At 45.8% G+C, this 142,010-nt stretch overlaps 4 protein-coding genes and 1 pseudogene across 13 annotated transcripts; 4 read left to right on the top strand and 1 right to left on the bottom strand.

Annotated features, from left to right (window-relative positions):
- Window positions 1–2,383: 2,383 nt before the first annotated feature.
- Window positions 2,384–17,383, bottom strand: LOC128347520 (zinc finger protein 501-like). 5 transcript variants are annotated; one of them, XM_053302423.1, is made up of 7 exons: window positions 16,821–17,178; window positions 14,735–15,063; window positions 13,930–14,041; window positions 13,563–13,645; window positions 13,188–13,314; window positions 7,752–8,885; window positions 2,384–7,689 (listed from the first exon to the last, which is right to left on the bottom strand). In XM_053302423.1, exons 4-7 carry the CDS (start codon window positions 13,575–13,577, stop codon window positions 7,358–7,360), a joined length of 1,608 nt encoding a protein of 535 aa, XP_053158398.1. In that variant the 5' UTR covers window positions 13,578–13,645; window positions 13,930–14,041; window positions 14,735–15,063; window positions 16,821–17,178; the 3' UTR covers window positions 2,384–7,357. The 5 variants fall into 5 exon arrangements, with proteins under 5 accessions (XP_053158398.1, XP_053158396.1, XP_053158394.1 ...); XM_053302421.1 differs by lacking the exon at window positions 16,821–17,178 and adding an exon at window positions 17,284–17,383 and having other exon boundaries at window positions 2,384–8,885; XM_053302419.1 differs by having other exon boundaries at window positions 2,384–8,885; window positions 17,090–17,188.
- Window positions 17,384–22,234: 4,851 nt separating this feature from the next.
- Window positions 22,235–54,963, top strand: LOC128347535 (major histocompatibility complex class I-related gene protein-like). Of its 2 annotated transcripts, XR_008317586.1 has the most exons (8): window positions 22,235–22,364; window positions 30,409–30,468; window positions 37,083–37,358; window positions 43,822–44,100; window positions 46,597–46,917; window positions 49,223–49,299; window positions 51,604–52,278; window positions 54,895–54,963. XR_008317586.1 is itself a non-coding variant. In XM_053302454.1 (7 exons), exons 1-7 carry the CDS (start codon window positions 22,295–22,297, stop codon window positions 51,616–51,618), a joined length of 1,098 nt encoding a protein of 365 aa, XP_053158429.1. In that variant the 5' UTR covers window positions 22,235–22,294; the 3' UTR covers window positions 51,619–53,894. The 2 variants fall into 2 exon arrangements, 1 of the variants encoding a protein (XP_053158429.1); XM_053302454.1 differs by lacking the exon at window positions 54,895–54,963 and having other exon boundaries at window positions 51,604–53,894.
- LOC128347529 (patr class I histocompatibility antigen, B-2 alpha chain-like) lies at window positions 54,960–73,015 on the top strand. Of its 3 annotated transcripts, XM_053302442.1 has the most exons (6): window positions 54,960–55,239; window positions 57,450–57,725; window positions 60,228–60,503; window positions 62,733–63,017; window positions 68,492–68,524; window positions 70,205–73,015. In XM_053302442.1, the coding sequence occupies exons 1-6, from the start codon at window positions 55,170–55,172 to the stop codon at window positions 70,225–70,227; spliced, it is 963 nt and encodes a 320-aa protein (XP_053158417.1). In that variant the 5' UTR covers window positions 54,960–55,169; the 3' UTR covers window positions 70,228–73,015. The 3 variants fall into 3 exon arrangements, 2 of the variants coding, with proteins under 2 accessions (XP_053158417.1, XP_053158416.1); XM_053302441.1 differs by lacking the exon at window positions 54,960–55,239 and having other exon boundaries at window positions 56,417–57,725; XR_008317585.1 differs by lacking the exons at window positions 54,960–55,239; window positions 68,492–68,524; window positions 70,205–73,015 and adding an exon at window positions 60,840–60,952 and having other exon boundaries at window positions 56,417–57,725; window positions 62,733–62,751.
- Window positions 73,016–78,800: 5,785 nt separating this feature from the next.
- LOC128347569 (zinc finger protein 208-like) lies at window positions 78,801–121,674 on the top strand (annotated as a pseudogene).
- LOC128347498 (zinc finger protein 420-like) lies at window positions 110,030–141,805 on the top strand. 3 transcript variants are annotated; one of them, XM_053302344.1, is made up of 3 exons: window positions 110,030–110,096; window positions 131,069–131,184; window positions 136,673–141,805. In XM_053302344.1, exons 2-3 carry the CDS (start codon window positions 131,151–131,153, stop codon window positions 138,421–138,423), a joined length of 1,785 nt encoding a protein of 594 aa, XP_053158319.1. In that variant the 5' UTR covers window positions 110,030–110,096; window positions 131,069–131,150; the 3' UTR covers window positions 138,424–141,805. The 3 variants fall into 3 exon arrangements, with proteins under 3 accessions (XP_053158319.1, XP_053158320.1, XP_053158318.1); XM_053302345.1 differs by lacking the exon at window positions 110,030–110,096 and adding an exon at window positions 128,636–128,681 and having other exon boundaries at window positions 136,676–141,805; XM_053302343.1 differs by lacking the exon at window positions 110,030–110,096 and adding an exon at window positions 128,636–128,681.
- The last annotated feature ends 205 nt before the right edge of the window (window positions 141,806–142,010 follow it).

The following is a 142,010-nucleotide window of genomic DNA, read 5'->3' as shown; positions in this document are numbered from 1 at the left end:
TATCTCTTCCTCCCTCCCTCCCTCTCTTTCTGCCCCCTCTTTTTTCTTGTCTGACTTCCTTCCTTTCTTTCTCTTCCTTCCTCTCTCAATTTCTTTCTCTCTCTCTCTCTATTCCTTCCTTCCTCTCTCTTTTTTTCCTGTTTTTCTTTCTCTATCTCTCCCTCCCTCCCTCTCTCTTTTCTTGTCTGACTTGCTTTCTTTCTCTCTTCCTTCCTCTCTCAATTTCTCTCTCTCTCTCTCTCTCTCTCTCTCTCTCTCACTATTTTATGCTTTTATGGTTCTGCTGTTCTACTTGGTTGTGGGTTTTTTTCATTGGTTTTCCATGATTTGTCAGTCACCCTGAGAATAGCTATTCTGAAGGTCAGGGCATACATTTTTTAAATACCAGTAAATAAATGACAAATATGTCAATGCTCACTAGGACATTTCAAAGCAGTGTTTTATGTGTTCCGTTTCCTTGTGAGAAAAGTATACTGGAGATGTATTGTGTAGGGCTGCCAAGTGGGGAAAGGACAGCTTTTTCTTTCCCTTGCATGACAAGCTGCAGCTGCTGAAATTCCCTCTTCTCTGCATCTCTACAGGAGACCTGTTCTCTTTTCCATTTGGCAGCCCTAGTATTGTGTGTCTGAAATGTCAAAGGAGGGAAAAGACAACTACTACTTTTATCACAACATTGATTCCCCCAAAGCAACAGCACACCCTTGTTGCTTCTTGCAGGCAGCTTCAAAGGCTCAGTCTCCATTTGTCCTTCTTGTCCTCCTTGTCCTCCTCTGCCCAACTCATTCCTGTAACTGGCACAGACAGATTTTCTCTTGCACCGGGTTAGTCGGGAAAGGGAATGGGGGGGGGGGGAGGGACGGGCTGTTCTCCTCAGCCACAGTTTGCCTGATGCTGCCCGGCACCTAAACCTCCACCAATTTAATTAACCAAGTCTAAACCTTCACCAAGTCTAAACCTTCACCAATTTAATTAACTAGACTGAAAATCAGATGAACAGTGAATAAAACTTTTATGGTTCAATTTTATGGAGCAATTAGTGATTATTTAAGCATGGTGCTGCCAAACAGTTTGTAAATAAAACTAGTAGCCCTTGAAAAAAATAGCTGGAATTAATTGTAGGTTGGGGCAGGGGGAGAAAGTATATACTTCAACATTTAGAAGATCAAGTGAGTCTTTTTTTATGTTCACTAAAAAAAATATTGCAAGTGCAAAAAGGGAAATTTGCTTACAATTATGACTTATGATTCCATGTGGTTTCTTCCATGTCACATGGAAGAAACCACATGGAATCATAATTCATAATTGTGAGCAAATTTACTTTTGAGTTGCTTGCACAGAAATAGGAACAGCTTAGTAAAAGCTAATCATTCTGGACGAGAAAGCTGAGTTACATACTTGGATGGAGAGAGTGCGTGTCAGATGTTGGGGGGGGGGAGCGCAATTTCAGTGTTTGCCCCAGGCGCCATTTTCCCTAGTTACGCCTCTGAACCCGTGTCTTCTGCATCTGCAGGGTTGATCCACCAGATCTGAACTAGCTATTCTGCTCTGTCAGGCACTTGCAGCTTCCAGTAAGATCTAGAATAGAAGCTACAATTTATCAATGCCCTGTTATTAAATACACATACATACATTTGGACCATCCCAATGAATTCAAATACAACATGGCTGGAATCTAACAGCAGCTAGATAACTGATAACTTTGAGAGCCAGCGTGATGTAGTGGTTAGAGTGCTGGACTAGGAGCGAGGAGACCAAAGTTCAAATCCCCATTCAGCCATGAAACTAGCTGGGTGACTCTGGGCCAGTCACTTCTCTCTCAGCCTAACCTACTTCACAGGGTTGTTGTGAAAGAGAAACTCAAGTATGTAGTACACCGCTCTGGGCTCCTTGGAGGAAGAGCGGGATATGAATGTAATAATAACTACTATCAGTTGAAACAGATTGCCACAAGCCCGTGATCTGAATGGATAGAAAATGAGCTACTGGGGGTGATGAAGGAGCTGGAGAGAGTGGTGCCCCCGCTGTACAATGTAAGCAGCAACCTTATTTCTGTGCTTCTCTTTGCAGCAAGCGACCAGAGGTAAGTGGGCTGGGGGCTGAGAGAGGGTGGACATTCATCTCAGAGATGGTGGACCCTTGCCATGGATTCTGTGGGGAGCACACCCACATTTTTAAAGGCTTCGGCTTTCCTGTGGGCCAGATCTCAATGCTGTCCTGTGGGTCGTACAAATTGGGACACAGATTGGATGAGGACTCATTTGCATTATCTTCACAAATTAAAAAACCATATCAACCCCCACTCTAATGATAACTTTTCACCACACTGGATACCTGCCTTGAACTATATCGACCAGTCTAAAATAACACACACTCAACCAGAACATTTGAAATCCATCCTCATTTATTAAAAAGCCAAATAAAAAGACTCATTGATATACAAAGATGGCATACATCATTAGACATAATTGAGGAAAAGTTATTGGACACCATAGAATCTAAACATTTCAATATTCCTAAAAATTAAAATGAGTACCCCACTGCCTTGCAGGTGTGTGTGTGTGGGGTGTACAGGCGCGTAACAATGATAGGGCAAGGGGAGACAGTTGTCTGGGGGCCCCACTGCCTGGAGGAGCACCCCAGAGGCACCTCATGTGACTCCCCATTGCCCCCTGCCCAGCCCCATAGCCTCTCAGCCACTTGCCCTCTTCGCCGTCTCTCCTGCTTGTTCTGCTGGCCCGAAGCCGCAGGCAAGCTGCCAAGAGCTCCTTTTCTCCCGCCTCTCAGCTGATTGGCGGGTGGGCGGGGCTTCCACGGAGGCCTCCGTGTAGGCCGCAGTGAAGCCTGAACTCGAGTAGGGCCCAAGCCAGCCAGGAAGGAGGAGGCAGCCAGAGTGTTCTCTGCAGCAGAAGACCCCTTGCTGCCCTGCTTAACCCAGACCAGCATTTGCCAGGTAGAGTGTGAACTCCTTTTTGTGGTTACCTTTCCCGCCCCCCGCCCCCTATATAGGGATCTGCTTGCCATAGGGCTTGGATATGGGGGGGTGGGGAGGGACCGAGAAGTCTCTGAATATTTATTTTGAAACAGCTTGGAAAATTTGCTGACTTAAAAAAAACTATCTAAAAAGTCCTATAAGTGGCTTGTTTTATGGCAGAAAATTGCAAAAACTTCTGGAACAGTATTTTATTAATTTTATTTATTCATTCATTCATTTATAAATGCACTTATGTTCAAGTTGTTTTGCAACCCAGAAGGTCTGAGTGAGAACTGTGAAGCATGTGTGGTGCTTTTATTTTATTTTTCTTGTGTGTGAACTGCTCCCCAATAACTTGCAGGGACTTCAGGGTAAATCTGGCCAACATGTGAATGCAGCACCTCCATTCCAGAGGAGATGTGTCTTAAAGGGCTTTAAAAGCCTCCTGTGAAAAACCTCCTGCAATCAATCTTGACTGAATTTGTTCAGAATTCTGAGAAAACAAACATAGGCTCACCCTGCATGGTTGAAAGTCTCCTTTGCTAATCTGCAGCGAGGGGCCCATTTTAATAATTCATCTTTCTAGTGTGTTCTAGGCATTAAAAGTAATACAAATGTATAGTACTCAATGTATATCACTATATATTGTGACGTGTGTGTGTGTGTATTCAGTGAAATGTATTTGCAGGCAGCATACTTATTTTGGAATATCAGACTTAAATCCTTGGGGGCCTGGGGTGTGCGGAGGCCCTGGACTTTGGGGGGGGGGCCCATTTTAAAATCTTGTCTCTGGGCCCACTCCAACCTTGCTACGCCCCTGGGGGTGTAGTTGGCACATGACGGTTGGCACTGTCCAGTGACAGTCAAAATGAACAGAAGAAATGAAGGTGTGCAATGAATCCTCATAGGGATTCATTATGAGGAAAAGTTATTATACACCAAAGAATCCAAACACTTGAAAAATAATGGCTGTCTAAGAATTTAACAGATGCAAAGGAAAGGGGTGGTCTTACCTTGCCAGACTTAAGGTTGTATTTTGATGCTGTTTGTTTGACATGGTTAAAAGAATGGATAACGCTAAGAAATCCTAGAATTCTTGATTTGGAAGGATTTGACAGAAGGTTTGGATGGCATGCATATTTGTGGTATGAAAAAAGTAAAATACATAAAGACTTTTTGAACCATTATGTGAGAAGGAGTTTAATGAGGGTGTGGTTAAAATATAAAAATTGGTTTGAACCTAAAACTCCGTTATGGGTATCTCCGATTGAAGCCTTATCACGTAAAGAAGTAAATATGCAAACGGGTTGGGGTACCTATAGGGATTTGGTACATTTTCACCAAAAGGATTGTAAGTTAAAAAGTTTAACTGAAATACAAGATAAAGTCAGAGATTGGTTTCAGTATCATCAGTTAAATGAGATGTATAAGAAGGATCTCAAAGTTGGATTTGAGGAGCAGATCTCAAATTTTGAGAAGGAATTATGCCAAAATGATGAAAAATTAGTTTCTAAAATGTATAAACTGTTGCTTTTGGAGGAGACAAGAGAGGAAGTGGTTAAAACGACTATGATAAAATGGGCTCAAGATGCGGGGCGTAACAGAAATGGCAGCCTGGGAAAAGTTATGGAAAAAGGATTTAAAATTTACTGCATGTTATGCTATCAAAGAAAACTATTATAAAATGATGTATAGATGGTATCTGACACCAAAAAAATTGGCATTAATGTATAAAAATGTTTCCAACAAATGTTGGAAGTGTGGACATTTTGAAGACACATTTTTTCACATGTGGTGGATCTGTGGGAAGGCTAAAGCCTATTGGGATATGATATACAATGAATTAAAGAAAATATTTAAAATGACTTTTCCTAAGAAGCCAGAAGCCTTCCTGCTGGGGATAACACAAGGAGCTATTTCTACAACCAATTTAACATTTTTTATGTATGCCTCTACGGCAGCTAGAATTACATATGCACAGAAATGGAAGTCTAGTGAACTGCCCTCAAAAGGAGACTGGCTGATAAAAATTTTGGAATATGCGGAGATTGCAAAACTTACAGCACTATTAAGAGATCAAAATCTGGAATGTTTTAAAGAAGATTGGAAACCATTCTTGTTGTATCTAAAAAATTACTTCCCTACTATGGACTTGACAGCAGGGTTTGATATCTAGTAGAAACCGCAGGTTGGTCAGATTAATTATGTTTGTAAGGGTTTGAACTTACATTTTGAATTATTATTATAGCAAGGGTAAACTTTATAGTTGATAAATCACGAAGAAATGTGAGCGGGAAGTCCACTTTTTATGTGTGTATTTGTAATGAATGATAATATTGTTATTGTTAAAATTAATAAAAAATGAATTGAAAAAAAGAAAAAGAAAAATAATGGCTGCACATCTTGCTCCATAACTCCACTTCTACAAGGGCTAGAGCTTAACCTTTTTTTTTTTTTTAATGAAAGCTTGGGATCCATTTTAGGTTTAGGAGATGGCAACTTTGAATCCCCATTGTTCCTATGGCAAAAATGTTCAAAATCAGTAAAAACTTTTTTAAAAAAAATCATTAAAAATCAACCAAGTGTCCCACTGCCTTGAATTTTGGTTGGTAGGTGACCCATGGGGACCTACCCACCACCCAGATATGGTGCCCCTAGGACCTTGTTAAATAGTCCGAATTGGTCCAAGTCTGAATCGAATCAAAGCAAATACAACTCGAATCTGGGGTGATTTGGAGGTGGTAGATTTGGATACAAAACAAATCAGGGGTGATTTGTTTGGGGCACAAATCGAATCAAAAAACTGATTTGTGCACATCCCTATCTTTTATGGGCATCTGTCTTCTCTCCTAAACTGAGGTGGTGAGGGAGCCATACAAGGGCAGACGAGGTGCCTCAGCTCTTTATGAGGGACTTTATCAGGGAACTCGATGCAGCAGCAAGGTGGCAAATAGGTTTGTGAAGGTAGGTGAGATGCCAGGGGGCCTTACAAAGACACAAAAGGCAGTGGAAGGCTGTTTGGGGAAAAGGAGACTCTATATCAGAAATATAGTGCCAATGAACAGGAAGGCTTCACATAGCCAGCATGGGTCAGAAACACCACTACACTTCTCCTTCCCACAACACCTAATCCATTTTTCCTTTTTAAAAAGCATGGACATTTACTAATGCAAAAACCTTCAGTTTAAGATGAGAGTAAAGTAGCTTTAAATTTGTGCACCAAAAAGTGTGGAAATTACAAAGCTACTCCATCTTTACACCTCATATCGTGTGGAAATTAAGACTTTGTAATCTTGTATATTAGGTGGACCTTACAAATGAGGCTCCATGCATCCACATTTTGCCCTGGCCTTTCAGCTGGACATTGTGCTGGAAAGCAATTCACTCAGTCGGAAATTTAAAAGTTGCAACTTCCCCAAGCAGTTGCTAGAGAAGCCCCTGATGAATTTCTGCCTGATGCATCTCTGTAAGGCACAGCTTCCCCCAAATGCCTCCTGTTTACTTCATCTGAAATATACACAAGACTGTACCAAGTATGTATAACTTATATAGCATACAAGTTAATACTAGTGGTGTGCACGGAACTGGAGCCTGCCGGTTTGAAGGTGGGGAGGGATATATTTAAGGACGGGGGAGGGTGTTCTTACCCCTCCTGCCACATTTCCCCTGCCAGAGCAACCTTTTCAAACGGTCTGGCAGGATGGCAGCATACCTCCTTGCTGCCCTCCTCTGACTGGAAGTGGCCAGAAGTGCCTGGTGCGCATGTCACACACGCACACACAATGTGCACATGTGCAACGGGCACTTCCGGTCTGAGGAGGCACTGGGGAAGCAAGGAGCTGGCCTGGTGGACCATTTTAAAAGGTAGTGCTGGCGGGGGAAATGCAGCAGAAGAGAGAAGAGCACTCTCCCCCTTCCTTAAAGATATCCCGCCCCACTTTTAAACCGGCCAGACCACCGGACGTTTGGACTTGTTCGGAGGCTCATAAAAGGGCCTCCAAACTGGTTCGTGAACATCTCTAGTTAATACTGGCATCTTAATCAGCAAATTCTACGCATCTTAAAGTATGAGTAAAAATTTCAAGCATTTTAACTCCGGTCTTAAAACAAAAGTCTTTTGGAATACTGAACTGAAGCTAGAGCATTTGCATTGATTTTTTTGCCCTGCATGACTTGTGTTTTGTGAAGGCAAGTAAATGCTTTGTGATGCTCTTTCTAGACTCCAAACATGCATATTTATTTGTTATATTTGTATAGCATCACTCAGTGAATGTTGGGGCAGTTTACAACAAATATCCTGTCTCACTTGTCTGAATTCTTTCATGCTGTATAAGATTTGAGCTCTGAAAGAAACCCTTTCCACACTCAACACATATATACAATCTCTTACCTGTGTAAAATTTCATGTTTTGTAAGGTTTGATCTCTGACAAAAGCTCTTTCCACACTCCAAGCACTTATATGGTTTGTCTCCTATGTGAATTCTCTGATGTTGTGTAAAGTTTGAGCTCCGGCAAAAGCTCTTTTCACACTCCAAACATTTATATGCTTTCTGTCCTGTGTGCATTATTTGATGTTCCCTAAGATGTGAGCTCTGACGAAAGCTCTTTCTACACTCCAAGCATTTAAACGGTTTCTCTCCTGTATGAATTCTTTGATGCCGTGTAAGATTTGAGCACTGATTAAAGCTCTTTCCACACTCCAAGCATTTAAATCCATCTCCTGTGTGAATTCTTCGATGTTGTGTAAAGTTTGAGCTCCGACAAAAGCTCTTTCCACACTCCATTTATATGCTTTCTGTCCTGTGTGCATTATTTGATGTTCCCTAAGATGTGAGCTCTGACGAAAGCTCTTTCTACACTCCAAGCATTTAAACGGTTTCTCTCCTGTATGAATTCTTTGATGCCGTGTAAGATTTGAGCACTGATTAAAGCTCTTTCCACACTCCAAGCATTTAAATCCATCTCCTGTGTGAATTCTTCGATGTTGTGTAAAGTTTGAGCTCCAACAAAAGCTCTTTCCACACTCCAAACATTTATATGGCTTATGTCCCGTATGCATTATTTGATGTTGCGTAAGATTTGAGCTCTGATGAAAGCTCTGTCCACACTCCACGCATTTAAATGGTTTCTCTCCTGTATGAATTCTTTTATGTCGTGTAAGAGTTGAGCACTGACGAAAGTTCTTGCCACACTCTAAGCATTTAAATGGTTTCTCTTCGATATGAATTTTTTGATGCTGTGTTAGATTTGAGCTCTGACGAAAGCTTTTTCCACACTCCAAGCATTTAAATGGTTTCTCTCCTGTGTGAATTCTTCGATGTTGTGTAAAGTTTGAGCACTGATTAAAGCTCTTTCCACACTCCAAACATCTATATGGTTTCTGTCCTGTATGGATTCTTTGATGTTGTATAAGATTTGAGCTCTGACAAAAGCTCTTTCCACACTCTAAACATTTATATAGCTTCTGTCCTGTGTGCATTATTTGATGTTCTGTAAGAGATGAACTCCTCCTGAAGCTCTTTCCACATACCAAACATTTAAATGGCCTCTCTTCTGTGTGAATTCGTTGATGTACCATAAGAGCTGACCTGCGACTAAAGCTTTTCCCACAGACCAAACATCTGAATGGCTTCTCACCTGTGTGAATTCTTTCATGTACCATAAGAGCTGACCTGCGGCTAAAGTTCTTTCCACAGACCAAACATATGAATGGCTTCTCGCCTGTGTGAATTCTTTGATGGGTAATAAAGTCGGAGTTCCATCTGAAGCTCTTTCCACATTCCATGCATTTAAATGGATTTTCTCCAGTGCAAATTTGTTGGTGCTCTGTAAGAGCTGTGCTCTCACTGAAGCTCTTTCCACACTCCAAGCACTCAAATAGCTTCTTCCCATACTTATTTTTCCATCCACCACCTGTTGGAATAAAGGAAGAGAAAAGAATCTCATTTGGATTGCAGGGAGAAACGGAGCTTGAAATCAGGCAATAAGCCCAATGAACTGCTATTGCAAATGATAAAATGGACTTCAGAAGAAAAGGTAGAACTTGAAGTGTTTCAAATAATGATTGGCATTAAATGAAGGCTGGTATATGACGCGGAGTGGTGAACTATGGAAGCCTAGGTTTAGCTTTCCACCCAGCCAAGAAGTTGAGCAGGTGGCCTTATCTATCAGACAAACCTACCACTCAGGGCTCGTCCCAAAATAAATGGAATAATTGCTGCTCAGAACCCTTTGGAGGAGGATTGGCAGGATATGAGAGAGATGAATCAACAAAACAGATGAAGTGCAGAAGAGGAGCATGTGTTTGCATGCAGATATTTGGTCTTGTAGTAGCAAGCATGAATTGTCCCCTTTGCTAAGCAGGGTCTACCCTGCATATGCATATGAATGGGAGAATACATGTGTGAGCACTGTAAGATATTCCCCTCAGGGGATGGAGCCGCTCTGGGAAGAGCAGAAGGTTCCAAGTTCCCTCCCTGGCATCTCCAAGATAGGGCTGAGAGAGACTCATAGGCAGTGCCTATGATTGCTTCTCCTCTCCCCATGCCCTGCCAATGTTGGAAGACCCCCTCTCCATGCTGCTTTTCTTACGGTTAAGGAAATGCTTTATTATTATCTATAATAATTGAATACACCACATTTCAATTTTCAAAAAAAGTTTCCAGAGCAGTTTACATAGCAAAGGAATCCTATATAATAAAAGCCTTGAGTGTGATCCCGTGCGCCCGTGTCTTTTTCGGCAGTTCTGAGCATGCGCGGAGTGCACTTTCAGAACTGCCGAAAAAGATACGGCCGCCCAGAGGCAGGCAGCCATGTTGGGGCCAAGCCAAACGGAGGAGTAGCAGGAGGGAAGAGGCGGCAGCGGCGGAAGGTGCCCTGCCGTTGCCACACACATCGGGACCGGGAGGAGAAGAGGGGAATGGGGAGGGAAGAGACAGGAGCTGCGGAAGAAGCCGTGGCGCTGAGGAGCCGTTGGCAACCCTGAGTGGGGGGGGGGAGCAAAACGGAGCGCCTGGACTGGGGGGCGGGCGGGCGGACGTGTGTGAGAAAACCAGCCTCACGGACATTAGGACTAGCGCCTTGGTCGCCCAACTGAGGGAACTCGAGGAGGGGCCACTCACGCGCTGTGGTCCAATGCGGCGGGCGTTGCTGCTGCTGCTGGCCCTCTTGCAGCTGTTGCTCGCCCCGGCGCCGCCCCCGGGTGTGTCCTGCCCGGCGCAGCCCCGCCACCCGCTGCTGCTTCCCCACCTGCCACCCAATCTTCGGAAGAAGCTGGCTGGCCCGCACGAAACCCCTTTTGCGCCTGTCCTTTTGGCCTGGAGGTGGCCGCGGGAGGGAGGAGACGTGCCCCGTGGTGGCAGGCCCGAGGGGGCCATGCGGCCAAGGCTTTGCGGGCAGGTGGAGGGAAGAGGGGAGAAAGCCCAAGGGTTATGCCACCAGGAGGACAAATGCGCTGCCGTTTCCCTGCCAGAGGAACTGGCCTGGCTGGACGCTGGCTTGGTCCGGGTGGAGAGGGGAGCAAAACGGATGGCGACGGGCCCGTCGTGGTCGGACCCAGGGAAGGAAAGGCAGAAAAGCCACATGGGGTGAGGGGTGTGTGTGCGGCAGAAGCAATGCTGTGTGTGCCCCTTAGCCAGCCAGGAGACTCCAGGAGGGTGAGCTACGGGCTTGCGCTCTGGGGAGGAGGGAGGGAGACCAAGCGACCTCTCTTCCTCCTCCTCCTCTTCCACTTCTGCTGCGCTATGGGGATCCTAACAGCCCGAGAGTCAAGCACAAAAAAGTATAAAACAACACTAAAAACTAAAACAAAAGTATACACTAAGCACAATACCCCCCGCCCGCCCAAATACCTGATAGCCAACACACATAATAATAAAAGCAAGTGCAAATTCCAGAAACAGAGCCGAAAAAAGCCCCTCCCCCTCCACCAGCCAAGGGCGGGGGGGGGGAGAGCCAAGGAGGGCAAGAGAAAGGGAGAAGGAATAAAGGACCAAAAAAAAAACACAAAAGGAAACTAGCGCCCGTTATTTTAACGGGCTTAAAAATACTAGTAAGAAAATGGTTGACTGTCCCAGAAGGGCTCAATCTAAGAAAAAACACAAGGGAAATACCAGCAAGAAAGTGGCTTTAAGAACATAAGAACAGCCCTGCTGGATCAGGCCCAAGGCCCATCTAGTCCAGCATCCAGTTTCACACAGTGGCCCACCAGATGCCGCTGGAAGCCTACAGGCAGGAGTTGAGGGCATGACCTCTCTCCTGCTGTTACTCCCCTGCAACTGGTACTCAGAGGCATCCTGCCTTTGAGGCTGGAGGTGGCCTATAGCCCTCTGACTAGTAGCCGATGACAGACCTCTCCTCCATGAAGTTATCCAAACCCCTCTTAAAGCCATCCAGCTTGTTTGCTATCACCACATCTTGTGGCAGAGAATTCCACAAGTGGATTATGCCTTGTGTGAAAAAGTACTTCCGTTTGCTGGTCCTAGATTTCCTGGCAATCAATTTCATGGGATGACCCCTGGTTCTAGTGTTATGGGAAAGGGAGAAGAATTTCTATCCACTTTCTCCACACCATGCATGATTTTATAGACATCCATCATGTCTCCCCGCAGTCATCTTTTTTCTAAACTAAATAGCCCCAGATGTTGTAGCCTTGCCTCCTAACTAAGAAAGGTGCTCTAGACCCCTGATCATCTTGGTTGCCCTCTTCTGCTTTGCTTACTTACATGAGCCATCTGGAACTTTTAGTTCTGCACATGTATTCCTTGCTGCCTCCTGGAGCAAGAGGGGGTTGCAGAAAAAATCCCCTCAAAGAAATTCAGCAGTGCCAGCAAAGAAACACCCCCACCCCGAGCTCCTTATGCAACTGACTAAGCATCTGTCAGTGCTGCTGCTTGGATATCCCAGGCAGCAGCATTGACAGATACTTGTTGCATGTTGCCTCTCTAACCAGAAGGGATTAGAGGAAAAAGTCCCTGCCGCAAAAAAGTGGAAGGGGCCAGGACCTTGAATCCTTGAACATGGGCCCCTTCAAAGCTTGTTACACTCCTGCCCAAAGGACCTTGTAACAGCCACAAACCATTTCAGCCCATTTTCAATAACAAGGGTCTCTTTGTAGGGTACCTTTCTGTTTTAGCCCTTCCCTCCTGCTCACCTTCATCCAATCTGCTCCAAAGTACTGTTCTCAAACATAGGGGACACTCTGGCAGTTTCCAACAAGTGATTCCAAAACAGGGAGGAGAGCTGGTCTTGTGGTAGGAAGCATGCATTGTCCCTTCTGCTAAGCAGGGTCCACCTTGGTTTGCCTTTGAATGGGAGACTATATGTAGCACTGTAAGATAGTCCCTTTAGGGGAGGGGGCTGCTCTGTGAAGAGCACCTGCTGGCTTCCATGCAGAAGGTTCCAAGTTCCCTCCCTGGCTTCTCCAAGATAGGGCTGAGAGAGACTCCTGCCTGCAAATCTGGGGAAGCTGCTGCCAGTCTGTGTAGACAATACTGAGCTCGATGGACCAATGGTCTGACTTGGTAGAAGGCAACTTCCTCTGTTCCTAGTCGGTGGGTAATGGCGCAGCATCAGTTGGAAGCATCACCCGGAGGCATCGGTCTGGTGCCAAAAGCAGCTGCTGCTCCCCCAGCTTGACTTTGGGTGCCCTTGGGAGAGCCAATCTTTCCCAGAGAGGAATCTAGCAGGGATGCAGGAAGGGAAACACTTTCCTAGGACATGCCACATGCTCCAAAGACAAACCAGGAAGCCCCAGGAGAGCTGCTCTTGTGGTCGTGAGCATGAATTGTCCCCTCTGTTAAGGAGGGTCAGCCCTGGATTGCATTTGGAAGGGTGACTATAAGTGAACCCTGTCTGTTCATAATAAGCTATTCCCCTTAGGAGATGGGCCTGTAGCTCAGTGAGAGAGCACCTGCTTGCATGCAGGGCATCCTAGGTTCACACCTTGTCATCTCTAGGTAGGGCAGGGAGAGACTCCTGCCTGAAACCTTGGAGAGCCGCTGCCAGTGAGTGCAGACAATCCTAAGCCAGATGGACCAATGGTCTGACTCAGTAGAAGGCAGCTTCCCATGTTCTACATCCAAGTCTAAGACCATTTAGGGTTGCTGTGTAAGTGTTCCCCAACCCAGTCGAGAGACCCCCACAATCCCCCAGAAGAATGGACTAAAAGGGTATTCATAAAGCAGCAGCAATTTCTGGAGAAAGAGGGAGCCTTACCCAGAGAGGCCACATTCCGACAAGTCTCCTCCATGACTTCTCTGTGCAGCGCTCTTTGGTCTGCATCCAGCAGAGCCCACTCCTCCTCCGTGAAATGCACAGTCACCTCCTCAAAGGACACAGGGCCCTGAAAGAAGGACATGTTTTCAACACACAGATAACAAAGCAGTTCTTTCACTTGCAAGTAAATCTCTGGCGGTAATTGAGGGGAAGCTACTGTGGCTTCTCTGAGTGAATTCATGACTTCACTGCCTTCTTAGTGGGCAGCTTTGAGGGAAGCAAAAGGGAAGAGATCAGATCCTTTCAGACTCAGAAAAAGGCACCAGGCTCCTTCCTCCCTGCCCATATCCCCTGTGGACCCCGCCCCCCCACTACCTGATCTGGTTGCATCACAGCTGTTTTTCCAGCACCACGCAGGGTAGACAGCCTTGGAAAGAGCACCTGTATTATTCCACAGCCTATAGGAGAGACAAAGGTGGTCAGAGGAGGATTGACCCTTAATACGTATTTTCTGTCTCAGTTCTTTCTGGGGGAAGAAAAAGTTCACTCCCCTCCCACTGACTCCTGGGCAGAACTCAAGGTGCTGATTTGGACATATGAATGCATTAACTTGTTCACTCTAAACAGTTCTCCAGGTTCATGTGGGATATACTGAAGACAAGAGTCTCCCACAAACAGACTTGTGGGAACACAAAAACAGCCCAGTGGAGCCCCAACAGAAGTGTGATCCATTAATCCTTACCCAATGAGGTGGCATCTCTGTCTGCATTTTGAGAAATCCTCCGACTGGCATCCAAAAGAGGCTTCTCCACGTCAGAAAAATCAGCGGTCGCTTCTGCTAACTGCCCCTGCACCTAAAATGCCAAAAAACATTCCAGGCAGAGAATGGAAAGAATGATTATTTTATTTATTTATTTATCTATCAAATTTGTATACCACCCCAAACTTTCATCTCTGGGTGGTTAACAATAGCATAAAACAAGTTTAAAACATATACCAAAACTTAAAACAATGTAAAAATTTAAAAATAAACCAGAGATTAAAACCTAAAAATTTAAAAAGCTGAGAAAGCTTGGGCGAAAAGATGGGTTTTCAGGTGTTTTTTAAAAACTGCCAGAGATGGAGAGGATCGTATCTCAACAGGGAGCACATTCCACAATCTTGGGGCAGCGACTGAGAAGGCCCATCTCTGTGTAGCCACCAACTGGAGACGGACCTCCTCAGATGACCTCAATGGTCGATGGGGCTCATAATGAAGAAAACGCCTTCTCTCATTAGAAAAGGAATGGAAGAGCTAAAGGCGAAGGAAGGAGGGCTAGGAAATATCCATCTACAAGGGTTTGGAGAGGAAGCTGGGCAAATTTAGGGAATTCATCATTGCACACAATCTTTTCATTTCATTAATTAGCCTTAACTATTAATTGTACTTCTTTGTTCACTTGTTCTTAAATGTTATGTGATGCCTTGAGCATTTACAGAAAGTGTTCATGTCAATGCATAACTAAATAGAACGCATTTTAGCTTCTCCCAGGAGGAAATGCTCTCACCTGCTGCTCTTCTTGCTTCCTGTCTTCTGCCTGGCTCAAGAAGACGAATCCTTCTGCCAGAGTCACTGCCTGGGAACTGGTTTCCGCTCCGCATTCTCTGACCTAGCTCTCCATCTCTGAGGGCAGGATAGTTAGAAACTGCTCCAGGATCACCAAGTCCAGGATCTGTGTTGCCGTGTGCTTTTCTGGCTTCAGACACCGATGGCAAAGGTTGTGCAGCAGCTGGCTGGAGACTTCCTGGGGCCACTTGGCCTCCTGGTAGCAGAACTGCCTGAAGTGCTGATGCTGTACATGGAAATCAGCTGAGACTTTTGCTAATGCCTCTGCACCTGAAACACAAACAAGCATCCCAGAGAATGAAGAGAGGGGATTAGAAGAAGTAAGGAACAGAAGATGAGGAGTGGGAATTAGGGACATATGCACCCACAAGGACCCAGATATGAATCTGGGAAACCATGGTGGTGGGCACTTCTGTGATTGTGAGGCTAAATCGATCCAGCCTTGCAATCATGGAAGCACCACCATTACTGTTAGGGTGCTTCCCTATTCAGACAAACATTGCTCTAAACATGAGCAGCAGGGAGCACCCCCAAGTTCTTTGATGTTAGAAATTGGTGGGTCATCTTAAATTCAAAGGAATCTTCCTTAACTAATCTGTATTTAGCCTGCATTGCTTAAGTGGGGATCGTTTTACATTCAGAATCTACTTCTATTCAGGTAAATATGGTAAACCCTGCTCCCCACCCTTGTAACAAATGAATGCAATAGGGAGGGAAATTTGTACATGAACTTCCAGAGGCTGAATCCTAAAAGGACCCTGGCAATGCTCCTGGCCAAAACACACCAGATATAACAAAGATGCACTAGTGATTGAGTGCTTTAAAAACAGGAAGAGAGGACTAGATTGCTTTGGAAGGCACGAAGAGGTTTGATTATAAAAGGGGGAGCAGGCTGTGGGACTATGCCAGGCCCCATGAGCATAGGTCCAGAAGTTTTTACATATCTAGGAATCACCCTGCCCCACCACAACAGCTGCCTGCCCCCCCATCTTTCCTCACACTAAGCTCTTAGCCAAATATGCTCCCCTCCCTTTGCCTTCCTTCAGGGACCACTGCCTCTTTCTTTAGGATACCCCAAAGCTATGCATGAAAACAGCTTGAAACTGGCTTCAATCTCTCCAAATTCAATGGACTTCCACATCTTGCAGAGAGGAGGAAAGACACTTGTGCTAGCTTTGAAGGTGCCCTGCATGGATCAGCTGCCAAGGCTGCCTTGAAATGTCATGTGTCAGCTCATGGGAAGGAGGTGGGTAACTCCCCCCCAACCCCCCCTCACTTCATTTAAACAAAACTCTGTAGCAAAAGGTTGCCAAAAACAAAAAAAAAACCCAAACCCCCAAACAAACCAGATGGAAAGATTGAGGGATGACATATTCACAATAAAAACCACTCCCCAACCCACATTTCATATAGGGGAAATGCAGAGAGTGTAGCTATAATTGAGCGGATGGGTTCAAAGAATGCAGGACCTTCAGCTCCTGAGGGGCCACCCAGTTCCACCACCTCCCTATTTTCTTCATTCTCTCCCTCAGTCCAAGGGGCCACCAGGGAGAGGGGCAAACACACAACCCCCTCTCCCCTAGCGACACCCCTGGGCAAGGCCACTGCAAGTAGGGATTGCAAAAGGGAGGGCCATTTGAAAATCATGCCAGTCCTGTGGGCAAGGGACCCAGTCCTAATCAGGACCCCGGCAGTGCTCCCAAAAGGAGAGCCAGAGACAACGGGATGAATGGCTGCAAGTAGTGAAACAGAGTGCGGGATTCCTTGAGAGAGCACGAAATGGTTTAGGTCTCAAGAAGCGGGAGGCTGAGGGCTAGAGCCAGACCCTGTATCTTTCTCAAGTACCTGGCAAGGCCCCTGCGCCTCCCTCCTCAGCTGCCTCTGCCCTCCTGCAGCTTCCTCCAGGCAAAGCCACGAGGCAGCTCTGCTGCTCCCCCCTCTCTCTTGGCCCTTCCCTTAGGGACCCCTTTCTCCCTCCATAAGGCACAGCAGCGACGGGCCATACAGTAACTGAAAACTGGCTTCACCCTCGTCCTCCTCTCCAAGCTCAAGAGGCCTCCACGGTATGCAGCAGAGAGGAAGGAAGAAGGAGCTTGTGATGGCTTTGGAGGAATGCCGGGTGGATCAGCAGCTGCACAGGCCGCTTCGCCAGGGGCTGAAATGCCCGGGGAGTGGAGAGGGGGCTGCTCTCTTTGCTCCTCTTCCCCCCTTCAATTCCTGGGCTTTATTCTTCCTGAGGTCTTCAAACTATTCGCTGCTCACTTGACCCCCCCCCCCACCGCACACACACACACACCCGCAAATGCAGGTCAGACTCGCCACCAGATCCCAGCGGCCACTTTCCAATCCCAGGTGGGGGGGGGAGGAAAGGGCTCCCACCACCAGTCACAGTCCCTATTTCCTACATTTGCCTCTCTAGGATTCGTGCCTCTCTCGCTTTAACCCCGAGATGCCATCTCAGAAGCATGCTGAAGGGAGGGAGGCACATACTTTTTCTTCTTTTCTTGTTTCCCGATTTCTCTACAGAAAAGAAAAGCAGCGCAGCAGGTAAATCGACATCAGCAGAAGGGAGGACAGGACCTGGATGCACAACACACTTCAGCGGGATCCTTCTCTGCCGCCACTTGCATGGAAGTTGCTACAAGGACGCGGAGCCTCACCAGTGCCCCTTGGGACATGATGCCACGCAGGAGCCCCTCCTCTGCCTGCATATGGACTGGGAGGGACCTGGGGGAAGACAGCAGAGGGAGGGAGGGCTGACCCCTTCGCCGGGAGATGCCTGTGATGATTGGCAGGTTCTGGGAGGTGGATTCCCCACGTGGGAGGAGTTTATTTCAAGGCAGATGGAGCACTGTGCAGTATGTCAGCCACTGTCATAATGAGGAAGTTCCCTAAAATGACCGTGGCTGACATACTGCTCAGTGCTCCATTTGCCACGGCCTTAAAACAAACTCCTCCAGTGTGGGAAAGTCCTGAGCCTCGAGAAGACGTAATCAGAGGCCCCGCACTGTCCATCGTGATGGAGAAAGTCCTCCTCCCACTTTTGCACATTAAAACAAAAACAAAAACCAGCGCTGTGCACGCGGCACTGGCTGGGGGCGGGATGAGGAGCGGAGAGTTCCCCTTTAAGGAGGAGCTCTTTACCCCGGGGGGAGGGTGGGATGGGACGACCCGGCCGCGGTTCCAATGCCTTGTTTCTTTCTTGCCCCTATTACCAAAATACATTTTTTAAAAAATTAGAAGTGCAAGGGATGGAGGCATGGCAGTGGCACTTTCTGCATATACAGGTGAAACTCGGAAAATTAGAATATTGTGCAAAAGTCCATTAATTTCAGTAATGCGAATCAAAAGGTGAAACTGATATATGAGACAGATGCATTACATGCAAAGCGAGATAAGTCAAGCCTTAATTTGTTATAATTGTGATGATCATGGCGTACAGCTCATGAAAACCCCAAATCCACATTCTCAGAAAATTAGAATATTACATGGAACCAAGAAGACAAGGACTGTAGAACAGAACAATATCGGACCTCTGACAAGTATACAGTGTACTGTGCTTGATTGGCCAGCAAACTCGCCTGACCTGACCCCATAGAGAATCTATGGGGCATTGCCAAGAGAAGGATGAGAGACATGAGACCAAACAATGCAGAATTGCTGAAGGCCGCTAATGAAGCATCCTGGTCTTCCATAATACCTCATCAGTGCCACAGGCTGATAGCATCCATGCCACGCCTCATTGAGGCAGTAATTGCTGCAAAAGGGGCCCAAACCAAGTACTGAATACATATGCATGCTTATACTTTTCAGAGGTCCGATATTGTTCTATTCTTCAATCCTTGTCTTGGTTCCATGTAATATTCTAATTTTCTGAGATTGTGGATTTGGGGTTTTCATGAGCTGTACGCCATGATCATCACAATTATAACAAATTAAGGCTTGACTTATCTCGCTTTGCATGTAATGCGTCTGTCTCATATATCAGTTTCACCTTTTAATTTGCATTACTGAAATTAAAGGACTTTTGCACGATATTCTAATTTTCCGAGTTTCACCTGTAAATCAGGGGCTCTGTCATTCAACTTTGGATCTATCTTTCCCACCTTCCTGGACAGTTTCACATTCTTCTGTGTGCCTGGGAGTTCCTTTATCCATCTGCTCTTTCTTAGAACCAGGCTCACACAAAACTGCTCTAGGCCCACCACAGATTCACCTATTTGCTTCTTCTTTTCTGCCTTTAGTAAACAAGAAGGTTGCAAGTCTTTTCTGCAGCTGTGGGACTTTCTTTCATCCTGAACCACCAACCGCCTCCCTCAGCCAACTGCCAGCAGACTGCTGGTTCTCTCGGGTGGAGTCTCAGTATTTAAATCAGTCAATCCGACACAGCTGCCACCTTGGAAGCCAGGGCAGATTCTTGGCTGCTCACAGATCCCTCTTCTTACCTCATCCTGACAGATGCAGACATGAATTATTTGGTAAATGAAAAACAAAAACAAAAAAACCTTTTGTTCTTTACCCTGAGGCAGGACTGGTTGACATTCAGATGATGAGCCCCTTTGGGACAGGGAATCATGTTCAGTCCCCTCTTGTGACACACCATTTGGGACCCTGCAAACCAGGCAAAGAGATACATTTTAAAGGGGGAATCTTTTATATTTAGTAAGGGGGGAGCGGCAGTCCCTATTCAGCCCTGTATAGCATCCCTCCCAGCAACTATTGACGGTCTCTGCCTTCCATTTCTTTTTAGACTGAGCCATTTCCAGACAGGCTATTCTTGCATACCTTTTGCTTTGTAAACCACTCTGACAACTTTGTCTGTTGAAAAGGGATATGTAAATACTCATAATAATAATATTGCAGATAGAGGCACTGAGGCTAAAAGAGAGTGGCTTTGCTAAGGCGGGGCAAGGGCATCCTCACGGCTTTTTCCAGGGGTGGTGGTGGTTTAAAGCCAGCAAGCCTATTGCCCCCTTCCTGGGAGCATACCCCATTGAATTCAATGGGAACTGGCTCAATCCAGGGAGGGACAACTGCCCACACAACCCAGTGGGAAGTTCTCTACTCAAGCCCCACTGCAATGAAGCGGAGCTGCACAACTGTCCAGGAGTGCCTGAAGAAAAAGCCCAAATGGAGCTTTTGACCCAATACTTTTGTTTCGTTATTTTCTGGTGCCTCAAGTGCTCAAACTTGGTCTCCCCTTTGAAAACAATTATGAGCCCAGCCAGGCCCATAGCCATTCTAAAACTCCGATGGACACTAAAAAAGGTAGGGGAGGGGGAAGACAGCTTACAGCCTGGAGCACTGATTGGTTGGTTGGTTGGTTGATTGATTGATTGATTAAGTGCCGTCAAGTCGGTGTTGACTCTTAGTGACCACCTAGATAGATTCTCTCCAGGATGGTCTGTCTTCAAATAAGTGTTTAAGGTCTCTCAGTGGTGCATTCACTGCTGTTGTAATCAAGTCCATCTACCTTGCTGCTGGTCATCCTCTTCTCTTTCCTTCAACTTCTCCTCGCATTATGGACTTCTCAAGGGAGGCACGAGTGAAAATTCTGGATTGAATTGTACTATGATCCATTTGTTTGTTTCCCTGGCTGTCCATGATATCCTCAAAAGTCTTCTCCAGCACCAAATTTAAAAAGCATCAAAACCTTTTCTGTCTTGGTATCTTGAATGTTGACGTCCCTGCTGTACAGATTTTGAGCATACTCCTTCCATTTCTGTTTGATCTTCTCTGAATCAGTTACTATCTGTCCTCTGGCATCTCTTAACATACCAATTTGAGGTTGGAACCTCCTTCTGAGTTCAGAGATCTTTTGGAAAACATTTCTTGATATTCCGTGCCTATTTCCATCTTCAGGGTCTTTACAGATGTCAATGTAGTACTGTTCCTTATCTGTTCTAATAGCTTTCTGAAATTCCCTATTAAGTTCCTTCCTGAGGTCTTTATCTTTCTTGAGTTTGGCGTCTCCACAGGAATCTGTTCCACAATCAGTCTCCAGCCACATCTTTGTTGTTATAACTGAGCTCTTCTACCTCCTTGCACCAATAATGTAATCAATCTGATTTCTGTGTACTCCATCTGGTGATGGCCATGTGTATAGGTGCCACTTTGGTTGTTTGAAGAATGTAAGAACATAAGAACAGCCCTGCTGGATCCAGGCCCAAGGACCATCTAGTCCAGCATCCTGTTTCGCACAGTGGTCCACCAGATGCTGCTGGAAGGCTACAGGGAGGAGCGGAGGGCATGCCCTTTCTCCTGTTGTTACTCCCCTGCAACTGGTACTCAGAGGCATCCTGCCTTTGAGGCTGGAGGTGGCCCACAGCCCTCCGACTAGTAGTCATTGATAGACCTCTCCTCCATGAAGTTATCCAAAGCCCTCTTAAAGCCATCCAGGTTGTTGGCTGTCATCACATCTTGTGGCCGAGAATTCCACAAGTGGATTATGCATTGTGTGAAAAAGTACTTCTGTTTGTTGGCCCTAGATTTCCCGGCAATCAATTTCATGGGATGACCCCTGGTTCTAGTGTTATGGGTGAGGGAAAAGAATCTCTCTCTCTCCACTTTCTCCACACCATGCATGATTTTATAGACCTCTATCATGTCTCCCCGCAGTCGTCTTTTTTTCTAAGCTAAAAAGCCCCAGGTGTTGTAGTCTTGCCTCATAAGAAAGGTGCTCTTGGCCCCTGATCATCTTGATTGCCCTCTTCTGCACCTTTTCCAGTTCTACAATGACCTTTTTAAGATTTGGTGACTAGAATTGTACGCAGTAATCCAAGTGTGGTCGCACCATAGTTTTTGTATAAGGGCATTATAATATTAGCCATTAACACATTATTAGAATGTGTTAGCAATGAAGAGATCATTGGCTTGGCAGAAACTAAGAAGTCATTCTCCTGCTTCGTTTCTGTTTCCTAGGCCATATAGGCCAACTGTATGTTCCTCTTTACCATTTCCAACTTTTGCATTCCAGTCTCCAACCACCAGCAGCACATCTTGCTTGCATTTTCTATCAATTTCAAGCTGAACTTGAGCATAAAACTCATCAATCACCTCTTCTTCTGCATAAGTCATTGGGACATGGACTTGAAGAACTGTCATGTTAAAGGGTTGACCATGAAATCTAATTGATATTAGTCAGTCACTTTTGCCTGCAGGGCTGATAACACCTCCAAGAAGTCTTTTATCTGCCTCGTGATGAACACGGCCACCCCCTCCAAGCTCCACTCCAGGCTCGCCACCCGAAGGGGGATTATCTCTGAGCGAGCAAGAGCAACGTGAGGCCCCGCACTTTCATTCCATCGCTCACAGGAGAAAATCTGCCAAGCAACCAGGGCCGGAACTGGGCTGCGTTTTTCCTATTGGTCAAATATTACCCACTCGGCCAATCGTAGCTCTTGCTACGGATCGCTCTAGTCTGGATGCGTTTTCCCAGCACTACGCTTTGGTGAGCTGCTCGGGTTCCAGAACAGAGAAGAAAACTCAGACTGAGAATGAGATGGGTTTGCTTCGGAACATTTTACTCTTGGGGGCAGCTGCCCTTCTGTTGGAAGTGGGACGCTGCCTTGGTGAGTGAGTCCCTTCGGGGCTAAACGTCCCCCTCTCGGGAAGGAAGAGAAGAATCTGAACCCTGCTGAATGCCTGAGCAGGGCAGGGGGCTACAGCCGGGTCCTTTTGTCGTGTATTTCATTGGGCTGCAAAATAAGGAGAGGCAGATTTAGGGGTGCTTGATCCAAAATGGGTGGCCACTTAATGGCACAGCGGGGAAATAACTTGCCTAGCCAGCAAGAGGCTGCTGGTTCGAATCCCAGCTGGTATTCCCAAACTATGGGAAACACCTATATCGGGCAGCAGCTATACAGGAAGATGCTGAAAGGCATCATCTCACACTGCGTGGGAGATGGCAATGGTAAACCCCTCCTGTATTCTACCAAAGACAACCACAGGGCTCTGTGGTCGCCAGGAGTCAACACTGACTCGACAGCACAACTTTACTTTAATCCAAAATTGAACTTGAATTCTTTGCAAATCCCTGCTTCCTAACTTGTCTGTTTTGTAAGTACTCTGGGGCAGAGTCTACTTTGGTTTTTGTGTGTGTGGGCCAAGATAGAACAAAACACGTGCACGCACGCACACCCCTCTCCTTGAATTTGACTGTCTCACCAGTATTAACAATGTCAATAAAAGTAGATTGCAGGGCTCTCCATTGTTATGTTGGTTTTCTGAACGGCATGTTAAAGCTGGTTGGAATTTATTTTGACCATTTCTCACAGTTTTCCTATTGATCTGATTCTGAAGCCTGGTGGTGTTGCTGTCTGCTTTCCCAACTAACTTGCAACAACTGCTGTTCTTATCAGCCCAAAATATGGTGGAGGACCCTCACGCACACATAAAAGTCAGTCAGGAATGGAAGTGCCAGATGCTGCCGATGCAATTCTTCTTCCACCACGACTTCTGTGTTGCCTTTCTAATGTAGAGTTTGTGAGTAGCTATAGGGCCAGTTCTGAGTTCTCCTTGTACAGGTGCAGCACCTGGGACATCATTACAGACATGGCAAACTGTGTGGGGAAGAAGAAGCTTTACTTAAAACGTAGACAAGCTAACACTGCTGTTGGTTGGGAGTTTAGCCAATCTTGAAATAGTCTGTAGCTGGTCCTGGATGGGTTGACTCCCCCTGTATTCACAGAAAGGGGTACTCCTTGATCCTGGGCTTATCTTAGAGGAAATATAGTGAGGAGAAACAGCTCATATCAGCTTTGCTTCAGTGCACCAGCTAAGGCTATTTCTAGAAAAGGCAGATCTGGCCACTCATGTGCTGGATGCCTCCTCCAGATTAGATTGCTGCAATATGCTTTATGCCAGGCTGCCCTTGGAAAATGTGCTAACTTCAGGTGGTGTCAACTGATTGTCTGCTAACTGAGACAACCTGTTGGAAGCAGATTATACCAGTCTTATATCTTATTTATATATTATTTCTCTGTGTAAACCGCCCAGAACCAGTTTTAGAAGGGCGGTATAGAGATAGAATTTTATTTATTTATTTATTTATTTGCACTGACTGCTTCTGAGCCCAATTAAATGTGCCAATGTTCTAAAGCCCTTAATGGTTTGGGACCTGGGTATCACACACACCAATACACCACAATCATCATCGAAGGCCCTGCTCCAAGTGCCTGTCCAGTTTATCAGATGTACGACCTGGTGGTGAGCTAGTTCTTTCGGCTGCTCTCTCCACTGAGGCCAGGCAAACCCCTGTCATGAGTGCATTTTGGTGGTGGGCTCAGAGGTGCACCTAGGTAATTTTGGAGCCTGGGCCTGAAGGCTTTTGGAGGCCCTCACCCACCCACCCAAACAGTATTTTAAACACATCTTTAATGTGACCACACCATCTGGGACAGACTTAAAAGGATTTGGGGGGCCCCAGGGGGTGTAGACGCCCTGGACTTTGGCCCCGAAGTCCACGGGTAAGAGCGCCTCTGGGTAGGCTAAATGATGTCTTTTTAAAGAGTTTTTAATATCTGCTGCTTTGTTGCTGCTGTTTTAACATTCAGGTTGTACAGATGGGGAGGTTTATTGCAGGAGGAAGCCTGATGAACAATAACAGGAGTCACCACCTTCACCTGCAGCTTCTCTTACCTCATTTCTTCCCCTTTGTTCCACACAGGAGTCTTTTGGGGAAGAAACGCTGTTGGTTTCACCCCATCCTGCCTTTCTTTTTTCCTGCCTATCGCTGCCTACCCTCTTCCAGATTTCCTGCCCATTACTCTGCCTGGCTCGGGATGTCAGCTCTGCCAGGGCATGCCCCTCACTTTTGCACCTAGGCACACCTCTGCAGTCCTCTCTTTCCTCATGTGATCCATTTTCGGTCTCCCAGTTAGCTTGCTGATGTTTTCTTTCATGATAACATCTCCCCACTTATTTGTGTTTGCACAAGCCCGGAGACCCAACAGCTGCAACATCTGTGGTGGTGGTTGTTTTGCGGGGTGGGCTGGGGGTTGCTTTAGCTCTGGGTTTTTCCACGTCCCTCCCCCCCCCCTTTCTTTTAGGGTTAGATTAGTTATAACAAGATGGGCTATAACAAAACTGGAAGGGAGTATTAGATTCCTTTAGAGAGAATGAAAAGGTTGATTATCAGAATGGAAACAGCTGTGGATCTGAGCCAGGTTCTGTAGGCCTAGGTCCTTTCTGAGAAGGGAGACCCTTATCTGATGATCCATCCATGAAGCAAGATGAGAGGATGTCAGACATTGCTTCCTGCCATGCCTGATCAAAACAAGCCAGATATACAAGGATGTGCTGGTTATCAATGGCTTTAAAAACAGGAAGAGAGTGTTGGATTCCTTTACAGAGCATGAAAAGGAATCTGGGTGAGACAATATTATTACTGTGTGGAAGGAATTGCATTGGTTGCCAATACATTTCCGGGCAAAATACAAGGTGCTTGTTATTACCTATAAAGCCCTAAACAGCTTAGGCCCTGGGTATTTAAGAGAAATCTTTCTTCGCCATGAGCCCTACCGCCTGTTAAGATCATCTGGAGAGGCTCCTCTGCAGTTGCCGCCAACTCATGTGGCGGCTACTCGGGAATCGTCCTTCTCCGTTGTATCCCCTGTACTTTGGAATATGCTCCCTGTCGAAATAAGAGCCTCCCCATCTCTGGCAACTTCTTAAAAGACACTGAAGACATATTTATTCACCCAGGTTTTTAATTAGATGCATAGTTTTAAATGTTAATATTGAGTTTTTAATGTTTTTAATCTTTTAAATTGATTAATTGATTTAATGTTCTAAATTATTTTAATTGTAAACCACCCAGAGACACAAGTTTTGGGCAATATAAAAATACTTTAAATGAATGAATGAATGAATGATAAAAAGGGTTAACTGTCCAACTGTGGGGCGGCTGTGGGCCTGGGCCACATTCTGTGAGCCTAGCTCCTGAATCTTTTATATCCGTGTTTCTCTACCTTTTAAGCAAAAAATACAGGCTAATGTTTGAAACCCCCCCCCCAAGTCCTGCTATGTTGCCTCTTCGTGGCAGTGGGGGGTATTCCTGGGGGTATTCCTGGGAGGGATGAGCAAAGTACGCCAGGAGGTATACTCCCAGTAGGGTCACCAAAAGTGCGAAGGTCATCCCAGCTGCCCAGCTAAAGCAAACAGGCACCTACATTGGGCAGCAGCGATATAGGAAGGTGCTGGAGGCAGACGATCACTTCAGGGACAGTGAAAAATCCCTCATTTCATACTGTGCGGGAGAAGGCAATGGTCAACCACTCCTGTATTTTACCAAGAAAACCACATGGATAGACAAAATGGAATGATTGTCGATGTAGTGCTGGATGATGGGCCCCTCAGGTCAGATGGTACTCAACATGCTACTGAGGAAGAGCTGAGGATCTCTCAGAGTACCAATGGTGCTTATGATGCGGTTACACTAAAGCCTTTTGGACGTCTAGCAGCTGATGTTGCTGTGCAGAGTAAGAAAATCTGAAGCTGCAAAGACAGAATTACAATGGGAACGTGGAACATAAGAAGCATGAATATGGGAAAGCTCAACACACTGAAAGATGAAATGAATCAACTACAGATTGACATCTTGGGCATCAGTGAATTAAAAAAGACTGGAATGGGACACTTTCAGTCAGAAAATCATACTGTTTACTGCTCATGACATGAAAAACAAAAACAAAGAAGGAACAGTGTTGCTTTCATAGTCAGGAAGGATATAGTAACATTGTACTTGGGTACTGTTTGGTCAGTGACTGACTAATATCAATTAGATTTCGTGGACAGCCCTTTAACATGACAGTTCTTCAAGTCTATGCCCCAACAACTGATGCAGAAGCAGAAGTTGATGTTCAAGTTCCGTCTGAAATTGACAGAACATGCAAGCAAGATGTGATGCTAGTGGTTGGAGACTCGAATACCAAAGTTGGAAAAGGTAAGGAAGAAAACACATTCGGCCTATATGGCCTAGGAAACAGAAAAGAAGCAGGAGAATGACTTATTAGTTTCTGCCAAGGCAATGATCTCTTCATTGCCAACACATTCTTCAAAGCAGCGCCTATACACATGGACATCAGCAGATGGAGTACACAGAAATCAAATTGATTACATTATTGGTGCAAGGAGGTAGAAGATTCCAGTTATAACAGGAAAAACATGGCCAGCTTCTGATTGTGGAACAGATCACAAACTGCTCATGTGCAATTCCAAGTCAAGGAAAATGGAAACGCAAAGCTATATAGCTCCCAGAAGAATTGTGGAATGAAATCAAAGAAGTTGTTAAGGACGAATGTGAAAAGAGACTGCCAAGAAACAGAAGAAAGCAAAATGGATGTCAGAACAGATGGTGGAAATTGCCAAGAAGAGGAGAGAAGCCAAAGTCAAGAAAGATAAAGACCTCACAAAGGAACTTAATAGAGAATTTCAGAAAGCTGTTAGAAAAGACAAGGAGCAGTACTACAGTTATTATTAATTTGATTTCTATACCGTCCTTTATAGAAAGAAATAATAAATAAATAAGATGGAGCCCTGTCCCCAAAGAGCTCACAATCTAAAAAGAAACAGAAGACAGACACCAGCAACAGTCACTGGAGATACTGTGCTGGGGGTGGATAAGGCCAGTTACTCTCCCCCTGCTAAATAAAGATAATCACTACGTTAAAAGGTGCCTCTTTGCCAAGTTAGCAGGGGTTTGACATCTGTAAAGACCTTGAGAATAGAAATAGACATGGAAAAACAAGGCAAGTTTTCCAAAAGATCTCTGAACTCAGAGGGAGGTTCCAACGTCAAATTGATATGTTAAGGGATGCCATAGGACAGATAGTAACTGATTCAGAGAACATCAAACAGAGATGGAAGGAGTATACTGAAAATCTATACAGCAGGGACGTCAGCATCCAAGATACTCTTGAAGATATTCCCTACTTGCAAGACCCTCTAGTATGGGAAGATGAAGTTAGATCAGCACTCTGGTCATTACCAAGTCGGAAGGCTACAGGAGTTGATAGAATAGCTACAGAAAGATGGCAGGCAACAGAAGAAAAATCAATCAAGGCTCTAACCAAACAAAGAAAAGAGACAACAGATTGCCCAAACCATCACACAATATCCTTAATTTCACATGCTAGCAAAATAATGCTCATGATCATCCAATGCAGATTGGAGCCCTATGTGGAAAGGGAAATGCCGGATGTTCAGGTTATTTTCAGAAAAGGCAGAGGAACAAGAGACATCATTGCTGATGCACTCTGGATAATTGAGAAAGCCAAAGAATATCGGAAAGAAGTCAATATGTGCTTTATTGACTACAGAAAAGCCTTCTATTGCATCAACCATGTCAAGTGGAATATCCTTAGGAAAATGGGCTTCCCAGAACACCTCACTGTTCTCATGAAAAACCTATACACAGGAAAAGGAAGCCACAGTCCAGACGGAACATGGTGAAACAGACTGGTTCCAGATTGGCAAAGGAGTAAGACAAGGCTTTATACTTTCTCCTTCTTTATTAAATGCATATGCTGAAAATATACTGAGAGAAGCTGGATTGGAAGAAGATGAGCGTGGATTTAAAGTTGGAGGAAGAAACATCAATAACCTGCGCTACGCTGATGACACCACTCTGATAGCTGAGAATGTGGATGATTTGCAAGCTCTAGTAATGAAAGTCAGGGAGCACAATGAAAAAATGGGACTACAACTAAATGTCAAGAAGACTAAATTAATGACAATGGTTACAGCAACCAGCCTCAGAATTGACAAGGAAGACACTGAAGTGGTGGATAGCTTCTGCCTTTTAGGATTGACTGTCAACAGTAAAGGATCCAGCAGTCAAGAAATATGCCTCAGACTAGCACTTGGTAGGGTACCAAAGAAGGCCTTGGAAAGGATATTTAGATGTCATGATGTGTCTACACCTACAAAGATTAGAATTGTTCAGACAGTTGTTTTTCCCATGACACTCTATGGCAGGGGTGGGGAACCTTGGCACTCCAGCTGTTTTTGAACTACAACTCCCACCATCCCCAGCCACAGCTGGGGATGATGGGAGTTGTAGTTCAAAAACATCTGGAGTGCCAAGTTTCCCCACCCCTGCTCTATGGATTCGAAAGCTGGACTCTGAAGAATCAAGATAGAAAAAGTATTGACGCTTTTGAACTTTGGTGCAGGAGAAGACTTTTGAGGATACCATAGACAGCCAGGAAAACAAACAAATGGATCACAGAACAAATCGATCCAGAATTTTCACTTGAGGCACAAATGACCAGGCTCAAACTATCATACTTCGGACACATTATGCGAAGATCCAGCTCCCTTGAGAAGTCCATAATGCTGGGGAAAGTCGAAGGAAAGAGAAGAATTGGACGACCAGCAGCAAAGTGGATGAACTCGATTACGACAGCAATGAATGCACCACTGAGAGACCTTAAAGGCCAAGCTGAAGACAGATCATCCTGGAGAGAATCTATCTATGTGGTTGCTAAGAGTTGACACTGATTTGACAGTTCTTAATCAATCAATCAATCAATCAATGCTTGAAAAAAATTAGTAATATCTTAATTTTCCAGTGGGTTTTATATTTATAGTAATATGTTGGAGGAAGGATTGTGCATATAGGGCTGTGACGTGACAGATTTTCGATCTAGTGTGGGTAGGGTGGCCATATTTCACATCAGGGGGGCACAGCTCAAGTAGGTACCTGAGCTAGAGGTGACATTGACCAAAGGCAGGAAGGCTGAACCCATTGCTGTGCAAAGTGAGGCACACCAAAATTATTGCGTGGAAATGTAAAGCACCACACACATTGCGTAGTGCTCATCATTTTGAGAGGAGGAAGGGACAAGATAGAGAGATAGGGAAAGAGGGGAAGGGAGGGAAAGAGAGAGAGAGAGAGAGAGAGAGAGAGAGAGAGATAGTAAGAGAGAGAAAGGAGGAGGATGCAGAAAGGGAGGAGGAGGGGCAGAGAAGGGACAGGTGGCAACCCTAAATATATCACCAGCATTGCAGGCAAGGAAAGATAGCAGGATGCTGGCTTGAAGCAAAGTTCCAAGGGCAAAAAGAAGGGCTGCTGGAATGCCAGTCCTGGCATGCATTCCAACAGCCAGTCAGGAAGAGTGCTGGGGTGTCCAAGGTACAGGGGCAAGCACATAGCAAGCCCTCACAGGAATAACCAAGGACAGAGATTTCTACTCTAAGTTCAGGATGACCAGGGCCATCTTATGCAGGACTCTCTGTAAAGTGCCTGCATAATAAGGAATTGCCCAAGAACAGTGACTTCAGCCATGATGTTTGCAGGACTTTTTCTAGGGGAGGGCAAAGACTATACCCTCCTCCCTGAGAGTATGCCCCATTGTATTAAATGGGAATTGGCTCAATCTCGGGGGCGGGGGGGGAGGTAATTGCCCCCTCTTGCCCCCACCCCATGACCATGACTTCAGCTCAGGTTTGGGACTCGGGTAGCAGTCCAGTGATTCAGCTCAAGGGGGTCTGAATGCATGAACGAGCACTCAGCCAGGTGAGGCTTCAAAGCAGTACAGGGCAGATGCACACACACCACGCGCTAAAGGTAAAGAGTATTTATAACTTTTCCCTTCCTGGATCTCCCTGCAGGAGCCACCAAGATGAGAAGTTTCAAGGGGCAGAAGTGGGACATCTTACGAATGTTTAAAGGTATGATTTGCTTCCTGGCCCCCACTCCCCTTCCCAGCCAGCACCAGCTGCCAAGTATGACTTTGGCACACACACACACCCTTCATTTAAACTTATATTCTATACGGTACAGAAGGACAACATGACATCCTCCCCACCACCACCACCCCATACTCAGGCCATGATGCTGGGGCTGCAGCACCTGAGCACTCTCGGTCTATGCCACCAAGCCAGACAATGGTGGCAGGGGCATTTTTAGCTTCCGTAGGGGTCAGTGGAGGGGAGAAAGAAGAGGTATGCAAGGAGAGTGTGATGAAATCAAGTTGGAGAACCTACTGTGAAAGGCTAACTGGTCATGAAAGGGTTCAAACTCTTTCTAAGTGCAGCCAGCAGAGTCCAGCCCTACAGCTGTGACTGGGAGACCCTTTGCTGGGAGGAATGACCGTTAAAACCCTTGTGAGAGTTCAGTTAGAACTTAAGAGACCCAGAGTGAGGTTGTCTGTTATACAGCCTGGGCGAAGGCTGGGTTTAGGAAGAACCAGGAGAGGTTCTGCAAAGAAAGTAAAAAGTGAATTTGACATATAAGCTCTGGAAGGAAAATGTGTCGAAAAGAACAGACTCATAAAAGTGTGTACAAACCAGAAATGAATGGAAGTGTACTGTTCTGTAAAAGAAAGCTTTCGGTAACCAAGCAAGTGAGCCACCCGACTTATTATCTATATATACAATTCGCTTATGGACAACCGAGTTGAGGACTACATCCGGAGGCATCTGGAGCCCTGCGGATGCCTGAAGCCATTGCCTTGGGAAGGGAGTGGCAGCGAGGGAGGCAGGCAGAGGGGAAAGGAGGAACCATTACCTGGGGAGGGAGTGGCAGTGAGGGAGGTGGGAATCGGCAGACTCGGGGGAACCGAAAAGGAAAGGAACAAAAGGAAAGGCAGAGGAAACCGACAACAGAGAGGGGGCGGCTAGCGGGTAAATGACTGAACGGAGAACCAAATGAAGCCCAAAATTGCTGGGAGGTAAGGGGCCATTAAAAACCGTTGGGACTGTGAGGATGCGCTGCTGACCTTCCTGCCCCAAAAAGAAAAAACCCAGTGCCATTGTTCTGCCTCCCCCGCAAAAAACACCAGTCAGTCTTCCACACCACCAAAAATACCCACAAAACCCTCAGCTCCCAGTCACCCCTTCAAAAACAAACCAATAAACAAACCACAAAGGGACAGCGTGGGCCAGCCGCTGGCAGTCCCCCCGCAAAAAAACCTAGACAGACCCCCCATGCCCCCGCCAAAGGGAACCAAAGCTCCCAGTCATCCCACCAAAAAAAGGGACTCTGTGGGCCAGCATTGCTGGGAACTGTGAGCACAAACTACACCTTGGGACTAAACTAAACAGAGAGCGAGAGAGGGGGGAGGCGGAGCGAGCGAGCGAGTGGTGGTGGGAGGGGGAGCGAGCGAGAGAGTGGGGGGAGGCGGAGCGAGCGAGAGAGACAGTTGTGGGGGGTAAGGGGAACACGGTGCAATGCATGGCTACAAAGGGAGGACCAGCCAAACAAATTCTCCCAACTAAACCCCAAAAGGAAGTAAACTAGCGCACAGATGCTCTGTGCAGGTTCAGCTAATTTTTATTTATTTATTATTTATTTGTTCGATTTCTAGACTGCCCTTACAGAATAGCTCAGGGCAGTTCACAGATATCACAAAACAGTTAAAATCAATCAATGATCTGGAACAAAGATTTTAAAATACAATAAAGCAGCTAAAAAATAAAACAATTCAAAACCTTATAAAAACCGGATACATCAAGAACATTTAACACAATTTAAAAACCCTGGAAGGCCAGGCCAAACAGGTAAGTCTTTAGGGCTCTTCGAAATGCCAATAAAGAATTCAAATTATGGAGATCTGCAGGGAGTCCATTCCACAGTCTAGGAGCGGCTATGGAGAAGGCCCACCTCTGGGTCGCCACCAGATGAGCCGGTGGCAACTGGAGCTGGACCTCTTCAGATGATCTTAGTGTGCGGTGGGGATCAGACAGAAGGCGCTCTCTAAGGTAACCTGGACCTGAGCCATTCAAGGCTTTAAAAGTAATAACCAGCACTTTGTATTTTCCTGGAAACATATCAGCAGCCAGTGCAGCTGTTTCAAAACAGGCATAATATGGTCTCTCCGAGTTGTCTTGGAGACCAGCCTGGCTGCCTCATTTTAAACTAACTGAAGTTTCCAAACTATGTACAAAGGCAGCCCCACGTAGAGCGCATTACAGTAGTCAAGCTTGGAGGTTACCAGCTGATGCACCACTGTTCTGAGGTCATTCTCTTCAAGGAATGGACACAGCTGTCGAATCAGCCTAAGCTGATAAAAAGCACTCTTGGCCACAGCGTCCACCTGAGATACCAGGGTGAAGTCTGGATCCAGGAGTACCCCCAAGCTGCGTACCTTCTCCTTCTGGGGGAGTGTGACCCCATACAGCACAGGGAGATCTAACTCATCCCTCAGATTCTGAGCCCCTACAATGAGCACCTCCATCTTGCTTGGATTCAGCTTCAATTGTTCTCCCTCATCCAGCCCATTACTGCCTGTAGGCAGGCATTTAGGGAATGAACACCATTTCCTGATGAAGCAGATGAAAGAGAGAAGTAGATTTGGGTGTCATCAGCATACTGATAACACCCAGCACCAAATCTCCTGATGACCTCACCCAGCGGTTTCATGTAGATATTAAACAGCATTGGTGACAGAATGGAGCCCTGAGGGACTCTATATAACAAAGATAAAGAACAGGGGATCATGGATAACAAGTCAAGTAAATGCAAAGTGAAACCCGCGAATAACCTAGAACATGTGGCAATGCGAAAAATGCAGAACAACACTAGTAAAGGGTACAAAAATACTCCAAATATAATCTAATCCTCAAACTGCAAAAGGCATCAACAATACAGAAACAAGTAAATGCAAACAATGTGGGCTGGTGAAAACTCCACAGAATCAAAGGTATTGTTCTTGACAGAAGTTGATGGAAGAGGGGTATTTAACTCCAAGGCTGAGTGTAGTTTATTAAGGAGATTAGCATGTTCTAGCAGGCAATTGATGGTGCTGCTCCAAGAGACAAAGGCTATTCCAGATATAAGATTTTGTTTTGTTGAATTTTTACACATTTTCATTACTTACTTTGCACTGTCGGCACTTTATCATTTTGTTTGATTGATGTGCAGATTATTGGTACTTCTGATGAAGACTATTTCAAAACGGACTATTACCTAGGAAGTTCCCCGTTCAGGACGATTACCTCTCACCTATGAGGATTTACTTCAAGCAAACTGGCACTACTAGCATTACATCAGCTATTTGGCACCACAAGCATTACATCAGCTTCTGTCAAGAACGATGCTTTTTGCAGTTTGTGGATTAGATTATATTTGGAGTATTTTTGTACCCTTTACTAGTGTTATTCTGCATTTTTCGCATTACCACCTGTTCTAGGTTGTTCATGGGTTTCGCTTTGCATTTCCTGGACTCCATATAACAGCTCTTGTTTAGAAGAGCAACTGTCACCAAGCTCCACCATCTGGGATCTGCCCAAGAGATAGGAGCAGAACCACTGCAAAGCAGTGCCCCCTATTCCCAACTCTCCCAGGTGACCCAGAAAGATACCATGGTCGATGGTATCAAACGCCACTGAGAGATCCAAGAGAACCAACAGAGTCACACTCCCTCTGTCGATTTCCCGGTATAGGTCATCTATCAGGCCAACCAAGGCTGACAACCCCATAGCCCGCTCTAAAGCCAGTTTGAAATGGGTCTAGATAATCAGTTTCCTCCAAAACTGCCTGGAGCTGGTTGGCCACCACCCAAGGGAGATTAGAGATTAGCCTATAATTATCCATCACCGAGGGATCCAGGGAAGGCTTCTTGAGAAAAGGTCTAATTATTGCCTCCTTCAAGTATGGAGGCACCTTACCCTCCCTCAGCGATGCATTTATGATATTCACCAGGCCTCCTCAAATAATCTCCCTGCTAGATCGAAGCAGCCAAGTTAGGCAAGGGTTCAGAGAACACCACTCCAAGCAGCTTGTCCACATCCTCAGGAATCACAGATTGAAAGTAAGCCAACCTAACACTGCAAGAAGGATTGCTGGACACCTCCTCCATAGACCCTGCAGAAAAAATGGAATCCTAGTCGGCCTGAATACAGGAGATTTTATCCGCAAAGAACCCACTGAGGGCATCACAGCTGAACACCTCCAGGATCTGATTAGAAACAGAACGGGTAAAAATTAGACTCCTCACTACTCGGGATAACTCCGCCAAACATGAACCCGCAGAAGCAATGCGAGCCGACCAGAACTTCTTTTTTGCTGTACGCACTGCCTCCGCGTAAGCCCTCAAGTGGGTCATATGCTGCATCCTGTCAAATTTGAGCCGAGTTCTCCTCCACCTGCGCTCCAGTCGCCTACCCAGCCACTTCAACTCTTGCAACTCCTTGGTATACCAGAGAGCCAATTTTGAAGCAGGTCTGGAGGGACACTTAGGAGCAATCATGTCTACTACTCTGGCAAGTTCCTTATTCCAGGTTCCTACCAGGGCATCGACAAAATAACTGGCAGCACCAACTTTGAAACCCTCCAAGGCCTTTTGGAACCCTACTGGGTCCAGCAGCATTTTTGGGCAGACCATCCTAATTGGTCCATCACCCCTGCAGGAGTGGATTGTGGCCGTGATACCAACCTTAACCAGGTAGTGGTCCGTCCATGACAATGGAGAAACCACCGGATCCCCCGCCCATGGAACAGCCCCCTGATCCTAACAGAAGACCAAATCAAGCGCGTGGCCGGCAACATGAGTTGGTTCAGAAACTAGTTGGGATAGGCCCATAGTTGTCATGGCCGCTATGAAACCGCACCAGACAAGCCAGCCCCAAGGTGGATATTGAAGTCCCCCAGGACCAAAAGCCTGGGACACTCCAACACCAACTCCACAACCAGATCGGACAGCTCAGTTAGGAAGTCAGTTGGGCAGCGGGGTGATCAGTACACCAACAGAATCCCCATCCCTAGTTCCCAGCTTCATAAATACACACTCGATATAAGTCAGCTGCCTCACAGGAGCCCTGGTAAGGGAAATGGTATTCTTTTGGACCACAGCCACTCCACCCCCACCCCACTTCCCCATACCTGCTCCACAACAGAATAACCTGGAGAGAGAAGCTGAGCCCACACTGGACCACTCGCCTCCCCCAACCAGGTCTCGGCTATACATGCCAGGTCAGCTCCCTCGTCCATGATCAAGTCATGGACAATCTCGATCTTATTCTGAATTGACCTGGCATTACAGAGGAGCAAGGCCAGGCTCTGTGGGAAACTGGAGCTGCTCCCCAAGGCCTGAGAGTTGACAGAGCAGCTGGAAGTGGAAACAGTTACTGAATTACTAGTTTCCCTTCCCCTGTAATGGCCAGCTGCTCTGCCTACGCCAATTCTTCTATTCCCCACCACTACAGCAATAGCCACCCCAGAACTACCGGACACCCCCTCCTGCAGTATCCCACTCAGGAGAGCCCATATCTGCAAACGGGCCTGGCTCAACTCAGTACAATAAAAGCAACCCTCTAACCCAGTGGTTCTCAACGTGTGGGTCCCCAGATGTTGCTGAACTACAACTCCCATAATCCCCAGCCCCATTGGCCTTTGGTTGGGAATTATGGGAGTTGTAGTTCAGCAACATCTGGGGACCCACACATTGAGAACCACTGCATCTAATTCAAGACCTCCACCCGCAACAGAACCTCCCCTCAACACCCACCCTGAAGATCCAGCTCCAAAGGCGAGCCCCTTATATAAAAAGCAGGCTAAAAATTCTGACCCTCGTCCTCATTACTCCTCCAAGGTGGCGACCCCCTTTGGTGTCGCCCCTTTGGCGGCGGCCCCACCGATGGTGGCCCCACTGCCACTGGCAGCTTCCTTCCTTATAAGTCCTGGTTAGAAAGCCCGGCTGTTGGAACCAGGGGAAAAAACTACCCAGTCGCCCTGGGCTTGGCCTCGGTCCTGCAAAGCACCACAACACCTCAACCAGTCCAGGGGTGAGGGAGGCAGATGGAATCAGGAGGGGGCAAAAGGAGGAGGGGCAGCCAGGCAAGAACCCCAGACTCTCACCCTATGATTAACTAGGGAAGCAAGCAAACACCTGTAAAGGTAACTGATACACCTTTATTCCATGTTCAATTAACAACGGAGTCTCCCAGAGTGCCTGTTTGTACCCCCACCCCCACAACCCTATGTTATCACACCTGAAGACCCATATGAAGTGAGTTCCTGTGTTACTGGATATTTCAGAGGACATAACTGGTGGCAGTTATCAAGTTATCATTGGTAAGACTGGAAGTAAAATACACAAAGAAATAGCAACAAGAACACATAAATCTCCCCTCCTCTCGTCACAGAAGGAAAAATAGACAGTGTGCCCGAGTGGGGTGAGGAAGGCCAGTGGCTGTGGGTGGCAGGGAGGCCTATGCGATGGTAGCACACATCGCACCTGCCCACACCTGAGGTGACCACCTCATCCTGTCTCTTAGAAGGACCACCCTGGTTGCAGTCCCCCAGCTGCAAATACCCCCTAACTCTCGCCTCATGTCCTTTGCAGGCTCCTCTACCCACTCCATGATGTATTTCTACACTGGGGTGTCGGAGCCCATCCAGGGCATATCCTGGTTTGCTGGTGCAGGCTACATAGATGACCAGCTCATTGTTTCCTATGGAAACACCACCAGAAGTGTTGTACCCCGAGTCCCCTGGATGGAGAAAGTGATTGAAGAAGATCCTCAGTACTGGGACGGCATTACCTTCAAGTTGCAGGATGATGAAGCCTTCTTCAGCGATTACCTGCAGAGACTGCAGAATCTCTACCACCAGAGCACAGGTGAGTGAAAGATGAGCCACTTACGCTTACTGCAGGTACTTCAGTTGTGGAGGAGGGGGACCCCGCAGCAAAGTTTTTATCCATTACAGTGTATATAATTAGTGTGCTGTGTTGGATATTTTAATAATTTTTAGGGTTCTTTGGTCTGATTGTCCTTGTTCCTATAGTACCTGGAGCTCATATAGTACCTGGAGCTTTTCCATACAGCAGGCTTTTTTTACTGCAAGGCTTTACTGCGTTCAAAGCTTTTTTACTGTGAGGCTTTACTGCGAATTTGAAGTGGCCCCCCCAAACCCATGCAAAATGTGGATTTTTTTTTTAAAAAAAACCTCCGGATATAAATTGGGCTACACTCTAATGCTCAATGAAAAACCTGAATCATGTATGAAGTGCTTCCTGATAGCTCTCAGAGACTTCTGGGTAAATTTGGCTGATATATGAACACACATCACCATTTTGGAGGAGATGCCAACTAAAACCGGGTGTGAAAAACTTCCTGGTGTTGTGTTGTTTATGTTGAACATAAAATGTGAGTAGGACTTGTATTGTGAGAGAGGTGTATTTGTCCTGTTGTCTGAAGACAGATTTGAATAGTTGCTTTTTTCTAATTTCTATCTTGTGTGTGTGATGTTTTGTTATAATGTTGTAACTTATTATAATGCTAAAGTGCATGTTAAGATGCCACACAATGTAGTTGTTTTTGCATTATGATAATAAGCAAGTATGTCCCTATTTTTCAGCAATGCAGTGCTGGAGGGTATTGAACACAGGAAGCTGTTTTCCTAGGTAGTGGCAAGTCTGTATTGGCGATTTCCATCTACTAACAATAACAAAGGCTATTGAAGTAGGAGCATATTGCCAGCAGCCCAGCACTGTTAAGAGTAATAACAATTTTCCTGGATTGCACCATTACAAGCTAGGGTAAAGGTAAAGTGTGCCGCCGGGTCGGTGTCGACTCCTGGTGACCGCAGAGCCCTGTGGTTTTCTTTTGGTAGAATACAGGAGGGGTTTACCATTGCCTCTTGCTCCCTAGGCAAGTTGCTTCCCCGCTGCACCATTAAGTGATTGAATGAAAGTCTAAGGGTGTGCCGTCTAGTCGGTGTCAACTCCTGGTGACCACAGAGTCATGTGGTTTTCTTTGGTAGGATACAGGAGGGGTTTACCATCGCCGCCTCCTGTGAAGTATGAGATGATGTTTTTTTCAGCATCTGTGATGACCGCCATGGGGGTCGTGGAGGAGGGTTCCTCAGATGAAGACTCAGAGCAGGGAGAGCAGGTTGAGATTTCAATTGACTTAGCAGAGCCAGAGCTGACAGGCTTGCGGGCCCCTCTGCCTCTTTCCCTTTCTCCTCCTGATGAAGCCTCCGAGGCTGTCCACAAAGGTTCCCTCTCCCCCTGCCAGCCTCTGAAATTACCGCTGTGGCCGGGTAAAGGGACTATTTTTGGCCCGTCGGGGCCTTCGTAACTGCGCGTGGCAGCCATTTTGGCCGCCGCACATGCATAAATAGCCTCTGAGAAGCCTGGCACAGCCCACAGCCTTGAGGAGGCCATTTGCGCATGCGCACTGGCCATTTTGTTTTTTCCAAAATGGCCACCATGCATGCACAAATGGCCTCTGTGAGGCCGTGGGTTATGCCAGGCCTCGCAGGGGCCATTTATGCATGCACAGCGGCAGCCAAAATGGCCGTCGCGTGCAGTTACGGAGGTCCAAACAGGCTGAAAATAGTCCCTTTACCCAGCCGTAGTGGTGATTTCAGAGGCCGGCAGGGGGAGGGGCAACCTTCGTGGACACACACACCCCCCACGGCCTACAGAAAGCCCCCCAAAGGGGCTACAGATATTTTTTCTTTATTTTAAAAATAAATAAATAAATTTCATGAACGCCCCCCGGACTGAACCAGACCGGGGCGGGGGGTCGATGGAGTCAGACCGAACTTGGCTGGTCTGCTTCAAGTCTAGTCCGGACTCGAACCGGGCCAGCCGGTTCCATGCACACCCCTACTGGACACTGTGCTTCTGTTAATGCAGCCTAAGACTGCCTCACATTGCTGGCTCATATTCAGTTTGTCCAACAAGACACCTGGGTGTGGCTGTTGGGGTGGGCATGGCTAGGGTGAGTGTGTCTGTGGGGGCTGCTTGCTGTCCCTGGGGCGGGAAGAGTTGTAGAAAAAGTCATCCCCCCAAATTTTGGGGGTGCCTGTAGCAGTGTTCCCTCTAACAGGGATTCTCAAATGTTGTGGACTATAACTCCCATAACCCCCAAGCAAAAGCCATTGCAGCTGGGGATTTTGGGAGTTGTAGTCAACGTTTCGGAATCCCTGTTAGAGGGAACATTGGCCTGTAGTGCTACCAAAAAAGAGGGGCCCCCACAAACCTCATTTTGCAGTAGGCCCCAAAATCCCTTTATCCAGCCCTGAGTGGCAGGGGGCCAAGGAAGACCTCCCCACAATCGCCATAGTCCTTGGGGAGTGAGCTGGTGGACTTCCTGTTCTTCAGGGCTATCCCACCTATGGTGGGCTCTGTAAAGCTGCCTGTGGTTGAAGTTCATGCTAAATAGGTTTGTTTCTGGGCTCAGTGGAGGAGTCAGCCAGAAGCCCTCATGCCCAGCAACAAGACAACTTCCAGGTACAGTGGAGGCAGCAGCAGCAGTCCAGGAGTAACCGCCCTCTAACTGTACTCGTAACTCCTGCACACTCTGTTTTAAAAAGTGATGGGTGAGCTACTGGTGGAAAGATCTTCTAGAGTAGTGACCTTGCAGCTGATGCCTCCGGATCCCCACAACAACAGCAGGCCTTATTGCCTCCCCATGTGACTGATCAAGGACCGTGCTCTGAGAGCGATCATGCTAACAGCAGAGAGATGAGACAATCAACTGGGCCAGGATAACACCTTTTATAGGGTCTGTCCAGATTCAGATGTCTAGAGACATCAGGTAGAGTCAATCTTTCAACAGTGGGGAAATGGAGTTGTAACCTCCTGTTCAGGATAGGTGGCAGGAGTTTGGAAAGCATGTGGGCAAGGTGTCCTATTCAGCTCATGACCAGGACAAGAGGGCTCTGTTGTTCCCAATCTGCATACTCAGCCATTCCTGGGAATGATATTCCCTTTGTCCATGCTGAATAGATGGTGGCCTGACATGGTCCCTAGTTCCTTTGTCCATGATAATTTGTACAATGGGGGCAGCAGGGGAGCCTTCTCCTCCAAGGTGGACCTTCCAGTGGTAGAGCTCCTACCAGTCAAGGTTGCTTGGTCCATTCAAGACTGAGTCTCTGTCTCTGGGGCACCAAACCCTAAGCTGGCTGCTGGCCATGCTCCCATGTCAAGCCTTTCATTTCCCTTGTGAACAGAAAGAGTGCTAGTCAGCAGCGTATTTCTTGACTGCTGGCTCCTTTACTGTTGACGATCAATCCTAAAAGGCAGAAGCTATCCACCACTTCAATGTCTTCATTGTCAATTCTGAGGCTGGTTGCTGTACCCATTGTCATTAGTTTAGTCTTCTTTACATTTAGTTGTAGTCCCATTTTTTCACTGTGCTCCTTGACTTTCATTACTAGAGCTTGCAGATCATCCACATTCTCAGCTATCAGAGTGGTGTCGTCAGCGTAGTGCAGGTTATTGATGTTCCTTCCTTCAACTTAAAAACCACACTCATCTTCTTTCTATCCAGCTTCTTTCAATATATGTTCAGCATATAAATTGAATAAAGAAGAAGAAAGTATACAGCCTTTTCTTACTCCTTTGCTGATCTGGAACCAGTCTGTTTCATCATGTTCTGTCTGGACTACGGCTTCCTGTCCTGTGTATAGGTTTCTCATGAGAACAATGAGATGTTGTTGGATGCCCATTTTCCTAAGGATATTCCACAACTTGACATGGTCAACGCAATCAAAGGCTTTTCTATAGTCAATAAAGCACATATTGACTTCTTTCTGGTATTGTTTGGCTTTCTCAATTATCCAGTGTACATCAGCAATGATGTCTCTTGTTCCTCAGCCTTTTCTGAAACCAGCCTGAACATCCGGCATTTCCCTTTCAACGTAGGGCTCTAATTTGCATTGGATGAGTGTGAGCATTATTTTGCTAGCATATGAAATTAAGCATATTGTGTGATGGTTTGCACAATCTGTTAAGTCTCCTTTCATTGTTTGGGTATGTAGACTGACTTCTTCCAATCTGTTGGCCACTGTGCCATTCTCCAAATTTGCTGCCATAGTTTGCTTAGAGCCTTGACGTATTCTTCTGCTGTTGCCTGCCATATGTCTGTAGCTATTTCATAAATTCCGGTAGCCTTCTGACTTGGTGATGACTGGAGTGCTGATCTAACTTCATCTTCCCGTACTAGAGGTTCTTGCAAGTACAGTGGTCCCTCGACTTACGAACTACTCGACATCCAAATTTTTCGACTTACGAACGAAAAAAGTGGCCGCACGCTTACGAATTTTTTGACATCTGAACGGAAAACCGTTGGCAGTTTTAGATGCGGTTTCCTCGACTTACGAATTTTTCCGAATATTTTTTGGAGCACTTTGATAATGTGGTCGTTGCTGAGGTGTGTACCGTAATGCTTTAAAATGTTGGCTGAGGCATGTTGAGTGTGCCTGCCAGCCTTTAAAGTGCCCTGAAGTGACCTGCATCAGGTCCCAAAAAATGATAAAGTGCTGTTGTAAATGTTTATTGTTGAAAAGTAATGTTGCTGTGCAGTTTGCATGCCTTTAAAGTGCACTTGATAAAGAGTTTTGCACAAAAAACTGGGTGTCTGGGTCTTTTTCCTAGGCTCCGGAACGAATTAATCCGTTTCCAATGCATTCCTATGGGAAACCGCTTTTCGACTTACGAACTTTTCGACCTACGAATGTGTATTCGGAATGGATTAATTTCGTAAGTCGAGGGTCCACTGTATAGGGAATATCTTCTAGGGTATCCTGGATGTTCTCCTTGAAAATGGTGGGTACATTCTCAAGATCATATCGTGGAAGCTGGATAGCTTTGTTTTTCCACTTTAGCTTGACTTGGAACCTGCACATGAGCAGTTCGTGATCTGTTCCAGTATCGGCCCCTGGGCAAGTCTTTGCTGTTATCACAGCTCTTCCATCTCCTTGCACCAGTAATGTAATCAATTTGATTTCTATGTACTCCATCTGGTGATGTCTATGTGTATAGGCACCACTTTGAAGAATGTGTTGGCAATGAAGAAATCATTGGCTTGGCAGAAACTAATAAGTCGTTCTCCTGCTTCTTTTCTGTTTCCTAGGCCATATAGGCCGACTGTGTTTTCTTCCTTACCTTTTCCAGCTTTGGCATTCCAGTCTCCAACCACCAGCATCACATGTTGCTTGCATGTTCTGTCAATTTCAGACTGAACTTGAGCATAAAACTCATCAACTTCCTCTTCTTCTGCATCAGTCGTTGGGGCATAGACCTGATGAACCGTCGTGTTAAAGGGTTGTCCACGAAATCTAATTGATATTAGTTGGTCACTGTCTGCATTGTACCCAAGTACTGTCATTGCTTCATCCTTCCTATGAAAGCAACACCTTCCTTCTTTGTTTCTAGCCTCCTGAGTAGTAAACGGTATGATTTCCTGACTGAAAGTGTCCAGTTCCAGTCCATTTTAATTCACTGATGCCCAAGATGTCAATCTGTGGTCGATTCATTTCATCTTTCACTCTGTTGAGCTTTCCCAAATTCATGCTTCTTATGTTCCACGTTCCCATTGTAATTCTGTCTTTGCAGCTTTGGAATCTTTTTCCCCATGTGGCAACATCAGCTGCTAGACGTCCAAAAGGCTGTAGTCTAATCACATCATAAACACCATCGGTACTCTGAGAGATCCTCAGCAGCATGTTGAGTACCATCCGACCTGAGGGGCCCATCATCTGGCACTACATCAACAATCATTCCATTTTGTCTAACCATGTGGTTTTCTTGGTAAAATACAGGAGTGGTTTACCACAGCCTTCTCCCATGCAGTATGAAATGATGCCTTTGTCATTGTCACTGGAGTGATTGTCCACCTCCATTAGATTCCTATATCGCTGCTGCCCAATATAGGTGCCTGCTTGCTTTAGCTGGGCAGCTGGGATGACCTTCACGCTTTGGGTAACCTACTGGGAGTATACCTCTCGGCATATTTCGCTCATCCCTCCCAAGAATATCCTCCATCATGATGAGGCAGCATAGCAGGACTTGGGGGAAACTGCTAAAATATTAAATATTAAAATATTTAATATTATTGTTTTATAACTTCAATATGGTTAATAAACATACTTTTTAGAACAGTAATTGTTCTTGGGGTGTATGTGTCAAGATTGAGTTTCATTGTTAAAAGAGAGGCGAGGGAACTGTCCATCTGATCCCTGTGGACCTGGGAACTACCTAGCAATTCCCCTGGCTATTACATCTGAGTCAAGCACGCTGATTGATCTACCCTTCTTCTGACACTACTTTCATGTGTCTCTCTCAGGGTTTCACACGGTGCAGAAAATGTATGGCTGTGAGCTGAGCAAAGATGGGCACACCAGAGGATTTCGGGAATACAGCTACGATGGAAAGGACTTCATCACCTTTGACAAGGAGGCCAGCATCTGGAGAGCAGAGTGTGATGAAGCAAACGTCATCAAAAGAGAGTGGGATACTAACAGGGCCGATATCCAGCAGGGGACGTTTTATTTAGAGAATGAATGCATTGAGGTGCTGCTGAAACTCCTGGACCATGGGAAGGAGGAGCTGCTGCAGAGGAGAGGTAAGAGCAACCCCAACCCAACATCCTTCCAGTGGCTGTTGCTGGTGTCTACTTAGGATTCCCTTTTGGATTTGGATTCTCTTTCCCTTTGCGGACGAAGAACCATCTTTCTTTCTTATTTATTTATTCATTCATTCATTCATTCATTCATTCATTCATTCATTCTATGTAAATCACCTTCAAAACTTCTCTTGAAAAGTGGTATATAAGTATTAGTAGTAGGGGTGAAAACAGAGGCGAGTGGGGGGATGTGGGACAATCTCCTCCATTTCCTTCCCGGACTGAAGAGCCAAACCACCCTTGATGCAGGTGGGGAAAGTCTGAGGCTGTAACACTTCAGAATGCAATTGAGGGAGGAAATATTCAAACTTGGAGATTACTCTAAAAAAAACAACTTTCTACGAACAGAAAACTAGCACAGGAAACTCAGAACTGGGCTAGCACTTTCCTCCCTTATCTTCTCATTTCCTCCTTAGGAACATAGGAAGCTGCCATATACTGAGTCAGACCATTGGTCTATCTAGCTCAGGATTGTCTTCACAGACTGGCAGCAGTTTCTCCAAGGTTGCAGGCAGGAATCTCTCTCAGCCCTATCTTGGGAGAAGCCAGGGAGGGAACTTGGAACTTTCTGCTCTTCCCAGAGCGGCTTCATCCCCATAAGGGGAATATCTTCCAGTGCTCACGTGGTCTCCCATTCAAATGCAACCAGAGTGTACCCTGCTTAGCTAGGGGGACAAGTCATGCTTGCAACCACAAGACCAGCTCTCCTTAATTTGGATTTAAATGGGGGGAGCATTCAAAAATGTCATGCTTCCCCCATTTAGCATAAAGTGAAGGAGACCCTTCCTCCGATTAGACTGCAGCATCCCCCTGCCAGCCAGTTGGGAGCTGCTGCATGAAAACAGCTCAGTTATTAGGGATGTGCAAATTGATTCGGGTACAAATCAGTTTTGTGCAAATGTGCAAATCTGATTTGGGTGATTTGGAGACAAATCATCCCTGTGGTCCATTGGCTGGATTCCGGTACAAATCGAATCGTGCCTGATTGGATTCAAATTGATTTGAGATTCAGATCCCTCCTATTAATTCCACCAGATTCCCACTTTTCATTTTTTTAAAAAAAGCTAAGTTCTAGCCCTTGTAGAAGTGGAGTTATGGAGAAAAATGCATGGTCACTATTTTTCAAGGGTTTGGATTCTTTGGTGTATAATAATAACTTCCCCCCAATGAATCCGTATGAGGATTCATTACACACCTTCATTTCTTCTATTCATTTTAACTGTCTTTTCGACAGTGCCAACTGTCAACTACCATGTATCAACTACACTACACTCCCACCCGCAAGGCTGTAGGGTACTACTCAGTTTATATTCTAGGATTTTTTTTCAAGTGTTTAGGCTCTTTGGTGGCTAATAACCTTTCATCATAATGAATCCCTATGAGGATTCATTACACACTAAAGAGTCTAAACACCTCAAAAATTCCTAAAAAATAAACTGAGTACCCAGTGGCTTGCGGGTTACAGGGTAGTTGGCACAAGGGATGCAACTAATTCCCCACTCCCACCTGCAAAGCAGTAGGGTCAAAATGAACAGAAGAAATGAAGGTGTGTAATGAAGACATCAAAGAATCTAAACACTTCAAAAATTCCTAAAAAAATAAACCTGTGTGTGTGTGTGTGTGTGTGTGTGTGGCGAGTATAGTTGACACATAGCAGTTGACAGTTGGCACTGTCCAATGGTAGTCAAAATGAACAGAAGAAACAAGTATAATGAATCCTCATAGGGATTCATTATGAGGAAAAGTTATTAGACTCCAAAGAATCTAAACATTTCAATATTCCTAAAAATTAAAATGAGTACCCCACTGCCTTGCAGGTGTGGGAGGTGTGTAGTTGGCACATGGCAGTTGACAGTTGGCACTGTCCAGTGACAGTCAAAATGAACAGAAGAAATGAACGTGTGCAATGAATCCTCATAGGGATTCATTATGAGGAAAAGTTATTATACACCAAAGAATCCAAACACTTGAAAAATAATGACTGTACATTTTGCTCCATAACTCCACTTCTACAAGGGCTAGAGCTTAGGGGTTTGTTTGTTTTTTAATGAAAGCTGGGGATCCATGTTAGGGTTGGGATATGGCAACTTTGAACCCCCATTGTTTCCTATGGTGGAAATGTTCAAAATCAGTAAAAACTTTTTTAAAAAAATCATTAAAAATCAACCAAGTGTCCCACTGCCTTGGAATATGGACTGTAGGTAGCACCCATGGGGACCTACCCACCACCCAGATGTGGTGCCCCTAGGACTTTGTTAAGTGGTCAGAGTCAGTCCATATCTGAATCAAATCAAAGCAAATACAAATCAAATCTGGGGTGATTTGGAGGGGGTAGATTTGCGTACAAAACAAATCAGAGGTGATTTTTTTAGGGCACAAATCAATTTTTAAAAAACTGATTTGTGCACATCCCGATCAATTATGTCATTTTTGCAGAGGGTCCAACAGTGAAGGTGACACGCAAAGCAAGCTCTGACAACATGGAAACTCTTGTCTGCTGGGTCCATGGCTTCTACCCCAAGGAGATCGACATCAACTGGAAGAAGGATGGGGAAGTCTGGACGCAGGACACCTTCCGTGAAATTACCAGCCCCAACTCGGATGGAACTTACTACACCCGGATCAGTCTTAAGGTTGACCCCAAGGACAGGGATTGCTACCGGTGCCATGTGGAACATGATGGCCTGCAGGAGCCTCTGGACCAGGCCTGGGAGGGAGAGACTGCTGGGCCTGCAGGAGTGGACGGTCCTTTGCAAGGTAGAACGTGTAGTCCTTGGCAGGGTCTGGATGGTGAATTTTCACCCATGGATATAGCCACCATGAATGGGGAGGGACGGGGCGGATCCAGCAGGAAATTACAGGGGGTGCCACAGGAAATGCTTTTATCATAAAAGAGATAATTTTTCATATAGAATATATAATTAAAAGACATACGTTCACAAGACTTTATGCAACACAGTACCTCATCCTCATCACTTCATGGAGGACATGACGATGGTCACAGCTTAGGTGACTTTTAAATGGCGATAAACCAAATTCACAGAGAGTAGGCCTATCAATGGCTATTCATCACAACAGCTAAATGGAAACGAGCATCTGAGGAGAGCAGTTGACTTTGTGCCCTGCTACAGGTTTCCCAGAACCGTTTTGCTAGCCAGTGTTAGAAACAGGATGCTGACTCTTTGCTCTGACCCACTTTGCCTCTTCCCTTCCTCTTTTCTTCTGTTTTCTTTCTTCCTCTTCCCCTGTTCTTCCCCAGTCTCTCTATCTTCCTTCTATGTTGCTGCAAACTGTGGCAGCTCAGTCAGTGAAAAGGAAACCAGGGTGGGGGGAGTATTACTGGAGATTTTCTAGTACCCGTGAACTCCTTTGAAAGGTTTATAAAAAGTAGCAGACTTGGAAGGGGGGAGGAAAGGAATTGTAATGGATGATCGTCAGAATATAGCCTGAAGGGCAACTTACACTAAAATCCACAAGTGAGGAGCAACTCCCTCCAGCAGTTATTGTGTGTGTGTGTGTCCTCCCACTTTGTTGCCGTTTGCATGCTGCTCCTGCTGTGTCACTCCTAAGCATGCATGGGGACTGGAAGGAAAAGTGAAAATCTCTCTCTCTTTCTCCCTCCAGCCAACATACCTCTGTGCCGAGGTGAGTCATGTGTGCATGGCCACCTTGGCACTAGGATCTGGCTCAGCCGGGAGGGAGGGAGAGCTGTCCTCCTGCCCTTCCAAGTCCACTCCAGCTAGGGGTGTGCTAACTAGCCTGGTTCAAACGGTCTGAGTTCGGACTGTTCAAACTGGACCAGCCCCAGTTTGAACAGAATTGGTCTGAACTGGTTCTGGGTAATGCTTATAATGGGGAATCCACTGAGGTGGCAGTGGCGGGGTTCCTCTAACTCCCTTGCCAGCCTCCCCAATAGCAGCCCAGGGCATCTGCAGCCTGGGCCATTTTCATGACCTCTGCACATGTGCAGCGGTGATGAGCGTGGCCATGCAATTTGCCTCCACATGTGCAGAGGTCACAAAAAAGATCACAAACTGGCCCAGGCTGCTATTGAGGAGGCCAGCGGGGTGTGTGTGTGAAAGGAACCCCCCTGCCACCGTCCCCACCAGGGGCAGAAAGGTGAATTCCCCTCTTGCCGCTCCCCCCCTTAGGGAATCCTCCTTTGTTTGTAAAGGGAAATCCTCAGCGGATTCCCCTTTAGAAACATTGCCCCAAACTGGTTCGATCTGGTTCGGTGGTTAAACCAGACCAGGACTGGTATGGCTGGAACTGGAACTGAACTTGCCAAACAAGTTCCATGCATATCCCTAGTTCAGGCACCTCCAGTCAGCAGAGATTGTGGCACCAGGTACTCTCTCCCCCCCCCCATCTCCCCAAGACTCGGAGTCACTCCAGCAGAGCAAGAATGTTCAAAGGGGATGCTCTGGCACCCTCTGCTGGATCCACCCTGCTTTATGTTGAGAGAAAGTATAGAAAATATCTCAAAACAGGAACATTGCATGGTCCACAGATACATTTTATTGTGGTCATAAAAACAATTGTGGAAAGTCCCCAAGATCTTTTAAAGGACAGAGGCATCACCAGGTTCTCTGAACTCTAATAGACTTTCCTGAAGAGAAGATTCCCTAATATCAAGGCCACAGCAGAGGAGGCCCTGCTTTGTTCCCCAAATGAGATCACAGGGGGAGGCCATTCTCATGATGGCCCACAGTGGGAAGAGGCTCCTCCTCCAACTTCTGCTCTGCAAGATTCTTGTAATGCTTTCTGCTGAGCTATGGGCTTTAAGGACAGGGAAGAGAACGGGGATGGGTGGGTGGCTCTTCTTGCTTCTCCTGCTAACTCTGTAGGTGACTCTGGGAAGGGCAGCTTATTTCCCATTGGAGTCTCAGTTTATTGTTTTAGCTTAAGTGTGAGGGCAGAGGCAACATCTCACAAATATTCAGTGGCTTGCATATCTGAAGTCCTAGGTTCAGTGTCCAGCACCTCCAGATAAAGATCTCCACCTGAGGCCTTAGAGAGTCACTGCCTGTCGGAGTTAATGTTTGTCCCATTTCATTCTCAGGGCCCGTCGGACTCATTATAGGAGTAATCCTAGGCGTAGTTCTGTTGGGTGGTGGCTGGCTGGGACAATCTTATACAGTAAGTAAACTGTGAATGCATTTGCTGGGTCGTATGAGTGCATAGATTTTGGATTGTGAAGGCCCTGGGGCAGGGAACAATCTTATCCTTCTGTGTAAAGCACCAGACATGGAGGTGACCCTTGTAAATAAATGATGTGCTGATGGGACAGGTTTTTGGGGAGGGAAAGGTGGTACCCACAACCCCCCTCAATAAATGGCTTTTTGAACACAGTCTGGAAAGTACCCAAAAGCTTTTGAAGCAGTGTTCTCACTTGGTACTTAACTCCTAATGCTTAGGAGTCTACAAAATCCAGACATCATAATCCAGATTTCAGAGATGCTGGAAAACGCTTTGTCCTCTCACCAAATTTTCATCTGGATCCTTAAGTGCCAGTAGCTTTTATGAAATGTAGTTCTTACATGTAAGAAACTCTTCTCCATGAGCCTTCTTTCAGAGACTATGGATGACTCCCTGACCTTCGGCATAGTCTGGGGTTTCTCCTTCCCTTCCCTCTTGGCAGTTCTCACCATGAGCCTTCAAGGTCCTCAATATGCTTAGTTTCTTGCCTGCAGAACTACCTGTGACATATTAAACTGCTACTTGTTTTGAGAAGCTCTTTTCTCCAGTGCTTTCCATAAGTGGGCAAGGGCTAGGGGCACTTCCATTCTGTGCTCAAAAAGCTGACTCCACCCACCCAAGTTCGCCTACTGTTGACTTAGGTAGGTTATCCGCCAATGTTGAATGTCGGGCACCATTTAGGTGGAGCATATGACTCCTTTTTTGTTCTATCTCCTTTGGCTTCTCACTTTGTTTCTGGGTCCAGTTCAAGATACTCCTCATCTTTAAAGTCCCGAATGGTTACGCCTGGGCATTTTCTGGACTATGAGATTTGTGCTGGTTAAAGTGTTGCAAAGTACAGTGGTATGAGGCAGCGGATTGAAATCGCAAGTACAGCGTTTATCAATCAGTTCCTCTGTGCATTATGCCCATTTTGCCCATCCATATCCAAATGCTGTGTTGGGTTTTCCAAACTGGGGTGTGTGTGTGTGTGTCCATACTCCACTAGAATTGCATTTTATGCCTCCCCCTCCTCCTCCAGTTCAGGCCAATAGGGTTGCGGAGGGGTGGGGTGGACCCACTGACTCGGCAACGATTTTTTTAAAAAAATCGGTGCTCTTGTGCAAATCTGCCAGCAGTGGGGAATGCAGTTCAATCTTTTCTTCTTTGTGCAATCCGGAGCAACGGGGATACATTGGGTGTGATGACGGTGCCAGGTAGACCAATGGTCTGCCTCCGTAGTGCCGCTTCCCTTCCCCCTAACCACGTCTCCCTGTTCCTGTGCAATCAGCGGGCTGGAGTTAAGTAAATTCATCACAGATGTCACTGCATACATTGCCTGCCACAATATTATGGTGGCTTATCCCATCTTCTACCAGCCTGGTTTTACAGAACAACTTTAATTTGTTATAACAGCACAGAGGGATTTCAGAGGCCAATTAAAATCAATCAAAACCCGGCTGGCAGGAGAACATGAACCCGAGAGCTCCCACAGCACGCAATATGAGCCTCTGCATTCATGTGAGCGGGGTATAGTTCCGGCTGTAGTCTGCTTTGCGCAGGGAGTTTCTCCTTGCACTAGGCTGTCTAGAAGGGAGGTCATCTTAGTGCAACTGCACCATTCCTTGAAAAAATGGCGGCCAGAAACAGGCAATACTGGCTCATCAAGGAAGTCAGGAAGTTGAGAATATGCTCGGTTTCCTGCTGTGGCAAAAACAAAATGCCCCTCAATTCATGGGCAGCTCATGCCTCCCCTCGGAGGCCATCTCTATGAAGGTGCTTCGCGGCCTTGAGCAACAAGGATTCCACCAGACCTTGTCGCAGATCCGGTCAAAATTCAAAAGGCTAAAAGCCTCTTGCTACAACGCCATGCAGGGCTTCCGAGGCAAACCGCCAGCAGCCTGTTGTCCCCGCCACTCAATGAGTCAGTTGTGGGTGCCGGCCGGGAAGCCCAGCTGGGATTCTAGGAGTCCTGAAAGTAAGTTGAAAGTACATTAAGAGTTTGAAGTAGCATTAAGGTGATTTGGAAGTAAGTTGAGTGTCATCACACGTGTGCCCTCCCCCTCTCTCAGCCCTGACCCACTCTATCTCTTCCACCCCCCCAAACCTTCCCCCACAGCAAGACCCCAGAGCTCCAGTATGACAGAAAAACGCAGCATAAAAGACCAAAAAACCCCAAAATCTAAGGTCTAGCATTGAAAATAAGAGTTGAATCTTTTTTACTGGATTTCATACACTTCCATTTCTGTGTTTTCTATGTATCAGGTATATCTCCACTGAAGTCTTCCTGTGAATTACATCTTCCAAGAGCTCCAGCCACTCCCAGACACCGGGCCTCATTCTGCATCTGCCCCAACTCCAGTGTCCCTTCTCCAGTCAGCAGAGTGATTTGGACCTCAGGGAAATGTATTCCTGAAGGGGCTGGGCCAATCTTTAAGTTAATTCGTATATTATTTGTGTTCATTTGAGTGTGCCATTTACAATGATTTGAACGTTGTTACCAATGGACTAGATCCGTGTTTCTCAACATTTTTGGAGTCATGGACCGGTATATCCTTAGTGCGCAGCTTCCAGGACCAGCAGTTACTAAAGGGATTGCCCCCCTCGCCTCCCCCCAGGCACACCCCCCCAAAAAAAATTTTGGGCCGGCAGGAGCTCTCTGGAGCCCTCACTGCTGGATAACGTTCATTTCAAGGAAGCGAAATGAACATTATCCAGACGCAAGGGCGGGCTGCCTAGAAATGAGCGCTGAAGAGCTCCCAGCGGCAACAGTTCCCGCTGGCCCGATTCTGAAATTGGGGGTTTTTTTGTGTGGTGTGTGTGTGTGATTTTTATTAGTGATGCCTCACGGGCCAGTACCCAACACCTTGCGGACTGGCATTGGTCCACGGACCGGCAGTTGAGAAACACTGGACTAGATTGAAGTGGAGAAGTGCCCAGGTGGGTGTGGGGGGCAGGTGGGTGTGATTTTCAATACAAACCATGAATCCACTCTCATTTGCTACCAGAGAATCTACACTCAGAACACCTCAGAAACAACAGAACCCTGTACCCCATGGGTTAGCAACCCCATGGGAGTGGCTGGCCCCCTCTGTTCACTACACCGCCACTTGCTCTGGGCCACCCTAGTGCCCCGCAAATGCAGTTATGGGGCTGCTGAAACCTCCATTACACCTTATGGGGAAAAAACCTTAGATCCATCAACAAATCACCAAAAATCAGCCTTCTGCCCAAATCCTTTGAAAAAATTCTGGTAGCTTCCTTGCCCCACTTGGGAACTACCACCAACCCCACACCGCACTAGGCCACCCCTTTCCCCCCAACGTGAAGCGATACTTGTCTCATGGTAGCAAGCATGACTTGTCCCCTTAGCTAAGCAGGGTCAGCCCTGGTTGCATTTGCAAACGGAGACTAGAAGTGTGAGCACTGTAAGGTATTCCGCTCTGGGAAGAGCAGGTTTCAAGTCCCCCCCACCCCCGGCTTCTCCAAGATAGGGCTGAGAGAGATTCCTGCCTGCAACCTTGGAGAAGCCGCTGCCAGTCTGTGAAGACAATACTGAGCTAGATAGACTAATGGTCTGACTTAGTATATGGCAGCTTCCTATGTTCCTATATTCCATTATACCCCAAATGGAAATTTTCCATTTTCCATTTCGGGACCCAAAATTTTGACCCCACTGCTTTGCAAGTGGGGGTGGGGAATTAGTGGCATCCCATGTTCCAACTACCCCCCAACCCACAAGCAACTGGGTACTCAGTTTATATTTTAGGAATTTTTAGATTCTTCATTATGAGGAAAGGTTATTAGACACCAAAGAGCCTAAACACTTGAAAACAATCCTAGAACATAAACGGAGTAGTACCCCACTGCCGTGTGTGTGGGAGTGGGGTGTAGTTGGCACATGGCAGTTGACAGTTGGCACTGTCAAAAAGACAGTCAAAATGAATAGAAGAAATGAAAGTGTGTAATGAATCCTCATAGCGATTCATTGAGGGAAAGTTATTATACACCAAAGAATCCAAACACTTGAAAAATAGTGACCACACATTTTGCTCCATAACTTCACTTCTACAAGGGCTAGAGCTTAGCTTTTTTTTTAAATTGAAAGCTGGGAATCTTGGGGAATTATTAGGAGGGATCCGTATCTCAAGTCAATTTGAATTGAATCAGGCACGTATCGATTTGTACTTGAATCTAGCCAATGGACCACAGGGGTGATTTGTTTTGTCTCCGAATCACCCAAATCAGCTAGATTCGGGTACAAATCAATTTGTACCCAAATCAATTTGCACATTCCCTAGTATTTTCCTCCAACGTCTTCTCTGTCCATTTAATGAATTTGATGAAGTAGGCTCTTGCCTAGGAATGATAATCCTGAAATACACTTGAATCTTCCAGGTGCCACAAGACGGGATTTTTCATCATGTGTGATAAGATGTTTGATCTTTCAGTCTTGTAAGCTGGAGTTGTAAAAAAATAAATAAATAAAAATCCCCTTCTGGAACATCTATTTCACTTCAATAAATGAATGGCAGACATGCCTCATGCCCATGGTCTTTGGTGTTTCTTTCTGTCTTTACACAGGAGTTCCTGATGCTATTATGTTCGGAAGATTATTTAGGATTTCCAGATTCAACACCCAGAATTCACCTTGGTTCAGTTTTCTAAACCAAGTGTCATGTCAAGTCTTAACAAGTATTAAAAACAATCTTAGGTTTAAAATGCGAATTCAGGTGGTTACAATTTTCAGAGTGTAGAAATGGCAAGTTAAGGGGGTCACCTTAATTTCTGCACTGTGTGAGCAGCAGTGGTGTTGTGGAGGGGGGCAGGAGCATGGGCTCTCAATGTTTTAGGGGTGCCCCAGATCTTCCCCACCTTGCCTCTCTTGCCTTGCCACTGCTTGCCACCACTACTGCTTGCTGGGAAGTGGTGGTGGTTGTGCTCATGCCCCTTCCCAGCTGGCTTTCTCAGGGATCTTTGGACTCCTCCAGAACAACTTGCAGACCTCGGCTCTATGCCTTTTTCCTACAAGCCCAGTGCTTGGGCCATGATGACATGGAGTGGGAGGTGCAGAGAAACTTGAAGGAAGGAAGAAGAGGCTGGAGTCCAAGCAGGATGGAAGCAGGAGGCTGAGAGGAGAAAAGGACAGAGGCTGTGGCCAGAGGAGGGATAGGTGGGGATCTCATGCAGGGACCTGCAGTTGGCAAGAAAGGAGAGAACTTTGCCTTGGCCCTTTGGGCTCAACATTGGGATAGGGTAAGAGGAATGCATCCAGCCAGAAATTCAGCAGGTACAGCTTCCACAATCACTCTAGAGGCACCTGATGCATTAGATGCACGTGCAACACGCAATGCTTTTCCAAAATACCACTTACTGTAGTAGATCTCCAGGCAGAAATTCAACAGGTCCACACTAATCTACAATCGAAAGTAGTTAATCATGGATTTCTGCCTAATTCTTAACCAAAGGGTCTTCTTGCCCATGATGAACATTACTACCCTCCACGCTCTTGCTCACCCCGTCGCCTCCTTTCATTTATGTCTCCCCCTTTTCAAGAGAAGGGAAACTAAGAAGGCAATTTCCGAAAGGACTTTAGCCGCGGAGCGCAGTTTCTCTTTCTCTTTCTCTTTCCAAATAATACGCGCTGAAAGGAAGGTTTGCCTAGCAACCAGCGCCGGAATCGGAGCTTATTTTTCCCCATTGGTCGCATATTTCCCCCTCGGCCAATTGTTGCTCCGACTCCAGACTGCGTGGGCGTTCCCACCACTCCCGATGTGTGCGTTGCTGCAAGGCTCCAAGAGGGCCGCGAGGAACGGAGACTTCAGTTTGAGATGGCGCTGTACCCCCAGTGGCTCTTCTTGGGCCTGGGGGCAATTGCTTTTCTCCCGCAGCCCTGCTTAGGTGGGTGAGGTGACCTACGGGGCTAAACTTCCCTCTCTGAATGCCTGGGTGTGGGTGGGTGGGTGAGGGAACGGGGACTTCGTGGGATGCATTTCCTTGACCTGCAGTAAGGGGAGCCAGATTTTGGGTGCCTCATCCAAAACGGAGCAGAAGTCCTTTGCCAGTCCGATTTGTATGTTCTGTAAGCGCCTAGGGGCAGAGACTTCTTTGTTCCGCCCTGCTCTGTGTAACGCTTGGCTCAGAGTTCTAGTAAGGCTCGTGGTCAGCCTTAAAGTTGGGTGGGTTGCGGGGCGGGGTGCAAAAAAAAAAAAAAAAAAAAGGCAGGAAGGCAGCTTTCTGGCCCTCATCTGTCCTAAATGCAAGCATCATCACCCCTTCTAACTTGGCATACCCCTGCTAACTTGGCAAAGAGGCACCTTTTAACATGGTGGTTTTCTTTATTTAGCAGGAGGAGAGTAACGGCCCCTATCCACCCCCAGCACAGTACCTCCAGTGACTGTTGCTGGTGTCTATCTTATGTTTCTTTTTAGATTGTGAGCCCTTTGGGGACAGGGATCCATCTTATTTATTTATTATTTTTCTGTGTAAACCGCCCTGAGCCATTTTTGGAAGGGCGGTATAGAAATCGAATAAATTATAATCATCATCATTCAGTTATTTAAACATTAGTTGTTTGCAAAGAGAAAAATTAGGGGGGACTGGGAAAAATCAGGGGAGGGCCTGCCCTAGATCACCCCCCACCTATGGGCCTGGTTCTCCCGGAAAAAAGAGCAGAAACCCCTGTGATAGCCCCCAGTATTAACAGTGACAACAAAAGTGGATGAGAGAGTTCCCCATAATGAAAGGTTGATTCTCTGAGCTTGATATTCAATCCTGACATGTTCTGACAGAGAGGTGCATACCATTTCCCCTTCTTTCTGAATCCAGTTACTTTGTCAGTTAAAAGCTGACAGTTAAAAACAGAGATTGTTTTTAATGAAAGGCGGTATATAAATCCAACAATAATAATAGTTACTACTTCTGCCTGCTTTCACAGCTGCCTGCCAAGTCCTAATCTCTCCGGCTCTATTTTGTTGTCAAAATGCTGCAATATTCTGGGGGACCCACACAAAAGCCAGCCCAGAACTGGGGTGCCAGTGCAGCAGGGGGGTGCCAGTGCAGCAAAAGCCAGCCCATCAAATGCGGAGTCAGTCAAACACACCTTTGCACTGGGCTCTTTGGCAAAAGATCATTGCAGCTAGGGATGCTGGGAATTGTAGTAAACAACAGCTGGGAATCCCTGTTAGAGGGAACACTGGAATTCCTCTTCTCAGCTGGTGCACCTACTGTGGCTGTTCTTGGAAAAGGCCGACTTGGTTTGTGCTTCAGCATATACCTGAATGTTTACAATATATAAAGTGACAGAAATAAAATATAAGATATGCTATCAGATGGCAAAAACGCAGTTTAGATTGTATGACCAATGTTCAGGGCTCATAATGGTAAAATGTTGAAACAACTCCTCATCTTAACAGTACTGGCACAACCGTGTCAGTATAATATAAGATTGCTAACTTAGCAAAGATGCACCTTTTAAAAGTCGTGATTCTCTTATATTTAGCATGGGGAGAGCAACTGCCCCTATCCAACCCCAGCACAGCATCCCTTCAATAGTGGTCGCTGGTGCTTACCTTGAATTTCTCTTGGGACTAGAGTCTATTTTAATTTAATTTAATTTAAATTTTGTATGTAAACACATTGAGAACTTCTTTGAAAAGATTTACATAAATATCTGTATTAATAAAATTATCTGTTTCTTTGGAAATATTTCTCTTTACATCATCCCTCCCTTTCCTTGGGGTGGGTTGCAGATATTCATTTTCCAGTATTGTTTATCCTACACATGCTGCCCCCTCTTCCGTTCTCCATTGTTGCCCCCCAAAGGCTCCTTCCCTCCTCCAGTTATGCTTCCCCTCCCACCCCACATACCAGTTTGCCCTCCCCACTTTCTTCCTGCTCTTATGCCCGTCCCTCCTTTTTGGTCTCCGGAAGAGCCGCTTTCCTGCCTGGGGCATCCTCGGTGTTTATGCAGTCCACCATTTACTCCCCACAAACAGGCTCTCCTCATTGGGAGCTTGTCTCAGTCTCCAATGGCCGGAGCTTTGGAGAACTGGAAGCCCTCGGCTACAGCTGCCCCCTGACTCTGTTCCTCTTCTCTGTCCCCTTCCCAGGCTCCTCTTCCCACTCTCTGAAGTATTTCTACACGGCGGTGTCCCAGCCTGGCCAGGGGCTGCCCCAGTTCATCACGGTGGGCTATTTGGATGACCAGCTCTTCATTCACTATGACAGCGACACCAGGCAGAAACTGCCTCGAGCTCCCTGGATGAAGGCGTTGCTGGAGGAGGATCCCCGGTACTTGGTCCGCAACACGGCGATTGCTCAGAGCAATGAGCTGGTGTTCAGAGATGCCCTGGCTAAACTGCGGGGTCGCTACAACCAGAGTGGAGGTGAGTGGAGTGGGGAAGGGCCAAGGAATTCCTCCTCAACTGGGCGCCATATTCCTGGTGACGTATTCCTGTCCCCTGGGGCCGAGAGACGGTACTGCCCCGCCTGCAATGAGTTCCCTAAAGTGACCTCTTCCTCCCCCGAATGTTGGCAGCCCCCCTGGCCCTTTCCATCCATTCCTTCCGTGGAACTCTGCACCAGGCCAGCTGTCAGCCTCTGGCCTAGATTTGGGAGGAGAGCCTCACAGTCACCTGGGAGCTGCCACTCCTCTCTCAGGGGATCCTGGTGGTCTCCTCAAACCTTCCACTCCTTCCACACTTCCTCCCCCACCCCATGCCAGCTGCAGCATCCCCATACCCCAGCATTCTTCCTTGTAAGGCCTGGGGGCCATGATGCCCCCCATCAACCCTACGTATGGCCCTCTTGACTAACTGTTAGTTGGGCCTGTGTGAAGCTTTGGCCTACTGGATCAGGCCCAAGGCCCATCTAGTCCAGCATCCTGTTTCACACAGTGGCAGCCTTTCTTGAAGTCGCCAGATCCTTAGATCTGAACATAAAAGTTCTGAGATGCCAGCAATATCTGTCATGAATCTTCATACATGTCAGTCGATGTACCATAAACCATTCTCATGTGAAACAAACACTCCTTTTCTCAAGGAGGGAACCCAGATTGCCCAGGGTGCTAACTCACACACACACACACACGCCCATCTCTTAACAGGAAGGAACTGTCTTGGGGAAACTTGTAAATAATCTGCTGTTGAGTTCCTGTGGTGGGCAGATTGCATTCTCACAGTCTTTATGGTGCATTCTCACATGTCTCACAGTCTTTATGGTGCATTCTCACAGTCTCATCAGGGTTGAATGTGAGAGGGTCAGGAGGGAAGGTGGGAGAGGGGAAACACATGAGGCTCAGTATTATAATAAATGTATGGTTTTTTACTCTACTTTGTGTTGCATTTCACACTTCTCAAAGCCATACCACCAATATATAAGTGCATCTCAGGAATTCCCATATAGATATGGCAAGCAATTCGGGGTTATACAGTATAGTAAATCAAGGCAAGCATAACATTGGAGCAATCACTTTCTCAAGGCAATAGCAATTAACTCAAGGAAGGTCCCATTTGATCTTACACTCCCCAAGACCGGGCAGTTCATTCAAAGGCCGCCATACCGCTGACTAGAGTGTCCCTCGCAGGAAAGCTTGGGACTGATGCAGGTCTCAGCTTGGCTAACTGGGCTTTTGGTTCTGTTGCTGGGCAAGCCACCTGGGCTATAACAATAGGTAAAGTGTGCCATCAAGTCACTTTCGACTCCTGGTGCCCACAGAGCCCTGTGGTTGTCTTTGGTAGAATACAGGAGGGGTTTACCATTGCCATCTCCCGCGCAGAGTGAGATGATGCCTTTCAGCATCTTCCTATATCGCTGCTGCCCGATAAAGGTGTTTCCCATAGTCTGGGAAACATACCAGCGGGGATTCAAACCGGCAACCTCTGGCTTGCTAGTCAAGTCATTTCTCCACTGCGCCATTAGGTGGCTTGGGCTATAACACTACTACCCCCGATTCCTGGCTAAAGTGGCGGAATGCAATGTGTCTGTTCTTTAACAAAGGGCTGCTACTGAAGCCTTATAATAACATTTTAAATAAATTGTATGACCATAAGTAGTAGTCTTAATGGTTCCCTCACCCTTAAAGCCATAACCCACTACTCAAATGAGTTTGGGGGAGAAATGAATAGTGCTAAGGAAGTGGTGGCTAGTGTTCCCCTCTAATGTTTTTCATCTGTGTGCAGAATGGGCTTTGTTCTGAGCTGGCATATCATGGCAGTGTGTGCGCACATGCATGCAGAGTGGGATCTTCCTGATTCAACCTGAGCGGTATCCAAAATTAACAGAGCGAACATTAAAAAAAAAAACTTGTCTGCATGTGCACATGTGCATATCTTAGAGGAGAGGAGAGCTGGTCTTGTGGTAGCAAGCATGACTTGTCCCCTTAGCTAAGCAGCAGGGTCCGCCCTGTTTGCATATGAAAGGGAGACTAGAAGTGTGAGCACTGTAAGAGCTTCCTCTCAGGGGATGGAGCTGCTCTGGGAAGAGCAGAAGGTTCCAAGTTCCCTCCCTGGCATCTCCAAGAAAGGGCTGAGAGAGATTTCTGCCTGCAACCTTGGAAAAGCTGCTGCCAGTCTGGGTAGACAGTACTGAGCTAGATGGACCAATGGTCTGACTCGGTATATGGCAGCTTCCTATGTTCCTATGAATACATATGGTGCCAGTGATTCAGATAATTTTAAAGGACAGGGAGAGGTTTTATTTTGTTTTCAGCCTATGCAGTGACTAGGATCTGGTCACATAGTGAAGGGACCGTGTCCTAAACTAGAAGAGTAGTGACTGGGTCCCATCACATGGAAGTTGGTGAGATATGAACCTGCAGGGAAGGCTGAGATGGGGAGGTAGGCCCTGCTTTGGCTCTGCTGCTCTATTGCCTCTTTTCTCTGTTCCAGGGCTTCACACCTTGCAAAATATGTACGGCTGTGAGCTGAGCAAAGACGGACACAGAGGAGGGTATGACCAGTACAGCTACGATGGGAGGGACTTCCTCAGCTTTGACAAGGAGACCCTCACCTGGACGGCAACTGATGTGCCAGCCCAAGTGACCAAGAGGAAGTGGGGGGCTGAATTTGCTGATAACGAGTACCAGAAGGCCTACCTGGAGGGGGCCTGCATTGAGTGGCTGCAGAAATACCTGGACTACGGGAAGGAGACGCTGCTGAGGAAAGGTGAGGAGGGACAGGGGGCATGGCTTAGGTGAGAAGGGCTGGCCATTCTTCTCCACAGCCTTCCCCACCTTCTTCCCCTCTCATCATTCCCAGTCTGTGCTTCATGTAGGTGGACAAAAGCTGGGACTGCATCTCTTCAGACTGTAGATGTGGGGTGGGTTTTTAAATATATATATATTTCTTTTGAATTCTCCTCCAGATTAAAGTACTTCTCTGAAAAAAACAAAAAGTAGCAAAGCAGAGAGAGAGGGGCTGGGATGAATCTGTTTTAGATACTCTTATTCTGCTTGCTGTAATTCTTCTTTTCCCAAAAAAATGGCATCCTGCCACCTACAGCCTGAAATGGTGTGATGCACTTCACTACCTCCTTCTGCTTGGCCTGAGAACACCAGAAACACATGACCAGAGCAGTCACAAGGTTGAGCTTTTCTCAGGGCCGGCGGAACGCGGTAAGCAAGGACCGCATGGCAGGGGGACGCCGATGTTGGGAGGGCACCTGCTGCTCCCTTACCCATTGCGCCTTTCCCCCATCCTCGCCGCTCGCTCAGCTTCTTCCTCATTTCCCTGTTGGTGACCGATGGTCACTCATGCCCTGCTCATAAGAAAGCATCTTCTTCTCTATGAGCCCCACCTCCCATTGAGGTCACTTGAGGAGGTCCGTCTCCACTTACCGCCAGCTCGTCTGGTGGTTACACAGAGATGAGCCTTCTCGGTTGCTGCCCCGAGATTGTGGAATGCGCTCCCTATTAAGACACGATCCTCCCCATCTGGCAATTTTTTTAAAAAAATCTGAAAACCCATTTCTTCACCCAAGCCTTTTCAGCTTTTTAAAATGTGTAGGTTTTAATTCTCTGGTTGGTTTTAAATTGTTGAATTGTTTTAAATTTTATATGTGCTTTAGTTGTTTTCAAATTGTTTTATCTAACCGCCCAGAGACGAAAGTTTGGGCGGTATATAAATTCAACAAATAAATAAATAAATAAATAAATATATTTCCTGGGATTAGTTTTATCCTGCCTTTTGGCATGTGCATGCGCATGCACACACACATACGCACACATACACCCAGTCTGACTTCTCCCTTTGCTGCAGCCATCAGGTGGAGTGAAGAGGGAGCCTCTGTGTGAAGAGCTCTAGCAAGGGGGAGGCGACACACCACCCTCCCAGGCAGAGGCATAGTTATACTTGAACAAGGTGTAGTCAATGGCCTTGGGCCTCTAAAGAAGGAGGAAGCCCACTAGCTGGGTGGCAGCTCATTCTTTGCTATCCCTTTTCTGCCTCCCCAGTTCATTAGCACCCTGTTGGTTCCTGATTGGAGGACTTGTCTTGACTTCGAGCCTAGTCCTTTCCAGGACAACTCTCCAGGAGGGGAGGAGGAGGTGTTTCAGGCAGCATTGCTCTTCCTCTCCTCTCCTCCTGACTGGCTGGCTAGTGCTCCGGTTCAGCACATCTTTCTCTCAGCTTGACTGACAGGCTCAGTGGGCATTAGCCAGCCAGTAAGAAGGAGAAGAGGTTGGAAAGATGCTTCCTGACACTCCCTCCTCCTCCCCCTTCCCTCCTGAAGCTGAGACAGAGTTGAAAATTTCTTCAGTGAAAAGAGCTTAGGGATTTTTTAAAATCCTGCCCTTGTTAAAAAAAGATTGAGGTAAAACCACAACACTCCTTTTCTCTGCCCCCCAGTTATTCCTTAGCATCTGGGTTCAGTTTACCCCTAAGTCCGGGGGCAAAATTTGGCACTTGGATTCCCATAGAAAACTTTGACTGGTGTGTGTATAAGTATATAAAGATAGAAGCGTGGTTAATGTTGTATGAATACATGAGATGATTGCAGCTGATATGTGTTTCGGAAATGTATGTTGTTTGCATAGCACTGAGAGAAAGAGTATCTCAAGGATGTATTGTTTTTTTACCATGTCCTTACAGTTCTTCTGTAGCAAAGACATGGGGCAGGGAAGAGAAGGTAGAGGGCAGGGGCCCATCTTCACTTCTTGTCCCAGGGCCCACTTCAACCTAGCCATGCCCCTGCCCTAGGTAATTGGTACCATTGTTGAACTGCTGTTTCCATTAAGAGGTGTTTCCTAAGGTTCAGCTGAAATCTACCTTCCTGTAGAGTAAAATCCATTAGGAATACTGATGATCACGTGGGATTCCTTCATGTTGTTAAATGATCCATCCCGCCATACAACTGAGAGCCTCACCACATTGATTCTGATGTCACCATATTCACAGAACCCCCAACTGTGAAGGTGGCACGCAAAGCAGCCTACGACAACATGGAAACCCTCGTCTGCCGGGCCCACGGCTTCTACCCCAAGGAGATTGACATCAACTGGAAGAAGGATGGGGAGGTCTGGATGCAGGACACCTTCCGTGGGGGTGTTGCCCCCAACTCAGATGGGACTTACCATACCTGGCACAGCATCAAGATTGACTCAAAGGACAGGGACCGCTACCGGTGCCACATAGAACATGATGGCCTTCTGGAACCCCTGGATTTGGCCTGGGAGGAGTCTGGTGAGAAATGCGGTGGGGGGGGCTCCTTTGTGTGGGGTTTCTGTGGGACAGATTCTGGGGTGTGGGTGAGTTATTACATGGGGGCAAGAAGGAAAGGAAAAGCATTTCAGAGTGTAACAGCATCAACCAGTAGGATGTTAGCGTATATTGTGGTGATATACCCATGTCCTGAAGGTGGACATTTCCAGATGGTGGCCAAAGTCACTCTTGTATGGGGAATGCAGTTTCCCCTCAGTTGGGGTCCCAGTTATTGTCTGGGCTTTGTGAGGGGGGAATCATCTTACAAGCTCCTTCCACTTTCTTCACAAAATCAAGGCAGTATACAAGAGGTGGCGGGGGTGGGGAGCGTCTCACAAATGCCCTCTAATTTAATCTAGACCTGTTTTCTTTCAACACAAAATGAAGCAAGTTGCAACAACTCTTTTTGCATTTCTCTCCACTTTGAAATGGCCACTTTGAAATTTTTGATCAAGAGCATTAAAAAATCAATTTTAAAACTGAATAAAAATACAAGCATGAGCAAGACAGATGCTGTACTGCAAAATATAAAAATAGTGAATGGCCAGAAAACCAAGAGAAAAACTTTCTGAACATACACTAAAACTATTACTGGAGGTCTCAACAACTTTCAAAGAGAGAGGCTTTGGAAGCTTTTCCAGTGCCTGGCTCTGGCACACCTCCTTGGGAGCATAAGAACAGCCCTGCTGGATCAGGCCCAAGGCCCAACTAGTCCAGCATCCTGTTTCACACAGTGTCCCACCAGATGCCGCTGGAAGCCTACAGGCAGGAGTTGAGGGCGTTCTGTCTCTCCTGCTGTTACTTCCCTGCAACTGGTACTCAGAGGCATCCTGCCTCTGAGGCTGGAGGTGGCCTATAGGCATCTGAGAGGCTGCTGTGTGGAACAGGATGCTGTACTAGATGGGCTTTGGGCCTGATCCAGCAGGGCTGTTCTTATGAACACTGTAAGATAGTCCACTTAGAAGACGGGGCCGCTCTGAGAAGAGCATCTTCAGGCTTGCATGCAGAAGATTCCAAGTTCCTTCCCTGGCACCTCCAAGATAGGGTTGAGAGAAACTCCTGCCTGTAGAAGCCACTGCCGGTCTGGAGGAGCCGCTGTCAGTCTAAGTAAGCCATTGTCAGACAATACTGAGCTAGATGGATCAATGGTCTGACTTGGTATGAGGCAGTTTCCTGGGTTCCTATGATAGGTCACCACCACTGTATTATTATTATTATTATTATTATTATTATTAATTTATTCAATTTCTATATGATAGGTCACCACCACTGTATTATTTATTTTATTATTATTATTATTATTAGTTTATTTGTTTATTTATTCAATTTCTATACCACCCTTCCAAAAATGGCTCAGGGCAGTTTACACAGAGAAATAATAAATAAATAAGACGAATCTCTGTCCCCAAAGGGCTCACAATCTAAAAAGAAGCAGAAGATAGACACTAGCAACAGTCATTGGAGGTACTGTGCTGGGGGTGGATAGGGCCAGTTACTCTCCCCCTGCTCAATAAATAAAGAGAATCACCACGTTAAAAGGTGCCTCTTTGCAAAGTTAGCGGTGCTCCGTCCTCAGTGCTGCCACCACTTTCTACAGCACAAGAACCCAGAAGATGAGGCAGCCAGGCCAGGGAGAAGAGGGCAGCACTGGTCCATGAGGTGGGGTCAGCATCAGTGTCAGGTGGCTTCAGTGTCATCACCAGAGCTGGGCTGGCACCAGGAGGCAGGGCATGGGGCTCAATGCCTTTTGCCTCCAGGGCCATTCCTAGTGAGGTGTGGGGCTGGGGGCGAATTAGCATGTGCGTGGCCTCCTAGGGCCGGCCAGCCCTGGGCCCTACTTTTACAATACTTATAGCCTTTGATTTATTTTTCTTTTTTCCTGGAGTGGCTTTAAGAGGGGTTTGGATGACTTCATGGAGGAGAGGTCTATCAATGGCTACTAGTTGGAGGGCTGTGGGCCACCTCCAGCCTCAAGGGCAGGGTGCCTCTGTGTACCAGTTGCAGGGGAGTAACGGCAGGAGAGAGGGCACGCCCTCAACTCCTGTCTGTGGCTTCCAGCGGCATCTGATGGGCCACTGTGCGAAACAGGATGCTGGACTAGATGGGCATCCTTGGGCCTGATCCAGCAGGGCTGTTCTTATGTTCTTATGATACGAAGAGAGGAGGTTTTGCAACCCTCTTTGTTTAAATACATACATATTAAAACCATGGGGGCGAGGCAGGATGCCTGCACTCACCTCCCAATGGTGCAGTTGCCACCTGAGGCCATCATCTCGTCTTGCCTCATGGGGGAGCTGCTCCTGCTCGGGAGGAAATCTGAAATATTGGGGTGGATACATAGAAGCCATTGCTTTCTACTCACCAATGGTCAGATGCGATCCAGTCCAATTGGAATAAGACCCTTTTGAAACTGCCAGGTATTTGGATCGTATTGGACTTCAGTCGGAAAAATCCAACTTAAGTAGGTTTCCCCATCGGGATCAATGAGAAACCTCTATAACTCCAGAATGGATGGGCAGAAAGCTCTGAAATTGCCCTTGGTGGTAGTAAGTGATGATATGCTATCTGTGTGGATTTGAAGCAGATTAGTCCACCCCTTTGGTCTTTAATGAATTTTTAAAGAAGTTTTAAAACAGTTTCAAAAGCTGCCATAACTCTTTTGTTTTATGGCAGAAAGTTACAACACATGCAGGATTTGAAGCTCTCACTCTGACCATTGAACACCCCAGTGTCTTTCAAATAAAGCATTGCACACAGTTTAACTTCAGCAACATCATTTCAGCTTTCAAAAGCCCTTAGAGGCCGCCAATGAGTGTGACAATTCCGACAGGATATCTGACAGAACAGAGATGTACTTTGATAATCCCAACAGGATAGAGGCTCTGTGATGTCGTGTCTGATTAGGTTCAATATAATCTGACACAGGCACTTTTGGATCTGACAGCTGCGTCGGATCTGACATGACTAACATCCCTAATATATAGTCAGGTTGCTGATTGTGTTCTCAGATTGTGAGAATCCCTCTGGACCAAGGAAAGCAGCATTTGGTGGAGAAGAGGGAGGAAGAGATCCCGCTAGGATCTCTGTTACTAGAGACCCTGGTGATTGGGCTGGTTTGTTCAACTCTGCATATGCATTTTGGGGGGCTCCCCTCCTTTGGTCCCCCTGCTCCTTTTGTCGTCTAGACTGGGGGTGTCAAAAAGGACTGCAAGCCACATCTGGCCCATGGAGCTCAATTGTCTGGCCTGGGACAAGCCTCCACCGCTGCGTTTCTCCCCCACCACACGCCCAAGTGGCAGCATTTCTCCGTGCTTGCCAGCTTATTGCTGCTGCTGGTATTTCTATTCTCCGCCCACCCTGTGCATTGGAGTGGGAGCATTTCCCCGGGTTGCTTCCTTCCTCCCACCGCTGCCATGCTCCTCCCCACCTGCATCCTTGTGGGCTCTTCACTACATGAATTGCTTGCCCAGGACAGGAGAGAGAGGGAGGGAGGAGAGGAGGAGGAAGAGAGCAGGGCGCTTTCTCTTGGCAAGCAAAGGAGGAGGAGGGAGGAAGAAAGGAACAGAAAGGGAGAAAGAAGGAAGAAGGTGCTTTCTCCTTGCAAGAGTGAGTGAAGACGAAGGGAGGGTGAAGAGGGATTCTGCTTTTTGGGGGCATGACATTGTTTTGGAACTGAGCGTTATAAATCTGAGAACAATTACAGTTAAAATATAATTATATTCAGAATTTCATCCCAAAACTACCAGAAAATATTCTGGTGTAGGTAGTCATACATTCAGCTAATTTAACTGGCAGGATTGTTCATGTAAAATTTGGCATCTGTAGAGGTATACCAGGAAGTATGCTATTCAGAATTGTTATGAATTCCTGAGCCGCTCCTGACAACTCAGTCCCATAGTGAACATTGAAGTCCCCATTGAAGTCCATAGCTATGAGGACATTGGCAGTGGTAGATTTAAACAACCAAACAAACCTCTGCATAATCCAGTTATCTAAGACTGAGATGGGGAAGGGCTTTCATAGCTTTATATTGTGGCCAAGGAAAAATGCTGCAGACTACATTGACCCCAGAGTGAAGGTGGCAAAGCCCAACCTTCAAGAGCCTCTGAATTGGAGCGGGGGCTGAGAGGGTGTCCCATCTCTGGTGCCTGTGTCCTGAAAGGAAACCCTGGAGCCACTCACTTTTGCCAGTTGAGTAGGGACTCCAGGCTGATGGAATGGAAAGGGTGGTCATGACATTTAAAACCAGTGAAGGTGATGGCCTTGGATTTCATCCCTTCGAACAAAAGCCAGAATACATTTGGAGGAAACACTCTAGAACCTCTTATCTGCCTCTGTGGAACTGGACAAGCTGGAGATCTTTTAAACTGCTACTTAGCTATATTGCATGATCTGCATCTGCAGTATCCTATGGCTAATGATTATGGCCAGTTAGGATGGGGAAGGAGTGCTGGGGGTGAGGGAATAAAGAGTGAAAGCGTTTGAGATATTGCAGCCCCCATCTACAAGACAAAAACCAAAACTAACATTTTTCTTTATCCCTTTTGCAGCAAGCAGCCTGGGATACAAAGGTAGGTTGGGAGGTGTCAGAGATCTCACAAGCTGCCATTTAGCTGAATTGCATGATGGATCTGAAATGTCTTGTGGGTAATGCTTACGATCGGTTATGATGGGGAAGGAATAAAGAGTGAAAGCGTTTGAGAGCCTTGGAATCCCCACCTGCCGTACAGAAAACAACAGCTGGTCCTGTGGTAGCAAGCATGAACAAAGCAGACCCTTTGCTAAGCAGGGTCTGCTTTGGTTTACCCTTGAATGGGAGACCACGTGTGAGCCCTGTAAGAGATTCCCCTCAGGGGATGGGGTTGCTCTGGGAAGAGCAGAAGGTTCCAAGTTCCGTCCCTGGCATCTCCAAGATAGGACCAAGAGAGACTCCTGCCTGTAACCTTGGAGAAGCCACTTCCAGTCTGTGGAGACAATATTGAGCTAGATGGACCAATAGTCTGACTCGGTATAATGGACCAATAGTCGGACTCGGTATGTTCTAACACTAAGAGCCAGTGGCACAGCCATGTTGACAGCCACCCGTGTCCAGATTTTTTGGTGGCTGTCACTGCTCACCTACCATTGCCCACTGATTACCCCCCACACACCTGCTGTTGGCCTCTGCTGGCTCCACCACCCACTGCTTCCCACCACAGCTCCTGCTCACTGCCGCCATCACTGGTTGCCTCCCAGTGTACCACCATGATGTGGTATAATGACATCACTGCTCTGGCTCATCAAGGAGGCATAATAGGAGGCAACCAATGACAGTGGCGGGTGGGTGGGGGAGTCAGCAGTGGGTAGGCAAGGGACAGTCGGCCGTAAATGGGTGAGTATGGCAGCTACTAACCCCTACCGGCAGCCCAGTTATAGATCTGCCCTTGCTAACAGCTTTCCTTTTCTCCCCTTTGCAGCAAGTGACCAGGAGTCCGACAGGTTCTCCAGAGGTAAGTGGTGGAGGTTGTTGGAGATCTCCCGAGCTGATGCTCAGAGAGGAGAGCTGGTCTTGTGGTAGCAAGCATGACTTGTCCCCATAGCTAAGCAGGGTCTGCCCTCGTTGCATCTGAATGGGAGACTTGATGTGTGAGCACTGTAAGATATTCCCCTCAGGCGATGAAGCCACTCTGGGAAGAGCAGAAGGTTTCAAGTTCCCTCCCTGGCTTCTCCAAGATAGGGCTGAGAGAGATTCCTGCCTGCAACCTTGGAGAAGCCGCTGCCAGTCTGTGAAGACAATACTGAGCTAGATAGACCAATGGTCTGACTCAGGATATGGCAGCTTCCTATGTTCCTTTGCTTAGCTGCATTGCAGGATGGATTTGCAGTGTCCTTTGGCTAACACTTATTGCCAGTCATGGAGAAGGGATTGGTAGGGATGGAATAAAGAGTGGAAGAGTTTCAAAGAGTTTGCGTGTTTGTACGAGAGAGCAGGAGGGAAAGCATCTATCTTGAAAGACTTCTGCCATAGACTCTGTGTGGAATGTGCCTAAATGTTAAAGGCCTTTGGCTTTTCTGTGGGCCAAATCCCAGGGCTTTCCCAGAAATAATACAAATTGGGACACACATTGGTTGAAAACAGCTTCTGCCATTTTGGTCCCATCTCAACTCAGGGAGGATTTCCTTCCTCCGTTGCTTTGAAGGATGAGGGTTCTGCTCAGGTTGAAGCTGACAGCCATATTTGATTTTCAGCAAGGGGTTTTTAGCTTCCTGCTTTCTCACTAAATGTGCAACTTGGCTGGGTTCCTTCAGCCATCAGCTGCTGGAGGTATTTGCTGTGCAGGGACCTCCAAGTGGTGCACCTGAGCTGTGCTTGTATTTTGTGTGTGGCTTAATATGTTGCGGGATGACAGCTTTGGGGGTGGGATTGGATATCCTTTGTGTGTCCCCGAGCTCTGGGGCTGGCGTAGTGTGCAGCACCCCACTAATCCAAGAGTGGGGCTCATGCACTGGTTCCATGCCATTCCAAACCCTGTCCACACTGCTAGCAAGCTGACAGAGACTCTGGGGCAACTAACCATTAATCAGCGCTGAGGCCACTATTTCTAGGGGTGTGCATGGAACTATTTCTAGGGATATGCAGACCTGAAGGCTGGCGGGGGGTCGCTTTAAGGCAAAGGAAGGGTGCACTTACCTCCCCCACTGCGTTTCCCCCTCCAGTGCTGCTTTTAAAAATGCTGGTGTGGGGTGGCTGTATTCCCCCTTGCCGCCCCGATCAGTGGCGTACCGGAAGTGGCGGGCACACATGTGTGACGCACATGCCACTTCCGGTATTATGCTGGCTGGGGCAGGAAGAGGGAATACAGCTGCCCTGCGCCCACATTTTATTAAAGCAGCACCAGTGGGGGGAATACGGTAGGGGAGGTAAGAGCACCCTCCCCATGCCTTAAAGCGACCCCCGCCCTTGTGTTCGAACCGGTTCGAACGCGAGGGTTCCGAACCTGTTCGGCGTTCTAGAAATAGTACACCGAACAGGTTCGTGCACATCCCTAACTCTTTCTGGAGAAGTGTTGCTTCAGCACTGATGCAATTCTTGGATCAGTGAGGCGCTAGGCACTATGTAAGCCACTGGCTCTCTTGCCCCCACGCAAATTGTTCCATCATTTGATTTGTAACTTTCTACACTCCTGCAGAATCATCTTCCGTTGGTGTGTGAAAAGGGAGCAGAGGGAATCTACTGAAGGCTTCTTGTGTGAATTCCAGCTGCTAAGACCTTCTGCCAGCCCTGAGCACCCTTTTGTTATACTACCTCATCCTACATCTGGCCCCGCTCCAGCATCCTGTCTCCAGCTAGCAAAATGATTTGTATTTGAGGGAACGTCTTGCTGAGGACTTTGAGCTAATCTTGTTTTTCAGCTGATTTTCAAAACCATTTCTATAGATCTGAAATGTGCAAATACTTGTAATTTTTAAAAAGAACCTTTTAAATGGGGTAAAAAGAATTCATGTATGATTTGTGCTCAGTTGAGCAGTTCATCTGCAGTGAGTTTGACCTTATCTTGCTAAGGTTCCCTCCACTCCTCCTCATCCCATTTCTGTCACTATCTTGCCATCCAAACGGAATGAAAAGCAAATGTACATCTTCCAATGGTTACAGGACCATTATACATGGAATAGATTGAGTTGATCGCTACCTGCCTACTAGAAGACCTTTTGGCTTTGGCTGATGTGAGGTGACATCATAGAATGTTCATAAGCATTCTAACTCACTGCTTAAATCAAGAGGATGTCAGCAACAGAACATGGACAACATAGCTTTCCTGCAAAGAAGGGGAAAGTCACTTTTGTGGAGAATTTTTTTTGCATAGGGAAGCAGAGAAAGGACTGTGAGTAGGAAGAAGAGATGCTTAGCAGGTAGAGATTGGGATTGGGGTATGCTGGTAAGAAAAAAGAGGACCCAGAGGCACGGTAGTTTAAGGGAGTAGAGCAGACATGGTTGAACCAGAGTCTGATTTGGAGGCTTATCAGTTCTTACTAGATCCAAAGACTCACCCCTAGAACCCAGTAGGAGGTGGGCTTCATGTCTATTCTGTTCAAAAATAGAATAGACATGAAGGGGAGGAGAGGCCAAGCAGAGGGCAAGGGGCAAACAGCTTAGGTCCAGGGTATTCTGTAAAACATTTTCTTTGTTATGAGCCCCACCACTTACTGAGATCAACCCGGGAGGTCTATCTGCAGTTGATACCTGTTCATCTGGTGGCTACTCAGGGATAGGCCTATTCTGTTGCCGCCCCAAGGCTTTGGAACGTGCTCCCTGTTGAAATAAAAGCCTCCCTCGCCAACTCCAACTAAAGTTTGATAACTTTAGAAAGTTATCAAACTTTCTAAAAGGTGATAAAGACGTATTTGTTCTCCCAGACTAATAGATTTTAACGTTTTAAATTATTATGTTTTAAGGTTTTAATGTCTTACTTTAAACTATCCAGAGATGAGAGTTTGGGGTGGTAAATAAATAAATTGGAGGCAAGGTGAGCAGGAATCAAATTTTGATTGGAATTAACAGCCAGAACCTTGACCACCTGTCTTCGTTTTATGCGGATTCTTCTTGTCTACTCTGAGAATTATCCTGTATCAACTCCTGACTGGCTAGGCTTGCTGATTTGAACTGGAAATTATCATTTGTGTGTTTTCCACATGTCTTTGAAAGTAGGTCTTTCTCCCAGCTTCTTTGTCCATCAAATGGATTTGATGAAGTAGGCTCTTGCCTATGAAAGATTATCTCGAAATAAATTTGAGAATTTTCTGGGTGTCTCAAGACTCTTGTCTAGCTAAAGCAGGGGTAGGTAACCTGGGCACTCCAGCTGATGTTGAACTTCAACTCCCATCAGCCTCAGCCACAATACATTGAGGCTGGGGGTGATGAGTGTTGTGATTCAATAACAGCTGAAGTACTAGAGGCTGCCTAGCCCTGAGCTACAGTATATATCAGCATTGGCCACTGTGATCCATGCGACAGTCACTTCTAGGTTAGATTATTGTAACTCACTTTATGTGGAGTTGCCATTGCCCCTGCTAACTGGGCAAAGAGGCACCTTTTACCGTGGTGATTCTCTTTATTTAGCAGGGGGAGAGTAACTGGCCCTATCCACCCCCAGCACAGTACTTCCAGTGACTGTTGCTGGTGTGTGTCTTATGTTTCTTTTTAGAATGTGAGCCCTTTGGGGACAGAGAGCCATCTTATTTGTTTTATTTCTCTTTGTAAACCACCCTGAGCCATTTTTGGAAGGGCGGTATAGAAATCGAATTAATAATAATAATAATAATAATAACTCAGAGATTGCAACTGGTGCAGAATGCAGCGGCCAAGGTCCTTACTAAGGCGCCTTGGCGAGCACATGTGACACCTTTGCTTGATCAACTGCACTGGTTGCCGGTTGAGTCCAGGGTTAGGTTTAAGATATTAACTTTAACATTTAAAGCCCTAAACAATATGGGCCCTCCATACCTCCAGGACCGCCTTGTTCGATATGTCCCTTCCTGGGTCCTGAGATCGGCCACAAGTAATACCTTGGTGATCCCGGGCCCTAGAGATGTTAAACTGCAATCAATGAGAGCCAGGGCCTTCTCAGTGGTGGCCCCGGCTCTATGGAACAGTCTCCTGGATAATATCAGAGCTCTCCATGATTTGTTGGCTTTCCGTAAGGCATGCAAGACAGAAATGTTCTGTCAGGTGTTCGGTCGCTGAGATAGCTGGTCATAAAGTGATCTGGTGATCCATGGTTATTATGTCTTGTAATGAGTACTGTATGGGGTTGTGGTTATGATGTTATGTATGATGTATTTTATAGAACTGTGTTGCTTTGTATGTTATTGCTTGTAAGCTGCCCTGAGTCCTATGGGAGTAGGGTGACATATAAATCTAAATAAATAAATAAATAAAATTTTGCATCAGGCATGACTGGTAAGGTAATTGTTTTAATAAACTGCTGACAGACCCTCTCCTATGCCCATAGTTTTTGGTGTGTTATTTTTTCCTCTTTGCACATGGGTTCCTGATATTATCACATTGCCAATAATATTTAAGGTTTCCAGACTCATCAACAAGAATTCACCTTGGTCCAAAGCTGCCTAAATGGAGGTAGTGGTAAGTCTCTTTTTTTAAACTTTTAAAACTGTTGCTGTGGGGGGTGGGGTGAGAGCTCCGCCCGCCTCCCAAACCGTGACAGTTGAGGTTGGGCACCATTGTGTGAAAGGGTTCAAAGAACCCCGGCCACCATACTTGGACCATGGCTCAGACCTCAGCCACGCCCCCTGCATCTGACGTCAGACGCAGGGGGTGTTGTTTTGCTTGCAAGCAGGTTTGCGAGCAAATTCTGGCCAGTGCCGTGTTTGCAGTGAGGCCAGGAGTGGCTCTCCCTGCTTTAAAAGGCAGGCAGGAAGCCGTGTTCCTGGCCGGGCTGGGAAGCCAGCACTGGCTAAGATTCTCAAAAATGGAGAAAAGCGCTACTCTGTTTTTGAGAAGCTTAGCCAGCGCTGGCTTCCCAGCCTGGCTGGAAACAGGGCTCTCTGCCTTTTAAAGCAGGGAGAGCCACGCCCGGCCTCACTGCCAGAATTTGCTAGCAAATGGAACGTCTCCATTTGCGAGCGTGCCGCGGCCCCTGCATCTGGCATCGGACGCAGGGTGTGTGGCAGGGGGGGCGGGGGCACCGGCAGCAGCTCTTCCCTATGCTCCTGACAGCTGGGGGTGGTATGAGGCCTGGGGCAATTGCCTCTGTTTGGATGCCCCTCCCCACAGGTCAGGCCTGTGATATATTCCATCTTCTTTGCTGTTTTCTATGGGGAGTGATGCTGGGCTTTCAGGCAACATAGATGCCCTTATGGATTTTTCTACCATGAGTGGTCTTCAAGTCATGGAAAACTGTTAGAAAAAAAGTACTAGTGAAAAATTGACATTAATTCAAAAGGAATTTTTAAAAAATTGTGTTCTGGCATTACACCACTATTCTGTTAATTATTTTTATTTATTTTATTCTTTTTTTATTTATTTATTGTTGAATTTCTATACCGCCTTTCATTAAAAACAACCCCAAGGCGGTTTACAAAAGTTAAAAACATACAATAAAAATGACAATTAAAATATTAAGCTAAAAATATAAAACAAATCTAATTTAAAAACTATAAAATGCAAGCATAAAAACACATAGACACAAGGTTTTGTCTGTTATTGGCAACTGCTCTTGCTGCTGTTTTCAAACCACTGGATTTCCCCCCTCTGCCATTGTGTGGAGATGGTTGTGTGCGAAGATAGAAAGCAGCCATGGAGCAGTCCCGCCATCACCAGCAGCGCCTGGAGGGTGCGTGTAGAGTGGTTCAGAAGCAGCGACCATGCCTCTCACTGAGATCAGCAGCTTGCTGCACAGTATGTGGGCTACTACAGTTCTTGTGTTATACTGGTCTAGTGCAGCAGCATTCTTGCCCTTTTGCCTGGGCAGTAGGGGGGAAAAATCAGCTGCAATTTCAGTATTTTCTATGACTTCATTCATTCATTTATGCTATTTGTCTCCTAAGTCATCCCAGAAGCTCAGAGCAGCTTACAGCATTATTATTTTTTTAAAGCTTGTCCTCAAGGGGTTCACAGTCTCAAAGGATATATGGAAGAAATTTATTATGAGAAGCAACAAGAAATTGGGGAGGGGGGCATGCCTCCAGAGAATGGAACTACACTATATCTGGGGGTGGGGGTGGGGGAGAGAGAACCAAATTTCTGGGAGCTCCATGTACCACAAGAGTGCTTTTTAAAAGAGTACTCTTATTTGTGTGTGCAAATAAATATGCACACTCAGAGAAAGTACCTTAGGGGCACTGACTGCAACCTACAAACGAACATCGCAACCTGCAACAATTTACTCTCGCCCAGACAGAAACAAGTTGTTATAATAAGAACTAATCTACCTACTTTCCTTTCACTGTTCTTACAACTGTAAAATTTGGTTCAAATCAGTCCACAAAGGACCCTTCTAAAAGAGTTAGGCTTATGTGTGAACTGGGAAAAGTCAAAATTGACCCATCTGAGAGCTATAGAATTCTTGGGCATGATTCTCAATTCACAGACTATGCTGGCATCCTTACCACCTTGAAGGATAGCCGACATCAGGGCCATGGCCACAGGATACTAGCCTCAAACACTCATCCAGCACAATCCATTCAGAAGATGTTAGGATTTATAGTGTCCACTACCAGCATCCTTTCACTGGAACATCTCCAAATGCGGCCATTGCAAGAGTGGTTCCCTTCAGCATTTTATCCACAAGAAGACCATCCTCACACCAAGCTCCTGCTTCCATACAATGTTCTACAGTCAGTTCATTGGTGGTCCAAGATCTCCAGTCTCCTAGAAGGCTGCCCTTTTGTGCAACCATTGGCAAAGTTGTCTCTTGTGCAACCATTGGCAACAAGGTCATCTGGCAATGACGGATGCCTCCAGATCCAGGTGGGGCACACACTGCACCAACGGCCGTGTAGCCGGGCATTGAAATGACCACAAAAGCAAGTACCACATCAAGCAGCTGGAACTCCTGGCCATCTGGAAAGCCATAAAGGCATTCCTGCCATTATTGAAAGGCAGCTCCGTGCAGATTATGGTGGACAATGTAACAGCAATGTCATATCTGACTCATCAAGGTGGAACACACTCACCCACACTGTTGCACCTGGCATCAGTATGTGGACTTGGTGCCTCCATCACCAAATTTGGCCCTCCGCAATCCACACTGCACGGAAGGAGAACGTATGAGCGGACTCCTTGAGTTGGACGCAACAAACACAATCCCACAAATAGACACTGGACCACTCAATTGTGCAGTGCAATCATGTGGACCACTCAATCGTTCAAAAATGGGGGCTACCCTTGTATAGAGTTTGCTACTGGAAAAAACAGGCATTGTGAGCAGTTTTGCAGGAGAGCGAACCATGAACATCACTCCTGGGGGGCTGTGTTTCTAACATCTTGGTGTGGGGAACTGCTGTACATGTTTCCTCCATTGCCACTCATACCAACGGTTCTGCAGAAAATCAAGGAGGCATGCATAGATTGCATCCTCAGAGCACCTTGGTGGCCCCAACAAGCCTGGTTCTCTACACTACTAGCCAGGTCCAAAGGTCAACATCTGCCCCTACCCAACCATCCCGACCTACTTACCCTTGCTAAATGGGCAAAGAGGCACCTTTTTAACATGGTAATTTTCTTTATTTAGCCGGGGGAGAGTAACTGTCCCTCTCCATTCATATCCTTCCAAACAGGAGAAGGTCCTCCTGAGACTGGATGCTCCATACTTACCCAAAGTGGTGTCCCAATACTGCGTCTCTCTGGACATCTGCCTTCCGGTGTTCTTTCCTTTGCCTTCTTCAAATCTTGGCATACATAAGGCGGGTGCTGTCCTTTTACCCTCACTGCACACAATGGCCACTTGGTCATTCCACCTCCTGATTCATCTGCTTTTCTGAGGGCAACAGAGGGAAGCAGGTCTCCTCCTGAGGACTGTCAGCCATCAAGCAGGCATACACCCTTGTGAACAACCCCTCCCCCACCCGCCATTAGAGCTCACTCTACAAGGGTGAAGGCAACTTATTTATTTATTTATTTATTCATTCATTCATTCATTCATTCAATTTTTATACTGCCCTTCCAAAATTGGCTCAAGGTGGCTTACAATAAAACAAAGACAGTTAAAAACAATCAGCAATTAAAAATATAAAATATCATAATCATCAAACAATAAAACAATTTAAAAATCCTGAAAAACAGGTACAATTAAAACCTTTTAAAACAATTTAAAAACCCTGGAAGGCCAGGCCAAACAGATAGGTCTTAAGGGCGCTCCTAAAAACCAATAAAGAATTCAAATTACAGATTTCTGCAGGGAGTGCATTCCACAGTCCAGGAGCAGCTACAGAGAAGGCCCACCTCTGAGTCTCCACCAGACGTACCGATCGTGACTGGAGATGGTCCTCCTCTGATGACCTTAGCATATGGTGGGGATCATGCAGAAGAAGGTTCTCTCTAAGGTAATTTCCACTGCCTACCTCCATAGGATCCCATTAGAGGATATCTGTAGTGCAGCTACATGGGGGCCCCTATCCTTCATTCGCCACTATGCCCTGGGAACCAGATCAAGAGCCCACTCGCAATTTGGAGCAGCAACCCTCAACACTGTTCTTCAGTAGATGCCCACTTCTCCTGCCATCCTGGTGAGTAGTTTACTAATCTCCTAGTGTGAAGGACAATAGGAGCACTAACAAGAAAATCAAGTTACTTACCTGAAACAGGTATTGCTAAAGGTAAGGAGGCTGTTTTCTCTCGCTCCCCCCCGCACCTTTAGAGAGGTTTAGGAATGCCCCCTTTATTTGTAAAGGGGGATCCTCAAAGATCCCCTTTACAAGTATACCCACGGAACTGGACCGGGCCAGTTTGAATCTGGTCCAGATTTGAACCAAACAAGCCAAACCAATTCCATGCACACATCTCTAGTAGTTCAGTGATAGGGCATCTGATTTGCATGCAGAAGGTCGCAGGGTCAATCCCTGGAAGGATTTCCGGGTAGTGCTGTGGGAGACTCCTGCCTGAATCATTGGAGAGCTGCTGCCAGTCAGTGTAAGCAATACTGAGCTAGGTGGACCAATGCCTGACTCAGTAGAAGGCAGCTTCATATGTTCACACTTAGAATATTTGGCTGGCTGCAAATCCTGCCCTCCCCAGCACTAGGGGGAATTTTTAGCACAGAGTCACTCACCAGTGAAGGGACCCCACATGGGACAGTTCTGCTTAGGAGGGAATCTTATACTGAAGCCACCCAGGGGGGACTGGTCTGTGGTCTTCACTCTAGATTCTGTAATACATCTCTCCATCTTGGGATTGGGAACTGGATACAGTTCCAAAATCTGATTTTCTGAGTGTGGTTCTGGCAAAATCAGGACCCATACTTTTGTTGTTTCATGGGATGCTTCCTTTAAAGACCCAGAGAGAGGTCCCTGTTGCTTGGTTTTCTATGGGTTAAGGAACAGAAAAAGATGGGGAAAGAACCTTTGGGGAGATGGTAATGGTGTACCTGCAGAACAATTGTGCCTTCCTCTTATTCAGCCCTGTAAACACCTTTAAACGTCCCCTCTCTAGGGCAAGGCATTAAGTGGCTAGCCCTCATTGTTTTCTCTGGAAGGTTCCATTTATTTTAAGCATTTACATTCTGCTTTTCAGACAAATCTCCCAAAGCTGATTACATTTTAGAAAATGAACAAAGAATGACACTAAAAGAAACACATTTACATGTTGTGCGCTTTTAGCTTTGTCTCTCTTCTCTTTGGAGATCGAGATGGTTCTTGGATTGCTCTGTGGGGTCAGTTGGGGGAGGGAACGGGCCATGCAGGGCTACACAACTTCAGCCCCCCTGCAGATGCTGAACTACAACTCTCATATTGGCCACTGCAGCTGAGGGTGATGGGAGCTGTAGTACCAAAAACCTTTGGAGAGGCTAACTTCTGCAGCCCTGCTTGAGGGCAAGGCATCAAAGGGCTAGTCCTCATTGGTTTCTAGTGAGCCTCCGTTGAAAGCAGGGATAGGAGACCTTGCCTCTCCAGCTGCTGTTGAGCTACAGCTCCCATCGACCCCCAGTCCCAATTTATCGTGGCAGGGGATGATGGGAGTTGTAGTAGCTCAACTCAAGTTGTCGTTGGAGAGCCGACGGTTGCCTCCCTGTGAACTAAGGGTTAAAGCGAACGAAGCTCTATTCCTAGAGGAGCAAACAGGAAGAAAGGCATGCAAGGTGGGGCACTTCCTCTTTCCTGCTCTCCCACTGCCAAGTAAGTGGTCAGGGGTGCTGCTGCGGGGGCTCTTCCGGGGTCCTCCCCCTGCGAGATCATCTGGTGAGTTCTGAATGCACCCCCTCCCCCCCCCGCCCGACATGGCTCAGACCTCACACCTGGGCTCGTGCAGGGGAAGCAAGAGAGAGAAAGCGGGGGCTGGAGCCAGGAGCCCGCCCCTGCTGCTGTCAGGTCTGACAAGTCCTGGGTGGGGGTGAAACAAAACAAAACACAGCCGGGCAGACTGCAGCTCCTCCCCTAAAAAGATATCAGCCCCACAAACTCTTCCTGTCCTTTTTGTTTGGTTGTGTGTGCTGGTGGTGGTGGGGGAAATCTTGTCCATCTTCCTGTCTGATACACTTGATGAAGCGAGACCTTCTAAAATCCACTGCCTTTCGCGGGGGGCGGGGGCGGGCGCTTTTCTCCAGACTCTCCCACAATTTCTAAATATACTTCGTCACAGCAGCTGTAAACTTTAGGCAGCCGAATCTGCATTTGGAATTGTGCACTGTCACCACCCTGGCCTCTCCGCGGCTGGCTGCTCTCTCGCCCACCTCTCCTTCTCACCTCCCCCAGGCAGGGCCTCAGAGTTTTTGAGGGGAGGGGGTTTGGTTCACCCGAGTCCTCCTGCCCCAGGCTCCTTGTGGTCACTGTGACAGGCTCCGGAGGCCGCCACCAACTGCCCCTCATCACTGGCCAAGCCTGCCCTAAACCCCTCCTCACAACTGATGCCTCCCACGGCCCCACAGATTGGACCTCTGCCCTGCCATATCAGGCTGCTCGCACCCTCATTCCCCTCAGCTGTGCCTCTGTCTGCTACTGCCTCCTCCCTCACTCGCTCCGGCCCTTCCCCCAGCCCCTCTAGCCCGGCTCCTTGGTCTGGCAGTCTCGGCTGGCTTCAGGCTGCTCTGCCTGGCTGCCCACTCTGCCTGGGGCCTCTCTGGCCTCCGCTGCAGAGGGAACGTCAGAGCTGGTAAGGCAGGGCGGGGGGGGGGGGCCTGGACATGCACAAAGCCAGAGTGAATTGTTTTAAAAACTTCTCTCCATCATCTTCTCTTCACTTTCCTGGCCTGTGTAGGTAGTGGAAGGACCCTGCCAGTGGATTCTCAGCCGTCTCTTCTTTCTGTTGGAGGCTAAGAGACTCCATTACCACCAGATCTGGTAGGGGGGCTGGCTGAAGGAGGAGAGTGGAGGACGGACAGATCCTTCTGTTCCTGGCAAAGTCGCCTGGTCCTGAAAGAGTCTCTCCTTCCTTTGCCTTCTGTCAAAGCTGCCGGCTGGGAAAGCTTTGAAGGCCACTCCTGATGGCTTGAATCTTGCTAACTGGGCAGGGAGGCAACTCTGAGAATGTTCAGATATTTAGCAGGGAGGGAGCATGTATGCCTCTTCATCCCAGGAGAGTGTCTTTTCCAGTGGCTGATGCCAGTAAATACACCGTATCTTTTCTGTAAGACTTTGCACTCCTTTGGGAGAGGGAGCCATCCCCCCTGCCCGACACTTTCTTTTGCTATATTAACCAACCATTTTTGTTGAAAAGAGATATTTAAAGATAATAACTATTCAAGGAAACATCCCTCACCCTTCTCAAGCCATCTCACCTTAAGGATCCTTCTGGATTGTGTATAGAAGATCATGTGATCTCAGAAGGAGGAAATGCTTTTTCTTTCAGGGTGACTTTTGAGGCCATTAATTTCACTGAGGAGGAGTGGGCTGTGTTGGATCCCGACCAAAGAGCCCTTCACAGGGAAGTCACGGAGGAGAATTTTGGAAATCTAGACTCTCTGTGTAAGATTCCCTTTCTCCCTCGACCTTGGTTGATAAAATGTGATATAAGACGCGGTGTAAACCTTTCTTTTCTTTCTTTCACACTTTCTTTCCTGTCTTTGCAGGAGTATTGCTTAATTTATTAATCAATATTTGTTATTGATCAATATTTGTGAGCAAGACCTGTTCACTCAGTAAGTGGTGGGAATAATGCCAAGTTCCATGCACGTAGAGGCCAGAGAGCCAGCATAGTAGAGTGTCAAAGTACCATCTGGAAGATCCAAGTTCAAATGCTCCCACAATGATGACACTCATTGGACCGGATCTTACGATCAGTGAGACCCGGTTTGGGGAGGTGAGCGGGGAGGGAGCCCTGGGCGGCCGGATCGGCCGCCCACACGATTGCTGGCTCCATGACAGAGCCAGCAGGGGCTGGGGGGAGTGAGGGCCGATCGGCCCCTGCAAGCTCCAACATGCCCTGCGCGAGCGTGCAGAGCATGCTGGCGAGACCCCCGGAGCCGGGAGGTGGCTTTTTGCCTCCGCTCTGGGGGTCTTCTTGTGAGTAGTCATGGCGCAGAGCTGCACCGCAGCTACTCACGATCAGAAAGCCCAAGTTTGCGGAGCAAGCACTTCACAAATCTGGGCTTTAGGGAGGGCTACTTGAGCGGGTTACCCACTTGTAAACCATCGGGCTCACCTGGGGTTTACACGATCAACTCTCCTAGCCCGATTTTTGTTGATCGTGAGAATAGCCCCATTGAGGCTGTTCTCATGACCAGCAAAAACAGGGCTTGAGGTCTGAAGGCGGGGTTAGCACTATTGTGTGAAACCTCGGCAAGCTCTCAAACAGGGCTCTGTCAAAAGAGGGTCATCCAGTTCCCAGCCCCTCCTCTAAAACCAGGTTTAACAAGCAGGGGAGGTTGCCTACCCCCTCCCAGTAAAGCCACAGAATGCTGCAGAAGGCCGCCTATACAGAGGTACCATAGAGCCTGCATACCAGAGTGGGCGGAAAAGCAAGCAGTTTAACACTTGGCGAAAGCCCATCCAGCAACAGCTCTGAGCGCTCACTCAAATTTACTTAAAGTGGCAGGCACCTTGCAAATGAGCCCAAGGGGAAATATGAACATAGAAAGCTGCCTTCTACTGAGTCAGACCATTGGTCCATCCAGCTTAGTACTGTTTACACAGACTGGCAGTGGCTTCCCGAGGCTCTCAGGCAGGATTCCCATTCAGCCCGACCTGGAGATGCCAGGCAGGTAGCTCAAACCCTTCTTCCTATAGCAGCCCTATCCCCTAAGAGGAATAGTTGCACAGACACATATGTCATACTATTCTTTCATTTTACATTTTACTAGCTGACCCTGCATAGAACATCTGTGCAGTCTTGCACTGAGCCTGTGGCATCCCCCGCAGCGTGCTCTCGCTCGCTCACGCCACCCCCCGCAGCGCGCTCTTGCTCGCTCGCGCCGCCCCCGCAGCGCGCTCTCGCTCGCGCCGCCCCCCGCAGTGCTCTCTCGCTCGCGCCTCCCCCCCGCAACGCACTCTTGCTTGCCCGCGCTCTCTGTCCTCCGTTTTTCTATCTCTGTCTCGCAGTCCTTGCTTCCGCCTGCCACTGCCAGGGACTGTCGCCTGCTCGCCTGATAGCCGCCAAGCTCCCTGCTCCCTGCCGCTTCATGGTACAGCTCAGCCAACCGTCTGCCAGTCCAGCTCGTGAAGCCGCCCCCAGCCTCCGAGCTCCCTGCTGCTTCACAGTGCCCCCGAGTGCCTCCTTTCTACCACATCCCCACGCCTGGCCCGTTTTGAAGAATTAATAATATAGAATATCCCGCTCTTCCTCCAAGGAGCCCAGAGCCCTACATACTCAAGTTCCTCCTCACAACAACCCTGTGAAGTAGGTCAGGCTGATAGTGAAGTGACTGGCCCAGGGACACCCATCAAGTGTCATGGCTGAATGGGGATTTTTGTGCTCCTTCCTGTCTCCTGCAAGTCACTGGACAAGAGCAGGAGTGTCCCTGCCCTTGCCTTTCTGGGGAGTGCATTGGGGGTGTGTGACTCTTCCTTTGGGGCTGGTTGGCAGTGGCAGCTGCTCTCTTCTCTCTCCTTTGGGGCATCGGGACGGAATTCAGTTCCTTTGACAGTTCTGCAATTGCCAGGAAAGGGTTAACTGAGGTTACCAATCAGAGAGCTACAAAGCGGGACTGCAGCTTGGAGCCCTCTGAGTGGTCTCCTTGGGTCATGTGATCCCCGCTAGCCACTCAGGGGGCTGGAGGACCAACATTGCAAGCTGTGGTTGACTGCTAGAAGAGAACTCTGTAAAAGTTGATTGTCAGTCTCCTATGTTCACTGCCGATGCTTCACCAAATGTACGTGTGTTTGCTGTGAGGCTTGAAATAGGGTTAAAGTTGTATGCATGGGGTCACCCTGTTTTCTGCTCGTGTGAATAGCTTCATTGTGTGGCTTCGAGTAACTCAGTCAAAACCATTTTCCTGCCCTAGTACATTCTAAGTGGATTGTGTCTCCCCCGCTCACAATCTAGTGGCCAGCTGCTTAGGTACTGTTGCATAGTTACAGAATTACAACTTTAGTCTATTTCATCTATAGCCTGCTTTCCAAAGTGTTGGTGACTTATGAAATCACCATTTTCTTTTTTTAACAATTATCTCCCTCCAAGGAGCCTAGAGTAGTGTACATGGTTATGTTTATCCTCATAACAACCCTGTGGGGTAGGTGAGACTGTGAGAGAAGTGACTGGCTCAGAGTCATCCAGTGAGGTTCATGGCTGAATGGGGATTTAAAATCTGTGCGATAGGGATGTGCACAAATCGGGTGTTTTTATTTGATTTGTGTCCGAATCGAATCACCCCTGATTTGTTTTGTGTCCAAATCGTCCCCTCGAATCACCTCAGATTCTATTTAGATTTGATTAAATTTTATTCGGATTTGGATAGATTGGGCCACTTATGAAGGTCCTAGGGGTACCAAATTTGGGTGGTGGGTAGGTCCCCATGGGTGCCACCTACCACCCATATTTCAAGGCAGTGGGGCACTTGGTTGATTTTTAATTATTCTTTCTAGTTTTTATTAATTTTGTATATTTCTGCTATAGGAAATAATGGGGATTCAAAGTCACCCTATCCTAACCCTAACATGGATCCCCAGCTTTAATTTTTTTTAAAAAGCTAAGCTTAAAAAAATAATCCAAATATCCCTTATAGAAATGGAGTTATAGAGCAAAATGTGCGGTCACTATTTTTCAAGGGTTTGGATTATTTGGTGTATAATAAATTTTCTTCATAATGCATAACCCCTTCTAACTTGGCAAAGAGGCACCTTTTAATGTGGTGATTCTCTTTATTTAGCAGGAGGAGAGGAACTGGCCTTATCCACCCCCAGCACAGTACCTCCAGTGACTGTTGCTGGTGTCTATCTTATGCTTCTTTTTAGACTTTGAGCAATCTTATTTTTTTATTATTTCTCTGTGTAAACCACCCTGAGCCATTTTTGGAAGGGCAGTATAGAAATCGAATTAATAATGATAATAATAATAATAATGAATTCCTAAGAGGAATTCATAGGAATAATGATTCCTATGAATTCCTATGAGGATTCATTATATGCCTTCATTTCTTCTGTTCATTTCGACTGTCATTGGAAAGTGCCAACTGTCAACTACCATGTGTCAACTACACCCCCCACCCACCCACACACTCACAAACACTGGGGTACTCAGTTAATTTTTTTTAGGAATTTTTGAAATGTTTAGATTCTTTGGTGTCTTTGTTACACACCTTCATTTATTCTGTTCATGTTGACCCCACTGCTTTGCAGGTGGATATGGGGAATTAGTGGCATCCCATGTGCCAACTACCACCCAACCTGCAAGCCCCTGGATACTCAGTTTATATTTTAGGAACTTTTGAGGTGTTTAGACTCTTTGGTGTGTAATGAATCCTCAGAGGGATTCATTGTGAGGAAAGGCTATTAGACACCAAAGAGTCTAAACACTTGGAAAAAATCCTACAACATAAACTGAGTAGTACTCCACTGCCTTGCGGGTGGGAGGGGTGTGTAATTGGCACATGGCAGTTGACAGTTGGCACTGTCGAAAAAGTCAAAATGAATAGAAGAAATGAATGTGTGTCATGAATCCTCATAGGGATTCATTGAGGAAATGTTATTATACACCAAAGAATCCAAACCCTTGAAAAATAGTGACCACACATTTTGCTCCATAACTCCATTTCTATAAGGGCTAGAGCTTAGCTTTTTTTAAAAAATGAAAGCCGGGAATCTTGGGAAATTAATAGGAGGAATCCAAATCTCAAATTGATTCAGTTGAATCAGATGTGATTTGATTTGGACCCAAATCTTGCCAAAGGACCACAGGAGTGATTTGTTCTGTCTCCAAATCACCCGAATCAGCTAGATTTGGTTACAAATTGATTTTTACCCAAACCGATTCGCACATCCCTACTGTCCAAATCCCACTCTGTAGCCACTTTACTATGTTTCTTTGTGTCCCCTTCCAGGGGCGTAGCAAGGTTGGAGTGGGCCCAGAGACAAGATTTTAAAATGCCCCCCCACCCCTCACTGAAGCTCAGCTCATGAAGTAAAGAAATCTTAAATGAGGCTGAAGAGTGGTAACAAAAAGCATACACACACACACACACACACACACCTATGTGCCACAATAGAACATCATCCTAAATTAATTTTAAAAAGGTTTTGTAAATTGTGGACGATGCAAGTCATTTAATGGTACTAGAGAAAGACATGCTGTTCTGGTAGCTCCAGGTCTTAATACTCACATCAATTTCGGAGGATGAATACAACTGAAGGTAGCCCAGGCAGGTGCGCGGCTGGCAGAGTCAGTCATGTGACTTGCCTCTGGGGGGCCGCCAAGGCAGTAGGCCCCCAGACAACTGTCTCCCCTTGCCTTATTATAGTTACACCCCTGTCCCCTTCACTAGCTTATAAAGCTCCAAGCCCTTTGGTTTGCAACTCCCTTCAGTTTATGTTTAGCAAAATGTTGCAAGGAAAGCCTTGGCTGCCTTGCACAGCTTTGCAGTGATTGGCTGGGCCCTGCCCCAGAAGTGTCTGTGTCCCAGGGAAGCCTCACTCAAGAGCAGGAGGAGTCAGCCTGCCCAGTAGAACTTGGTGCTTCAGCGCGCAAACATCCAGGGGCGTAGCAAGGTTGGAGTGGGCCCGGAGACAAGATTTTAAAATGCCCCCCCCCCACTCAAAGTCCAGGGCCTCCGCACACCCCAGGCCCCCAAGGATTTAAGTCTGATATTTCAAAATAAGTATGCTGCCTGGAAATACATTTCACTGAATACACACACGCACACTTCACAATATATCGTGATATACATTGAGTACTATACATTTGTGCTACTTTTAATGCCTAGAACACACTAGAAAGACGAATTATTAAAATGGGACCCTCACTGCAGATTAGCAAAGGAGACTTTCAACCATGCAGTGTGTGAGCCTATGTTTGTTTTCTCAGAATTCTGAACAAATTCAGTAAAGTTTGATTCCAGGAGGTTTTTCACACAGGGCTTTTAAAGCGCTTTAACACACATCTCCTCTGGAATGGAGGTGCTGCATTCACATGTTGGCCAGATTGACCCTGAAGTCCCTGTGAGTTATTGGGGAGCAGTTCACACGCAAGAAAAATAAAATAAAATAAAAGCACAACACATGCTTCACAGTTCTCACTCAGACCTTCTGGGTTGCAAAACAACTTGAACATAAGTGCATTTATAAATGAATGAATGAATGAATAAAATAAATATAATCCTGTTTGTTCCAGAAGTTTTTGTAATTTTCTGCCATGGAACAAGCCACTTATAGGACTTTTTAGATAGTTTTTTTTTAAGCAAGCAAATTTTCCAAGCTGTTTTAAAATAAATATTCAGAGACTTCTCAGTCCCCTCCCCCCCATATCAAAGCCCTATGGCAAGCAGATCCCTATATATCCGGGGGGGGGGGGGGCGGGGAAGATAACCACAAAAAGGAGTTCACATTCTACCTGGCAAATGCTGGGCTGGGTTGGGCAGGGCAGCAAGGGGTCTTCTGCTATAGAGAACAGTGGTAGCCACTCTGGCTGCCTCCTCCTTCCTGGCTTGCTTGGGGCCTACTCGAGTTCAGGCTTCACAGAGGCCTACACAGAGGCCTCCCTGGAAGCCCCGCCCACCCACCGATCAGCTGAGAGGTGGGAGAAAAGGAGCTCTTTGAAGCTTGTCTGCTGCTTCCATTGCTGGCCAGGAGGACAAGCAGGAGAAACGGCGAACAGGGCAAGTGGCTGAGGGGCCTTGGGGCTGGGCAGGGGGCAATGGGGAGTCACGTGAGGTGCCTCTGGGGGGCCCCTCCAGGCAGTGGGGCCCCCAGACAACTGTCTCCCCTTGCCCGATCGTAGTTACGCCCATGCAAACATCCTTTATTCCTGGAGTAGACCACAAGGATTTGCTTATTTAGGCTAGTTTGCTTCTTTCTTTTCTTTGGTGTTATGTTGCAACTTCTCTTTCCCTCATTCAGTCATAACTATAAATGCATGTGTTAAGAGTCATATGCCACTGTGAGGCCTTCTCATCTTTACCTCAGCCTAACACACATGAGTCTTTTTTCTCACCTAGATACTGTACTCAATGTGAACACCAATGTAGATCCTTTTCTTAAAAAGACAAGTTGGTTTCTTTGACAGAGGAGAAGCCTGAATGGGGATTCATTCCAGGTGAGGGCCTTTGCTTATGGAAGGAGTCACATTCCTGAGGAGAGGCAGTTTGACTGCTGGTCTTGAATACAAGGCTCAGACCAGAGGAGCTTTGTCCCAGGAGGTTTGCTAACAGGAGTTAGCAACCTTGGAGAAGCTGCTGCCAGTCTGTGTAGATAATACTGAGCTAGATGGACCTATGGTCTGACTCGGTATATGGCAGCCCTATGTTCCTATGGTTTTTTTAGATTGTGAGCCCTTTGGGGACAGGGATCCATCTTATTTATTTATTATTTCTCTGTGTAAACCGCCCTGAGCTATTTTTGGAGGGGTGGTATAGAAATCAAATGAATGAATGAGAGAGCTTGAGGAACATATAGTTAGAAGTGTCAAGGGGAATAACAAAAACCTCTTTAAATATATCAGAAGTAGAAAACCTGCCAGGGAGGTGGTTGGGCCCTTGGGTGATAAGGGTGTGAAAGGGATTATTAAGGAGGATAAGGAGATTGCAGAGAAGCTCCATAATTGAGCTTTTCAGGTTTAGCAGCTGAAGAACTGGGCCAATTTGAGGTGACAAGGGAAGATGTTCTAAACTGTCTTGAAAAACTAAAAATTAACAAATCGTCTGGACCAGACGGCATCCACCCAAGAGTTCTGAAGGAACTCAAATGTGAAATTGGAGGTCTCCTAGCAAAAATATGTGACTTGTCCCTACAATCAGGCTCTGTACCAGAGGACTCGAAAGTAGCAAATGTGACTCCAATTTTTAAAAAGGGATCCAGGGGGGATCTGGGAAATTACAGGCTGGCCAGCTTAACTTCAGTGCTGGGTAAATTGATGTAAAGCATACTTAAGGACAAAATTGTTAAACATATAGAAAGGCCTTTCTGAAGGAGAACCAGCATGGCTTCTTTAAGGGAAGGCCTTGCCTCATTAACCTTTTGGAGTTCTTTGAGAGCATCAAGAGGCATAAGGATAAAGGTGATCTGGTTGACATAGTATACTTGGGCTTCCCAAAAGCTTTTGACAAAGTTCCCCACCAAAGTTTTTTGAGTAAACTTAGCAGTCATGGTATAAGGGGACAGGTTCATGTGTGGATCAGTAACTGGTTGAAGGATGGGAAACAGAGTGTAGGAATAAATGGACAGTTTTCACAATGGAGGTAGATAGGAAGTGGGGTCCCCCAGGGACTGGGACTGGGACCAGTGCTCTTAACTTGTTCATAAACCATCTAGAAGTTGGGGTAAGCAGAGAAGTGGCCAAATTTGCAGATGACATTAAACTATTTAGGGTAGTGAAATCCACAACGGATTGTGAGGAACTCCAAAACTATCTCTCCAAACTGGGTGAGTGAGCGACAAAAGGCAAATGTGGTTCAGTGTAAGCAAATGTAAAGTGATGCGAATTGGGGCAAAACCCCTGAACTTCACATATACGCTGATGGGATCTGAGAGTATCTGAGGAGACTGACCAGGAGAGAGATCTTGGGGTCATGATGGACAGCTCCTTGAAAGTGTCGACTCAGTGTGTGGCAGCTGTGAAAAAGGCTAATTCCGTGCTAGGAATCATTAGGAAGGGGATTGAAAATAAAAATGCTAATATTGCAATACCCTTATACAAATCTGTGGTGCGGCCACATCTGGAGTACTGCGTACAGATTTGGTCAACCGTCTCTTAAGAAGGATATTGTAGAACTGGAAAAGGTGCAGAAGAGGGCAACCAAAATGATCAGGGGTCTGGAGCACCTTCCTTATGAGGCTGGGCTACAGCATCTGGGGTGCTTTACCTTGGAAAAGAGGTGACTAAGGGGAGACATGACCAAGGTGTATAAAATTATGCATGGAGTGGAGAGGGTGGACAGGGAGAAATTTTTTTCTCTCACACACACAACACTAGAACCAGGGGTCACCCCATAAAACTGAAGGTCAGGAAATATAGGACTGACAAGAAGAAGTACTTTTTCACACCACACATAATTCATCTATGGAATTCTTTACCATGGGATGTGGTGATGGCCACCATCTTGGATGGCTTTAAAAGGGGCTTAGACAGATTCGTTGTGGACAGGTCTATCAATGGCTACTAGTCTGGTGGTTGTGGGCCACCTCCAGCCACAGAGGCATGATGCCTCTCAATACCAGTTGCAGGGGAGCAACAGCAGAAGAGAGGGCATGCCCTCTCTGCTTGTCTATGGGCTCCCCACCAGAGGCATCTGGTGGGCCACTGTGTGAAACAGGATGCTGGACGAGATAGGGCTTGTGCCTGATCCACAGGGCTGATCTTATATTCAAGTGTGCAAGAAATACAAACACGAGTATGGACACTGCACACTGGGGAGATTCTCAATGGGTGGGGGTGTTGCAATAAAACAAGATGAAATCTTGGTTATGATCCACCCTCCCATTGAGCCTGGGTTGCTGCTGGCTTGAGAGGCTGGATGGCTAGGATTCTGCCTGCCGCATCCCGCTATATCTCAGTAAAACATGGCAGGTTGGCTTTGTTGTTCTTTCATGATCAGAACAGTAACTGAGCGCTCTTAATTGATACGAGGCATGTTTTTTTCTTTTTAATTGATATGGGGCTTCTTTTTTATATCTCCCTCCTGATCAAAACGCTGACAGTGACTGGGAGTTGTGGAAGGAAATCAGGGAGGTATCAAAGAGAGACAGAGCTATAATAATGGATGACTTCAATTATCCATGCACAGACTAGGTAAATTCACATCCAAGTAATGACAAAGAGGTCAGATTTATAGATACGCTGCGTGACTGTGCCTTAGAGCTGTGGGACCAACCGGAGAGAAAGCGATCTTGGACTTGAGTGGTGCACAGGATCTGGTTCGAGATGTCAGAGTTAGAGTGCTGGACTAGGACCAGGGAGACCCGAGTTCAAATCCCCATTCAGCCATAAAACTAGCTGGGTGATTCTGGGCCAGTCACTTCTTTCTCAGCCTAACCTGCTTCACAGGGTTGTTGTGAAAGAGAAACTCAAGTATGTAGTACACCGCTCTGGGCTCCTTGGAGGAAGAGCGGAATATAAATGTAGTAGTAGTAGTAGTAGTAGTAGTAGTAGTAATAATAATAATAATAATAATAATAGGGGCCACAGGAATCACCATCAGCCAATCACAAAAAGCAGCTTTACTGGGAACAGCCTATATTCTGCGACGATATCTATAACAACTGACAATAAAATTCTGGCATCCCAGGTCCTTGGGAAGGACTCGATGTCTGTATAAAACAAACCAGTCAATAACACCTGTCTGACTGTGTAAACAAGAAATAATAATTAATAATAAAATAAAGCAGATGAAACAGTGGACCAACTAATCAGCTGTTGTAAAAAGATCGCACAGACTGACTACAAACAAAGGCATGACAAGGTAGCAGGGATGATATACACTGGAACATCTGCAAAAAATACAAGCTACCTATAGCCAAAAATTGGTGGGACCATAAAATTGAAAAAGTGGTAGAAAATGAAGATGTAAAAATATTATGGGACATCTGCCACACAATACACCAGATATAACTGTAGTCGAGAAGAAAGAAAAACAAGTGAAAATAATCGACATAGCAATACCAGGGGATAGCAGAATAGAAGAAAAAGAAATAGGAAAAAATCACCAAATGCAAAGATCTACAAATTGAAAATGAAAGGCTGTGGCAGAAAAAGACCAAAATAATCCCAGTGGTAATTGGCGCCCTGGGTGCAGTTCCAAAAGACCTTGAAGAACACCTCAACACCATAGGGGCCACAGAAATCACCACCAGCCAATTACAAAAAGCAGCTTTACTGGGAAAAGCCTATATTCTGCGACGATATCTATAACAACTGACAATAAAATTCAGCCATCCCAGGTCCTTGGGAAGGACTCGATGTCTGGATAAAACAAACCAGTCAATAACACCTGTCTGACTGTGTAAACAAGAAATAATAAATATAATTAATGGAACCTGTAGGCAACAGTGATCTTTGATTGATTTTTGATTGATTAAGTGTCATCAAGTTGGTGTCGACTCTTAGCGACCACATAGATAGATTCTCTTTAGAATGATCTGTCTTCAACTTGGCCTCTAAGATCTCTCTGTGGTGCATTCATTGCTGTCGTAATTGAGTCCATCCACCTTGCTGCTGGTCATCCTCTTCTTCTCTTTCCTTCAACTTTCCCCAACATTATGGACTTCTTGAGGGAGCTGGGTTTTGGCATAATGTGTCCGAAGTATGATAGTTTGAGCCTGGTAATTTGTGCCTCGAGTAAAAATTCTGGTTTGGTTTGTTCTATGATCCATTTGTTTGTTTTCCTGGCTGTCCATGGTATCCTCCAAGGTCTTCTCCAGCACCAAAGTTCAAAAGCATCAATGCTTTTTCTATCTTGCTTCTTCAAAGTCCAGTTCTTGCATTCATAGAGTGTCATGGGAGAAAATATTGTCCAAATGATTCTAATCTTTGTAGGTGTAGACACGTCATGGCATCTAAATATCCTTTCCAAGGCCTTCGTTGCTACCCTACCAAGTGCTAGTCTGCAGCATATTTCTGGACTGCTGGAGCCTTTATGGTTGATGGTTGATCCTAAAAGCTGGAAGCTATCCACCACTTCAATGTCTTCATTGTCAGTTCTGAGGCTGGTTGCTGTAACCACTGTCGTTAGTTTAGTCTTCTTGACATTTAGTTGTAGTCCCATTTTTTCATTGTGCTCCTTGACTTTCATTACTAGAGCTTACAGATCATCTGCATTCTCAGCTATCAGAGTGGTGTCATCAGCATAGCACAGGTTATTGATGTTTCTTCCTTCAACTTTAAAACCACGCTCATCTTCATCCAATCCAGCTTCTCTCAGTATATGTTCTGCATATAAATTGAATAAAGAGGGGGAAAGTATACAGCCTTGTCTTACTTCTTTGCCAAACTGGAACCAGTCTGTTTCACCACGTTCTGTCTGGACTGTGGCTTCCTGCCCTGTGTATAGGATTCTCATGAGAACAATGAGATGTTCTTGGATGCCCATTTTCCTAAGGATATTCCACAACTTGACATGGTCGACACAATCGAAGGCTTTTCTATAGTCAATAAAGCACATATTGACTTCTTTCTGGTATTGTTTGGCTTTCTCAATTATCCAGTGTACATCAGCAATGATGTCTCTTGTTCCTCAGCCTTTCCTGAAACCAGCCTGAACATCCGGCATTTCCCTTTCAACGTAGGGCTCTAATTTGCATTGGATGAGTGTGAGCATTATTTTGCTAGCATATGAAATTAAGCATATTGTGTGATGGTTTGCACAATCTGTTAAGTCTCCTTTCATTGGTTTGGGTATGTAGACTGACCTCTTCCAATCTGTTGGCCACTGTGTCGTTCTCCAAATTTGCTGCCATAGTTTGGTTAGCGCTTTGATTGATTCTTCTTCTGTTGCCTGCCATATTTCTCTAGCTATTCCATCAATTCCTGTAGACTTCCAAATTGGTAATGACCAGAGTGCTGATCTAACTTCATCTTCCTGTACTAGATGTTCTTGCAAGTAGGGAATATCTTCTAGGGTATCTTGGATGTTGACGTCCCTGCTGTACAAATTTTAAGTTTATGCCTTCCATCTCTGTTTGATCTTCTCTGAACCAGTTTCTATCGCTCCTTTGGCATCCCTTAGCATACCAATTCAAGCCTGGAAACTCCCTCTGAGTTCAGAGATCTTTTGGAAAACTTGTCCCATTTTTCCGTGTCTATTTCCATCCTCAAAGTCTTTACAGATGTCATTGCAGTACTGCTCCTTGACTCTTCTAACAGCTTTCTGAAATTCCCTATTAAGTTCCTTCCTGAGGTCTTTCTCTTTCTTGACTTTGGCTTCTCTCCTCTTCTTGGCAATTTCCACCATCTGTTCTGACATCCATTTTGCTTTCTTCTGTTTCTTGGTCTTTGGCAGTCTCTTTTTACATTTGTCCTTAACAACTTCTTTGATTTCATTCCACAGTTCCTCTGGTTCCCTATCAATGAGGTTCAGAACTTCTAAGCAGTTCTCCTTGAAAATGGTGGGTATATTCTCAAGATCATATTGTGGAAGCTGGATAGCTTTGTTTTTCTGCTTTAGCTTGAATTGGAACCTGCATATGAGCAGTTCGTGATCTGTTCCACAATCGGCCCCCAGGAACGTCTTTGCTATTATAACAGCTCTTCCACCTCCTTGCACCAGTAGTGTAATCAGTTTGATTTCTGTGTACTCCATCTGGTGATGTCCATGTGTAGGCACCACTTTGGTTGTTTGAAGAATGTCTTAGCAATGAAGAGATCACTGGCTTGGCAGAAACTAAGAAGTCATTCTCCTGCTTCGTTTCTGTTTCCTAGGCCATATAGGCTGATTGTGCTTTCTTCCTTACCTTTTCCAACTTTGGCATTCCAGTCTCCAACCACCAGCATTACATCTTGCTTGCATGTCCTGTCAATTTCAGATGGAATTAGAGCATAAAACTAATCAGCTTCCTCTTCTTCTGCATCAGTCCTTGGGGCATAGACTTGAAGAACTGTCATGTTAAAGGGTTGCCCACGAAATCTAATTGATATTAGTCAGTCACTGACCGCATTGTACCCAAGTACTGCCATTGCTATATCCTTCCTGATTATGAAAGCAACACCATTCCTTCTTTGTTTTTCATGTCCTGAGTAGTGAATGGTATGATTTCCTGACTGAAATTGTCCCATTCCAATCCATTTTAATTCACTGATGCCCAAGATGTCAATCTATAGTTAATTCATTTCATCTTTCGCTATGCTGAGCATTCCCATATTCATGGTTCTTACATTCCACATTCCCATTGTAATTCTGTCTTTGCAGCTTTGGATTTTCTTTTTCCCCATGGCAAGAGCAGCTGCTAAATGTCCAAAACCTTTAGTCTAGCTACGTCATAAACACCATCAGTACTCATGAGAGATCCTCAGCTCTTCCTCAGTAGCATGTTGAGTACCATCCGACCTGACAGGCCCATCATCTGGCACTACATCAACAATCATTCCATTTTGTCTATTCGTGTTGTTTTCTTGGTAAAGTACAGCAGTGGTTTACCATTGCCTTCTCCCACACAGTATGAAATGATGCCTTTGTTGTCACTGATGTGATTGTCCACATCCAGTAGCTTCCTATTTCGCTGCTGCCCAATATAGGTGCCTGCTTGCTTTAGCTGGCCAGCTAGGATGACCTTCGCGCTTTGGGTGACCCTACTGGGAGTATACCTCCTGGCGTACTTCGCTCATCCCTCCCAGGAACACCCCCCCCCCATGATGAGGCAGCAGAGCAGGACTTGGGGGTGGTGTCACACAGTGGTCACAGTGTCCATAGTGTGATCAAATTCAGCATCCATATGGGGAGAGAATCACCAAGGAAGTCTAACACATTAACTTGGAACTTCAGAAAAGGAAACTTCTCTAAACTGAGGAGTTTGGCGAATAGAAGACTGAAAGGGAAAATCAGGAGAGTCAGTTCGCTCTAGAATGCATGGAGTTTATTTAAAACCACAATAGTAGAAGCCCCATTAGATTGTAAAATAATGTCTACCAAAAAGGAGGAAAAGTACCACCAAGTCCAGAAGGATGCCAGCATGGCTAACAAGTAAAATCAAGGAAACTGTAAAGGTGAAGAAGACTTCCTTCAGAAATTGGAAGGCGTGCCCGAATGAACTCCAAATGCAGAACAGAAATGAGCACAAATTCTGGCAAAAGAAATGCAAGGAGACAATGAGGGAAGTGAAGAGAGAGTTTGATGAATATTTAGCTAAAAGCATCAAGGCGAATAACAAAAACTTCTTGAAGTAAATAAGCAAGAAACCTGCCAGGGAAGCAGTTGGTCAGTTAGATGATGAGGGAATGAAAGGGATTATTAAGGAGGATATCGAGATTGCAGATAAGCTAAACATGTTCTTTGCATCTGTCTTCATGGCAGGGGATATTGAGCATATAACTGTGCCTGAACTAAGCTTCTCAGGGACAGAGGCTAAAGAACTGACAAGAGATAACGTTGTAAACTGTCTGGAAAAATTAACAAATTGCAGGGCCAGATGGCATCCACCCGAGAGTCCTTAGAGCTCAAATGTGAAATTGCTGACCTCCTTGCAAAAACATGTAACTTATCCTTACAATCAGGCTCTGTAACAGAGGACTGGAAAGTAACCAATGTAATACCAATTTTCAAAAAGGAATCCATGGGGGGATCTGGGAAATTACAGGCTGGTTAGCTTAACATATGTACTGGGCAAATTGATGAAAAGCATTCTGAAGGATAAAGTTGTTAAGCATGTAGAAGAACAGGCCTTGCTGAAGGAGAACCAGCATGGCTTCGGAAAAGATAAATCTTGCCTCACCAACCTTTTGGAGTTCTTTAAGAGTGTCTACAGGCATGTGGAAAAAGGCAGGTGACATAGTATACTTGGACTTTCAAAAAGCTTTTGACAAAGTTCCTCATCAAAAGCTCTTGAGAAAACATAGCAGTCATGGGTTAAGGGCATAGGTTCATGTGTAGATTGGTAACCAGTTGAAGGGCAGGAAACAGAGGGTAAGTATAAATGGACAGTTCTGTAAATGGAGGGAAGTAAGAAGTGGGATCCCTCAGGGATCTGTATCAGGACTGGTGCTTTTTAATTTATTCATTAATGATCTAGAAGTTGGGGTAAGCAGCGAAGTGGCCAAATTTGCAGAAGACACTTAACTATTTAGGGTAGTGAAATTCACAACAGATTGTGAGGAGCTCCAAAAGGATCTCTCCAAACTGGGGGAGTGGGCAACAAAATGGTAAATGCAGTTCAGTGAAAACAAGTATAAAGTGATGCATATTGGGGCAAAACACCCCATCTTCACATATACGCTGATGGGGTCTGAGGTGTCAGTGACCGACTAATGGAGAGATCTTTGGGTTGTGGCGGACAGCTCATTGAAAGTGTCAACACAATGTGTGGCAGCTGTGAAATAGGCCAATTCCATGCTTGGAATTATTAGGAAGGAGATTGAAAATTTATTTTTTTTGTTGATTTTTACATTTATATCCCACTCTTTCTCCAAGGAGCCTGGAGCAGTGTACATGCTTATGTTCATCCTCACAACAACCCTATGAGGTAGGTTAGGCTGAGAGAGAAGTGATTGGCCAGTGAGCGTCATGGCTGAATGGAGATTTGAACTCGGGTCTTCCCAGTCCTAATCCAACACTCTAACCAGTACATCATACTGGCTAACTGCTACTAATTGCTACTTTTGACTCAAAGAGTCAAAAGAAAGATAGCAGACACAAGAGAAGAGATTCAGCGCATAGGTGCTTATATGCCAGTGCCAGAAGCCTCCGAACCAAGATGGGTGAGCTGGAGTGCTTGGCTGCTAACACAGAAATAGATATAGTGGGCATAAAAGAAACATGGTGGAACAGTGAGAACCAGTGGGGCACAGTTATCCCTGGGTATAAACTCTACAGAAAGGACAGGGAGGGGCGCCTATGTTAAAGAAGGGATAGAATCTAACAAGGTAGAATACAAGGCCTGAAAGCAAATGTGCTACTGGGGACGTGCTATCGCCCTTCGGATGAAAATGCTGACAGTGACTGGGAGTTGCAGGAGGAAATCAGGGAAGCTTCAAGGAGATGCAGGGCAGTAATAATGGGTGACTTCAATTACCCACACATAGACTGGGTAAATTCACAGTCAGGTCATGACAAAGAGGTCAAATTTCTTGATACGTTGAATGACTGTACCCTAGGACAGTTGATCTTGGAACCAACCAGAGAGAAGGCGACCTTGGAGTTAATCCTGAGTGGCACCCAGGACCTGGTGCAGGATGTCAGTGTCATTGACCCTTTAGGAAACAGTGACCATAGTGCCATCAAATTCAGCATACATGCAGGGAGAGAATTACCAAAGAAGTCTAACACAGACACTTTGAATTTCAGAAGAGGAGACTTCTCCAAAATGAGAAGGATAGTGCAAAGAAAGCTGAAAGGGAAAATCAGGAGAGTCACTTTTCTCCAGAATGCATGGAGTTTACTCAAAACCACAATACTAGAAGCCCAGTTACAATATTTACCCAAAAGGAGGAAAGGTACCACTAAGTCCAGGAGGATGCCAGCATGGCTAACAGGTACCGTCAAGGAAGCCATAAAAGGGAAGAAGACTCCTGAAATTGGAAGGCTTGCCCAAGTGAGGAGAACAGAAAGAAACACAAACTCTGGCAAAAGAAATGCAAGGTGACAATAAGGGAGGCAAAAAGAGAGTTTGAGGAACATTTAGCTAAAAGCATCAAGGGGAATAACAAAAACTTCTTTAAATGCATCAGGTGCAGGAAACCTGCCAGGGAGGCAGTTAGACCTTTGGATAATGAGGGAGTGAAAGGGATTATTAAGGAGGATATGGAGGTTGCAGAGAAGCTAAATGAGTTCTTTGCATCTGTCTTAATGGCAGAGGATACTGAGCATATACCTGTTCCTGAAACAGGCTTTTCAGGGATAGAGATGCTAAAGAACTGAGTCAAATAGCAGTAAGAAGAGATGATGTTCTGAACTGTCTGGAAAAACTGAAAACTAGCAAATCGCCAGGGCCGGATGGCATCCATCCAAGAGTCCTCAAAGAACTCAAATGTGAAATTGCTGACCTCCTTGTTAAAATATATAACTTATCCCTGCAATCAGGCTCTGTACCGGAGGACTGGAAAGTAGCCAATGTAACACCGATTATCAAAAAGGGATCCAGGGGTGATCCGGGAAATTACAGGCCAGTTAGCTTAATGTCCATTCCAGGCAGATTGATAGAAAGCATCCTCAAGGATAAAATTGTAAAGCACATAGAACAACAGGCCCTGCTGGGAGAGAACCAGCATGGCTTCTGTAAAGGTAAATGTTGCCTCACGAACCTTTTGGAGTTCTTTGAGACACGTGTGTGGATCAAGGTGATCCAGCTGACATAGTATACCTGGACTTCCAAAAAGCTTTTGACAATGTTCCTCATCAAAGACTCCTGAGAAAACTTAGCAGTCATGGGATAAGGGGACAAGTACATGTGTGGTTGAAGGACAGGAAACAGAGGGTAGGTATAAATGGAGAGTTTTCACAATGGAGGGAAGTAAGAAGTGGGGTCCCCCAGGGATCTGTACTGGGGACAGTGCTTTTTAATTTATTCATAAATGATCTAGAAGTAGAGGTAAGCAGCGAGGTGGCCAAATTTGCAGATGATACCCAACTCTTTTGGGTAGTGAAATCCAAAACTGATTGTGAGGAGCTCCGAAAGGATCTCTCCAAACTAGGGGAGTAGGGGACAAATGGCAAATGAGGTTCAATGTTGGCAAGTGTAAAGTAATGAACATTGGGACAAAAAAAACCAATTTCAAGTATACGTTGATGGGATCTGAGCTGTTGGTGAATGATCAGGAGAGGGATCTTGGGGTCGTGGTGGACAGCTCGTTGAAAGTGTCGACTCAATGTGCGGCAGCTGTGAAAAAGGCCAATTCCATGCTAGGGATCATTAGGAAGAGGATTGAAAACAAAACTGCTAAGATTATAATGCCCTTATACAAAATGATGGTGTGGCCACACTTGGAGTACTGCGTACAATTCTGGTCACCACATCTAAAAAAGGACATTGTAGAACTGGAAAAGGTGCAGAAGAGGCCAACCAAGATGATAAGGGGCCTAGAGCACCTTTCTTAGGAGGCAAGACTACAACACCTGGGGCTATTTAGTTTAGAAAAAAGACGACTGCAGGGAGACATGATAGAGGTCTATAAAATCATACATGGAGTGGAGAAAGTGGATAGAGAGAAATTCTTCTCCCTCTCACATAACACTAGAACTGGGGGTCATCCCATGAAATTGATTGCCGGGAAATTTAGGACTGGCAAACAGAAGTATTTTTTCACACAATGCATAATCAGCTTGTGGAATTCTCTTACATAAGATGTGGTGACAGCCAACAACCTCGATGGCTTTAAGAGGGGCTTGAATAAATTCATGGAGGAGAGGTCTATCAACAGCTTACTAGTTGGAGGGCTATAGGCCATCTCCAGCCTAAAGGGCAAGATGCCTCTAAATACCAGTTACAGGGGAGCAACAGTAGAAAAGAGGGATGCCCTCTGCTCTTGGGTGTGCTTGGGCCTAATCCAGCAGGGCTGCTCTTATGTTCTGTCCCATTCTTTGACCAGCTTTCTCTCTCGATTTCAGCGGCTGTTGTGTGGGACAACGAGAATGAGGAAGAGCCCCATGGAGGGTATTTTGGAGTTGATGGATGGAAAAAGAGGGTACAGCAGCGAATGAAAACAGAAGCAAAACAAAGGACAGGGCATTTTTTTCCTGCTTCTCCGTGTAGTGTATCATTAAAAACCAAATCCAAGGAAAAATGGAGAAAGAGTGAGAGAGAAGCCTGTATCCTTCGAGTAGGAAAAGCTTCAGTTCAGAATCAAGCTCCCATTCTCCATGTGAGATGTGCATTGGAGGGAAACCATATCTGTATTTGGAGTGTGGAAAGAGCTTCATCCAAGCTGACAACCTCACAAAGCATCCAAGAACCCACAGTGGAGAGAAAGCACATAAATGCTTGGAATGTGGAAAGAGCTTCAGCGAACTTCACAACTTACTTTGCATCAAAGAGTTCATACAGGAGATAAACCATATAAATGCTTGGCGTGTGGGAAGAGCTTCAGCCAATCATCAAAGCTTACTTTGCATAGAAGAATTCATACAGGGGAGAAACCATATGAATGCTCGGAGTGTGGCAAAAGCTTCAGCCGAGCTTCACACCTTACTGTGCATCAAAGAACCCACACTGGAGAGAAACCATATAAATGCTTGGAGTGTGGAAAGAGCTTCAGCCAAACTTCACAACTTACTTTGCATCAAATAATCCACACTGGGGAGAAACCATATGAATGTTTGAAATGCAAAATGTGCTTCAGCCGAGTGAACAGCCTCAGAATGCATCAAAGAACCCACAGTGGGGAGAAACCACATAAATGCTTGGAGTGTGGAAAGAGCTTCAGTGCGAGTGGAAACCTTACTAAACATCAAAGAATCCACACTGGAGAGAAACCATATGAATGCTTGGAGTGTGGAAAGAGCTTCAGTGCGAGAGGAAGCCTTAGTACACACCAGAGAATTCATACAGGGGAGAAACCATATAAATGCTTGGAGTGTGGAAAGAGCTTCAGCCAAGCTTCACAGCTTACTGTGCATCAAAGAATTCATACAGGGGAGAAACCACATACATGCTTGGAGTGTGGAAAGAGCTTCAGTGAGAGTAGAACTCTTACTACTCATAAACGAACCCACACTGGGGAGAAACCATTTAAATGTTTGGAGTGTGCAAAAAGTTTCAGCCAAGCTTCACACCTTACATTGCATCAAAGAACCCACACTGGAGAGAAACCATATAAATGCTTGGAGTGTGGAAAAAGCTTCAGTATGAGTGGATCATTTGCCATCCATCAAAGAACCCACACTGGAGAGAAACCATATGAATGCTTAGAATGTGGAAAGAGCTTCAGTGCGAGTGGAAACCTTAGTACACATCTGAGAATTCATACAGGGGAGAAATCATATAAATGCTTGGAGTGTGGAAAGAGCTTCAGCCAAGCTTCACGCCTTACGTTGCATCAAAGAACCCACACTGGAGAGAAACCATATAAATGCTTGGAGTGTGGAAAGAGCTTCAGTATGAGTGGATCTTTTGCCATCCATCAAAGAACCCACACTGGAAAGAAACCATATAAATGTTTGGAATGTGGCAGGAGCTTTATTGAGAGTGGAAGCCTTAGAACACACCAGAGAATTCATACAGGGGAAAAACCATATAAATGCTTGGAGTGTGGAAAGAGCTTCAGCCAAGCTTCACACCTTAGTTTGCATCGAAGAATTCATACAGGGGAGAAACCATATAAGTGCTTTGAGTGTGGAAAGAGCTTCAGTGTGAAGGGAAACCTTAGTACACATCAGAGAATTCATACAGGGGAGAAACCACATAAATGCTTGGAGTGTGGAAAGAGCTTCAGACAAGCTTCTCATCTTACTTTGCATCGAAGAATTCATACAGGGGAGAAACCACATAAATGTTTGGAGTGTGGAAAAAGCTTCAGCCAAGCTTCATATCTTACTTTGCATCGAAGAATTCATACAGGGGAGAAACCGCATAAATGCTTGGAGTGTGGAAAGAGCTTCACCCAAGCGGCACATCTTACTTTGCATCGAAGAATTCATACAGGGGAGAAACCACATAAATGCTTGGAATGTGGAAAGGGCTTCAGTGGGAGTGGATCATTTGCCATCCATCAAAGAACCCACACTGGAAAGAAACCATATCAGTGCTTGGAGTGTGGAAAGAGCTTCAGCCGATCTTCACACCTTACTGTGCATCAAAGAACTCACACTGGAGAGAAATCATATTAATGTTTGGAATCTGGGAGAAGCTTCATTGAGAGTGAAAGCCTTAGAACACACCAGAGAATTCATACAGGGGAGAAACCACATAAATGCTTGGAGTGTGGAAAGAGCTTCTGTGGCAGTGGAAGCTTCACAGAACATCAAAGAACCCACACTGGAGAGGAACCATATAAGTGCTTGGAGTGTGGAAAGAGCTTCAGTGTGATGGGAAACCTTAGTACACATCAGAATTCATATAGGGAAGAAACCACATAAATGCTTGTAGTGAGGAAAGAACTTCAGTGTGAGCAGATCATTTACCATCCATTGAAGAATCCACACAGGAGAGAAAGCTTTCGTATGAAGTATTTACAAATAGGGGCCTTGCTTATAAAATGTTATGCTCTACTGTTCAGTTCAACCCCAATGCTGGAGATGTAATACAGCGTCCTTCTCTTTAAAGTGGCACACAGTGATAGCTTTATTTACTGACCTTCACCCCGAAATTTAGTTTGGTTTAACCCTCCCCCCCAAAAAAAACAATGGCATTGCAGTAATATCTAACTTTTTTTTTTTTAACATCCAGACTTCCCCCAAGGACACAATAATAATAGCAAAAACTAACACAGAGTTATCATAGCAACAAGAAATTTATGCTACATGCTTTCCTGTTCAGACTATCAATATGCAATATATGGATGCCAGCGCTGAGAACACCTGACCTATCTCCACTTGTTGGTTGTTCGCTGATTTTACATGTTCACTTGTACTAGTCTTCTGGGAAGTAAGCCCCATTGGGCTCAGTGGGATCTACTCCAAGGTGAGGATAGGAATGCAGACTCTGAAAAACTGAAATTTTTGATTTCACAAATTGAGCCATTCTGTTGCAACCCAGCTTGTTCCTTTTTTTAAACGGGGATCTGGGAAATAATCATAAAAAGAAGTAATTCTACAGAAAGTTCCAATGTAACTAGTTACAACTCTGTTATACCTCTATTATTACTAAGTCAGTTTTCTAATTCACCCTCTTAGAAGCTCCAGTTTATTGCTAAAAGTTAGTATTTTGCCTTTCTGGCAAAAGAGAATTAGACTCTTCAGATATACTGAGAATTAGAGAATTAGACTCTTCAGATGTACTGTGGGGGAAAAGTGTAACCATTCAAAAAGCATAGTTTGGGGCAAATAAGCATTTCGCCATTTAATTTTTTAAAAGCACTGATAGTTACTACCTACTATACAGTTACAAGGTGGCTTTTAATGAGATAGTTGGGTACTACTGAGTATTTGTTTAGCTTTATCTCCAATCCCACTGCCCACACAGACCATGATTATCCATAAAGTACTGACTGCAGTGCATACACAGTATAATGAAACTTTGCAAGTCAACTTTATTAATCAGATGTTGGAATCAAATATACCCAAAGTAAATTACAAACAAAAGAGGCACATCAGCAATGGCAGGTTGATATAAAATTTTCACAAAAGAGTTGAAAATGAAATGGTAATGCTCAAATCACAAAACAAAAGGAGAGGAGTTCTCTACCTGTGGTACTCCAGAGGTTTCTGAACTACAACTCCCATCATCCCCACTACAGTTTATTGTGGCTGGGGAGGATGAGAGTTGCAATTCAGAAACATCTGGAGTACCACAGGAATCCCTGCCATAGAATGAAAACTATTAAAAACAGGGTAAAAGCCAAGACAGTAGATAAACAACACGAGGGGATGGGGGGGGGGGACATGTTCTCAAAATCTGCTTAAACAAATGTATTAAACATCTTTTAAAAGATGTAGGAACATCTGAAGCTACAGGACTCTGACTGGCAGTAGCTTTCAGTCTCAGAGAGAGCCTTTCCGGCCTTCTTCTTCCTGAAATCCTTTAAATTTGAGTCGGCAGAAATGATAAATACATGTTGCTGATGAGGGCCTGTTTTTGGACTATGCTGGACTATGGAAGCTCATACTGAAAAGGAACAATGGACTAGAATAGGAACCTAATGAAAAGAATTAAAGGGGAAGAGCTAACATCTTGCAGTGTACTATGACGGAATCTAGCAGAGAAGCCATACTCAGGTTAACTTTGCTTGAAAGGAGAAATTGCCTCCGGGCAAGAGTGAAGCACAGATTGGTACCATTTTTAATTTATTATTTATTATTCTAATATATTTATTTATTCGATTTCTATATTGCCCTTCCAAAAATGGCTCAGGGCAGTTTACACAGAGAAATAATAAATAAATAAGATGGCTCCCTGTCCCCAAAGGGCTCACAATCTAAAAAGAAACGTAAGATATACACCAGTAGCAGTCACTGGAGGTACTGTGCTGGGGGTGGATAGGGCCAGTTACTCTCCCTCTGCTAAATAAAGAGAATCACCACTTTAGGTGCCTCTTTGCCAAGTTAGCAGGGGTTTAGCCAAAGAGTACTTGAAGATGAGGCCACTAATACTTCTCGGGGTCACAAGTCTTGGAATGTATGGGGGGAGAGGACTAGAAGACCCATTCCACTTGCCCCTTGTCAAGTAGGTATATGGTACCTGGTACCTTACTGATGGATGAAGAAGAAGAATCACAAGACCTAACAAGTCTTGTCAAAAGTGGGGGATTGGCTTTTTTGGTGGGATCCAGGTGGCCAGATCAACACAGAATATTAGATTTCTAACTACTATGGAAATAGGGAATGCAAAGAGCCAATGAGAAGCCTGGGTGCAACAAGTGGAAATCAATCAGGGCCTAAGAAGACAAAGGGGAGAAGTTTGGTTTTTTTTTAATATAAAAATGTAAAATCAGCAGGAAAACAGGGATTCCCCCCCAGCTTTGTTCCCTTACATTTTACCTTTTCCTTCTTGCACATTTCTCATTTCTCTCCCTCTCTCCAAGATGCAATAGCAATAGCACTTACATTTATATACCGCTCTATAGCCGGAGCTCTCTAAGCGGTTTACAATGATTTTTAGCATATTGCCCCCAACATTCTGGGTACTCATTTTACCGACCTCGGAAGGATGGAAGGCTGAGTCAACCTTGAGCCCCTGGTCAGGATCAAACTTGTAACCTTCTGGTTACAGGGTAGCAGTTTTACCACTTCGCCACCAGGGGCTCTTTATTGCCATTTCTTTCAGAAAATACCCCCACTTCCCTTCACAACCATCATTCTTATTAAATCTCAAGTCTTCTGATTTCTTTTGGAGAATCCTGAAAACAACCCAAGCTGCCATAAGAGTAAATATTAGAGATGTGCACAGAACCGGTTCCGTGCACTCCCAGGAGTTGAGGGGGGCTCCTTTAAGGAGCGGGAAGGGTGCTCCATACCACCCTCCAGGCATGTCTCTCCTGCCGTTGCTATGGTTAGAAATGGGTCCTCGCATGACATGCGCATGCACACCGAGCAATTCTGGTCTGATGCACGCTAGGGTGGCAAGGAAGTGCGCTGCTGGCCCATGGGACCGTTTTTAACCACAGTGCCGGCATGGGAATCGTGGCCAGTAAGGTGGTAAGAGCACTCTTCCCGCTCCTTAAAGTCCTACACATCCGGCCTTCGAACTGTTTCGAAGGCCGGTTTCTGAACCTGTTTGATGTTCTAGGGATAGAATGCTGAATCAGTTCATGCACATCCCTAGTAAATATTATTTATCTTGGGGGTATAGGTTAAGGATCTTAGTTTCATTTGGTATGTAAAAGGGTTAGGGGACATCACTATTAATTGTAACTTTACATGCCACACCTTTTATGCTTCTTAGGATGTTATACTTTGCTCATGCTTGTATTTTATGTATCTTTTCCCACACATTTATCATTTTATGTACCTCTTGCTACACATTTACCATTCTATATGCCTTAAGTCTGTGAATAAAACTTTGAAGTTTAAAAGGTATGGTCATTGAGCTTGGGGTCTGAACATACAAATTAAAAGAGGAAAGAACCTTGCACACCATACAAAAACAACTTGGAATCTTATAAAAAGTATCTCTTGTCATATATTTTAAACAAACTACAAAGATGAGAATGTTACCTCCTGATATTAGATCTCAAACTAGACCCAGCAAAATGTTCCATATTATTATGCTGTGTGATCTGTGGCAACATAATTCTTCAGACAAACTCCAAAACAGCCTTGTATAAAATACCTCTGGGTAAAAAAGCCAACACATTCTAATGCTGCTTAATGACAATAAGAGACATGGGTGGTTCTACTACTTTCAGAATGCAGTCGCTTGATAACAATTCCTTAATTGTATCAAGAACCTCAAGCTCACAGATGGGAGATGTCTGAACAAAAATCTGTTTGATACAGCAAGGATACACATAACTCCATGAATGCAATGCAGCTAAAATCTGAAGGTACATGAATCTAGAGTGCAGAAAGTTCTTCTGTTTTAATTATTTTTACACTCATATCCCATTCTTCCCCCACAGAGCCCAGAGCAGTATGCATGGTCAATTTTTTTCTCACAACAACCCTGTGAGGTCGGTTAGGCTGAGAGATCAGTGACTGGCCCAGAGTCAACCCGTGAGTCTCATGGATGAACGAGGATTTGAACTCCGTCTCTCTGGTCCTACTCCAACACTGTGCCACTACATTATATGGGAGATAAATTCCCATAAAGGGGGAGGATGGGGGGTGGGGAGCAGAGCAGGTCGAAATGGTCAACAATAATGAAATAAACCCTTGGGTTGTGCCGGGTGGGACGTGGGGTGGGGTGGGGTCAGAGTAAGCTTCACTTACAAATTGGTGCTGTTTGGATTGGTCTCTGGATCTGCTCCTCTGTTGGACTGCAACTAGGGCTGTTGTGTTGTCTTTCTGTCTGTCCCCACCCCATAGCCCAGCGAACAGGGGCAAAGTAAAAGCCTGTCAGTTTACATTACATGCATTCATTTCTTTGATCTGACTTGAACATGCTTCATCACCAGGAGATAAAGAAGACGATCTTCTATCTTTGGTACTTTCATCTCACAACTGAAAACATGCATTAGCAGTGTAGCACCTATTACGTAAAGGATGAAGGAGCCCAAACTGAAGGCAACTGGCTTCTGTTGTGGGATTACAAACACAACGGATATTTATGTAACGCTTTCCAACAAAAGTTCCCTAAGCAGTATACATAGCTGTAAATAAATAAATAATGCCCCCGCCCCCATCCCTAAAGGCCTCACAATCCTAAAAAAAGAAACATAGTCTTAGGTTTCATAGGAACATAGTATTATCCCCCAGTGGTGTATCGGGGGGAAACGGCACCCAGGGCCAGCCGCCGCCGCCACCACTCCGCGGGCGACCCACCGCCAAATTGCCACCCGCATGCCCGCCGCCACACTCGGCGGGCGATCCAGGGGGGGCGGCGGGGGGGAAGCCACTTTTTGGCGCCCCCCCCCACATGACCTGGCGGGGTGGCACCCGGGGCACATGCCCCCCTGCCCCCCCTATAGTTACGCCACTGTTATCCCCAGCAACAGCCACTGGAAGGATGCTGTGCTTGGGATGGATAGGGCCAGTTGCTCTCCCCCTGCTAAATAAAGAGAATCACCACTTTTAAAAGGTGCCTCTGTGCTCAGTTAGCAGGGGACAAACGTCCCTTCTTAAAGATGCCCAGGGGCTCCATGGCAAGGCAGCAATTGCAGCCATGAGCCAAGGAGGGAAGAAGGGTTAAAACATCTGTTGCCTTCGGCAGGAGATTGGTTGCCATGGGAATGTGAAAACTGGAAGAGGCCACTTACCCTTTTGATCTTTTACATAAAGGGTGTGCAGCAGTGTTGCCTCTAACAGGGATCCCCAGATGTTGTGGACTACCACTCCCATAATCCCCAGGCAAAGGCCATTGCAGCTGGGGATGCTGGGAGCTGTAGTAAACAACATCTGGGAATCCCTGTTAGAGGAAACAGTGGTGTGAAGCCCAGAAAGGCAGTTCTCCTCTCCCCAGTGGTGGCAGAACAGTGCTCTCTAGGGTTCTTATGTTCTTACACCCTGATGATGGGTGTAGTTTCCTGAGGCACCATCTCATCCTCCTCAGTGAGGTATGTTTCAGTTGGAGCAGCTTGATTTCAAACTGTTATCATAGGCAGGTGTATGCCGTTTGAGGCAATGAACATAGGAAGCTGCCATATATACTGAGTCAGACCATAGGTCCATCTAGCTCAGTATTGTCTGTCTTCACAGACTGGCGGCAGCGTCTCCAAGGTTGCAGGGAGGAATCTCTCTCTACCCTATCTTGGATAGGGTTGATAACGTACTGTATGCTTTGGTAGTTTGTTGGTTCAATTAAAAAATCTTGTCCTATTTAAAAAATAAATATTGTCCTATCTTGGAGATGCCACCAGGGAGGTGACTTTAAACCTTCTGCTCTTCCCAGAGCAGTAGCTCCATCCCTTGAGGGGAATCTCTTGCAGTGCTCACACTTCTAGTCCCCCATTCATATGCAACCAGGGTGGACCCTGCTTAGCTAAGGGGACAAGTCATGCTTGTTACCACAAGACCAGCTGGCTACCTATCCACTGAAATACTTAACCATCAAAACAGCATTTCTTCTGGCAAATTCCTCAGCTCGAGGAGTGCTGGAGCTCGGAGCGCTTAGGTCAGATCCTCTGTTCATATCCTTCAAACAGGATAAAGTCCTCCTGAGCCTGGATGCTCAATACTTATCCAAAGTGGTGTCCCAGTACACGTCTCTCTGGACATCTGCCTTCTGGTGTTCTTTCCTTTGCCTTCTTCAAATCTTGGCATACACTGGAGGTAAGGCAGGTGCTGTCCTTTTACCTTCACTGCACACGCAACAGAGGGAAGCAAGTCTCCTCATGAAGACTGTCAGCCTGGATCAGGTCAGCCATCAAGCAGGCGTACACCCTTGCTAAGAAACACACACCCACACACACCCACACACCATTAGAGCTCACTCTACAAGGGCGAAGGCAAATTCCACTGCCTACCTCCATTGGATCCCATTAGAGGATATCTGCAGGGCCGCTATGTGGAAGGGGCCTCTATCCTTCATCCGCCACTATGCCCTGGGAACCAGATCAAGAGCCCACTCACACTTCCGGAGCAGCAACCCTCTGCACAGTGTTTCAATAGATGCCCGCCTCTCCTGCCATCCTGGTGAGAAGCTTAGTAATCTCCTAAGAAGAAGAAGAATAGGACCATTAACAAGAAAGTCAGGTTGCTTACTTGTAAAAGGTATGGAGGCTGCAAATCCTGCCTTCCCCAGCACTAGGGGGAGTTTTAGCACAGAGTCACTCACTGGTGCAAGAGACCCTGCAAGGGACAGCTCTGCTTAGGAGGGAATCTTATATTAGCGCCACCAGGTGGGAACTGATCTGTAGTCTTCACTCCAGATTCTGTAATACAGCTCTCCATTTAGGAAACAGGAAGGATAGAGTAACAAACTGCTCCAGGATCACGATGAGGTCCAAAATCTGATTTTCTGAGTGTGGTTCTGGCAAAATCAGGACCCAGAAGGAGTCAAGCAAAAGCCATATGTTTGTTGTTTCATGGGATGCTTCCGTAAAAGACTCAGAGAGGTCCCTGTTGCTTGGTGTTCTGTGGGTAAAGGAACAGAAAAAGATGGGGAAAAGACCTTTGGGAGATGGGGTAGTGGTGTACCTGCAGAACAAATGTGCCTTCCTCTTATTCAGCCTTGTAAACACCTTTAAATCTCTAGGGCAAGGCATTAAGTGGCTAGCTCTCTCCTTGATTTCTCTAGAGGATTCAATTTATTTTAAGTATTTACATTCTGCTTTTCAGACAAATCTCCCAAAGCTGATTACATTTTAGAAATTGAACAAAGAATGACACTAAAAGAAACACATTTATATGTTGTGTGCTTTTGGCTTTGTCTCTCTCCTCTCTGGAGATCGAGATGGTCCTTGATTGCTCTATGGTGGCAGCTGGGGGAGGGAACGGGCCATGCAGGGCTACACAACTTCAGCCCCCCTGCAGAAGCTGAACTACAACTCTCATAATCCCTCACTATTGGCCACTGCAGCTGGGGGTGATGGGAGCTGTAGTACCAAAAACCTTTGGAGAGGCTAACTTCTGCAGCCCTGCTTTAGGGCAAGGCATCAAGTGGCTAGTCCTCATTGGTTTCTGGTGGCCCTCCATTGAAAGCAGGGACAGGGGACCTTGCCTCTCCAGCTGTTGTTGATCTGCAGCTGCCATCAACTATTTATCGTGGCAGGAGATGATGGGAATTGTAGTAGCTCAACTCAAGTAAGTTGTCATTGGAGAGCCGAGGTTGCCTGCCTGGGAACTAAGGGTTAAAGCGAACGAAGCTCGATCCTAGAGGAGCAAATAGGAAGAAAGGCATGCGGGGCGGGGGGGGGACTTCCTCTTTCCTGCTCTCCCTCTGCGAAGCGGTCAGGGGTGCTGTTGCGGGGGCTCCTCCAGGGTCCTCCCCCTGCAAGATCTGGTGAGTTTTGAATGCAATCCCACCCGGCATGGCTCCCCGCTTCAGACTTCCTACCTGGGCTCGTGCAGGGGAAGCGAGAGAGAGAAAGCGGGAGCTGGAGGCTGGAGCCCGCCCCTGCTACAGTCAGGTCTCTGGGAGCAAGGCGGCGGGGTTAGGAAGAGAGAGAACTGCCTTCTACCCACCGAGTCAGACCCTCGGTCCATCTAGCTCAGTAGACGCAGACTGAAATCCTGTGCCTTTTTGCGGAGGCGGGGGAGCGCTTTTCTCTCCAAACTCTCCCAGTTTATAAATATACTTAAGTTACCACAGTTGTAGACTTTATGCAGTCAAATCTGCATTTTGAATTGTGCGCAAAGCCAGAGTGAATGGTTTAAACAAACTTCTCTACATATTTCTTTCTCTCCGTCATCTTCTCTTCACTTTCCTGGCCTGTTCGGGTAGTGGAAGGACCCTGCCAGTGGATTCTCAGCCGTCTCTTCTTTCTGTTGGAGGCTAAGAGACTCCATTACCACCAGATCTGGTAGGGGGGCTGGCTGAAGGAGGAGAGTGGAGGACGGACAGATACTTGTGTTCCTGGCAAAGTCGCCTGGTCCTGAAAGAGTCTCTCCTTCCTTTGCCTTCTGTCAAAGCTGCCGGCTGGGAAAGCTTTGAAGGCCACTCCTGATGGCTTGAATCTTGCTAACTGGGCAGGGAGGCAACTCTGAGAATGTTCAGATATTTAGCAGGGAGGGAGCATGTATGCCTCTTCATCCCAGGAGAGGGTCTTTTCCAGTGGCTGATGCCAGTATCTACACTGTGTCTTTTTGTAAAACTTGGCGCTCCTTCGGGACAGGGAGCCATCCCTCCCCACTTTCTTTTGCTATATAAACCAACCATTTTTGTTGAAAAGAGGAATTTAAAGATAATAACCATTCAGGGGGAAATCCTTCACCCTTCTCAAGCCACCTTACCTTAAGGATCCTTCTGGATTGTGTAGAGAAGATCATGTGATCTCATTGTGTGCTCTCAAGGGTGGAAATGTTTTCTTTTTCTTTCAGGGTGACTTTTGAGGCTGCTCATTTCACTGAGGAGGAGTGGGCTGTGCTGAATCTAGATCCAAGTTCAAATGCCCCACAATGATGACACTCATGGTGTGGCTTCAGACAACTCAGCTGAAGCCATTTCCCCGCCCTGGTACATTCTAAGTGGATTGTGTCTTGTGGATTGTGTCTCCCTCTCACAATCTATTATTTATTTATTTATGTATTAGAATCTAGTGGCTAGAACAGCTTCTTAGGTACTGTTGCATAGTTATAGAATTGCAACTTTGGTCTATTTCATTTATAGCCTGCTTTCCAAAGCGATGGCGACTTATGAAATCACCATTTTCTTTTTTAAACAATTATCTCCCACTCTTCCTCCAAGGAGCCTAGAGTGGAGTACATGGTTATGTTTATCCCCGTAACAACCCTGTGGGGTAGGTTAGGCTGAGAGCTAAGTGACTGTCCCAGAGTCATCCAGTGAGGTTCATGGCTGAACGGAGATTTGAACTCTGTCCGAATCCCACTCTGTAGCCACTTTACCATGTTTCTTTGTGTCTTCTGTAACACTTAGAAAGCGCTAAGTCCTTTGGTTTGCAACTCCAGATATTTCTGGTCTCAGTCCCACACTAATTCTTGTGCCCGTACCCAGTGGGGCTTGTTCTTTCCAGTAGCTATGCATAGAACTGAAGGAGGCATCCTGAGAACTGGGCATACCCAGAATTGAGATATATGTTCAACCAATGAAAGCCAGCAGCATTTCTATTCAGAAGTTGACTGGGCAGGTCTGCTCTGTCTATAAACTCCATACTTAGTTTAGCTGGATTTTTATACCTTTTGGACAAATTCATGGAGAAGCAGAGGGCTATCACAAGATATTTGGTGTGAAAAATTCTGAGTACCAATAGTAACTCTAAGTAAAATTAAGAAACTGTTCAATTGTAACTATAAATGCTTATGTTATGAGTCATATGCCACTTTGAGGTCTTCTCATTTTTACCTCAGCCTAATGCACACAGGTCTTCTGAGGATAAACACGAGGTACCCCATTCTGAACAAATTTAAACACCTCGATACCGTACACAATGTGAACACTAATGCAGATCCTTTCTTTAAAAGTTTAAATTAACATTCAGCTTCACTTTCTTAATGTAAGTTCTGATTGTAGAAACAAGTCAAAAGCGTACTTGAGGTTTGCTTGGTTTCAACAAGTCTCAAGGGTTTCCTGTCTGTGTCAGAGAGGAAAGCTGGGCCCTGCTGATTTGGAAATGTCACAGATATATATAATAATAAGTTTATTTTATTAAAAGATATAAATCTTTTATATATATCTCTGTGAGATATAAGTTGGGGCCTGTCTATGGGGACCATTAAATCCAAGTAATTCACACCAGACAAGGCGGCCTTGGAGCTGGTGTTGAAATTGCCCAGTATAACTAGCCTGGGGTGTTAACACAGTCCTTGCACTCACTGAGTACAAGGCTCTAGTTTCTATGACTAGCAACTCCCTTCAGTTTGTTTAGCAAAAGTTGCAAGCAAGGCTTCAGCTGCCTTGAACAGCCTTTCAGGGATTGACTTGGGCCCTACCTCAGGATAACCTGTGTCCAAGTGATGTCTAAGAACATAAGAAGAGCCCTGCTGGATAAGGCCCATCTAATCCAGCATCCTATTTCACACAGTGGTCCACCAGATGCCACTGGAACTGGAAGCCAGCCACAGGCAGGAGTTTAGGGTGTCCCCTCTCTCCTGCTGTTACTCCCCTGCAACTGGTACTTGGAGGCATCCTGCCTTTGAGGCTGGAGGTGGCCAATAGCCCTCCAACTAAGTTAGAATAGGAGAAGTATGTCTCCCTGAAGAAAGTTGGAGACTCAACAAACTGATTTTTTCTACTCCTGGAGTAAGCCATGAGAAGCTGGAAGGCTAGGCTAGCTACTGTCTTCCCCATCTCTTGGTTTTGGGGTAGTCAACCTCTCTTTCTCCCGTCTCTCCTCTTAAGCCCAGGCCCTTACCGCTTTGTACAAATACACCACCCTTTTGTTTGGGAATTGCTGGCCTGTGCCTAATTCACCTAATTCTAAAATTCCCCATGACATAGTTTCTCGGGCTCATGGCTGTAAAGAAGGGGGTCGCCCTAGAGTTAGCATCCAACCCTGTCAGGAGCACCATTTCATGGGAGACTCAACACCACTCTGTGGCAACCCTCTGTTAGCTCAGGGAGGAAGGTTGTGAGGGACCAAGTGTGCAAGAAATACAAACACGAATACAAACTGGGGAGATTCCCAAGGGGGTGGTTAATAGGAACATAGGAAGCTGCCATATATTGAGTCAGACCATTGGTCTATCTGGCTCAGTACTGTCTTCAAAGACTAGCAGCAGCTTCTCCAAGGTTGCAGGAAGGAATCTCTCCCATCCCTATTTTGGAGAAGCCAAGGAGGGAACTTGAAACGTCTGCTCTTCCCAGAAGGACTCCATCCCCTGCGGGCAATTTCGTACAGTGCTTACACTTCTAGTCTCCCATTCATATGCAGCCAGGGTGGACCCTGCTTAGCTAAGGGGACAAGTCATGCCTGCTACCACAAGACCAGCACAGGAGTCAGTGTTTAACATAATCTGAAGGGAAAGTCTTCAACCGACTGTATATTGTTCAGGTTAACAGAAGAAGAAAAGGAAGCGTAGTTTTGCTGTGAGGGGGACAGTTTGCAGTAAAACAAGATGAAATCCTGGTTGTGATCCACCCTCACATTGAACCTGGGTTGCTGCTGGCTTGAGAGCCTGCCGTATCACCCTGTATCTCAGTAAAACAGGGCAGGTTGGCTTTGTTGTTCTTTCATGGTCAGAACAGTAACGAAGGGCTCTTAATTGATACAAGGCTTCTTTTTTCTATCGCCCTCCTGATCAAAACTCTGACATGACTGAGAGTCGCGGAAGGAAATCAGGGAGGCATCAAAGAGAGACAGAGCTGTAATAATGGGCGACTTCAGTGATCCATGACTAGACTGGGTAAATTCACAGCCAAGTAATGAAAAAGAGGCCAAATTTCTAGATACGCTGCATGATTGTGCCCTAGAAGGGTTGGTCATGGAACCAACCAGAGAGGAGGCAACCTTGGATGGTGCACAGGACCTGGTGCGAGATGTCAGTGTCATGGAACCTGTAGGGAATAGTGACCATAGTGTGATCAAATTCAACATACTGTACATGTGGGGAGAGAATCACCAAGGAAGTCTAACACAGACATGTGGAACTTCAGAAGAGGAAGCTTCTCTTAACTGAAGAGTTTGGCAAACAGAAAAATGAAACAGAAAATCAGCGAAATTGACTCACTCCAGAATGCATGGAGTTTATTTAAAACCACAATAGTAGAAGCCCCATCTTATATATTGGGTAGTGGGGATTCCATATGCAGATAGGGGGGAGGAGGCCTGTGATGGTTCTCGTTCTCCCTCCCTCCCTCTCTCTCCCTCTCTCTCCCTCTCTCTCTCTCTCTCTCTCTCTCTCTCTCTCTCTCTCTCTCACACACACACACACACACACACACACACACACACACGATAGTGGGCAGGGGTCTGCGAAGAGAGGGGTTGTGAGGGAGGAAAGAGTGCCCGTTCAGGAGAAGGAGGCTGCCATTGTATGAATTAGATGAGGAAGCCAGATGAACAAGATCTGTTAACTCAGAGAAGGAGGGGGGAGGAGGAGAGAAAGAAAGAAAGAAAGAAGGGAGGGGAAGAAAGTCAGGAAGAGTGAGTGGAGGAGAGAGAAAGAAAGAAAAAGAAGGGAGGGGAAGAGAGAAAGAAGGAAGGGTGAGGGATAGGCCCAAGCTTGTTAGTGGCCTGATGGGAATGAGCAGCCATAGTGGTGCCTATTGGCAGCAAGGAAGGGCCAGGTCAACCACTGCTGCTGTTTCGGGCTACCAAGGCCATTGGCAGAGGCAGGCAGGCAGGCAAGGGACGGGTGTAGGCCTGTCAGCGGCCTGAGGGGAATGAGCGGCCATGGCGGTTGCCAGTGTTTCCTCTAACAGGGATTCCCAGATGTTGTTGACTACAACTCCCCTAACCCCCAAGCAAAAGCCATTGCAGCTGGGAATTCTGGGAGTTGTAGTCAACAACATCTGGGAATCCCTGTAAGAGGGAACACTGGTAGTGGCGATAGCAAGGAAGGGCCCAGTCAATCACTGCTGCTGCTGCTCCTGTGGGGAAGAGCAGGAGTGGGGCCTGGGTGGGGATGGGGGGAAGTCTCTGGGGATTGGGGGCTGCAGCTTGGCCATTAGGTGCCAGCAATGCTGCAGCCATGGCCAGGAGGGTGAGGGTGAGGGAGTAAAGGAATGGAGGAGTGACCAAGAGGGGTGAGGGGAATGGAAGCAACCAGATGGAGGAGGAGGAGCAAGAGTGCAGCTCAGGTGAGGGTGGAGAGATCTGTGAGGTGAGGGGGGCTGTGGCAGGGGGTGAGGGGAGCAATAAAGTATTAGTGGGCAGATACTCTGTGTGGGATAAGGTAGTTAGAATGTAAAATATTGTCTACCAAAAAGGAGGAAAGGTACCACCAAGTCCAGAAGGATGCCAGCATGGCTAGCAAGTAAAGTCAAGGAAGCTGTAAAGGTGAAGAAGACTTCCTTCAGAGATTGGAAGGCCTGGCAAAAGAAATGCAAAGAGACAATAAGGGAAGTGAAAAGAGTATGAGGAACATTTAACTAAAAGCAGCAAGGGGAATAACAAAAACTTCTTTAAATAAATATGAAGCAGGAAACCTGCCAGGGAAGCGGTTGGTCAGTTAGATGATGAGGGAGTGAAAGGGATTATTAAGGAAGATATGGAGACCGTAGAAGAAGCTAAACAAGTTCTTTGCATTTGTCTTCATGGTAGAGGATATTGAGCATATACCTGTGCCTGAACCAAGCTTCCCAGGGACAGAGGCTAAAGAACTGGAAAGAGATGACGTAGTAAACTGTCTGGAAAAATTAAGAATTAACAAATCGCCAGGGCCAGATGGCATCCATCTGAGAGTCCTTAAAGAGCTGAAATGTGAAATTGCCGACCTCTTGCAAAAATATGACTTATCCCTACATTCAGGCTCTGTACCAGAGGACTGGAAAGTAACCAATGTAATATACCAGTTTTCAAAAAGGAATCCAGGTAGAATCCGGGAAATTACAGGCTACCTAGCTTAACATATGGGCTGGGCAAATTGATGGAAAGCATTCTCAAGGATAAAATTGTTAAGCATATAGAATGGGCACTGCTGAAGGAGAACCAGCATGGCTTCTGAAAAGATAAATCTTGCCTCACTGACCTTTTGGAGTTCTTTAAGAGTGTCTACAGGCATGTGGATAAAGGTGATCCTGGTGACATAGTATACTTGGACTTTCAAAAAGCTTTTGACAAAATTCCTCATCAAAAACTGGAGAAAACGTAGCAGTCATGGGATAAGGGCATAGGTTCGTGTGTAGACTGGTAACTGGTTGAAGGGCAGGAAACAGAGGGTAAGTATAAATGGACAGTTTTCACAAGGGAGGGAAGTAAGAAGTGGGGTCCCCCAGGGATATGTACTGGGACCAGTGCTCTTTAACTTGTTCATAAATGATCTGGAAGTTGGGGTAAGCAGCGAAGTGGCCAAATTTGCAGATGACACTAAACTATTTAGGTTAGTGAAATCCAAAACAGATTAACAGGAGCTCCAAAGGGATCTCTCCAAATTGGGGGAGTGGGTGACAAAATGGCAAATGTGCTTCAATGTAAGCAAGTATAAAGTGATGCATATTGGGGCAAGAAAACCCCATTTTCACATATATGCTGATGGAATCTGAGCTCTCAGTGACTGACTAGTGGACAGATCTTGGGGTTGTGGCAGACAGCTCATTGAAAGTGTCAACACAATGTGTAGCAGCTGTGAAAAGGCCAATGCCATTCTTGGAATAATTAGGAGGGAGAGTGAAAATAAAACGGCTAATATCTTAATGCCCTTATACAAGTCTATGGTATGTCCACATCTGAAGTACTGTGTACTGGTTCTGGTCAGCATACCTTAAATACATGGCTGCTCAAGTTCGGCCCTGCTGAAGAAGTTGGCCTATAACTCCCATAATCCTTGGCTATTGGCTGCAGTGGCAGGGGATTATGGGAGTTCTAGTCCAAACACAGCTGGGGAGCCGAAGTTGAGCTGGCCTGCTTAAAAAGGACATTCTGGAACTGGTGCAGAAGAGGGCTCCCAAGATTATCAGCTGCCTACAGCACCTTCCTTATGAGGGAAGACTACAACACCTGGGGTTTTTCAGTTTAGGGGAAAAAACCTGAGGGGAGACATGACAGAGGTCTATAAAATTATGCATGGTCTGGAGAGATATAAAATTTTCTCCCTAGTAACATTAGAACCAAAGGCCATCCCATGAAACTGATGACCAAGAAATGTAGGACAAAAGGAACTACTTTTTAATGCAGCAAATAATTAACCTATGGAATTCTCTGCCACAATATATGGTCACAGTCAACAGCGTGGATGGCTTTAAGAAGAGCTTAGATAAATTCATGGAGGGCAAGTGTATAAAGGGCTACAGTTGCAGGGGAGCAATAGTAGGAAAGAGGAATGCCCTCAGCGATCTTGTCTGTGGGCTTCTCAGAGGCATCTGGTGGGCCACTGTGTGAAACAGGGTGTTTGGCCTGATCCAGCCAGGCTTTTCTTATGTTCTATCCCATGACCAGTTTTCTCTCTTGATTCCAGCAGCTGATATGTGGGACAGCGAGAATGAGGAAAAGCCCCATGGAGGATTGTTTAGAGTTGATGGATGGGAAAAGAGGGTACAGCAGAGAATGAAAACAGAAGCAAAACAGAATACAAGGCATGGTTCTTCTTCTCAGCATAGTGAGGTTTTTGAAAACAAAATCCAAGAAGAAGTGGAGAAAGAGTGAGAGAGAAACCTGTATCCTGAGAGTGGGAAAAGCTTCTGTTCAGAACCAAATATCCATCCTCATTGTGAAATGTGCACTAGAGAGAACCCATATCAATGTTTGGAGTGTGGAAAGAGCTTCAGCCAAGCTTCACACCTTATCTTGCATCAAAGTATTCATACAGGGGGGGAACCATATAAATGTCTGGAGTGTGGAGTGAGCTTCAGTGTGAGCACGTCATTTACCACCCATCAAAGAATTCACACTGGAGAAAAACCGTATGAATGCTTGGAATGCAAAAAGTGCTTCAGCCAAGTGAACAGCCTCATAGTACATCAAAGAACCCACAGTGGAGAGAAACCATATGAATGCATGGAATGTGGAAAGAGCTTCAGTACGAGTGGAAGCCTTAGAACACATCAGAGAATTCATACAGGGGAGAAACCACATAAATGCTTGGAGTGTGGAAAGAGCTTCAGCCAAGCTTCACACCTTATCTTGCATCGAAGAATTCATACAGGGGAGAAACCACATAAATGCTTGGAGTGTGGAAAGAGCTTCAGTGTAAGTGGAAACCTCAGTACACATCAGAGAATTCATAGAGGGGAGAAACCACATAAATGCTTGGAGTGTGGAAAGAGCTTCAGCCAAGCTTCACATCTTACTTTGCATCAAAGAATTCATACAGGGGAGAAACCATATAAATGCATGGAGTGTGGAAAGAGTTTCAGCCAACCTTCACATCTTACCTTACATCAAAGAATTCATACAGGGGAGAAACCACATAAATGTTTGGAGTGTGGAAGGAGCTTCAGTGACGGTGGATCATTTGTCATCCATCAAAGAACCCACACTGGAGAGAAACCATATGAATGCCTGGAATGTGGAAAGAGCTTCAGTGCAAGTGGAAGCCTTAGAACACATCAGATAATTCATACTGGGGAGAAACCATATAAATGCTTGGAGTGTGGAAAGAGCTTCAGCCAAGCTTCACAGCTTATGTTGCATCAAAGAATCCATTCAGGGGAGAAACCATATAAATGCTTGGAGTGTGGAAAGAGCTTCAGCCAAGCTTCACACCTTACTGTGCATCAAAGAATCCACACTGGAGAGAAACCATATGATTGCTTGGAGTGTGGAAGGAGCTTCAGCCGAGCTTCACACCTAACTGTGCATCAAAGAATCCACACTGGAGAGAAACCATATGAATGTTTGGAGTGTGGAAAGCGCTTCAGCCGAGCTTCACACCTTACTTTGCATCAAAGAATCCACACTGGAGAAAAACCACATGAATGCTTGGAGTGTGGAAAGAGCTTCAGCCAGGCTTCACACCTTACTGTGCATCAAAGAATCCACACTGGAGAGAAACCGTATGAATGCTTAGAGTGTGGAAAGACTTTCAGCCAAGCTGTACAGATTACTTTGCATCAAAGAATCCACACTGGAGAGAAACCATATGAATGTTTCGAGTGTGGAAAGAGTTTCAACCAAGCTTCACACCACACTGGAGAGAAACCACATGAATGCTTGGCATGTGGAAAGAGCTTCAACCAGGCTTCACACCTTACTGTGCATCAAAGAATCCACACTGGAGAGCAACCATATGAACTAGCTTAACCCATGCAGAGCATCTGCACACTAGTACTTGACTGCTCCCCTCATCCCTTCCATAGCCCCCCTCACCTCAGAGATCTCTCCACCCTCACCTGAGCCACACGCCTGCTCCTCCATCCCATAGCTTCCACCCCCCTCACCCCTCTAGGTTGCGGCTGCAGCATTGCTGGCACTATTAGCCAAGCTGCAGCCCCCTATACTGAGACCTTCCCATCCTCACCCGAGCCCTGCTCCTTCTCCTCCCAACAGGAGCAGCAGCAGCAGTTGATTGGCCCTTCCTCGCTGCCGCCACCACCACGACTGCTCGTTTCCCTCAGGCTGCTGACAGGCCTAGGCCTGTCCCTCACCCTTCCTTCTTTCTTTCTTCCCCTCCATTTGTTTTTCTTTCTTTCTCTTTCTCTATCTCTCTCCCTTCCTGAGTTAGATCTTGTTCATCTTGTTTCCTCATTTAAGTCACACAATAGCAGCCTCTTTCTCTTGAAGGGGCTCTTTCCTCCCTCATGACCTCTCTCTTTGCAGACTCCTACCGACTATCCTTTTTATATATATAGATAGATTCCTCTCCTCTACAATTGAGAACATCTTCCGGCCAGCAGCAGTTGCATTCCGACTGTCCTTAACCATCACAGGCCTCCTCCTCCCTATCTGCATATGGAATCCCCACTGCCCAATCCCCACAGTACCACAGGCTCCTCCTCCCTATCTGCATATGGAATCCCCACTGCCCAATCCCCGCAGTACCACAGGCTCCTCCTCCCTATCTGCATATGGAATCCCCTCTGCCCAATCAGGTTCTTCTGCTCGTGAACTCTCACGAGAGCTGCCATACATGGGATTAGCCATGGGCATGCCTTAGAAAATTAGAGAGAGAGAGATGCTTTAAATGCAAAAAGGGCTTCAGCTGTGCTGTCAGGTTCACAGAACATCAAAGAACCCACAGTGGAGAGAAATCACATAAATGCTTGGAGTGTAGAAAGAGCTTCAGTGATGGTGGAAACTTTACTACAAATCAAGGAACCCACACTAGAGATAAACCATATAAATGTTTGTAGTATGGAAAGAGCTTCAGTGTGAACAGAACATTTACCATCCATCAAAGAACCCACACTGGATAGAAACCGTATGAATGCTTGGAGTGCAAAAAAAAGTGCTTCAGCCAAGCTGTCAGGTTCACAGTGCATCAAAGAGCCCACAGTGGGGAGAAACCACATCAATACTTGAAGTGTACTGGAAGATGAGGCAGCTAATACTTCTTGGGGTCACAGATCTTGGAATGTATTTGGGGAGAAGACTGGAAGACCCATTCCACTTGCACCTTGTCAAGCTGGTATGTACTACCTGGTACTTTACCAAGAGATGAAGAAGAAGAATTACAAGGCCTAACAAGTCCTGTCAAAAGTGGGGGATTGGCTATTTTGATGGGATCCAGGTAGCCAGATCAACACAAAATATTAGATTTCTAACTACTATGGAAATAGGGAACGCAAAGAGCCAATGAGAAGCTTGGGTGCAATGAGTGGAAATCAATCAGGGCCTAAGAAGAAAAAATGGAGAAGTTTGGTTTTTGGAATATAAAAATGTAAAATCAGCAGGAAAACAGGGATTCCCCCCACCCTTTGTTCCCTTACATTTTACCTTTTCCTTCTTGCACATTTTTCCTTTGTTTCTCTTGGACCTTCTCTCTCTCTCTGTCTCTCTCTCTCTCTCTCTCTCCCCAAGATGCTGTTTCTTTCAGAAACCTTTCCCCCTCTTTCTTTCTCTCCTTCACAATGATCATTCTTACTAAGTCTCAAGTATTCTGAATTTATTTTATTTTATTGAGCAGCCTGAAAACAAGCTGTCAGAAGAGTAAATATGATTTATTTCAGAGGTATACGTTAAGGATCTTGGATCCATTTAATGTAGAAAAAGGTTAGGGGACATCACTTTTCATTCTAGCTTTACACGCCACACATTTTATGCTTCTTAGAATGTTATAGTTTGCTCACGATCGCATTTTATGTGTCTTTTTCACACATTTATTATTCTGTATGCCTTAAGTCTATGAATAAAAGGTATGGTCATTGAGTTTGGGGTGTGATCATACCAAGGCGGCAGCATGGGGGGTGGGGACAGCTGGGCCCAACTAGAAGTGCAGATGCTCTGCGCCCGGGTCCACTAGTTGTTTAATTCAAAGAGGAAAGAAGCTTGCACATCATACAAAAACAACTTGGAATTTTATAAAACTTTATCTCTTGTCATATATCTTAAATGAACTACATAGATGAGAGTTTTACATCCTGATATTAGATCTCAAACTCTACCTAGCAAAACATTCCATATTACTTAAGCTGTGTGATCTGTGGCAACATAATTCTTCAGACCCCCCCAAAAACCTTGTATAAAATACCTCTGGGTAAAAAACCCAACATATTCTAATGATGCTGCTTAATGACAATAAGAGACACGGGTGGCGCTACTGCTTTCAGAATGCAGCTATTTGATACAGATATGATAACAATTCTATAATTGTATCAAGAACCTCAAGCTCACAGACATGAGATGTCTGCACAAAAATCTGTTCGATAAAGCAATGATACATAACCCCATGAATGCTATGCAGCTGAAATCTGAAATCACATGACTCTATAATGCTGAAAGGACTTCTATTTTATTTTATATTTACATTTATATCCCACTCTTCCCCCAAAGAGCCCAGAGCAGTATGCATGGTCAAATTTCTTGTCACAACAACCCTGTGAAGTAGGTTAGGCTGAGAGATCAGTGATTGGCCCAGAGTCAACCTGTGAGTCTCATGGCTGAATGAGGATTTGAACTCTGTCTCTCTGGTCCTACTCCAATACTCTGCCACTACATCAAATGAAAGAGAGAAATTCCCATAGAGGAGGAGGATGGCGGGGGTGGGGGGAAGCAAAGCAGGTCTAAATGGTCAACAATAATGAGGAAATAAACCCATGGGTTGTGCCGGGTGGGGCGTGGGGTGGGGATCAGAGTAAGCTTCACTTACAAATTGGTGCTGTTTGGATTGGTCTCTAGATCTGCTCCTCTTTTGGACTGCAACTAGGGCTGTTGTGTTGTCTTTCTGTCTGTCCCCACCCCGTAGCCCAGGGAACAGGGGCAAAGTAAAAGCCTCAGGTTTACATTACATGCTTGCATTCTTTTCCTTGATCAGACTTGAACATGCTTCATCACCAGGATGTAAAGTAGGCAATCTTTTATCTTTGGTACTTTCATCTCACAACTGAAAACATGCATTAGCAGTGTTCCCTCTAACAGGGATTCCCAGATGTTGTGGATGACAACTCCCATAATCCCCAGCAAAAGGCCATTGCAGCTGGGGATGCTAGGAGCTATAGTGAACAACATCTGGGAATCTCTGTTAAGAGGGAACAGTGGTGTGAAGCCCAGAAAGGCAGTTCTCTCCCCAGTGGTGGCAGAACAGTGCTCTCTCAGGCTCTTACGTCCTTACACCCTGATAATGGGTGTCTTTTCTGAAGCACCATCTCATCCTCCTCAGCAAGGTAAATTTCAGCTTGAGCAGCTTGATTTCAAACTGTTATTGTAGGCAGATGTTTAAAGGAGGCAGATTGGCCGCCAGGCAGATTGGCCGTCATTGGGTAGATTGGCCGTCATTTGGCCAATCAGGCAGATTGGCCGTCATTGGCCGCCAGGCAGATTGGCCGTTTGAGCCAATGAGCTTTGGAAGCTGATATATAGTGAGGCGATTAGGGTTGCACGTTTTGTATTTTTTCTGTTTTGATTTGGACCAAATCTGAACCAACCTCATTTCGGATTTTGTCCAAACTGAGCCTTCCAAATCACCCCAGTTTCATTTTGTATCCGAAGTAATCTGAATCTGAATTAATTTGGATTTTAAAAATGGGTCACATGGCCAAAAGAGTGGGTGGGGGTTGTAGTGCCCAATGAGTGGAGCTACCAAAAAAAATTCAAAGGAATTGGGCAAACGGATGATTTTTGGTGAATTTTTGAAGTTTGCGCGTCTTTCAGATTTCCCCTATAGGGTATAATGGAGGTTTTAGGGAAAGTATAGGTTCACACGGTGGGGGTGGGGTGGGGATCGCCCAGAGAAGAGTGTGGTTGGTGGTAGTGCCCAGTTGGTGCAAGGAAGCAACCGCAATTTTTTCAGAGGAATTTAGCAAAGGGCTGATTTTTAAAGAATTAATGAAGTTATGCGTCTTTCAGATTTTCCTCATTGGATATAATGGAGGTTTCTGCAGTCCCATAACTCTACTTGGGGGGCACTGGGGTGGCCCAGAGCAAGTGGTGGTGTAGTGCCAATAGGGTGCCAACCACCCACATGGGTTGCCAACCCATGAAATACAGGGTTTTGTTGTTCTAGAGGTGTTCTGAGCGTAGATTCTCTGGTACCATATGAGAGTGGATTCATGGTTTTTCATTAAAAATCTGATTTGCTACCAGATAATCTAAACATCTCAGAAACAACAAAGCCCAGTACCCCAATGGGTTAGCAATCCAGGGGGGTAGTTGGCACCCTCTGTGCACTACACCACCACTTGCTCAGCATCACACCAATGCCCCCCCAGGTGGAGTTATGGGGCTGCTGAAACCACCATTATTCCCTATGGGGAAAACGCTTAAAGACACTCAAACTTCCCCAAATCACAAAAAACAACAACCCTTTGATCAATTCCTTTAAAATCTGAGTGGTGGCAGGCACCCCTTGGGGCACTTCCTCCCAACCTACTGTTTTGCCCCAGCAGACCTCTTTCTGCCCCAAATCTGCCCCAAAGACACACACTTAAAAACCAGCCCTTAGGCCAATTCCATGGGAGTCTGGATTGTGGCACCCCCTGGGGCACCTTCACCCAACCACCCACTCTTCTGCCCCAGTAGACCCCTTTCTGCCCCAAAGACACTCCAGCTTCAACAATTCCTAAGAAAGCAGCCCTTAGGCCAATTCCATGGGAGTCTGGGAGAAGCAGCAGGCTGGTCAGCGAGGCTAAGCAAGGGCATAAATCCTGGAGAATGGCAGCTCCCCTGGGAAAGTGGAGTCAATGGTGGAGGATAGGGGCAAAGGATGATGGAACAGGCAATGAATGGAGCTCTCTCTTCACCCACACATGCAGCAGAAAGGAGGAAATGGGGCCCTATATATCCCTGGTGCAGACTCAGTTCTCTCTTTCTGGAAATGGGAAATAGAGCTATCAATTCAATAAAGGCAGCTGAGTCTAAACTCCAACTAGTTTTCTTTCCAGTGCAAATCTGAAATTTAAAAATCTGTCAATCAGGATGTCTTCCTGTATCATGTTATCTCCCAAACTCTCCCCCTCCCAATATTCCACTTTAATTTACAAGTAATAATAATGAGGTTTCACAAGCTCCCCATCCTCCAGCTTTATCTCTTCCTTTCCCACCACATTCTCATCCCTTAAGGATTTGACCCCTTCCTCTGAGACTCCTGTACCTTTAAAAACTGCACAATGACCCCCTCCTTTTTCTAAATGGTGTTTGAGGGTCTGGGCGGTGTACACTCTCCCCCTCATATCTATGGATTCAAAGGATTACAGTGTAATTAAAACCAGATAATTAATGAGACAATGTTCCTACAGCTTACATCTTTAATGAACAAAACCCTTCAGGGCAATGTGCTCTTCCAGGTTCATTAAAGAGAATGCACAGTTGTAGAGCTTATATACTTCCCAGTGTGTTAATAATAACCCAGCAAGTGTATGCTTTTTGCTTTAACCAAGCATAATAGCTTGTGCCTCCCATAGACCTTGAAAGAGACTCGCAGAGCAGTGTCCTTGCTGGTGCTGTGTTTTGTTTTCTGCAAGGGCTTAAATATTTTAAATGCATACAGGACAGGGCATGTGGAATCATAATCATTACACACAAAATAATAAAGAGAGAGAAAAGTGAGGGGGGGGCAAGAGGAGAGGACCTTTGCTAGCAAAGCTGTAGGAAGTCTCCAGGCACTCTCAGCAGCCCAGACAGAGTGGAAGCTCCGGATATTGTTACTTAGAGTTGACAATGGATTGGCTGCTCTCAGCTTAATCATTTCATTCTCAATACACAATTGCATCACAATACAGCACATTTCTCTTAACTAAATATCATTCATGCCATTGCCCAAGGAAATGTCTTCAGAAAAGTTATGTCCCTTTTTGCATATCTTATCTTCTGCTATGCTAATCCTTCTGACAAACACTCAGTCAGTTGCTGGAGTGTGGAGAGACCAAAAGGACAATTTGCAATGTAATGCTGAAATGGAGCTCCAAAGCATTTTCCCGAAATACACAAAATTCGGATCCGAAAGGAGGTCATTTTGGTTTGTAAATGAAAATTATCGGAGATCTAATTCTGGTTTTGATTTGTAGACAAATCATCCGAAATTGCCATTTTGGGGCACAAATTGATTTGTGCCCGAATCAAAATGCACAAGCCTAGAGGTGATTCTCATGATCGCTAAAAAGCAGGCTAAGGGAGCCAGCCTGCTTTTTGGTAATCGTGTGCTGCCACGGGAGCTGTGCGGCTCCCAGCAGCAAACCACCAAAACTACCCCTCCCCTTAGCCGAGGTTAACGGAGCAAGCGCTCCATTAACCTTGGCATTCTGCTCGTGTGGAACTTCTTGGGGCTGCGTGGCCCCTGATCCCTGCAGCCCCCACCGGCTCAGTGAAAGAGCTGACAGTCATGTGGGCGGCCGATCCGGCCACCCAGGGCTGCAGCCTTGCTTGTCTGCAGCTAAGCCTGCTCTCTCCACCTAACTCCATCTGGCAAGTCTCACTAATCATGAGACTCGTGAGACTTGCCTCAGTGAGTCAGACCTGGACCATTGGTCTATCTAGCTCAGTATTGTCTTCACAGACTGGCAATGGCTTCTCCTAGGATGCAGGCAGGAATCTCTCAGTCCTATCTTGGAGATGCCACCAGGGAGGCGACTTGAAACCTTCTGCTCTTCCCAGAGCAGCAGCTCCATCCCCTGAGGGGTATTTCTTATAGTGCTCACACTTCTAGTCTCCCATTCATATGCAACCAAGGTGGACCCTGGTTAGCTAAGAAGACTAGTCATGCTTGCTACCACAAGACCAGCTGGCAGTGGCTACCTATCCACTGAAATACTTAACCATCAAAACAGCATTTCTTCTGGCAAATTCCTCAGCTCAAGGAGTGCCAGAGCTCGGAGCAGTTAGGGCAGATCCTCCGTTCATATCCTTCCAACCAGGATAAGGTTCTCCTGAGCTTGGATGCTCAATACTTACCCAAAGTGGTGTCCCTGTACCACGTCTCTCTGGACATCTGCCTTCCAGTGTTCTTTCCTTTGCCTTCTTCAAATCTTGGTATACACTGGAGGTAAGGCGGGTGCTGTCCTTTTACCTTCACTGCACACGACAATGGCCACTCGGTCAGTCCACCTCCTGATTCATCTACTTCACTGAGCGCAACAGAGGGAAGCAAATCTCCTCCTGAAAACTGTCAGCCTGGATCAGGTCAGCCATCAAGCAGTTCATCCTTGCTAAGAAACATGCCCAACTCTAGTAGAGCTCACTCTACAAGGGCGAAGGCAACTTCCACTGCCTACCTCCATTGGATCCCATTAGAAGATATCTGTAGGGCCGCTACGTCCAGATTTGAACCAAACAAACCAAACCAGTTCCATGCACACATCCCTAGTAGTTCAGTGGTAGAGCATCTGCTTTGCATGCAGAAGGTCTCAGGTTCAATCCCTGGAAGGATCTCCAGGTATTGCTGTGGAAAGACAACCTGAATCTTTGGAGAGCTGCTGCCTATCAGTGTAGGCAAAACAGAGCTAGATGGACCTCGACTCAGTAGAAGGCAGCTTTCTATGTCCACACTTCGAATATTTGTCTGGGTGCAAATCCTGCCCTCCCCAGCACTAGGGGGAGTTTTAGCACAGAGTCACTCACCAGTGAAGAGATCCTGCAAGGGACAGCTCTGCTTCTGAAGGAATCTTATACCAGTGCCACCAGGTGGGAACTGGTCTGTGGTCTTCACTCCAGATTCTGTAATATAGCTCTCCATCTTGGGATCAGAATACAGTAACAAACTGCTCCAGGATCACAATGAGGTGAGGTCCAGAATCTGATTTTCTGAGTGTGGTTCCGGCAAAATCAGGACCCAGATGTCAAGAAAAAGCCATACGTTTGTTGTTTCATGGGATGCTTCCTTTAAAGACCCCGAAAGAGGTCCTTGTTGCTTGGTTTTCTGTGGGTAAATGAACAGAAAAAGATGGGGAAAGAACCTTTGGGGAGATGGGGTAGTGGTGTACCTGCAGAGCAAATGTGCCTTCCCCTTATTCTGCCTTGTAAACCCTTTTAAACATCCCCACTTTAGGGCAAGGCATAAAGTGGCTAGCCCTCATTATTTTCTCTGGAGGGTTCCATTTATTTTAAGCATTTACATCCTGCTTTTCAGGCAAATCTCCCAAGGCAGATTACATTTTAGAAAATGAACAAAGAATGACACTAAAAGAAACACATTTACATGTTGTGCGCTTTTAGCTTTGTCTCTCTTCTCTTCGGAGATCGAGATGGTTCTTGGATTGCACTATGGTGGCAGCTGGGGGAGGGAACGGGCCATGCAGGGCTACACAACTTCAGCCCCCCCTGCAGATGCTGAACTACAACTCTCATATTGGCCACTGCAGCTGAGGGTGATGGGAGCTGTAGTACCAAAAACCTTTGGAGAGGCTAACTTCTGCAGCCCTGCTTGAGGGCAAGGCATCAAGTGGCTAGTCCTCATTGGTTTCTGGTGAGCCTCCATTGAAAGCAGGAATAGGGGACCATGCCTCTCCAGCTGTTGTTGAGCCAAAGCTCCCATCAACCCCAGTCACAATTTATCGTGGCAGGGGATGATGGGAGTTATAGTAGCTCAACTCAAGTTGTCGTTGGAGAGCCGAGGTTGCCTCCCTGTGAACTAAGGGTTAAAGCGAAGGAAGCTCGATTCCTAGAGGAGCAAATAGGAAGAAAGGCATGCAGCGGAGGGGGGAGCACTTCCTCTTTCCTGCTCTCCCTCTGCCAAGTGGTCAGGGTTGCTGCGGGGGATCCTCGGGGTCCTCCCCCTGCGAGATCTGGTGAGTTTTAATGCACCCCCGCCCGGCATGGCTCCCCGCCGCTTCAGACTTCCCGACTCCTGTGATCGTGCAGGAGAAGCAAGAGAGAGAAAGCGGAGCAGGAGGCTGGATCCCGCCCCTGCTTCAGTCAGGTCTCTGGGAGCAAGGCGGCGGGGTTAGGAAGAGAGAGAACTGCCTTCTACCGTACGGAGTCAGACCCTTGTTCCATCTAGCTCAGTAGTCGCAGACTGGCAGCGAAAGCTATTCTAGGAATCGCTTTGGTCAGACCTGGCAAACCTGCTCGCCATCAGCCACATTAAAGAAGAGGAGAGCCCAGAATCATTCGGGGGAAATGGGAAACTTGACCATCAGATGTTTCGTGTGCCCTTGGTGGAATGCAGCAGGCACACGTAACCAGGGGCAGCAAAGGAGAGACAAGAGAATCTGTGTCTCCTCGAGATGTGTGTTTGTGTGTGAGTGAAAGAGAGAGAGCTGCTTTATAAATGTCTTATCAGTCATTTGGACAAAGAAACAGAAATGGCCATTCTCCCCTTCCCCCCCCCCAACAAATTTATGAGAAGCTAGAGTCTATTCACATTTTATGTCTGAGATCCGTACAACCTGTATACAGTGTACACCACAAACAGGTCCTGGCCGCGGGGCGAGGGACAAAAAACAAAACAAAACAAAAAACCGCCAGGCAGACTGCAGCTTCTCCCCTAAAAAGATATCAGCCCCACAAAGTCTTCTTTTCCTTCTGTTTGTTTGTGTGGGTGGGTGGGGGAATCTTGTCCATCTTCCTGTCTGATACACTTGATGGGAGACCATCTGAAGTCCTGTGCCTTTCTGGGCGGAGGTGGGGCGCTTTTCTCCAAACGTTCCCAGTTTATAAATATATTTATTACTGCAGTTGTAGACTTTATGCAGTCAAATCTGCATTTTGAATTGTGCACAAAGCCAGAGAGAATTGTTTTAAAAAGTTCTCTACATATTTCATTCTCTACATCATCGCCTCTTCACTTTCCTGTCCTGTGCAGGTAGCGGAACGAACCTTCCAGTGGATTCTCAGCCATCTCTTCTTTCTGTTGGAGGCTAAGAGACTCCATTACCACCAGATCTGGTAGGGGGGCTGGCTGAAGGAGGAGAGTGGAGGACGGACAGATACTTGTGTTCCTGGCAAAGTTGCCTGGTCCTGAAAGAGTCTCTTCTTCCTTTGCCTTCTGTCAAAGCTGCCGGCTGGGATATCTTTGAAGGCCACTCCTGATGGCTTGAATCTTGCTAACTGGGCAGGGAGGCTACTCTGAGAATGTTTGACTCTCAGATATTTAGCAGGGGTGGAGCACGTATACAGGTGAAACTCGGAAAATTAGAATATCGTGCAAAAGTCCATTAATTTCAGTAATGCAAATTAAAAGGTGAAACTGATATATGAGACAGACGCATTACATGCAAAGCGAGATAAGTCAAGCCTTAATTTGTTATAATTGTGATGATCATGGCATACAGCTCATGAAAACCCCAAATCCACAATCCCAGAAAATTAGAATATTACATGGAACCAAGAAGACAAGGATTGTAGAATAGAACAATATCAGACCTCTGAAAAGTATAAGCATGCATATGTATTCAGTACTTGGTTTGGGCCCCTTTTGCAGCAATTACTGCCTCAATGCAGCTTGGCATGGATGCTATCAGCCTGTGGCACTGATGAGGTATTATGGAAGACCAGGATGCTTCATTAGCGACCTTCAGCAATTCTGCATTGTTTGGTCTCATGTCTCTCATCCTTCTCTTGGCAATGCCCCATAGATTCTCTATAGGGTCAGGTCAGGCGAGTTTGCTGGCCAATCAAGCACAGTACACTGTATACTTTTCAGAGGTCCGATATTGTTCTATTCTACAATCCTTGTCTTCTTGGTTCCATGTAATATTCTAATTTTCTGAGATTGTGGATTTGGGGTTTTCATGAGCTGTACGCCATGATCATCACAATTATAACAAATTAAGGCTTGACTTATCTCGCTTTGCATGTAATGCGTCTGTCTCATATATCAGTTTCACCTTTTAATTTGCATTACTGAAATTAATGGACTTTTGCACGATATTCTAATTTTCCGAGTTTCACCTATACCTCTTCATCCCAGGAGAGTGTCTTTTCCAGTGTCTTTCTAGACTGCGTCTTTTTTGTAAAACTTTGTGCTCCTTCTGGACAGGGAGCCACCCCCCCACCCCACTTTTTTTTGTTATATTAACCAACCATTTTTGTTGGGAAAAGGTATTTAAAGATAACAACCGTTCAGGGAAACATCCCTCGCCCTTCTCAAGGCACCTCACCTTGAGATCCTTCTGGATTGTGTATAGAAGATCATGTGATCTTAGAGGGACAAAATGTTTTCTTCTTCTTTTAGGGTGGCTTTTGAGGCCATTCATTTAATTGAGGAAGAGTGGGCTGTGCCGGATCCCGACCAAAGAGCCCTTCACAGGGAAGTAATGGAGAAGGATTTTGGAAATCTAGACTCTCTGGGTAAGATTCTAACTCGCCCTCCGTTGATACAATGGGATTTAAAATGCTGTGTAAATCTTTCTTTCTTTCACACTTTCTTACTTTCCTTCACACTTTCTTTCCTGGCTTTGCAGGAGTTTTGCTTAATTAATCAGTATTTGTTATTAATCAATATTTGTATCTTCTTATATGGGAAAGTGAAAGTGAGGGAGCAAGATCTGTTCACTCTGTTGGTGGTGGGAATCATGCCAAGTTCATGGTTTCCATGCACATAGAGGCCAAATAGCCAGTATAGTATAGTATAGTATAGTATAGTATAGTATAGTATAGTATAGTATAGTATAGTAGTTAGAGTGTCCAATTGCCATCTGGAAGATCCAACTTCAAATCTCCTCACAATGATGACACTCATTGTGTGGTTTCAGGCTACTCGACCAAAACCATCTCCCCGCCCCAGTACATTTTAAGTGGATTGTGTCTCCCCCTCACAACTTATGAAATCATCATTTTATTTTATTTTATTTTATTTTATTTACAATTATCTCCCACTCTTCCTCCAAGGAGCCTAGAGTGGTGTACATGGTTATGTTTATCCCCATAACAACCCTGTGGGGTAGGTTAGGCTGAGAGCTAAGTGACTGTCCCAGAGTCATCCAGTGAGGCTCATGGCTGAATGGGGATTAGAGCTCTGTCCGAATCCCACTCTGTAGCCACTTTACCATGTTTCTTTGTGTCCCCGTAACAAAGTCTTTGCACTCACTTAGAAAGCTCTAAGTCCTTTGGTTTGCAACTCCCTTTGGTTTGTGTATAGCAAAAAGTTGCAAGCAAAGTCTTGGTTGCCTTGCACAGCTTTGCAGTGATTGGCTGGGCCCTGCCCCAGAAGTATCTGTGCCCCAAGAAAGCCTCACTCAAGAGCCAGAGGAGTCAGCCTGATCAGTGGAACTTGGCATTTCAATATGCAGACTTCCTTTACTCCAGGAGTAGGCCACAAGGATCTGCTAGTTCAGGCTAGTTCGCTTCTTTCTTTTATGTGGTGTGGTGTTTTAACTTCTCTTTCCCTCATCCATTTTCCAACCCAGGCCCTTACCCCTTGGCTAAAACAAACCACTTTTTGATCTTGTAACTGCTAGTCTGTGTCTAGCATGTCTAGTCCTAAAACTCCCCAAGGCCTATCTGTTTGGGGCACGTGGGGGTAAACATGGAAAAAGCTCTTCCATTATCCTCAAAGCAACCCTCTGTAGTACTTTATGCTGAGATCTGGGGATTGCCCAAGGTCACCCACATCTCAGGGTGAGGGGATTTGAGCCCAGATGCTTCTGGTCTCGGTCCCACACTAATTCTTGTGCCCACACCCAGTGGGGCTTGTTCTCTCCACTAGCTATGTACAGAACTGAAGGAGGCATCCTGAGAACTGGGCATACCCAGAACTGAAATATATGTTCAACCAATGAAAGCCAGCAGCATTTCTATTCAGAAATTGACTTGCAGGTCTGCTCTGTTTATAAATTTCATAGGGCTATCACAAGATATGCAGTGTGAAAACCTCTGAATACCAATTGTAACGCTAAGCAGAGGTGCTAAGGTAATTTTGGACCTTGGACCAAAGTGCTTTTGGTGGCCCCACCCACCCACACAAACAGTATTTTAAACACATTTTTAACGTGACCACACCACTCGGGACAAACTAAAAAGGATTTGGAGGCCCCCAGGGGGTGTGGAGGCCTTGGACTTTGGCCCCAAAATCCAGGGGTAAGAGGAACATAGGAACATAGGAAACTGCCATATACTGAGTCAGACCATTGGTCTATCTAGCTCAGTATTGTCTTCACAGACTGGCAGCGGCTTCTCCAAGGTTGCAGGCAGGAATCTCTCTCAGCCTTATCTTGGAGAAGCCAGGGAGGGAACTTGGAACCTAGATGCTCTTCCCAGAGCGGCTCCATCCCCTGAGGGGAATATCTTACAGTGCTCACACATCAAGTCTCCCATTCATATGCAACCAGGGCAGACCCTGCTTAGCTATGGGGACAAGTCATGCTTGCTACCTCAAGACCAGCTCTCCACTCCTAAAGAGCACCTCTGACTCTAAGTAAAATTAAGAAACTGTTCATTCATAACTATAAAGGCTTATGTTATGAGTCGTATGCCACTGTGAGGCCTTCTCATTTTTAACTCAGCCTAATACACACGGGTCTTGTGAGGATAAACATGAGGTACCCCATTCTGAGCACATTTAAACACCTCAATACTGTACACAATGTGAACACTAATGCAGATCCTTTCTTAAAAAGTCAAGTTTAAATTAACATTCAGCTTCACTTTCTTAACATAAGTTCTGCTTGTAGAAACAAGTCAAGAGCCTACTTGAGGTTTGCTTGGTTTCAACAAGTCTCAAGGGTTTCCCGTCTGTGTCAGAGAGGAAAGCTGGGCCCTACTAATTTGGAAATGTCTCAGATATATATAATAAGAAGTTTATTTTATTAAAAGGTCTGTGAGATATAAGTTGGGGCCTGTCTACGGAGACTGTGAAATCCAGAGTCATTCACACCAGACAAGGAGGCCTTGCAGTCGGTGTTGAAATTGCCCAGTATAACTAGCCTGGGGTGTTAACACAGTCCTTGCACTCACTGAGTACAAGGCTCTAGTTTCTATGACTAGCAACTCCCTTCAGTTTGTTTAGCAAAAGTTCCAAGCAAATGCTTTGGCTGCCTTGAACAACCTTTCAGGGATTGACTTGGGCCCTACCCCAGGATGGCCTGTGTCCAAGCGAAGTCTAAGAACATAAGAAGAGCCCTGCTGGATCAGGCCCAAGGCCCATCTAGTCCAGGATCCTGTTTCACACAGTGGCCCATAAGATGCTGCTGGGAGCCAGAGGCAGGAGTGTAGGGCATGCCCTCTTTCCTGCTGTTACTCCCCTGCAACTGGTACTCAGAGGCATCCTGCCTTTGAGGCTGGAGGTAGCCTATAGCCCTCCAACTAAGTTAGAGTAGGAGTAGTATGTCTCCCTGAAGAGAGTTGGAGACTCAGCAAACAGAGTTGAATGGCAAAGGGGTGGCAAAGGGGTTACAGAATCCACCTCGCATGTTATTCTTTATTGTGATTTTTTTAGTGAACCCCGTTTAAGACTTATATCTCCTATGTTAGATAATTTGCCTGGCCGGTCTGATGAATTTTATTTAAATTATCTTTTAACTAATGTGGACACTGATATTATCTCTGTTATGGCCAGGTTTTGTTGTATTATTTGTAAAATACGTACTGGTTTATTGTAAATGTTTGCCGTTCAAAGACTGAATAAACTTCTATCTATCTAAGTTAGAGTAGGAGTAGTATGTCTCCCTGAAGAGAGTTGGAGACTCAACAAACAGAGATTTTTCTACTCCTGATGTAAGCCACGAGAAGCTGAAGGCTAGGCTAGCTACTGTCTTCCCTATCTCTTGGTTTTGGGGCAGTTAACCTCTCTTTCCCTCGTCTCTCCTCTTAAGCCCAGGCCCTTACCCCTTTGTTCAAATACACCACCCTTTTGTTTTGTAATTGCTGGCCTGTGCCTAATTTGCCTAATTCTAAAATTCCCCATGACCTAGTTTCTCTGGGCTTACGGCGGTAAAGAAGAGGGTAGCCCTGGAACTAGCCTCCAACCATGTGAGTTGATATGGAACTTATTTTTTCTATCGCCCTCCTGATCAAAACTCTGACATGACTGGGAATTGTGGAAGGAAATCAGGGAGGCATCAAAGAGAGACAGAGCTGTAATAATGGGCGACTTTAATTATCCATGCATAGACTGGGTAAATTCACAATCAAGTAATGACAAAGAGGCCAGATTTCTAGATATGCTGCATGACTGTGCTCTAGAAGAGTTGGTCATGGAATCAACCAGAGAGAAGGCAATTTTGGACTTGAATGGAGTACAGGACCTGGTGCGAGATGTCAGTGTCATGGAACCTGTAGGCAACAGTGACCATAGTGTGATCAAATTCAACATACATGTGGGGAGAGAATCACCAAGGAAGTCTAACACAGACACTTGGAACTTGGAGAGACCTTGATTGATTGAGTGCCGTCAGGTTGTTGTTGACTCTTAGTGACCACATAGATAAATTTTCAAAGGGTTTCAAAAGGTTTTTAACAAAGTTCCTTATCAAGGACTCTTGAGAAAACTTAGCAGTCATGGTATAAGAGTGTAGGTTCATGGGTGGATTGGTAACTGGTTGAAGGGCAGGAAAAGGTATAAATGGACAGTTTTGTAAATGGAGGGAAGTAAGAAGTGGGGTCCCCCATGGATCTGTACTGGGCTTTTTAATTTATTCATTAATGATCTAGAGGTTGGGGTAAGCAGCAAAGTGGTCAGATTTTCAGAAGACACTAAACTATTTAGGGTGGTGAAATTCACAACAGACTGTGAGGAGCTCCAAAAGGATCTCTTCAAACTAGGGGAATGGGTGACAATATGGCAAATGCGGTCCAATGTAAGCAGGTATAAAGTGATGCATATCGGGGTAAGAAAACCCCAACTTCACATATATGTGGATGGGGTCGGAGCTGTTGGTGACTGACTAGTGGAGAAATCTTGGGGTCGTGGCAGACAGCTCGTTGAAAGTGTCGACACAATGTGTGGCATCTGTGAAAATGGCCAATGACGTGTGGAATAATTAGGAAGGAGATTTAAAAGACTGTTACTATCATAACACCCTTATAAAAATCTATGGTTTGGTCACATTTGGAATACTGTGTATAGTTCTGTTCACCATGCCTTAAAAAGGACTTTATAGAACTGGAGAAGGTGCAGAAGAGGGCAACCAAGACTATCTGGTGCCTAGATAATCAAAACAAATTTCTTGTTTTTGTTTTCAACTAATGTTTTAATGTTTTAATCTTGTTGTAAACTGCCCAGAGACGTAAGTTTGGGGCAGTATAAATTTACGTAAAATAAATTAATAAATAAAAATAATAGAGTACTTTCTCTATGAGGTAAGGCTACAACACCTGGGGCTTTTAAGTTTAGAAAAAAACCTGTGGGGGAAACATGATAGAGGTCTATACAATTACACATGGCATGGAGATATATAAAATTTTCTCCCTCTCGCATAAAATTAGACCCAGGGTCCATCCCATGAAACTGATTACTAAGAAATTTAATATCAACAATAGGAACAACTTTTTCCACCTAGCGAAAAATTAACCCATCGAATTCTCTGCCACAAGATATGGTCACAGCCAACAGCATGGATGGCTTTAAGAAGAGCTTAGATAAATTCGTGGAGGGCAAGTGTATAAAGGGCTACTAGTCTGAGGACTATAGGCCACCTCCAGCCTAAGGGGCAAGATGCCTCTAAATACCAGTTGCAGGGGAGCAGCAGTAGGAAAGAGGAATGCCCTCAGCTCTCTTGCCTGTGGGCTTCACAGAGGCATCTCCTGGGCCACTGTGTGAAACAGGGTGTTGGGCCTGATCCAGCAGGGCTGTTCTTATGTTCTATCCCATGCTTTGACCAGTTTTCTCTCTTGATTCCAGCAGCTGATATGTGGGACAACAAGAATGAGGAAAAGTCCCATGGAGGATTGTTTGGAGTTGATGGATGGGAAAAGAGGGTACAGCAGAGAATGAAAACAGAAGCAAAACAAAATACAAGGCATGGTTGTTCTTCTTCTCAGCATAGTGAGGTCTTTAAAAACAAAATCCAAGAAAAAACTGAGAAAGAGAGAGAAGGAAGGCTGTATCCGGTGAGTTGGAATAGTTTCAGTTCAGAACCAAACTTCCTTCCTCTGTATGAAATGCGCACAGGAGACAAACCATATCAATGTTTGGAGTGTGGAAAGAGCTTCAGTAAAGTTTCGCACCTTACCCTACATCAAAGAATTCATACAGGGGAAAAACCATATAAATGCTTGGAGTGCAAAAAGTGCTTCAGCCGAGCTGACAGCCTAACAATGCATCAAAGAACTCACACTGGAGAGAAACCATATACGTGCTTGGAGTGTGGAAAGAGCTTCAGTGGGAGTGGAAACCTTAGTACACATCAGAGAATTCATACAGGGGAGAAACCATATAAATGTTTGGAGTGTGGAAAGAGCTTCAGTGCGAGTGGAAGCCTTAGTACACATCAGAGAATTCATACAGGGGAGAAACCACATAAATGCTTGGAGTGTGGAAAGTGCTTCATCCAATCATCAAAGCTTACTTCGCATCAAAGAACCCACACTGGAGAGAAACCATATGAATGCTTGGAGTGTGGAAAGAGCTTCAGCCAAGCTTCACAGCTTACTTTGCATCGAAGAATTCATACAGGGGAGAAATCACATAAATGCTTGGAGTGTGGAAAGAGCTTCAGTGTAAGTGGATCATTTGCCATCCATCAAAGAACTCACACTGGAGAGAAACCACATAAATGCTTGGAGTGTGGAAAGAGCTTCAGCCAAGCTCCACACCTGACTTTGCATCAAAGAATTCATACAGGGGAGAAACCACATAAATGCTTCGAATGTGGAAAGAGCTTCAGTGCTAGTGGAACTCTTAGTACACATCAGAGAATTCATACAGGGGAGAAACCATATAAATGCTTGGAGTGTGGAAAGAGCTTCAGTGCAAGTGGAAATCTTAGTACACATCAGAGAATTCATACAGGGGAGAAACCATATAAATGCTTGGAGTGTGGAAAGAGCTTCATCCAATCATTAAAGCTTACTTTGCATCAAAGAATTCATACAGGGGAGAAACCATATGAATGCTTGGAGTGTGGAAAGAGCTTCAGTGTAAGTGGAACCCTTAATACACATCAGAGAATTCATACAGGGGAGAAACCACATACATGCTTGGAATGTGGAAAGAGCTTCAGTGGGAGTGGAACCCTTAGTACACATCAGAGAATTCATACCGGGGAGAAACCACATACATGTTTGGAATGTGGAAAGAGCTTCAGTGCAAGTGGAAACCTTAGTGCACATCAGAGAATTCATACAGGGGAGAAACCATATAAATGCTTGGAATGTGGAAAGAGCTTCATCCAATCATCAAAGCTTACTTTCCATCAAAGAATTCATACAGGGGTGAAACCATATAAATGCTTGGAGTGTGGAAAGAGCTTCAGTGTCGGTGGAAACCTTACTAAACATCAAAGAACCCACACTGGAGAGAAGCCGTTTCAATGTTTGGAGTGTGGAAAGAGCTTCAGTCAAGCTTCACACCTTACTTTGCATCAAAGAATTCATACAGGGGAGAAACCATATAAACTAGCTGGCCTAGGCACAGAACATCTGCGCTTCTAGTTCTCCCTTTTTTCTCCCCCCTCCTTCCAACCCTCCCTCTCGGCCCTCCCCCCTCTCCTCAGCCCCCCCTCCTTGGCCCTCCCTCCTCTTCTTCCCTCTTTCTTTGCATCAAAGAATCCACACTGGAGAGAAACCGTATGAATAATTGGAATGCAAAAAGTACTTCAACCATGCTGTCAGCCTAACAGAACATCAAAGAACACACAGTGAAGAGAAACCACATAAATGATTGTAATGTGGAAAGAGCTTCCGTCATAGTGTGGAACTTACACTATGTGTACGTGTAGGACTTACACATAGTCTAGGACTTATACTTCAGAGAATTCATACAGGGGATAAATCATATAAGTGCTTGGAGTTTGGAAAGAGATGTGGTGTTGGCCACTAGTTTGGATGGCTTTAAGAGGGTTTTTGATAACTTCATGGAGGAGAGGTCTATCAATGGCTACTATTTGGAGGGCTTTAGGCCACCTCCAGCCTCAGACAGGATTCCTCTGAATACCAGTTGCAGGAGAGTAACACAGCAGGAGAGAGGACATGCCCTCAATTCCTGCCTGTAGGCTTCCAGTGGCATCTGGTGGGCCACTTTGTGAAACAGGATGCTGGACTAGATGGGCCTTGGGCCTGATCCTGCAGAGCTGTTCTTATGTTCTTAACTTCAGCCAAAGCTCACACTTTACTTCACATCGAAAAATTCATACAGGGGAGAAACATTATGAATGCTTGTAAGGTGAAAAAATCTTCAACGTGAAGAGCAATCTTACTGTACATCAAGGAACTCACACTGGAGATAAACCATACAAATGCTTGTTGTGTCAAAAGAGTTTTAATGACAGCCTATACCTTATGATAGATCAAAGAATTTTCTTTCTTTCACTCTTTCTCTCTCCCTTCCTGAGTTAACTGATCTTGTTCATCTTGTTTCCTCATGTAATTCACACAACGGCAGCCTCCTCCTGTTCTTTCCTCCCTCACGACCCCTTCTCTTTGCAGACCTCTGCCCACTATCCTTTTATATATAGAGATTCCTCTCCTCTATCATCAAGAACATCTTCTGACCAGTAACAGTTGCATTCCAACTGACTTTAACCATCACAGGCTCCTCCCCACTATCTGCATCTGGAATCCCCACTGCCCAATCACCATGGTGCCACAGGCTATTCCTTTGCCCTATCTGTATATGGAATCCCCACTGCCCAGTCAGGTGCTTCTACTCGCGAACTCTTGCAAGAGCTGCCACACACGGGATTAGCCATGGTTACGCCTTAGAGAATTATATATATAGATAAGCAATAATAATTAACATTTTATTTTTAGAAGCTGCATTGTGCTCCAGAGATTGCTGGACTACAATTCCCATCATCCCCACTACAGTTTATTGTGGCTGTGGAGGATGAGAGTTGTAGTTCAGCAACATCTGGAGTACCACAGGAACTCCTGCAATTGAACGGAGACAATTACAAACAAAGGGAAAGCCAAGACAGTAGTTAAACAAGATGGGATGGGGAAAAACACGTTCTCAAAATCTGCTTAAACAAATTGAGGTATGAACATCTGGAACTACCTTATATGGATTCTGATCATCAATCCTTCAAGTGCAGGACTCTGATTGGCAGTAGCTTTCAGGCTCAGAGAGAGCTTTTCCAGCCTTGCTTCTTCCTGAGATCCTTTAAATTTGAGTAAACAGAAATGCCAACTACATGCTGCTGATTAGGGCCTGTTTTTGGACCATGCTGGACTGGAAGCTCATACTGAAAAGGAACAATGGACTAGAATAGGAACCAAATGAGTTAAAGGGGAAGATCCAACATCTTGCTGTATATTATGGCACTCTAGCAGAGAAGCCATACTCAGGCTAACTCTGCTTGGAAGGAGAAATTGCCTCTGCTTCTGGGCAAGAGTGAGGCACAGCTTGGTAACATTTAGCCAAAGAGAACTTGAAGATGAGGCCGCTAATACAGCTTGGGGTCACAGATCTTGGAATGCTTGTGAGGAGACGACTGGATGACCCATTCCATTTGCTCCTTGTCAAGGTGGTACCTGGTACCTTACCACAGGATAAAGAAGTACAAGGCCTAACAAGGCCTGTCAAAAGTGGAAGATTGGATTTTTTGATGTGATCCAGGTGGCCAAATCAACACAGGATATTAGCTTTCTAACTACTATGGAAATAGGGAATGCAAAGAACCAATAAGAAGCCTGGGTGCAACAAGTGGAAACCAATCAGGGCCTAAGAAGAGAAAAGGGAGAAGTTTGGGTTTTGGAATATAAAAATGTAAAATCAGCAGGAAAACAGGGATTTCCTCCCACTTTGTTCCCTTACATATTACCTTTTCCTTCTTGCACATTTCCCTTTTGTTTCTCTTGGACTCTCTCTCTCTCTCCCTCGCTGTCCCAGATGCCTTGTCTTTCAGAAGGGTCTTAGATACATTTAGTATAGAAAAGGATTAGGGGACATCACTCTCAATTGTAGCTTTACATGCCACACATGTTATGCTTCTTAGAATGTTATAGTTTGCTTATGCTTGTATTTTATGTATCTCTTGCCACGCATTTACCATTCTATATTCCATAAGTCTATGAATAAAAAGTTTAAGCTTTAAAAGGTGTGGTCATTGAATTTGGGGTGAGATCATATGAAAAGACTTCTGAGACATTAAAAGAACCAATTTTTCACATGTCATCACACATCATTGTTTAATTAAAAGAGGAAAGAAAGCTTGCACATCATACTAAAACAACTTGGAACCTTCTAGAAATGATTTCTTGTCATATATTTTAAGTGTACTACATAGATGAGAATTTTACCTCCTGATATTAGATCTCAAACTCTACCTAGCGAAACATTCCATATTTTTGATCACAGCTGTGTAATCTGTGGCAACATTGTTCTTCAGACAAACCCCAAAACAGCCTTGTATAAAATGCCTCTGAGAAAAAACCCAACATATTCTAATGATGCTGCTTAATGACAATAAGAGACACAGGTGGTGCTACTACTTTCAGAATGCAGTCATTTGATAACAATTCTTTAATTGTATCAAGAACCTCAAGCTCACAAATGGGAGATGTCTGAACAAAAATCTGTTTGATACAGCAATGATACATTACCCCATGAATGCAATGTAGCTGAAATCTGAAGGCACATGCTGAAAGGATTTGTATTTAAATTATTTTTACACTTTTATCCCACTCTTCCCCCAAAGAGCCCAGAGCAATAAGCATGGTCAAATTTTTTCCTCACGACAACCCTGTGAGGTAGGTTAGGCTGAGAGATCAGTGACTGGCCCAGAGTCAACCCATGAGTCTCATGGATGAATGAGGATTTGAACTCTGTCTCCCTGGTCCTATTCCAACACTCTGCCACTACATTATTATTCTCATAAAGGGGGAGGATGGGGGGTGGGGAGTAGAGCAGGTCAAAATGGTCAACAATAATGAGGAAATAAACCCTTGGGTTGTGCGGGTGGGGGAAGCAGAATAAGCTTCACTTACAAAATGTTGCTGTTTGGATTGGTCTCTGGTTCTGCTCCTCTTTTGAACTGCAACTAGGGCAACTAGAATTGGAGCAGGCAGGCAGGAGAGAG

The sequence above is a fragment of the Hemicordylus capensis genome, chromosome 2 (genome assembly GCF_027244095.1).
Source record: "Hemicordylus capensis ecotype Gifberg chromosome 2, rHemCap1.1.pri, whole genome shotgun sequence".
Classification (NCBI taxonomy): domain Eukaryota; kingdom Metazoa; phylum Chordata; class Lepidosauria; order Squamata; family Cordylidae; genus Hemicordylus; species Hemicordylus capensis.
Note: the sequence above shows the minus strand (reverse complement) of the source record. Positions and strands in the feature narration are given on the sequence as shown.

What these genes read in the sequence shown, in the direction of transcription:
- LOC128347520 (XM_053302423.1), bottom strand. An exon ending in TCGGAATGTGGCCTCTCTGG is followed by an intron (nt 8,886 to 13,187) that starts GTAAGGCTCCCT and finishes TTATTCCAACAG; the next exon opens with GTGGTGGATGGAAAAATAAG. An exon ending in ACAGAAAGCATATAAATGGA is followed by an intron (nt 7,690 to 7,751) that starts GTGTGGAAAGAG and finishes TTCACACAGGAG; the next exon opens with ATGGATTTAAATGCTTGGAG.
- LOC128347498 (XM_053302344.1), top strand. Translation starts at nt 131,151, where the DNA reads ATGGAGAAGGATTTTGGAAATCTAGACTCTCTGG. An exon ending in TGGAAATCTAGACTCTCTGG is followed by an intron (nt 131,185 to 136,672) that starts GTAAGATTCTAA and finishes TCTTGATTCCAG; the next exon opens with CAGCTGATATGTGGGACAAC.
- LOC128347535 (XM_053302454.1), top strand. Translation starts at nt 22,295, where the DNA reads ATGGGTTTGCTTCGGAACATTTTACTCTTGGGGGCAGCTGCCCTTCTG. An exon ending in TCTCTACCACCAGAGCACAG is followed by an intron (nt 37,359 to 43,821) that starts GTGAGTGAAAGA and finishes TGTCTCTCTCAG; the next exon opens with GGTTTCACACGGTGCAGAAA. An exon ending in AGTGGACGGTCCTTTGCAAG is followed by an intron (nt 46,918 to 49,222) that starts GTAGAACGTGTA and finishes TTTCATTCTCAG; the next exon opens with GGCCCGTCGGACTCATTATA.
- LOC128347529 (XM_053302441.1), top strand. Translation starts at nt 57,122, where the DNA reads ATGCTGCCCCCTCTTCCGTTCTCCATTGTTGCCCCCCAAAGGCTCCTT. An exon ending in TCGCTACAACCAGAGTGGAG is followed by an intron (nt 57,726 to 60,227) that starts GTGAGTGGAGTG and finishes TCTCTGTTCCAG; the next exon opens with GGCTTCACACCTTGCAAAAT. An exon ending in TTTGGCCTGGGAGGAGTCTG is followed by an intron (nt 63,018 to 68,491) that starts GTGAGAAATGCG and finishes TCCCCTTTGCAG; the next exon opens with CAAGTGACCAGGAGTCCGAC.